The sequence below is a fragment of the Mauremys mutica genome, chromosome 12 (assembly GCF_020497125.1).
Source record: "Mauremys mutica isolate MM-2020 ecotype Southern chromosome 12, ASM2049712v1, whole genome shotgun sequence".
Classification (NCBI taxonomy): domain Eukaryota; kingdom Metazoa; phylum Chordata; order Testudines; family Geoemydidae; genus Mauremys; species Mauremys mutica.
The window spans coordinates 78,674,109-78,788,486 of NC_059083.1; the positions used below are offsets into that span (position 1 = coordinate 78,674,109).

A 114,378-nucleotide genomic window follows, 5' to 3' on the forward strand; every position below is an offset into this window, starting at 1 on the left:
CACGCCTGTGGGAGGTCCACCGGAGCCGCAGGACGCCGCCCTCCCGGCGACTGGCAGAGCGCCCCCCGCCGCATGCCGCCCCAAGCGCGCGCTTGGCGTGCTGGGGCCTGGAGCCGCTCCTGTTGTGAGGAAGAGGTCAAACTTTGCAAGGGGAGATATTTAAAAATCATAGATTCGTAGGACTTGAAGAGGCCAGTGGAGAGGTCATCTAGTCCAGTCCCCTGCACTCTTGGCAGGACTAAGTATTATCTAGAAGTGTCCAATCTCCCTTCTCCTCCGGAACCAATGGGATTTTCCCAACACTCTCTGGAGCTGGCACTGTCTTGTTGATTTGAAGCCTGATCTAAAACTCACCGAAGTCAATGGAAAAACTCCCAGAGGTTTCCGTGGATTTTGGATCAAGCCCATTAGGAACATGTCTTGTTCAATGACTTTCATGCTTTGCTGGGACGTGGCAAGCCTGGAAAAACCCAACCACTTCCTTGTGCTCACCCGAGAGCTCCAAATTGGATTAATATCCTTATCTGATAGGGGAGCATTTTTCCGTGCCGGTAATGGAACCAGAGGGGGTTTCAGCTTCGGGGCTGCCAATCTTTTTATGATTTAAAAGTGATACTTTTCATATTTTGTTACTTCCTAAAGTGGGTTAAACTAGATTAGGAAAAATTAGCACCTTGCAGTTATGAACTCTGATTTCACTGGGATGCTTGTTATTCCCCTTTCAGGAGTCATTCCTTTCCAAGGTCAAGAGTGCACAGTAGCATGCTGGAAGCATTGGATTAAAGTGTTGATAGAGTCATATTGTTTAGGACCAGAAAGGAGCCACCAGCTCATCCAATCTGAGCTCCTGTGGAGCACAGCCCACCAGCCACACCCAGATCCTCACTGGCTCTCAGAGCCCAGGCTCCAGCCTGAGCCCAAACATCTATGCTGCTATTATTAATCCCATAGCCCAAGTTCAAATCAGTTGATCTGGACTCTGAGACTCACTGCTGGGCAAGGGGAACCTTCTGCAGTGTAGATGGACCCTTAGATCCCTATGTGCCTATGTCACTTCTGAAAATGGGAATTAAGCTCCTAAGGCACTTTTGAAAGTGTTACCCTACTTGTCAAACAATGTCTGTGACTATTTCTTAGCCTGCAGGTGGTGTGAAAGCAGTTCCTTGCTAGCAGAGCCGGTTGGAACATATAGAAAAAATTGACATTTTGATGACAAATAAGAAAAAAAAATGTTGTTGAACTTTTTCATGGCATTCCCTACGTTCCCCCCAGTTTCTACCAGGTCTAGCAACAAGTATTTGGTGTTTGAAACGGGAAGCTGAGTTTGTTAGTGTAGATTGGATGCAAACTGATTCTGATCTGATTTCTACTAGTATAAGAGACAAGTTACCATCAAAATGTTGACATTTGCAAATACTTCCCACTGTTGTGAGGGTGTGTGTAGTGCCCTTTCACAGGAACTCTGAGTTATTCAATGGAATGCCCATTGCAGGCCTTCTGGATTTTCATAGTTAGAATACCTTGCAAACCACATGGTATATGGAATTACTTTGCCCTGGTATTTGCTAGGAAATATGCTGATTACTATGTGAGTAAAAAGAGCTTGAAGATAACTGATGCCCTACAACTGAAATTTTGACAAAGGCTCCTCAGAACGGCTGAGACCCTTAACCTAGAATCCGTCTGAGATCCTTGTAAAGGAAAACAAAAAGTGGGCCGGGAAAAAACATAGGGTGATTTTCTCCCCTTGCCACAGATTGAGACTCAAATAGTCACCGTGTTCCTACTGGAAACAAAATTAATATTCGTATATGTTTATTCAAAAAATGCTGTTCTCGGCATTTTCATAAAAGTCAAGCAATCCGTCAACCTCAAGGGCAAAGGCAACATTGTTTTGAATGTTTTATTATCAATCTCCACCAAGGGAAGTAGCCTCATGCTGTTATCTGCCCCTGTTTTCTCTTGCTGTAAGGAGACTGCTGTGGATGACTGTTGTCTCTGTGCTGCCTTTTTGGCTGGCCAGGGCAATACCGTGGCTTCAGAAAGGCGTTCTTGTAGAAATTGGCCAGTTTCTATTGTTTGCATTTGGTCTGCAGCCAGTAGTTGTCAGACATCTGCCTATTGTGGCTGTTCAGTGGGCGTGAGCTCAGTGTCCCTCAGACATTCGGGTTTGGCAAAGTTTTGTGGGGTGGAAGAGTAGCAGGGCTTGCCCATGTGAAATCCAGATCACGCCATTTGTACATTGTGTGTTACTAATGGCAACGCCAAACTGATGTATTTGATTATTAATCAGACGTCTAAAAAATCAGTTGGTGACGAATCATAGAAATTATTTTCATGACGTTCAACACAAAGGCAGAGACGATCGCATCAGTAATGCTCAGCACAACCTGCCGCACGACTGACTCAGTTTGGAGTTTTGGTTGCTCTTCGCCTCTGCCTATCTATTTTAGACACTTCTGAAAATTAGGAACTAGGTATTTTTGCAGCCTGGTTACCATACATAAGAAAGCATGTTGACAAGCCTGCAGGCATAAGTGGGGCTCAAACTCCCAACCCTGAACATCAAAAGCTCAAGTCCTGAGCTAAGGAAGCAATTCTGCTAGCTATGCATAAATAGGTTGCATTAACTGCACTGAGATCAACCACTAGAGGGAGACAGGATCTCACACGTTATCGTATTAGATGTACAGAAATAGCATAAATAAGAACATCATACACAGGAACAGCATAATTATAGATGCAACAAAGTGTGGTCAAAAATAAAAATTTGTATGAACTGGAGATTGAAATTTGGATCTGAATTTCCTCAAAGTTTTGGATGATTGAGATCCAGAGTTCCAATTCCAGGCCATATAAATTGCAGGTATAATAAACCAGACTATCATTATAGAGTGATGATAAATGAGTTTGTGATTAAGGCGCTCCAGGGTCTGAATTTCACCCTTGGGATCTCTGAATAGCACAGTGACATACTACAGCAGCAATTGCCCTGAAGTCAGCAAACGGGATGATGGATTCTTTCACCTGTCGCATCAGAGGATGGTTTGTTGAAGTCTGAGGGCCTGATTAAGCCAAAAGAAGAAAGGGATTTTCTTAAAATCTACTGCCTATAGTAATGGACCTAGAAAAGGGTATGCTTCTGTTATTGGGGCTCTTCCATGTGAATGTAAGAAATCACATGGCAGAAATCAAAGCTGGAACAAACATGTTAACAATTGTCCCTAGCAAAGAGTGGATTTTCACCAAATCTGTTTTAGGATTTTATACACCATCCATCACCATAGCATAGACGCAGTTTTATGTTCTTGTTCTACGTGTCCATGTCATCCTTTTTATAGATGCCGAACACTGGAGTCTGCTCTAATTTGCAACAATGTTAAACTGACTGAAGTCAGTGGAGTTAATCGGGAGTTCCATTTCAGCTGAGATCAGAATCTGGCCCAAAATGTCACCCAGACCTTAGTCACTCCAAGAATGAACCTTCCCTCTTCTCAACTATCTTCCAAGCCATCTCACCTGTCTCATGGGACCCTTTCAATTTTCTTCCAGTTTGTATTGCCATCTTTCTTTTTACTTAAATATATCTGGTTTAGGTTTTGGACTCAGAGCATTTCCCTCTGTTCTTACTTCTTCTGTTGCTACATGGGGCATGACGTAAGATCTGTGTCTGAGTCAATGCACTGGCTCAGGCAACAAGCATCTGATTGGCTTGTTGAGCATAAAGGAAAGGATCTTGGGCAAGGAATTTTGATTGACAGGCAATGTGAAACACCAGTATTTCAGGAAAGTTGTTCTACCATTATCAGCAGTATATGGGTCATGCTGGCTGCATAATTCTCTTTCCATCCACCTGGCAAGGAACATTAAAGTTTCCCTCTAGAGTTGGCAAGGGGCGCTTTTTCCATAGCATCGTTTGACCATGGAACAGTTGGCAGGGGAAGCGTGAAGAGTGATGTGGCTGAATCCTCTCTTTCAGACAGCTGAATAGGTCTTCTTCAGTGGCAGGCCTGGCGATCAGGCACTAAAGATGTGAGCATCTGAATCAGTGGCCTACCAGAGTGCTAATCTCAGGCTTTTTCTGCAGGAAAGCAGCAAACCCAGACTGTTTTTAAAACTGAGATTTGTTTGCTTATTTTGGGGGAATACATTTTCGATTTTCGACCTACCGCATCCTTAGCAAAATGACTGCAGATTGGCAGCCTTAGCTAGTGGAATCGCAGACAGTAGAGAAGAACAGGGTCCCATGTGTCATCAAGGCTGAGAATTGCATTTCAAAGGACTACTCACTAATGCCTTGTGTCATTTTTTCTTGTATCTCAACCCTCTCCCTTGGGATCCTATTCTATTGCCCAATCAAGCTTACCATTGAAGGCATTTTTTCTCACAAGTAGGCTTAAGTTTTCTTTCCTTTGTATCAGGCCAGTTATGCCTCAGTCCATCTTCTGAGATTGTGACCCTTTTCCTTCCGCTATTTATATTTCCACTTTGTAGGTTTGTATAGACTGTGAGCATGTCCTCCTGAGTCATCTTTTGACTAGACTATGCAAGTTCATTTACTCAGTCCCTTCGGACCTTATGCTAAGTAAAGCTAGAGTGGTTGTTTAATAAATGTCATACTGAAGCAACAACCCAGGCTTGTTTTTCATGTATCAGAGCCACGTGGGACAGGACATAATTTATAGGGCTGAATAAATAACTAAACACAAATATATTCAGGGTTGGCATCTTTCCACGGCTGTTTGTTGGGGTCATCATTGCTGAATACGCAGGCAAGTGCCAGGAATTCATGACAATAGACTCGAATCCCAAAAGTTTCAAAAATTTTAGCACAGATGATTATTTTGTCTGAATGATCCTTTCAGAAAATGTGTTCTTCATTAGTCAGCATGGGTGCAGAGGGCCTATGCACCTTTTATTGCTGATTCGTACGATGGTGGAATCCTGTTGTGCTTGGTGCTGTACATACACATAGTCAGAGACGGTTTCCGCCCTAAAGAGCTTACAGTCCACATAAACAAGAAGGCCAAATGGGGTGAGGGGTGAGAAGAACATATAAAGGAGACGTAACCTGACAAAGGTTATACACCAGGTCAGTGGTATAGCCAGGAAGACACATCTCCTCCCTCGTATCTGGTGCCCTATCCACTAGACTATGCTTCTTCCCCAGTATAAGACTAGAGTGAGACTTAAATAGTACATAAGCCTTGGGCTGAGCCTCCACACAGGGGCAAATTTCATTCTTGCATCCGACGAAGTGGGTATTCACCCACGAAAGCTCATGCTCCATAACGTCTGTTAGTCTATAAGGTGCCACAGGATTCTTTGCTGCTTTTACAGATCCAGACTAAAACGGCTACCCCTCTGATACTTGACATTCTACGTGAGTAACCACATTATCTTATTATCATGGCCATTGCCCTTCTCCTACTTTGTCTCACTGTGTCACTTTCAATTTCCTCTATAGGACAGGGATTGTGTTCTTATTTGTTTTAGTGTGGAGCCTATGCACATTTCTGGGAGTAGAAAAACAAATAATAAAAGTTTTGCTCTGTCAAAAGTTTTAGCCATTCAATCAGGGAGCAGAAATAATGCTGTGTGAATTGGGTGATGAGTCACACACCAGCAAATAGTCCAAAGGAACAGTTCACAAACCACTTAGATTCTGAATTGCTTCTTCCAAACCAGGTGGCAGATATATAGAAATAATGATTATGGCAAGAACAATCAGAGCTCATTTGTGAACAATTCACAGCGTAAAGAAGGTCTCGGTTGTTAACAAATATTATTTGCAACAAATAAATCAACAAGTACCTAATTATTTGTCTTTGCAGTGTAGCAACACATTATTCTGCTATGAAATAGTCATGGATGAATCATACAATGTTCACACTGCCAAAATATGCACTTGACTCTGTAAAACTAGATCATCAATCTCATAAAAAAATGCTCTCGCATTAGATTTCTGGAAATAGACTGTCTCGTGGTAGTGGCTCATTCTTTGCATTTCAAGCGTATGGAAATAAAATGGAACCACTGTCTTCAAGTTCTGTCATTGCACAATCAGCAAGATAGGGGTATTCTCTCAATGGACTATTTATTGCTTTGTCACGTGGTCTTTGGGGTAGATCACTGCAGTCTGGAGTTCTGGGTTTGATTCCTGGCTCTGCCAGAGATTCCCTGTGTGGCAAATCACTTAATCTCTTTGTGCCTCAGTTGCCCATTTGCAAACTGGGAATAACAACACTTTTCTCCAATCCTTCATCCATCTTGCTTGTTTACAATGTAAATTCATGAGGATAGAGATTGTCTTACTTTATGTATGTCCAGATTAGTGCTGGGGCACCAAACTGCTATTCTAAGATACATAATTATCATTTGAATGTTTCCCATCCCAGCATGGAGCAGAATAGTGCATAAAAATGAGGAAATAATTGGAGGAGGCAAGGGGAGAATATTATCAAAACTTTTCTAACATTAATCTACCTTTTTCATATGCCCAAAGATTTGTTTCAAGCTTTAGGCAAATGTTTTATTTCCTTTGAAAATAAGTTTGCTGATCCCAAGTCAGAATCATTTGTAACAAAAACGATGCTACGCTGAGCAATAGAAGTGTGAATACCTTGCCAGGTTAAGTGCTGATTTATAAAACTGTATCACCCTTGGTTTTGTAGCGTTTTCTTTTTGCCCGTCTGTACTCACCTAGAAAAGATGAACATCTGCATGCACAGCTATCACAAGACACGGCTGCTTTGCTGGCTCTCAGGAAGTGCCAATGTAAAATGGGTGTAACCTTCTTCTCAAGCTTGCCCTCAGAAAAGTACATGAAACACATCAGCCCTTGTTGCTTCCATAAGCTGGAAGGAGGTTGTGATTCCAGGTCTACTCCGCTCACAGCACGACATGCCCTGGGTCAGTCCCAGCAATTATGTTTTTAAACAATATTAGGTTATTCTTGGCAATTGATTGTGACATTTTCTCCCAATCGGGATATGAGACAAACTTCTAATAATAAGAAGTAATACAATAACAGAACTGGAGCTCAAAATATTCTCAAGTGCAAAGAAGTCTAGTTACTCTGTGGGTGAGGGGGGAAACTGAGTCAGGTCCCCGGTATGATTTGTCTTAAGAGTTTAACCCAAACATACTGTTAATTTCACACTTGAGGACCTCAAGTCTAATTGTCATGTGTTCAAGGGGGACTTTGCAGTGGTAGATGAGACAGATGTTGCCAGGATATTTTCTCAGCTTCCATCCATTATCAAATCATTGCCATTTAATATATTATTTGCAATAATTTTAAAATCTGACTCACTAATAACCCCCTGTTACAGCGAATGTTGAATTAGTTGTTTTTTTTAAATTTACCTCAAGGTAAATGCACTCGCTCTTTGTAAATAAATGTATATATTTAATGTATATTTTTGAAGTGCATATTAGTTGACAAACTCATTTCGTTCTGCTCATTGATACAGCATCTGTATATTTTCTTCTACAGTGCAAAGAGCCAATCTGGCTCTCATTAACGCTTTTCTTTCTTTCATCCTTAGTGTCTTTGTTTATTTGATTCCTATGTCTATCTTGCTCCAGATTTTCCCCACTCCCATTCCTATTTATTTTTCCCCTCCACTTTCTTCGTTTCGGTCCTGCTCTTCTCTACTCAGATTCTACTTCCCTCCACATTTTCCTGACCTGGCTCTCCGACTTCTGTTTTGGCTCCATTTTTCTTCCGTCTCTTTGTCTGTTTTTCTTATGATCTGTTATTTGTATTGTGGTGGCACCCAGGAGCCCCAGGCATGGACTAAGACTTCTTTGTGCTAGGTGCTGTACAAACACGGGAGCAAAAAATGGTCCATTTCCCAAAGAGCTTCACATCTAGGTATAAGACAAGAGACGACAGATTGATACTGACCAACAAAGAGATGGGGGAGCACAAGGAGGTAACTCGACAATACGGGTCAGCATGACAGTCCATGATTTCAGCACACCGGCTGCCTGACCATTAATCTGTCATGTGTTACCATGCAGGGCAGGGCTGATGAGAGGGGGAGGAGGAGGACAACTGCTCTGGGGCCCTGAACATCTGTATAATTGAAATGAAATGAGGACAGGTGGGGCCCCAGCGAACGTGATGTACTGGGGTCGCAGACTTCTCTCGATAGGCCTGTTACCAAGACTATCCTTCCTTCCTTACAATGGGGACTATTTCTGACAGGCATCATGGAAGCAGAGGCATCTGAAGAAGGTGGTTTGGTGCGTTCGGAAAGGAGAGACTGTGCCAAGTTTAAAGGGCATTGTGGAAGGAAGCACAAAAATACACGGGAGAAGAATAAAAAGGGAGCAGGTCGGAGGGTTGAGTGAGATGACGGATGGGCACGACAGGGGAAGCCAGAGGAAATGAGTGCGGAGAAGTCACAACGGCTGAGTCGTACCGCGAAGGTGGTGACAAGGAGTTTGAATGCGATGCAGAAAGCAAGAAGAAGCCAGACTTTCTATGCATGTATCTTAGGAATTTTTAAAGCACCAATCACTCACTATTGCTGACAAACTGAGAGGTTCAGAGCGGCAGGAGAGGAAGACAATTTCAGCTGAAGCCGTTCAGATGGACTATAAAACTTTGGCCCTGCCAGTGCAGGCTTGTTCCTTACAGTATATTTTCCAGTGCTTTGTCCGGCTAAGACTGCACAATAATAAGCTTTGCTCTCAGGCATGTGGTTACAGAATGATTTCTGCAACTCACAGACAAAAAACGAGATGATATGGGAGTAGGAAAGGGAACTATCTCAACAACTCCTGCTGTTCCTGCTTTACCGGCCTCACATGGTTCCATTCCACTGCAGCCATTTCAGATTATTTTTTAGGATTTAAAAATACCCAGACATCTGCACAGAAAGCGTCGTCTGGTTCTTCAGAACCATTTCCAGCAGGGTTTTCCCCCAGTTCTTTTGTTGTTGTTGTTGTTGTTTTTAATTCAGAAATGTACCCTATTCCATGTCCTGTCCCCTAAAGACTAAAATCACTCTCTTTGGCCAGTCTGCAATTTAGTGCAGCGTACAGGGCTTGCACAGAACAGCAGTTAATCATTTTCACAGTCGTGATAGGGAAGTGACTCTGCACCTACAGAGTGTGAATGTTTCCAGTGGGCGAGCTGGTCCGCAAAAACCAAGAACTGACCCAAACTCAACCAGAGGTGGAACGAGGTTTAACGATTTGAGCCCCTCATTGTTCCTGCTCTACTCCAGGCCAAAGTCTCATTTCCAGTAGGACCCCTTTGCGCCACTCTGGCTTGTAAAGGGTCCGTAAAGCAGGTGTAAAGAACATTTACACTCATTGTAGGCCACTAAAGCCTGAGTGGTGTAAAGGGACCTCAGTGTAACAGAGGATCAAACCCAGAGCCTGTCGGAATAGTGCCCAGAATTGTCCATTCTCCATGAGAGACTGTTCTCAGAGTGACCCTGTCACAGGCACTCTTGAAGCCTCTAAACCACTCCAGTCACTCACGGGCTAAGGCAGGGGTCAGCAACCTTTCAGAAGAGCTGTGCCGAGTCTTCATTTAGTCACTCTAATTTAAGGTTTTGCGTGCCAGGAATCCATTTTAACGCTTTTAGAAGGTCTCTTTCTATAAGTCTATAATATAGAACTAAACTATTGTATATAAAGTAAACAAGGTTTTAAAATGTTTAAGAAGCTTCATTTAAAATTAAATTAAAATGCAGAGCCCCCCGGACTGGTGGCCAGGACCCAGGCAGTTTGAGTGCCACTGAAAATCAGCTTGTGTGCTGCCTTCGGCACACCCACCTTAGGTTGCCAACCCCTGGGCTAAGGGCTCTCAAACTCCCAACAGTAATAAGTCTAGAGGCATCACTGTCCTCGGTGCTGTGGAAGCTAGAGAAGACAGAGCCAGCAGCCAGAGAAGCTTATGTGCTGAAAGGCAGCGCCAGGGAAGTGCAGACTCCAAGCAGCTTCTGCAATGTGCTGATTAAAATCAAGGACACTTGGGGCACTTGATGAATCATCTCAGTTGTCTTGGATCACACTGCAGTGCCTGATCCAGCCTCTCCCATTTTCTCTCTTCTTTTTTCCTCTCCAGTCTCTCAAGCTCCTTTGTAGTCCCCCACTATTTTTACCCATAGCTAATTAATTATGCCTGGCTGAGCACTTGATCTGTATTAAACACTTATATGGCTCACCCCCTTTAGTGTATTTTTCCAAACCAAAGCACAGATGGACTGAAGGTCACACGTGAAGTCTATGGTAGAGCAGGGACTTGAACCAGGGTCTCTTGAGTCATTGGCTCATCCCTTAACAATTTGATTCTTTGGAAGAGCCACAAAGTAGCCTGTGAATCACAAATTGAAGGATACTCTGGGTCCCCCCAGAACCAGTCTGGAAGACGTTGATGTTTGAACCATAACCCCTTTCATGACCATATGTGAGGCCCCCAAGCAGAAGAGCAACATGAGCCGGTTTCATTTGGAAGTCGATAATGCTACATGTATCAGGATACTCCTCTGGTGTAGACTAACAGCGCTGCCACTGCAGAGCTCCAACCTGCCCCGGTGTATAACACTGGTTTTGTCTCGGAGTATACATTTCAGCAGACGGCTTCAGGGATGAATCATTGCATGCGCGGGTTGGTGGCTATGCCTGGTTTGCAGCCCATTATAAATTTTTTCAGTGCCAAATTGGCAGAGATTTATGCTAGGTTCCCCCCAAACTCCCTCCAGAAATATAAAATCTTTCAGCAAAGGCAGCCATTCTGCTTTTCACACTCACTGAAGAGAAGAAAAATCAGGCCGTCCTCCTCTTCTGGTCTGCCATTGCTTCCCCTCCTCCCTCCCCCAGGCACCCCCTTCAAACATTTATTTAAAGAAAAACCCTTCCCTCCTCTGTTGACTGACACATCAGTGCTAAAATGTAGCTTGCTCATAAAAGGGGAATCAGAGAGAGAAGCACTCACCCCAAAAGACAAGTGGCTGTTTGCAACAAAAATGATGCTTAATTTTAGGAAAGGGTGGATTCTGTTTTCCAGCAGTCTCCACCTCTCCTCCCTTTGGAAAAGAGTTTGCTCTGAAATTAATCTAAATAAGAGAGTGCACAGAATCCAATCCATTTGTTTTGGCTTTCTACCTTAGGGCTTGTCTACACTAAAGGGAAAAGTCAATCTAAGCTACCCAATTTGAGTTACGTGAATAGCGTAACTCAGTTCAAGGTAGCTTAGATCTACTTACCGCGGGGTCCACACTCAATGCTCTCCCATCGACTCCTCTTACTCTTCTCGATAGGGAGTCGATGGGCGAGCGATTGGTGGTCAATTTAGTGGGTTTTCACTAGACCCGCTAAATCAATCGCCGATACCTCGATCGCCGCAGTGTCGATCCTCCAGTAAGTGTAGACAAGCCCTTAGAAATGGCAACTGACATGTGTATGTAGATTATTCCAGGGCAGGTCTACACTTAAAACGCTGCATCAGTGCAGCAGCACTGATGCCGCTGTGCCGCTATAGCACTGTAATGAAGATGCTCTATGCCGATGAGAGAGAGCTCTCCCGTCAGCGTAGTTAATCCACCTCCGTGAGAGATGGTAGCTATATCAGCGGGAGAACCTCTCCCCATGGCATAGTGCTATCTACACTGACACTTAAGTTGGTATAAAGGCCACTCAAAGGTGTGGAGTTTTTACACCCCTGAGCAATGCCGTTATACCAAAGTAATTCTGTAGGACGGACCTGTCCCCAGTCTGTTCAGGGTCTGAGGAACACCTGGCTGAATGAAGTGACATACCTAAGATGATAGGAAGTGGCATGCCACCGTTTTTGGCAAAGTTAAACATATGTGGTTTTGCAGAATCCGGGCCATTTTACGCTGTACTTGAAATGCCACAGCAGAATATCAATAGATGTTTTCAGTATTTAATTCCCACCTACTCAGTTTTGCAGGTGCAAATTGTGTTGACATCTTAGAAGCAAATGATAGTCTCCGTTCTAATATTTTAGGGCATACTTTACTCATTAAAGATTATTTTGTATCCAAAATGGCAGGACTGTAATTTAAATAAAAAATAATAATAATGACACAGATGCATTTTCAAAGCAGCCTGATGAAAACCCCTGTGTAGGGTCTGTTAAGAGATGAACAACTTCCACTGATGTGAGAGCAATCTCAGGTGAACAGAGCATGCCCTGCACTTCCCATGAAGGACTCAGCACCTCTCAGGACCAAATTGTAAGGGGGAGTTGAGGGTTCCTTTCTGTTTTTTATCATCCCCTTTATAAAGCATCTTCCCTGGATGTAGACATTCAGCACATGTGAGTAGTCCAGTTGATTGGCCAGCCAGAAAGCTAACCATGGTGGTTGGTGGTAGTGATGTACTTGACTAACGGAGGTTAGATTTCTCTACCTCTCCACATCTCTTTGTCTTAGACAAGAGGAGGGGAAAAGTCCTAACTTCCAGACAGCCATGAAAAAAAAATAAACATGCATGTAAATGAGAGGTTATTTGGAAGAGAGTTTGTGGATATTGGCAGGAAGAACAGCAAAACTTATGACTCTCCTTTTTTTTTTCGTCATCGTTGTCTTTTCTTTTTCTCCTCTCAGGGCCAATGGAGATATTTTTAAAGGCAGGAGTTTATTTTTTTGACCAAATTGTTATGGCAAAATGAACTTTTCATTTAGTTGGGAGGCATCGCATGATTGGCAAGTGTGAGCGGCACAGGGATCCGGGACTTCAGCCATGGATGTTTTAGGTCTTTTGTGGGAGATTGTTGCCCCTTTTACATCTGCCAACTTTGTAGGCAGAGAGTCTGATCGCTCCTTAAGAGGTGTGAAACATGCACCCTTGCCTCTTGTCTGTCGGTGCTCACTGTAAAGGAGGCTTCTTCACAAACATGGCAGCAATGCTCAGGAGCCTGGGCTTTCTAGCTCAAGCTGCATCAGCTCGTGAATTGGTGGTAGAACTAGGATTAAAACTGGGGAGTTCCTCTGCCACTGAGTTCATGCCACTGAACCATGCTTCCCCAGGAATGACTGGTGACAGGTCTGGGGTGAACGGCTTCATTTCCCAGGCTGCTGCCAAAATAATCGTATGAATTGGATCATTGGCCTGTCTTCCTACATCCCATCGGGGGGAAAAACAGCAGTTGAGTATTTGGTGCCCAAATCAACTATCACTCTCAGAAAATTCCCATGGGTGTGAATAAAACCATTCACAGTAGAACTTTGTTAACCAAAGCTAAGGGTCTCCATCCATTTGCCAGGTAAACTGCACCTTTCACTGTGCCAGACAGCAATGAACTGTCAGGACTGACAGGTTTGCGTGGAATGGGGGCAAATTAAGGTCAGAAGCAACAGCGGTTCTATGCACTAAGGCACAGTGGAAAGGCTCACAAGGGCCTGTCCTTTAATGGTGAAGCTCAGCCCTGTGTAGAAGATCAGCACAAGACCTACGCATCATCTAAGTGGTACATATAAGTCTTTTGCTGGCTCATCATGGGTCCTCGGAAAACAAGTGGGGAGTGGTGGATTCCCCCTCCTCCTGCATGGTTTCCCATCCATACAAAGAACCTTGAGATGCTTGTTATGAAAGATGCACTTTAAAAATAAGAATGATTGTAACAGACCTGAGCAGAGACGTCATCATGTTCCACACAATGGATGGTTGGGGAGCGAGTAGCAATAGTTATGGAGGGCTTTTTTAACACCAGATGCTGGTTTCTCTTCCGACTGCTCTGAGGGTCTCCATTTGGGAACAATCGGCTTCTTCCTGCACCATTGAAGTCAATGAGAGCTTTGGCATTGATTTCAGTGGTCAGCTCCTGTAGTAATACTCAGCTCTTATATACCCCACACTCAGTGCACACTCAAGCTCCTCCTCTGTGCCCGATCCACATCTTTAGCTCAAGCGGGAGCATGTCCTGGATTGTGTTTTGTTTTAGTTTTTTTGCCTCTGGAAGTCTCCAGTTCAATCCCTAGTGTGTCAGCCAAGATGGTGGCCATCTCACATGTGCACAACGTCCTTCATCCAAGCATCTCCAGATATTAATTATTTAAGCCTCACAAGGCATCGGTGAAGTTGTTAACGTGCTACAAACAAGTAGAAAATAGGATAGTCAGGTAACTAAGGAAGTTATGTAGATTTTCTCATGTCTCTGCTGTCCAAGTGACTCTACCTAGCTCCAAAGAGAACAGGCTCACAGATAAATCCAATCTGTTCTAAGCATCCATCGTATCCCTAATTAAGTAGAAAAAAGACATCAGGACTTGGGCAAAACTTTAGCACTGTCCTGTGTTAGTCAGGAGCTTATATCATAGGGGCTGCTGGTGGGGAAATTTTTTAGAATGACTTAATTTTCTTGATTGCTCCCCCTTAATTAAGCTTTTTCAGGCCTTGGACTTTACATCGTTGTTCAGAGTATGTGAAAATTGATTCATTCTCTAATAATGGTTGTAGCTGCAGCCCCCAAAATGTTTATTTTCTTTTAATTTAGTATTTGGATCAACTTTAACCAGCTTCTCTTTCTTATTTTAACCTCTGTATACATTCTGAACGTAATCTTAAAAGGTTTAATTCTAGCTTTTCTTATAAATATACATATCCATGTACATCCTGGCTTCTGCTCTGTTCCAGCTTTCACACAGTCTTAAAGCTGTGGGTGTGAGAGTCCTCTCTGGAGGGTCTGTGGTCTGGAAAAGCCTTCCTGGATCCCTGTGTCATTTGACCCTTCCATCTCTCTTCAGATTGAGTACCTCTTTACTCCCCTGTCTATAACTCTTAACTTTTCTCCCCTTGCTTTTGCTTACATCTTTTAGTGTATTATTTAACTCTGCAAAGTCTTTCCGGATGCAATACCAAATTGTAGCGTGTGAGCATGTGTGTCAGCCCACAAATATGTATATGGCTATAATTTAAGGGCAACAAACGAGAGGCATGTCAGCATAATTTATTGTAAAACTTAATGAGTCTCTTGTTAAAATCTGGTTTATTGGTGGAGGTACAAATTCTGGGCTAATATAAATCATAGAGGGAAATAAAGAAACAATCTATTTCCACCTACAAGATAAACCAACTTCACATTTAAAGTGCTCGCCACCCTGATCCACCATTTCAGATAAGCTGATATATGGCACTATTAAGTGCCCTTGTCTGCCTTGAACCACTGATTAGCTGATGGAGCTGTGAGCCGTCTGTTAAGCTCGCAGAGATGCCTCCCCCATTGAGTCTGATAGCTCCAGTCTGGTGACCCCATCTCTCGCAGGAATTTCTTTGCCCCTTTTCCCTACATGCAAGATCCCACCGCATTTTAAATTGGCTCATAACCCAGCAGGGTTCCAGATGGAGGAAGCAAAAACAGGCTGAGGGATCTGTGTCCATTGGGTGACATCCTTGCAGGTATCCCTGAAACATGCCTTAAACTGTGTTGAGGGCTTCCAGTTTTCACCATATCTCCCAAAGCATAAATAAAAGCCAAATAAAACTAAACAAACAAATCCAAGAAAGGCTCAATGGTCAAATGAAAGCAGCACAGGCTGTGGTACAAAAGATCGTAGAACAAAAGTGTCTTCACCCCTTGGCATACCAGCTTCCTAGTTTGTGCATGCAGCCTTGGTACAATGCACATGCAGTGGTGGCTGCCCTTTCGCTCAGCAATCTCAGGACACCATTTGTGCATGTTTAGCCCAAAAATCAGAGACGGACAAGGCCCATTCATCTGTGCACAGCCACGAGTGTCACCATAGGAACTGCTAGGTGCTGTGCTGGTTTAAATTTGGGTCCTAGTTGTGAGTGCTGAGCACTTGAAACGTTGGCCCTCAGCACTTCTGAAAATCTGGCCCCAAAAGTCCATCCCCCCTGAAGCCGGTCCACAAAGCTCATCATCTTGTAACCTTGCCTCCAGGTTTGTTTCTCTAGTTCAGCGGTTCTCAGACTTCACTGCACTGCCACTTCCTTCCGACAACAAAAATTCCTGCTCGATCCCAGGAGCGGGGACCGAAGCCTGAGCCTGCCATTTAGAGCTCCGCAGCCCTGCACGAAGGGGACGGGAGGGGGAGGGCGTCAAAGCCAAAGCTCGAGCCCTGCCACCCGATCTTCCCCTTACTGAAGAGCTCTGAGTCACACAGTACACCTAGTGTGTGTTATGCTCTGTTGTACCAAGTGCAACTGCCCAGAAGCAGAGCTGCATTCCCGTTGCAAGCCCTGTGTTTCTAGTGCACTGTGGAAGGGGCTTGGGATGTGTCTTTCCAAGACTTGCTTTGCAGATCTCATCCAACCATCTTCCACAAATCACTTCCAACAGCCGGAAGAGAAACCATAGCTATAAACCCCCCAGAAATTGCCCCCACTCTCGCAGACCTAGGAGGGCAGGCAGCAGTGACTGTCACATGCACAGGCAGTCACTATAGGTTTCCCAGTGGGTGCTTCACCCCTGCTTCACCGCAAGACCCCCCTTCTGCTCAGCCTCTTCTCCCAAGACCCCACCCTTGCTCTGCCTCTTCCTGCCCCTCTCTGCCGCCTCCACAAGGCCCCACCACCACCACCCGCCCACCACTAGCTCCTCTCCAGCCCCTCCCCCAAGCCCCTGCCCCACCTGCCCAGCTCTTGTTTCTCTCCACCCACTCCCCCAAGCACCTTCCGCTGCTTGCTGGTCCTGGCCAGCCCCTCCCAAACAGCTAATTGGTGGCCAGCCCCGGGGGCCGTGGCACCACTGTGCCTGGTGGGTGCTAAGCACCCCCTATTTTTTCCCATGGGTGCTGGAGCCCCAGAGCACCCACCGAGTCAGCGCCTGTGGTCACAGGCCTGTGCTTCTGGCCTGGCTTTTTCTCCAGGAAGACTGGGGAGAGAGCGTCTGAGAGGGCCCCTGCTGGTTTTCTTTCTTAAAAACATTGCAGCGTTTCGTTCCAAGATCAGTAGCACAAGTGGCGAGTACAGCCTATTAATGATGCGACTGAATGTAGAGCGGCTTGTTTTTGTGTGCCAGAGTCATAAAAGCCCGAAAGAGAATCACACCAGAAAAGAGAGCCAGCTAGTAATGAAAACAAGGAAAAGGAATAAAACTCGCTTGTGGTCCTGATTTTTCAGTAAGGATTGGAGCATTGCAAGCCAGTGCCACTGAGCTGCAAAAATAGTCGGAGGGTGGGGGGAAGACAAGAGCTCAACTTAACTCGAGTATGGAAGCCCCACTCCCAAGCCCTGGACCCGGTATCAGGAGTTCTGGCATTTCCTCTTTAGCAACAAGAACAGCCAGCACAACAATCAAGCTGTGATTGGGAACAGAGCGCAGTAGTTAATTAAGCCTGCATCTTTTATTCTCTGGGGCAATTCAGCCTGGCTTGAATAAGCCTGAGTGCCAGGACATGGTGGGAATCTCTCTTCGTGCAGCAGGGGAATCAAGTCTCATGGTCTGGCTCATTAGCATAACAATATCCCCCAGGATGCACTTGGAGTGATGTAATGCCCAGAGTTAGTGAGGAGAGATGAAAGTTCTTGTTGCAGGAGCCGGGAGCATTTGCAGCCAACTGGGGCTATTTCAGTGCATGAAATTTCTTTTCTTTCTCTCGCAGTTTTTTAAAGGGATGTTCAGTAATTGAGGGAGCTCACGGAAACAATGCGCCATTAGAGACCCCCTCCCCCACCTTCGTTCTTAAATTCATGTTATCTCGCTTTGCTGGCAATTTGCTTTCTCTGCTCTTCAGAAAAGAGCTAATGATCATTTTAGCTTTAAGACAAAAGCACAAAACAGGTCTAATAAACAGGAGAAACATGATTTGCTGGATAAAACTCAGTCTCCAGCTTCCCCTAGGACAGACTTTTTAAAGTACAGGGTATTCTCCCTTATGGGAAAAATATCCACCTCCCTGACCTGTTGCAGGAATCTCATAAGTAAGTGGGTCAGTTGTATATAGGTTGCTGATTTGGTTGCTTGATTCCAATTTATTATTGCAGAAATATTCAGGATGGAAAATTGAAAGGGATCTAAAATGATATCACATTAACTCAGCAAGCCTGGTTCCTGTCTCACTTACACGGCTCCGTGTAATCAGGAATGACTCTGTTAACATTGGGTTCCAGTTGTCATGGCGATGTGAGGGAATCAGGTGACAGGAGATATTTCAGGGGCTAGGTAGGCCACTGAGAACCTTGAATACTGGATAATGAGGATCCGCTCTTCCCCTGCATGAATTCTAGAGGCATAATATACTTGAGACCCCTTGCAGGACCAGAGCCACCGGGCTGCCCCTTAGAAAGGCTTCCCTCTGTAGCCAGCCAGATAGGGTGACCATACCTTCTGTTTTGGCCGGGATACTCCCTTTTTTAAGTCCTGTCCCGGCCATCCCGACTTTTTTAGCAAAAGCAGGGCACCGAGGAATGTGCCAGGGGTGGGGGGCGGGGGGCGATGCCAGCCCCACGCAGGGGGACAGCAGGGCTCGGGCCAGGGACAGGCAGGGATGGGGCGAGCCTTGCACGGGGGAGGGAAGGCAGGGCCCAAGCGAGCAGCAATGCCATCTCCGCACAGCGAGAGACGCTCGGGCAAGTGGCTTGAGCCAGTCCTGCCATGCAGGGGCGAGGGAGGGCTCAGGCTAGCCCCACTTGGTGTCCCTTTTCCCTTTGGGAAATACGGTCACCCTACCTTTAGAGCCATTGAATTCGGTGCTCCTGAAAATAGCAGATGTGACTGGATAGCCCAACATAGGCTGTGCAAGCTTTTCCCCTCGCAACTCTGCCATTGGACTTCTGACCTGCAGCATCTTCTGTTATTCTCTTTCTGAGCTCTGAGGGCTAAGAGGGCTGGACTTTCTTGGAGATGCCCAGATCCCCCTTCTCGGTACCAGGTGGAGAGCCCTCTACATTAATCTTTGCCCTTGAATTCTACTATGATTTGAACAAGTGGCTCAATATGCATTTTATTTATTATTCTACGTCTTTTATAAATGTGTCCCCACCGGTGGGGATCGAACAGTGCACCTGTAGATTGAAAACAACCAGCTCTGTTAGCCAACACTGTAGCAGCCTCTTCAACCACTATATATATGGCCTAGTTGCCAGCAGAGTGGCCCAAGGCATACGTCACTGAGCAGGTGTGGATTACATAAACCAACTAAAAAGCTTTACATGACTAGAAACCATCTCACTGGACCCAAATCTGATCTTACGTGTCAGGTGTTCTCATGGCCTGTCCTTTCATTCTCGCGCCCACTGTGTGTGACATTCCTTTGTTGTATCTTGTCTTAAGTCAGATTGTTTTATCTTCCCATGGGTCTGTACACACTGAAGGGGTTATCCTGGGCCTGAGAGGCCAATTAACCTACCTGGCAGCACCTGTGCAAGACAGAAAACCAGGCTTAACTGATGGTGAAGCCCAGCTGGGGTGGGAGCTTGGTGGTGCTAACAAAGCTAGGTAGTTTGTAGCAGAAAGAGGCTGCAGGGAGAGAGGTTGCCGTCATTCTTTGGAGGACAGAAGACGTAGGAAGCTGTCCAGAGAGGCAACAAGAAGTCTGAGGGAATAGACCTTGGCTGCCAACTACAGGGTCCCTGGGCTGGAATTCGGAGTAGAATGTGGGCTCGGTTCCCCTACCAGCTCCTGAGGAAGGTGGGGGGGAAACCCCTGACATAAGGGGTGTAAGGACCACGTTGCCCAGAGACAGACAGAAGACCTGCTGTAAGGTCATTGGACTACAGCTGGGTTGGATTCTCTGTGACCCCGGAAGGGGAAGACTAAAGCTTGACCTGGTTGGAGGGCCATATTGTGGGAAGAGAAACCCCCACAGTGACAGAGTGACTGTCTTCAGAGGGCACTGTACGGGGTGACAGCTACTATGCCATACCAGGCCACCAGGAGGCGCTCTTGTGGTGAGTGAACCCTGTCACAAACCACAATCAGGATTGGGACCTGAAGGTGCCTCCCTAATAAATATTGCTATCAACCTGGAAAGTTCACACCTGAAACCTTTCCTTGTCCCATGTCTACCTCATTTTTCCTTCTCCCGCTTCTATCATTTCCCTCGTCTTCCCACCCATATCAGTTCCTTCCCTAGCCCAACCCCCGTTTTCCCTGGCTCTAGGTGGTCAGAAAAGTGGCAAGAATTGTAACACCCTCTCTCATTTGCAATATAAATAAAACCATTCAAATAATGATGCCTCTGTCCCCTGCCTGTGACCCACCCTTCACCCCCTGGAATCCTAGGTGAGGGAGGATGATCATTTGACTCACTGTGGGTCCGTGTCCTCATACTGCAGGTGAATTACACTTGCCAGGGAATAAAGAAAGAGACTCAGTATTGCCTATGCCAATGAAGGAAGGCAGAATGGTGCTGATGATGGCTCAGAGCTTTATAAATCAGGAGCACAGCCCCATGCTACCAAGGCAAATGCTCCCATCCAGCTCCAAAAGTTCTTTGTAAAGCCCAGGTGTTGGCTAGATCCTCCTTACCAACATCCTGTCTCGAAATATTCAGACTAATTCATTATGTGTGTATGGGGTGGTCACGGCTGGAGATGGGGTACTGAGAGGGGTGGACCAGGGCTCTGAGGTGGTGCTGAGCATTCTCTCTCTCTCAGGTACTTGGCTGGCTGGTTCTTGCTCACATGCACAGCATCTAACCAGGTCAGGATCAGGAAGGAATCTGATCCCAGGTTAGATTAGCAGTGACCTGGGCAGAGAGGGGCTTGCCTTCCTTTGCACCATGTGGGTGTGGGGTCACTTTCTAGGATTATCTGAGTATATCTCACTTAATCATTCCCCTGCCATTGTGGGGTCCATGCACTCCTATTCTCAGCCTGGGGCACATAATAGTGTAGTCTCCTGGGGGCTGTAAACCTTTGGTCTCATGTCGGTTGCTGAGTTTAGTGTGCAGGTACTGGGTGGTATTGATAGCCTATGCTATCCCAGAGGTCGGACCAGACGATCTATGTAATTTCTCTAAGGAGAGAATGTGCTGTGAAAAGAAGGAGCTCTGCAAATGTAATGCAAGTATTCCACCATGTAGGCATCCTAATATTTTAAGGATCTCAAAGTCCTTTGTGAAACCAATAAGATGGGGGGAGAGGATCATCCCCTTTCTGAGCCAGCAGATTTGCAGAAATCCAGAAGCATCCCTGGCATTAGCATCTTCGGCATTAGTATCACTGCAGTTTCTATTCTGGTTATAAATATTTTTAATTCTCTGCAGCTTTGAGTGCCACTATATGACTGAATGAGCACTGCATTTTTTTTCATTTATTTTTAATGAAAACAATAAGAAAGCACTTTCTATTGATTTTTTAGTTTCATAGATGGATCATTTCCAGGCATTTAATGGCATAGAAATAATAGGAATTTTAACAAACCTCAGATTGGTAGCTCTACTCATCTTTGTTTCCTCTTTCATGTTTTGTCTGTCTTGTCTATATAGACTGTAAGATCTTTGTATTAGGAAAGTGCCTAGATGTATCAACCAAGATTTAGGCCCACACAGTGAGAGAGATTCCTGACCCAAACAATGATAGCAGCATGCAGCTAGGATTCACTTTGAACCAAAAAACGGCCGTGCTTGTGTTTGTGCTCATCTAAGTTTTATCTTCACTCCAAACATTGCTCTGAACACTCTTTCCACTGGACTCTTGTGTTGTGAACAAATATTTTGTGGTTTAAAAAGCCCATGCCACTAAATGGTTTGACTGATTAAATGAAAAAACAGGATATTTCAGGTGCCCTGAAAGTAATCCCTGGGACACAAGGAGATCGTATGAAAACCTGTGACTAAAAACAGGATCTAAGATCACTTTAGTTTCCTGCCCAATCAGCCAGGACAGGTATATAAAGGTAATCCCCTCAGTAACAGGCAGAGGGGTGCAGAGTTCAGGGTAAGAGCCATTGCAGGGATTGGTTTCATTAGAAGAGATGGCAGGCCTCTTACAGCATTAAAGCTGGTTCTGAAATGTACCTTTGGCAGGACTTCTGTCAAGTGCGAGAATTCCTTGATATAGGGAAACACAAGAAACATATCCTCGCCACCTGTCATCTCGGTATGGCCAACACTTGACATCTCTGGCATCCATCCTCCTTTTGTGTCTAAGATTCCCCCTTCCACCCTCAGGCAAAGTCAAACATTTTGCTTCCACTTTTGCAAGAGGCACCATTGCCCGTACATCTCTCAGCACATGTAAATTAGCCATAAATAGTCCCAAATGTATGCACCCTTCTGAAGTGATAACAGCAAAGCCATTTAAAAAGAATGACAGATCCTGCAAATAACAAACCCAATCTTCAAGAGTTGATCCTCTTTTATTGGATTCCTGCCTCTACTGATTTTGCTAGTTAGCAATTTCCCTGGATTGGTTAGAGGGCTCAGACTCTGGGGCAGAGTGCTGGGGTATTTTTAATCTAATACAAATCTTCAGTCTAGACTTAAACACCCACATATATTCAGAGCAATGATGTTCATAGCTGCCTAAACCAGATAGGCGTAGAGCCTTTCACGCTGGATCTGCCATCTGCTCACGCAGTCCTCCTGGAGCTTTGGGGTTGAATTTGTTTATAAGCAGAGAAAGCTTTGCCTCCTTTGAACTTATGCCTTTATTTTCTAGAAAGTCCTTCAAGCCAGCAACTGATTAGACTCAGGGATTTACTTTGCCAGAAAAGGTCATCATCCCAGTGCTGTCCACTTCCTGTTTTCCTTAGAGATCTTCCTCCCTTTTCCACCACTTGCCCCCAAGTAGTTTTGCAGTTTGACTTGAACACACAGGAAGTTTACTTATGAAGCATTTCTCCAAAGGTTGAGGTTATTGCCGGGAGCAGTCCATCTGTTAGCCCTGATCAATCCAGATTGCCTGACAATAACTCTAATATTACCCAGCTGGCAAGTGGCAATACATATGGCTTTTCAAAACCAGATTCATGGTATCCTGGTGAGAGATCAGAAGTGTAAACTGGACATCAAGGTGTATTTCTAGCTGAAATTTCTATGTGACAGCAATTTTAATACTAGACACTGTTTAGATGCACTTTTGAGATGAGTAAACCCTACCTCGGAGGATGTAGCAAACTATATTTCTGCTGTCCCTCTGAAATATTCAAAGTATGATAAACCCTTTTCCATTCTAATATATTGTTATCCATACAATTGTATGTATCTATTTATGCTTAGAATTTTGAAGGGCACCAATCACCAAAATACCTGGAGCCCAACATACTGTGTGAGGAGCTGATCCTGCAAAGACTTAAGCGCATGCAAACTTGACACATCTGAATGACTTGAGTGTGACTACTCAAGGACATAAAATTATGCATGGATGTGAGTCTTTGCAGGATCAGAGTTTACATGGCCCAATCCCAGAAGGTGCTGAGTACCCTCGGTGCCCACCAAAGTCAACACAAATCAATGTTTCTTAGCACCTCAGGATATCAAGCCACTAACTATATAATGTTGCAGGATAATCATTCGGTAGATTGTCAAAGGCTCATGTGACACTTAAATGCCTAGTTTCCATTGAAATCGGAGGGTGGGTGCTCCAGTGCTTTGGGTGCTGATCTAGGGCTTGCAACACCTGGGCACAATTCTCTGCCCAGGCACACATTTCCCATGTGACCTTGGGCATTTCACTTAACATGTTACTTCTCTCTCCATTTTACAGATGGGGAATGAGACACTGTTTCTTTGCAGGAGTACTGTGGGGATAAATACATTAAAAGACCATGATGTGGTTGGATTGTATGGTAATGGAGGACATATGAGCAACAAAGATAGTTAGGCACCTGCATGTTTTCAAAAATCCCCCTCCAACACACTCCTGACATTCCAGCCTAGAGCCAGTTACTTAGAGTTCAGGATATTTGGACCAGGTTGATATTTTACCAAAACCATACAGTTAAATCCCACTGAAATTACCTTGCTTTTCTATCATGGCTAATCATTTTTTCTTACAGTACATTTCCCTGTCACTTATTAATTTTTTTGGTCCTTTTTTTCAAACGGGGGAGTTTGATTGATATTTGGAATTTGTGACCACCACACAGGACTCTGTTTTATAGTTCATAAAGGGATTTACTGCCTGCCCCATTGCTTTCCCCTCTTTCGCATACATTTTGTTTTTCATCTGTCCATTCTCAGGGCTTCCAATCTTCTTCCAAAAAGCTATTCTGCAAAAAAAAAAACAAGACCAGAGCTGTTGGGTTCTGATATATAATTGTTCATTGATTCAGAAAGTGGCAATTTTCACATGTACAGTTGCTGTTTGTTATTATTATTTATTAGTAGAGGTATTACATTAAAGCCTAGAAGCCCTAACTGAAAGTGAGACTAAAGCTGGTTGGAATATTTTGGGCAAAATGAAATTTCCCCAGTGTTTTGTGGATACATATCAGTTTCAAGGAGAGCTCCGACTCCCCTCCTGTATCCTGGTGGCTTGGACACTGCCGACGATGGAGAAGACCTAGGTTCCTGTCCCTGGTCTGCCTGATTCAGTGTGATCTGTGATTAAAAACTTTCTCTGAATCAGGCCGAGCAAGGAGTTGAATGTGAGTCTGCCACATCCCAGGTGAGTGTCCTAACCACCCCACAGGTTCCAAAATGGACAATCAGACACAATTCTGGTTCGGCAAAAACATCTGGAGGGTTCTGTTTTCATTCCAATGAGGAATGAAAACACCGTTCAAAACCTCTGAAGTGGCTGCAAAACACCATTGTCATTCTTTGGGCAGCTCTAATCACAACTCATTGTGATACGTGGTGTGCAGACACTTCGGTAAGAGACAATTCCTGCTCTAAAGAGCTCATATCTGAAATGGACAAGTCAAAAGGTGGGATGAAAAACAAAGGAGTAGAGACAGGAAGGGACTTGCCCAAGGTCACACAGTAGATCAGAGGCAAAGTTGGGAACAGAACCCAGCTTTTTGACCCTTAGTTCAGTGCCCCGTCCATTAGCTACTTTAATATATTGCTTAAATGATCAGGAGGAATTGACTTGGAAGAGACTATTCCCACCAGGTTATTCCAAAATCTAGAACCTTAGAGCTGTACAGTGTTGTGCTGCTGTTTCTTTTGCCAGCTCTCATTTCTACAGCCCCTTCGGAGGATTCCAGCAGAAATTAAAAGTAAATTGAGCCTCTCAGCGCTCAAAGAAGGAAGGAAATTACACTTGTTTCAGAAATACTGGGCCAGATTTTGCCTTGGATTGAGGTAGCTTCAGGATGTATCAACAGTGCAAAGCTATTTGAAAGACAGTTTAGCTGGCCACAGAAGGAACATCCCAGTGAACTGGATCTTCAGGCAGAATTGAGCTATAATAGCATCTCTTGCATCACTCCCTCTCTTTGCACCTAGCCAATGTCCAAGGAAAAGGAGGTATAGCCAAGGTACCCATATACTCCAGCAATCACCAGCTGACATACCGGTTTTGCAGCTATTACCAGCCAAGACAAAATAGAGCAGCCTTCTGACTGCTCTAACTTTTGCCAGTGGATCCAATGCAGAGCAGCACCAGGCTTGGGAGTGCACTAAGATGGTTTTTAAGCCAACTTTGCACACCTTGCCCTGTCAGGAGCTGTTGAGATAGAGACAAAGATCAGGGCTAGTGTGAGAGCCATTAAACACAGGGGATTTCCAAGCCACAGCAGTTAAATATACAGTATTATTTTCCAGTACCACAAATCCCCCAATAAAGGAAATACTAGCTGCAGTAAATGTCCATTTTTAATAGTATCCAACAACGGCAAACGGAGGCAATGAGAGATTAAGAACCAGATGTACAATGGTATTTAGCCACTTAAAGATGGAGATGGGCACCTAGTGGAATTTACAAAAGTACCTAAGTGAGTTAGGCACCAAACTCTCATTGACTTTCAATGGGAGTTAAACACCTAACCGGCGTAGGCGCTTTTGTGCCTCTGGCCCTAAGTGATTTGCGTATTGTCATGCACCAGTTTTGAGACATGCCCCAAAATATTTCACTGGGAAGTCAAAGGCGCTAATATTAAGCTTAACAATAACAAGTGAGTGAGTCTCTTCAACACTCTAAGCATATCGTGCTCTGTGTGGTGGCCTGTGTGTTGTATAATTAGTGAGGAGAGAACTCGGCTCAAGAGGAGAGACTGGTTAAAAACTACCTGGGGTACCAGTGAATGCAGAACAGTGGGACAGAGAAGAGTAAGGAGAAGCGTTCCACCTTTCCTGTAAATACCCTTGATCAAAACCACATTGTATAGGCTCAACCCTCTACATCCATCCTTTCCATGAGACGCTGTAAAGCACTGTAATTAAGATGGAATATGTTCATCAGCAAAGGTTTGTTTCCATTTTCCAGTTGCATTAGCAAATGTTGGGGGTGTTATTTGTGGTAATAACCCAGAAAGGATCTGGGGGGTTGAATTCCCCCATCTGGAAAGGGTTAGGTCAGACTTCATGGCTATTGTAGCAGAGGCTGGCATTCAAGGAAGGCAGAAGGTGAGGTTTAGAACATAGTTTCTGGGATCCCAGCCTGTCACTGGAGATATCTAGGCTGAGGAAGTGAGCCCTGAAAGATACTGCTCTGCTATCTTAAATAGTAGCCAGAAGTTTTATAAATATTATTATCTTACAAAATGAAGAGGTGGGGGAAGAGAAATAGCATTTTGGCATTAGAACAATTTCTCCATTACCTCAATTAGCTCAAATGATCTGGAAAGGTTCTCTCTGGAGAAATCAAACTAGTGCCCAGCCAGCGAACGGGCTGGTGGTTGCTTTAGGTGTTGATATGAGCATTACTCAGCAACGCAGATTGCAATGAAGTAAGTCAATAAGGCTGTCATTGCAGTCTGGGCAGAGCCAGAAATTAATTAACTATATCACCGTGGTAACCAAAGTCCTTGGACTCTCTAGGATTCTGATTTGACACCCTCCATGCTATTTCTGAAGCTGGCCACCCCTAGAAAGAAGTGTTTTTATAGCATGTTAGGAACCAACAGAAAAGGGCTAGACAATATGACAGAAAATATCATAATGCCACCATATAAATCTCTGATGCATCCAGACCTTGAATGTTGCATGCATTTCTGGTCGCCCAGTCTCAAAAAAGATATATTCAAATTGGAAAAGTACAGACAAGGACAACAAAAGTGATTAGGGATATGGAACAGCTTCCCTAAGAGGAGATTAAAAAGACTGGCACTGTTGACCTTAGAAAAGAGATGACTAAGGGGAGGATATGCTAGAGGTCTCTAAAATCATGAGTAGTGTGGGGAAAGTGAATAGGGAAGTGTTATTTACCCCTTCACATAACGCATGAACCTGGGGTCACCAAATGAAGTTAATGGGCAGCAGATTTAAAAGAAACAAAAGGAAGTTCTTCTTCACACAACACACAGTCAACCTGTGGAACTCATTGCCAGAGGATGTTGTGAAGGCGAAAAGTATAACTGGGTTCAAAAAAGAATTAGATAAGTTCATGGAGGATCGTTCCAGCAAAGGCTGTTAGTCAAGATGGTCAGGGACACAACCCAGTGCTCTAGGTGTCCCTAAGTCTCTGACAGCCAGACGCTGGGACTGGATGAAGGGATGGATCACTCAGTAATTGCCCTGTTCTGTTCATTCCCTCTGAAGCATCTGGCATTGGCCACTGTCGGAAGACAGGACACTGGGCTAAATGGACCATTGGTCTGAGCCAATATGGCCATTCTTATGTTCTTACTGAAGGCCAATCTCACTCAGAGAGCTGGATGTTGAGATTATTTCCTGCAAAATTTAGACTTTCTAAAAGATATTCATCCTCATTCTTCTCCGTTATTCTCGGGAAAGAAAGCAGAGCACAGAGCATATGCCCTGGCTAATGAACCCTTTTTTCCATGTGCTCAAACAATGCCTTTTCCTATAGACAAAACAAAGATGGCCTTGTGGTTAAGGTGCTAGAATAGGACTCCAGAGATCTGGTTTGAATTCCTGGTTTGGACAAGTTACTTATACTTTCTTTGCCTCAATTATTCATCTGTGAAATGGGAATCATAATACTGCCAGAAGCTGGGAATGGGCGACAGGGGATGGGTCATTTGATGGTTACCTGTTCTGTTAATCTCCTCTGGGGTACCTGGCATTGGCCACTGTCAAAAGACAGGATACTGGACTAGATGGACCTTGGTCTGACCCACTATGGCCGTTCTTATGTTCCCATATATTCATTAATGTTTGAGGTTCGCAGACACCACAGTGGTGGGCTATATAAAAAGACAGATTACTGCAAATGGCCTACAGGCTACTCCATTCTACGACAGGGGAGAATGAAATTGAACTTAAAAAGGTAACAATGAGAGACAAGATGGGAGAGGTCATATATTTTATTGGACCTGAAGAAGAGCTCTCTGTAGCTCACAAGCTTGGCTCTTTCACCATCAGAAGTTGGTACAATAAAACATATTACCTCACCCACCTTGTCTCTCTTCTAGTCTGGAACCAACATGGCTACCACAACACTAAAACCAATGGTGTGAAGCAAAGATAGCCAAATAGGTTGAGGAAAATACATAAACCAGATCCTGATATAAATTGACATAGCTTCATTGACTTTGATGGAACCAAGGTAAATTGCACCAGCTGAAGGTCCAGAATGAATACCCCATCTATAAAAAAAAAACAAAAAAAAAAGGTGTTAAGATACCTTGGCAAAAGCTGGAATTTTTGCAGTATTTCTTTTTAACAGGGGCTCAGTCAACTTGATGTTAACTTGAACGTTTGTACTGCATAGTTGATTGCGGTTGAACTTGCTTGACTACGAGTAATTTTATAAGGTGTCCCATATTCAGCATAGGGAAATATGGTCACCCTTCTCAGGAAACAAAAGGACAAAGACAAGACCCCAAAATGTTTTTATTTAAGTGCATGTGTTTCAAGCCAATTTCATGATGTTTGAGGGGCCTGACTCATGATCGTTGAATAGTTGGGGTCGGCAATACCATAGAGCCACCATTCTGTATAGCAAATAGAAAACAGATTAAGAAAAACCAACTACTAGGATTTATTTTGAAGGTGCTTGATATTACCTCACCTACCTTGTCTCTCTAGTATGGAGCCAGTCTGTCATCTACACCCTCTCTTCTCCCCCTCCCCGCCAGTCAGTCAGGGCATGATCAAATCGTAGACGGTCTAGGTGTGCAGCACGAGGAACCCCTAGGAGCAATGGAATATTTTTGTAGGCCTATAAACCTCTCAATTAACGCTGTAAATTGGGAAAATGGCTCTCAGGCTGGACACTGCCCAAGCCCTAATGTGCTTTCACCACTTCAACGAGCAAACCTTTCTGCATCTGATTGATGTGGGGGTGGCGGGGAGGGAGGGATTTTGTAACTGTATTTAGTTCAAATTTCATCCAGCAGTTTTTATGGAACATTTTCTCAAAAGTCTTTACAGGGACAGAGACAAAATGGCCAAAGTAAATGGAAGGTATGTTTTCCAAAGAGCAATAAATAATATCCAACTATTATTTGTATTATGTTAGTACCCCGCGGCACCAGTCAAGACCAGTGCCCCAGTGTGCTAAGCACTGTAAACACACATGGAGAGAAAGTCCCTATCACAAAGAGCTGACTATGTAAATAGAAAAGGCAGAAAGGGAAACCGAGGCACAGAAAGGCAAAGTAACTTCTCCAAGGTCATAAAGCAGTGCCAGGAATAGAATCCTGGTCCCTTGACTCCTACTCCAGCACCCTACCTGGGAAGCTTTTAGGTTTTCTTCTGCATCTCAGGCAGCGTATAGCAGGCCAGTGTCAGAGGAGTGCAGCAAGAGGATTGTGACTCAGAATCCTATATCCTTCCCTGCTCCCCCTAATTCTTCGGCAGATGTAACTTACTGTGGCCCTGAAGAGGATGTTGCTTACTTCCCCTCTCCCATCCAGTGCCTTAGTACTGGGCCTGAGCCCTGAGGCAGGGAGCTCTCATGCAGCTGCTCAGGAAGTTAGGGAGGGGCTTTTCTCCTCAGCATGGTTGATGGCACCCTTGCGTGTAGATAAAGGGCTAATCGGGGTTCAAGGATAAGCAGGATTTGGATGAAGTTAAATCTCAATGTACGGGGTGTGGTCAGGTATAAGGGTCCCGATCCCGCTTTGTGTAACTCTGGTTTCACTCCATCGACTTCGGTGCCTCTTCATTTACACCTAGGCCTGAGGTTTCTCTCACTAGGGGAAGGGGAGAGGAGAGTTTAAATAATCATCTGGTGCTGAGCTGTTCTGCAGGAATCCGTTGCCTCTTAATTGTCCCAATTTTAAGAAGCTCACCAAAGGAATGGCGATCTCATGGCCGAGCACAGCTGGGAAGTCCCAGACACTGAGGATGGGGAGGAAACAGACTATCCCACTGATTCCGTCCTTTTGAAGTCCTTTTTAATTCCCCGAGCATCCTGAGTCCTCTATGGCCAACTGTCTGACCACCGCCCGGAGGCGATGGCCAAGCCATTTGTCAGCTCTCTTTCCCAACTGGGAGAAGTAGGAGGGAGACAGAGATGCAAGGGAAGCTCCTGCCGCACAGAAATATCCCTCCAGGTTAGTCAAGTGTCACAATGTTTCCAGGCCTTTAAAAAGCCTCAATTAACCAATAATCAGCACAGCATGGCAAGTTGGGAACTGATAGTTACTTCTGCTGACTCCGTGGCCAAAGGCTAAAAAGCACTCGAGGAGCTAAATTAGTCATCTAATTGGGATTGTTCCAGCCCTACACCCATACCTGCTCCTGCAGGCTCACAAAAATGTGCTGTTTGACCTCAGTAATAAGATTCCAATGGCCTCTATTTTCCTGCCTCTCTCCTCTTAGCAAACCCTTCTAATTAGCTTCATGAGGCCGAAGGGGACAGTGCATGCCAAGTTGTGACCTCAGATGCACATGCATGACTCCGAGGAAGGCATCTAGCCCTAAAGATCTGGGGTCAGATTCTCATCTAGTGTAAATTGCTGTAGCGTCTTTGGCTTCAGTTAGCTACGCTGATTTACCGCAGCTGGAGATCTGGTCCCAAATTCATTCCCATTTGCATGAGAAAACTGCTCCTGGCAAATATTTGTGAGGCCCCTGGGGCAGAATTTGTGCAACAGAGACACCATCATAGGGATACAGCAAGCCACAGCAGAGGAAGACGAGGGTTGGAATGGACAATAAAGACTGGGCACAGGGGTTAAATGTGCATAACGTTTTCTGTCACTTCAGTTTTCCTGATTGGGCCCAACACATCTTTTTTTTTTCTTTTTTTTTTAAAGTCCTATTGAAAATGAGAACTTATCTATGGGTGTTTTGAACCATTTGATAGAATTTTAATTTTTTGTAAAGACCTATAGAAAAGTTCTCTATCTATAAAATGTAATAGGGCTTTAGAATAATTTTTATAAAGCTCTTCTAAATATCCATGATTTCAGCCATATTAAATTCTATAGGACTTTATTGTAAAAGGAATTATAATTAAAACTAGACTTAAAAGTGTGAAATCTTTGCCAGGGAAAGTTACAGACCCACCTGTCTGTGTAATGTGTGTCTGCTTGGTAATTTAGTCCTTCCATCCAATGTCTGAGCAGAAACAAAATGAATTTTGCTGGTAGCGTTGGGTTTTCTTGGTCTTGTTTTGGTTTTCCCGCAATGGCTACCTGAGGACAAAGAAAGCAATACATTAATTCTCCCTGTATACCCCAGCTCCTCATTTTCAGCCTGATTCACCAGCGCATTGGAATCAAAAGAGTTATACTAGCAACAAGCTGGAGAATCAAGCCCTTTGATTAGAGATAGGGCTGAACCAAAACCCTAGACCCAAACTCCCCCTGCAAACTTTGGGGAAGCTGAATGGGGAAATGAATTTTCAACTCCAGCTTCACATTTAATTGCGCCTCAGCTTTTTCTTCTCAAAGGGAGACACATTTCTATTCGGCATCCTTGAAATCAATGGAAAGACTCCAACTGACTTCACTGAGCATTAGAGAGGGTCCTCTAGGTGCTCTCTATCCCAATAGATCATTACCCCTTGGGAAAGGGATGTGGCAGCTCTGTTGTAATTTTCACTTCTCTGTCTGATCTTATTGAAAGCTTGAAGGGTACCCAGGAGAATTCCAATCACCTCTGACCCTTCCACACTCTGGGTTGCCTACGGGCTGTTTCCCAGGAAGATTTCTAACTCTTTCCTCATCAGAAGCTGCAGCCTCTGTGACCATCCAGGTTAGGTTAAGACCAGGAGCTCCAATAACAGGGCTCCATATATTAATTACAGGCCTCACAAAGTGCTGACAGAATGGTGGCAACACCTAACAGCCCCAGCCCTTCACACTCAGATGGAATTGATTTCTGGGAGCGGATAAAGAGTTAATTTCCCCTCAGATTATCTCTTCCTGGTTTCCAGCATGTTTTGCTCTTGCACCTACCTAAATTCCAGGTGGATTGTTCTGAGAAGGGTCATGTTTCCATCTGACATGGAGTTTGCATACAAAGGGGCTTCCACTAAAATCAATTATAGCCAGATCTTTGGCCCAGGCTTAAGGAGCAGACTAATGGAGTGTAAAGCTGCCCTAAAGGAACCACTGAGGATTCTGGGAGTTGATATGACAGAAGTTGGAGGGGCCAGGGTTGGAATTGGCTGCACTCTTGATATCCTGAGTCAACAGAATCCAAAATCCGGCAAATGGGGATTATCTCTAAATCGTGTGAATGGTTCATCAATGTACCTTGCCTGGCAAATCTGATGGGCTTTGCAGGGTATTAACTCCGCTGAATCAAGGACAGAAGAGTTATACCTATTCTTTAGGCAATGCTGTTCATGTCATTAATGCACCGGTTGTGTTGTCACATATAAGCCCCTATTTTCAGAGAGGTTATAACTCCTTTTCCGTTTGTTCCATGCTAAAACTGGCACATAGAATTTCCATCCACCAAGAGCTATTTCTTTTTCAAGAAAACTGGGTTCTGCTCTTCTTGGACTACAGCTGAAGCAATAGGAGGGTTCTGTTTCCATCAGCACTGATTAGAAACTGTGTTTGTTGTTTTGGCTGAAAATTTTGATTTTTCATTGGAAAAAAAAATTGATTTTCAGCAGTTGAAAATTTTGTCCAAAAGCTGCCAGGGATTGTTCCATTTTTGGCCAAAAGTCAAAAGACTTTTGGTTTTCCTGTTTTAATTTCCAAAAAAATGTAAAGAATAGCAAATACCGCATGAACAAAACCAGTGGGGAAAACAAATTCCAATGGCACAATATTTAAACAGCTATCTCCTGGGTTTCCATACACAAAAAGCAAACAGGTACTTCCAGTCTAAAATGAATTTTAGTTAGCGGGATTAAAAACTGAGAAAAATCAGAAGCAAAGTCTCTGAGAGAGATTACAGCGTGTGCATCTCTTCCGTAACAGACTGCAGCAGTTCTGGGAACCAAATAGCTGCCGAACTCTGAAGACAGGGAGAGATCTTAGATCTTTAAAGCTACGTACCCAGAAAAGAAAAGGCATAACAGTTACATAGCATCATAAATGCCTGGGCATTCTGCACAGAAAGCAGTTACAGGATTGAACCATTCCCCTGCCAGAAATTTGCCATTAGTTTAGGGTCTGCCCTGAAGCATGAAGATTAATACAACCTTACTGATTTTTGTCCACATTAGTTTCACTGACGATACTGTTCCTTTTCATACAGGTCAAGAGAAGTGGGTTCTAGTCCCACCTCTGCCACTGGTCATCTGTGCGACTTTTAGGAAGTCACTCCCCTTCTGTTTCTTCTCCCAGCTTTTGCTTTTGGCCCAGGGGCACTCTTCCTATGTGTTTGCACAGCACCTAGCACCATGTGGCCCTGATCTCCGTCGAGGCCTCTCGCCACTATTGTAATACAAATAATATTAAATAACACTGCTAACATCCAGGGAGAGTCCAAATCTACCAGCCTGAAACCTGCGACATTTCACTGAGAGCTTGTCTCTGATTTCTGATCCGTCTCTTCAGATAATCTGAATTTGTCTCCCCAGACTCTGTAATTAGCAAAATCTTTGTAGCTTCAAAAAAAGTGAAGCTTTGAACTCAACGTACGGTAGTCAGAGTATCTGGAGCCGATAAAGAACTGCCTTACACTTAGTGCTGGTGGCTTTTGCCTACCCAATAGATGTTTAGTCCCATTTCCTCCACACTAGGTTTCCCCTGAGTTCTTTCTTCCTGTGCAATAACTGATAAGAACGAGCATTCAAGCCACAGAACCATTTGCTACTGGCTCTTCACATTACAGTACATACTGCAGCAAAGCGAGCAGAGTTTGTGAAGGAGCTATTTTTTTATTTTATTTTTTTGGTGGTGAAAAGGTTGCATACACTTTTTTTTTCTGGTGCAAAGGCTCAGAAAGGATGGAAAGCAAAATATTTTGATAATTATTCAGGCCATCAGGTTACATAAAAGGTTCCATAGCCCTGTGCATCAAACCTTAACAGTTAAAACCACAAATTCTGTTTTTTCAGCTATAAAACATTCAGGGCAATATATATATATATAATAAAATCTATTTTCCATTCGCTTGAAACTTATAAAATTTAATGTGGTGAAAAATGACAGTTTACTCCCAGAAGGAAACTGCTCAGAGAAGCTTGTTTCATATGTACACTGGTACGGAGAAATATGTCCATATTCAAATAAAAGTAATTAAATGTTGGAAGAGGATGTCACAGCATAAAATGTGAGAGCTACGAAGAACATGATGTTTTAAATCTTAACGGGAAAGTGTTCTTTCTGGGACGATGGTTCAAGAAGAAGTCAGTTTTGAAGATCTCTCTATCCCAGTGTTTCCAAGGTGGTCTCAGTTTTGATAGGACCATGATTCTGCCGTCTTGAAGCCAATGGCTAGATCCTATAAGGTGCTGTGGACCCACAACTTTTTTATCTCCTGGAACTCCAATTCATAGATTCATAGACTCTAGGACTGGAAGGGACCTCGAGAGGTCATTGAGTCCAGTCCCCTGCCCTCATGGTAGGACCAAATACTGTCTAGACCATCCCGGATAGACATTTATCTAACCTACTCTTAAATATCTCCAGAGTTGGAGATTCCACAACCTCCCTAGGCAATTTATTCCAGTGTTTAACCACCCTGACAGTTAGGAACTTTTTCCTAATGTCCAACCTAAATCTCTCTTGCTGCAGTTTAAGCCCATTGCTTCTTGTTCTATCATTAGAGGCTAAGGTGAACAAGTTTTCTCCCTCCTCCTGATGACACCCTTTTAGATACCTGAAAACTGCTATCATGTCCCCTCTCAGTCTTCTCTTTTCCAAACTAAACAAACCCAATTCTTTCAGCCTTCTCAGCACTTCTCAGGTTGCATGAGACATTAAAAGGCCCTCCAATCCTGGACATAGGAATGGCCCTATTGCAGGGTTTCTCAAACGGGTCGCAGCTTCTGTAGGGAAAGCCCCTGGCAAGCTGGGCCAGTGTGTTTACCTGCCCCATCTGCAGGTCCAGCGGATCGCGGCTCCCACTGGAGGCTGATCGCTGCTTTGGGCCAATGGGAGCCACAATCGGCCGGACCTACGGATGGGGCAGGTAAATACACCGGCCCGGCCTGCCAGGGGCTTTCCCTACAGAAGTGGCGACCCCTGTTTGAGAAACCCTTCCCTATTAGGTCAGACCCGATGCTCATCTAGGCCAGCATCCTGTCTCTAACAGTGGCCAGCACCAGACATTTCAGAAGGAGATGTAAGAATGCTGCAGCAGCAGATATGGGATAATCTGCCCCCCAGATAGATCTCATCATGATCTTCAATAGTATCATAGTGCCATGGCATTGTGACTGGAGCAAACCAGAAACCCAAGGCCTGATTGTCCTCACACAGCAGTGACTGTAGCAGAGACACCAATGGATGCACTGAAGGTACACCTGATTTATGCTGGATTAAGTGTAAGCAGAACCTGGTCTTCTATGTTAGACAACCTTACCGGAGCCCTATTTTGGCACAAGACATTCCAGTGATGGTTTGGAATCCTGGTTTCAACCATACTGAAAATATAGCAAGAATAACATTTCTTGTGCCATTTCAGTGTTTGTGTTTCTGTTTCAAAAAGACAAAACATTTATGAAGCACTGATTGTCTGAGTTTCTCTTACTTTGGTTTAAGTTCTGGGGCGAAGGCTCACGTAAACATTATCTCATGGACTATTGCACCCATCCCACCCATAAAACAACCAAGGTCGGTTGATAATTCTCCTCATTTCACTAGCCCCCCCAAAACTCTGCCTTAAAGACTTAGTTTGAGATGATATGTTCATCACCTGGTATGCCCAGACTCCACATACAGCACTGGGGAGTCGGAAGTTTAAGTTCCCTTCACTTCCAATGAGTAAAGTCTATCTAAATGTGGTAGATCACATTGCATTTCCACTCAGGACAACAGAGTGGCTGCAGGATACAATATGCACTAGGGGAAAAAAGCATCCTGTATTCTGTTAAATATACTTCCAGCCTCATAGCACCTGAAGACATGGGGAGTCAGAGAAGGCAGCCCCCAGGAAATCAATCTAACTTTTTTAAGCCCAAAGTAAATGTCTTTGTGGAAAACCCAGATTTTCTTTGACTGGCACATTGTTGCATCGGATTGCTGTATCCTGGTGCCTGAAACATCTGACCAGAGCTGGGTGACTTTTGGGTGGCAAATAGTTTATTCAATGTTTGGCTGACCCAAAACTATTGGCAAATTTGACACTGTTACTTTCATCCATTCACAAAATGGCCAGAAGAGGAGAAGGAGGTGGTGGTGGTGGTGCTGCTGTTGCCACCACCACCTCTTTTATGTCTCCCCCTTTTATAATTTTTAGCCCAGCGGTTTGGGCACTCACGTGGGCGATCCAGGTTCAAATCCCTGTTCTGGAACAGCCCCAGAATTGACATTTTCAATCCACCAAGAATTCCAAAAAATGTTAGATGTGATTTGACCCATCGAACCAAAAAATCAATTATTCACCCAGCTCTACATATGATGTTATCTTGTGTCAGCTATGCATCTAAGGCCCGAAATTGCAAGGTGGTAAACACTCTGGGAGGTGAAGTGTTGCTTTCAACTACCATTGGATTCATTGCAACGTGAGAGCACTTTCCAGGATTGAATCTGATCTCGTTCCCACTGAAGTCATTAGCAAAGCTGCTGTTAACTCCAAATAAGAGCAGAATACATCTCATAATGAAGGCCACAGCTATAATGACATTATGGACACTCAGAAGTCAAGTCAGCTTTCAAACCGGTTGTGTTACTCAGTTTGCTGAAAATATACAGCTTAAAATCCTAGACAAAGCATATAAAACAGCTCAGAAAAATCCATAGAAGAATACACTTCTTTATAAACCTTTCCAATAGGATATGTATACATACAAGATAAATTTGTATATGAAAAATCCACACTCACCAGACCTTTGCTTGCTAACTAGAATGAGTCCCACAAACATTACTAAGAAAGGGATATACTTTTCTTTATGTTCTTTCTGCATGGGAACATTAAAAAGTCATCTAATCTCCTGAAACTACAGGCTAAAGAAATATGTTAAAAATTTCCCAATAGTCAGCCACAAAAACACAGACTATTACCAGCTAAAAACCAACATTATTCCCTCTGCGTGTTAGAATTTGACACTTCTGGGCACCAAGAGCATTTTTCAAAAAAAAAAATTAAAAAATAGGTCTGTATAAATGAAAACTCCCCGCTCCCCCTTTTCCGTTTCAGACAGAGAAAAAAAATGACTCTTAAAATACTAATGAGCAAACACGAGCTGTGGGAGGAGACCAAAAGCCATGAACGGGGCATAATGGACTGTGTGAGTAATTCAAATGCATGGCACATTTAAAGCTAGAAGGAGATTTTGATTTGATATGCTGTGCAATTAGAATGTTGAGAGAAAAGCTCTCAGCTCACCAGCTAGCTAACAAGTGGCCAAATGTGTGTCTCCATTTTTAACAGGTAATGAAAATTCGACATTGTATTACAAGAGCAGCTAGAATTCCCAGTCAAAGGTCAGGGCTCCATTGTGCTACAGCTCTTTACAAACATGCATACTAGTTCTGTCTATATAGTTATTTATGAAATATCTAATCACCGTGGTGACTATGCTTCTTGGCCATGATTTTCAAAGCTAGGAGCCTAAAACTAAGCTCCTACATCCATATTTAGACTAGGATTTCAAAGCCAGCTAAGGGATTTCAGCATCCAATTTGTGTTAAATTTTACTGAGATTTGGACAGCCAGGGTCTTAAATAAGTAGCTGAATTTTCAAAAGTGCTGAGCAGCCAGCATTTCCTTCTGAGGTTAATGGATGCCCATCATTTTTGGAACATCAACCTTCTTATTTAGAAGCCTAAATATTGACTTGGGAGCCTATGTTTTGGGCTCCACATTTTGAAATGTTGGGCCCTACTGTAATGAGAAGCACACTTCAGAAGAGCTGAAGATTTGGTTCAGACAAGCATTCAGCAAGTCTGGTGATAACAGAACAGGGACAAAATGCCCGCCTCCCAGCGTGAAGCCTGAATCAACAGGCTTGGTACAGGGTTTCCCCCAGGGCTTGTAGTTTGCAATCCTCCTCCACGTTGTGAATCGACAGCTGAGTACATCCACGGGCCGTAATTCAGCGTCAGGGATGCAGTTGTATCCATGCTCCATGCGCTTCCCCTACCCCATCCCCACCTCCAAAGGTTTTAGCTACTTGATCCATGGAGTTGTGGATCCACTGGCTATGCTGTGGTCTCATGCTAATGGTTCAGAGATGGCCCCTGTAGAGCAATGTTATACAGGAGTCCTCACTGTGCCCCCTCTACTGGATTTCAGAGGATTGGCTTTTGCTGTACTCTGAGCAGGGCCTTTGACTTACTGGTAAATAGCTTTTAACAACAAGGTTTTAAACAGAGAACACAGTCTCCTGACAATAAGTATTTAGAAGAAACATTCTCTCTGAGACAGAGATTTTGCTGCTAGACTGTGGATTAAATTTGCCAGCTGATGGTTGTTACCCACAAATCAATGATAGAGCCAGGCACAGAACCCAGGAGTCCTGACTCAGTCCCAGACACTAACCACTAGGCAACATTCCTCCCAACAAACATGCTGCAAGACAAAGCAATTGTGTAAAGCAGGGGGTCCCCTACATGCCCTAAATGTGCCCGCGTCTTGGCCAGCGGTCGAGCATCCGCCGAAATGCTGTCAAATTTCGGCAGCATTTCGGCGGCGACGCCTCTCAATGACGCCGCTTGCCACCGACAAGCGGCGTCATCGAGAGGCGTCGCCACCAAAATGCCGCAGAAATTTGACAGCATTTCAGCAGATGCTCCACTGCCGCCACGGTCCTTCGTCTGGCGCCCGCCAGACGAAAAGGTTGGGGACCACTGGTGTAAAGAGACAGAAAGACAGTCCTCATGAGAGTAGATCTGAAACACTGATCTTCATAATAAATGAGAAGGAAACCCTGTCCTGGCTGAAAGTGCATCTGACAGGTAGAGAGTCCCGTTTCTGATACCCTAATGTTTCCTAATCACAGTCTAGGGCTTATGGGATAGGCTCTGCCATTTTCCTACATCACAGCACCTCTGAAATTATAGTGCTCTTTTCTCTGCCTTAAACCATAACATGCCTCTTATGAAAATATTTTAATAAGCCTCTTTTCCCAGAGAACTTATGTGATATTTCTTTCATAACCCTATCATGCCCATCATCTCTTACAGTAGTTCACATGCACAGCACTCCTCCAGGCTCGCTTTCAACTTAAATGAAGGGTTTCAAATGTGACTTGTGATTTCAGATGCCTCAAATTTGGGGAAGAGGCAACTTGCTGCACTGAATGAGCTCCCATAAGGTGTCTCGAGCTGGGAACCCAAAATCTTAAGTCACCTTTGAAACTCTTGGTCCTAAATCTTACGGAAAACTCCTATAGGGCTTAACAGACAATGAGTGTCTTCCTATGGAAGCTTTAACCTAGCCAGAATATTGAGTGGAAAATTTGATCCCACTTATAGATTCTTCAGAAAGGTTCAATAAACATAAAAGAAGGTTCTGATTCTCTGTTATATTCCACAGAACTGTAGAATCATTTCAACAGAATGCTATTTAATTGCCGTTTATTTCACCATCTGTTCATTTCCACAGGACCTTTCTAAAAGGAAAGGGTGGGAGGTTAAAAGTTTGTGAGGGCGGGGCAAAGGGCATATGCCCCGTTGCCTGGCAAGAAGCCAATGGAAAGCACATCATGCCGGGTAGTACCTGAGTTGTGAGGCAATTTCCAGTCCTACCTGAAGCAGAGAAAGTGGCTGATATGCCACTAAAGGAGACAAAGCACAATGGTAACTGTCTCTGTGTCCAACCCGCAAGGTACGATCACAGGACCTCAGCAGTGTGTGACTATCAGAGCAAAAGAACACAGATAATGTTGCAAGTTGCGACTTTAGAGATGGCAATAACAGGGCTGCAGAAGCACAAACAACTCGCCCCCCTTCTATTCCCCCGCTTTGCTGCGCTTTTTCTCTCCCACATCTAACCTGCAGACACTTGATCCCAAAGGCTATTTAGTTCCTGGCCCTTCTGAGGCCACTGGAGGCTGAGTGATATGTGTGGGAAAGTGGCAGCCATCTTTGGTGCACCTGTTGTATGGGCCACCCCCCTTCTCCACTCCCTTCTCTTCTGCCTGTCCCATTGTGCGCCACCTTATTCTGTTTCAGCAAGAGCAGAATAGAAGCCTAGCCGCTCACATTCAACACAAATACACACACACAAAAACTCTCCTGAAAGAGCGCAGGAGAGCCCTCCCCGCTTTCCCTCGGAGGGGCAGCCCAGTTGCATGGTTCAATAGCCAGTTTAGCAACACTATCCCCCTTTCAGAACGACAGCACAGCAGGGTCACTAAATAGCACTAACCGGGTCTTTCTAAGCATGTGACCATTTTAATGGGCCTATGAACAATAGGGCTCTGGAGCTGACTTTAAAAAACATAACAAAGCAAAAATCCCTTGTATCTTGTATCCCTCAGAACAACAGATCCATTAGTTTTTTGTGCAAGGAAACAGACTGGAGATCAAAGGCAGCTAAGATTTCTAACTTCCAAGTGAAGTGTCTTCAGATCAATAATTATGCCCAGGAGCCTTTGCAGAACACACTGTTGAGCATACACTGGGCTCTGATGATGCAGCATCCAGGATCATGCTAAAATAAAAAAGATCAGAAACCAACACCTCCCCCCCGAAAAAAACCCAAACCCAAACCCAAGAGCAACCCAGCTCTAGAGGGCCATGTCTTCTACTGGTATAAACAGCTATAGCTCCACTGACCTCTACTGATTTCTTATACCATCCTAGAGAATTTAATAATTATTTCCGGACTACAAAATCCTATAGGATGCATCAGAAAACCTAGAGATAGGAAATATGTCTCCATCAAATGCTATAAGTCTTCAGAGTAACTTCTATAGGTTGCATTACATTTCTTTAGTACCCTATTGTCTGTAGGACTTTTCCATAGTGGCTGGGTGGAGTGGGGTTACTGAGGATTGGGTACTGACTGGCTTATGGGAGTCATGGATATTTTAATAGTCTACAAGATGCTAAGGAATTTGCATGTGCACGCACCTGAACCCAAGCGCTCTCTTCCAGTTCCATCACTTGGTTTAGTCCGGTGTTTCTGAATCAGCCCTGCTTTTGTAGAAATGCCTGGAAACAACCACGGCTTTTCATTTTCTAGTCTCCTCAGCACATAGATTCCTTTGTAGCACACACCGTATCACTGTAGGCAAACTGAAATTGTACAAACATAATAACAATAATGCAACCTAAGCCCAAATGCAGCCTGACGTGGGGCATCTGGTGAAGATGCTCTCTGCCGACAGGAGAGAGTTCTCCCATCGGCATAATAAAACCACTTCCCCTAGAGGCGATAGCTATGTCGGCAGGAGAAGCTGGCCCACCAACATAGCACTGTCCACACCAGCGCTTAGGTGGGTGTGACTTACATGGCTCACATCCCTGAGTGACATAACCTGTAGTGTAGACAAGCCCTGAGGAGACTCCTAAATTTACACTCATGGCTTCCTTTGTCTTCCAAAAGTCATAGGATGAGGGCGAGGCTGGCTAACTGCATGGCCTGATGGCTGCTGAACTCCTCCAACAGCAATTTCTATTCATCTATTAACAGAAAATAATGGGAAAAGGTTTGTTTTTTCATTCGAAACATTTTGAGCCCCAAATCACTTTTTGACCGTTCTCAGCTGAACATCTTTTGATATCTAGATTTTTGTTTATTTTGACAAAAAATTGAAATTATCAGTGGAAAATTTGGACAACAACAAATTTAAAATGTAATTGAAATGTTCTAGGGGCTGGAGGTGGGAGCAGGGAAGGAAAACATTTTCCAATCAACTTTATTGATCTTATTTTTAAATTCCCCATACACATGCAAATGAAATGTGACTCTCAGGCTCGTGACCTCTGAAACTGAATGGGGTCTTACAGAAAATATTTTACAAATCAATATCAGAGAATGCGGCTTTCTCAAACCATGCTGTAGAATTCTATACCAGGGCTATAGTTTTCTGCTAAATTCTATAGGACAGGTCAGAAAACCCTATCCTTTTCTATTACATTCTTTAGAATTTTTCCAGTAAGATTCACACGGGGAAAAAATGGGTTTTAAAATTGCCTGTTTTCATATTGATGAGAACAGTGCAAGAAAATGAAATTATTTTAATCTATTTTTAAGGCTTTTTTAAGGCAGTTTAACCACCAGGTTAATCTCTAGTTCCTGGATAATCATCACGCTGCAATTTTAAAATGTGGTCTCAGAGAATGGCGGGAACAGCCAGGTGTAGAACAATCAGAACCAGCACATCTCAGAGAGGTTTTATTATTTTTAGCATTACTATTATTTCAAGTATGCCTCTGGCACGTCTCTCCAAAACCTCTTCCCCATCTGTCCTGCAGTGAAGTGAATTCTAGGAACAGCAACAGAATGAAACATACTATTTAAAACAGGGTATTTAAAAATAACAAGTGTTAGTTCATTGCTAGTTCTCCTCACCCTCTGCGTAAAATGAAAACCCACCTCTCTACCTACATTTACAGAAGATTGCTCCTATACCAATGGGAAGAGCAGAATAACAATCTTTATTTCAGCGACAACTACAATATGAAAGCAAGAGAGGGAGATTAATACTTTAACATCATTTTTTTTCCTTTCAGATTATTTTTCCTCTTTCCTGCGCTGCTTGTCAAACGATGATTGATAGGTGTAGAAACGGACCTTAAAAACACCAGCCATTGCCTGGGGTCCTTCCTATAATCAAAGAACATGCCCACCCATGGCTAATTAGACATTAGGCTAATGTCATCTGATTGATTTAGAACAGTCATACCACCCACCAGAAAAAGCCATAAACCTTGTTCAAAGAGGCACAGTGCCTTTGACAATCAGCGATGGAGTGAAAGTGGTACCCAGAGGAGACAGTGTTGTTACACCTTGAAAAACCATGAAGAAGAAGGTATTTCAGCTTATTTATGCAAGGGGGATGCAGGGAGGTTTCTTCTTACTCCTTAGTTTAAAGAAAGGAAAGAGCGGGAAACAAGGTAAAGTGCATCCCAGCAATGTCATTTGGTTGTTTAAAAAATGAATAAACAGGGACATCACCCTCATAATATAATGCAATATTTTCCCACCTGTATTGGTTTCTTCATCCTGAGTGCTCACAAGCATTTTGTGGTGAGATAAGGAATAGGGAAGGAATGCCTTGGGCCGTGGGGGTGCATGGAGTGTGTGAGAGGAGACACTGCATGCAGAGACATCTTCACAAAGCAAAGATGTAAAAGCAGCAAAGGTGCAAATCATTTTTTTTTCAGGGTGAGGGGAGTAGAGCAGGAAGCTATGATGGGCTTAAGGGATGCTGAGTAAAGGAGGGAATTGCAGGGAGGGGGAACTGGAAGGAGGCAGGAATCGGGGGTAGGGGAAAGAGAGAGGAAGTGACTGTTCCGGTGACGGGAGAAGAACAGAAGCAGAAATGGGGGATCTACACGCATAGGAAAATAGATCTTAGAACTTAGAGGGCATATTCTCAGCTGCATGAACTTTTAAAAACAAGAACACTCAGAGGTCCTCAGCTGAGCACAATATAAGAAATCCTGGCTGCACAAGGAACCTGTTAGGCAGATTATCCCACAGGAGAGCAGCTGTGACCAAGAAGGTTATTGCACTGCACTATGGCAAGCCCTGGGTCCATTTTGCTGGTATTCACAGTAGGCTAGGAGAGATTCCTATTCATTTGGCTACAATTTAGCTACAGTTTTTCCAAGTCCTTTGGCCTGAATCCTTCCTGCGACCCTTCATCTCCACACACACACACGCGCTCTGAATTTATTGGCTGAGAAAACTCAACGTTGTCTTGATGGATTAAGCAGAGACAAGCCTGTACTGAGTAAATTAAAAATGAAATTGTTACAGCTGTTGGAACGGTCTTGGGCCCAGTGACGGTAAAAGCCTTTCTATCCTCCAGGGCCAGGGAGTAGTCCGTGAAGCACCAAGCACTTAAACAAAGACAGCCCGAGTGAGAGACCGGGCTGGCACTGAAGTCCTGAGAGACCTCATCCTTACCTGTTGCTTAGGGCAACCCAAAAGGCTAGAGAAAGTTGATCTATTTCACATCACTTTTCAAAAACTGTCCCCAAATTCTTTCCAGACTTACACTGCGAATAGCAGAGAGGGGACAGCGGGAAGGGAGGTGACCTGGGTATTCTCGGACAAGTGATTTTAGGGACTTCATTTGTTTATTACTAATCTTTTCCATATGCCGCTGAGCTACCAGGGCTAATGTTCAGAGTTGTCTTGTGGGTTTATCCCACACAAGGCAACATTAGGCCGTCTATGGAAATGAATGCAGGAAGTTTAAGGAGTGAGTGAATTAACTACCTCTTATGATAAAATGAATAATACTATGCATTTATTAAAGTTCCTGTCACCACAGAGGGACCCAGGATGCTTTGTAAGTTGGATACACAGAAATACAGCCACCTCTGGGGCAGGAGGCAGCTGCAGTGCACAGCAGGAGCTGGGAAAAGTTTGAAATAAGACGTACAGGGCAAACAGAAGCTTTCTTTTTAAGATGTCCTCTGAAAGACCCGCGTGCTGTAAAATGCAGGGAACTCTATGACTCTAGAAGGGTGAAAGGCTGAGTCAAATTTTGGGATTCTAATCAGTGGTCCCAGATCTGATGTATAATCTGCTCCTTCAGCCCCAATCACTGCTTTTGTGTGGCTGTCTCACAGCTTGCAACACAGGCCTTCAGGGCATGAAAGGGTCCCAAGATAACTGGGAGTCTCTGCAATCGTGCGTCACTGTCATGGTGTGTCTTATAATGTAGTGAGCGTGACTCATTGTGAGCGACAGCACAGGCTAGCCACCCCACGTATAAACCCCTGGGTATGTTCCTGGCTTAATTACCCCTTCCGCCGCTGCCCAGGGCCACAGCTAATCCTTTTAGCATGCTACCTCAGAGGAGAGCAAGCTGGGAATCATACCCCTCACTGGTAGTGTAGAAGTAGCTTAAGAAAATGTGCTTGCGATTGGCATTGGTTGCAGGAGGGTGGATTCACTAAGTGGAACGCTCATCACTTCATCATGATGCTCTGAGAGATGGACCACGAGGGCAAGCACTTTATAATACCAATCACTAATTAACAGCCTTACTAAATCTCCCCTAACAAACCTTTGTATTTCCCTAGCACCATACAGAGCGTTAATTAATCCTCACAGCAGCCCCCACAGGTGGTGTTATTTGGATTGTACAGATGGTGAAACTGAGGGCTGGAGCACTGGACTGGGAACCAGGAGATCTGCAGTCCAGTCCCAGCTCTGCCTCTCACCTGCTGCGTGATCTTTGGAGAGTCACTTTTGCCTCTGTAGCCCTGCCCACCCTCCCCTTCCCCCCCCCCCCCCGCCATCTGCTGGTTTATGTAGATTGCAAGTTCTTTGGGCCAGAGAGTGTCTTACTGTGTTTTTAATGGTTTCAGAGTAGCAGCCGTGTTAGTCTGTATCCGCAAAAAGAACAGGAGTCCTTGTGGCACCTTAGAGACTAACAAATTTATTTGAGCATAAGCTTTTGTGGGCTACAGCCCACTTCATTGGATGCATAGAATGGAACATATAAGAAGAGTATATATAGCACCTATAACAATGGGGCTCTAATAACCGCTGGTGACTCTAGGAGCTGCAGTAATACAAAGAAATAATGAGGCACAGATAAGTTAGTGACTTAGTCACAGGCCCACACTGAATCAGTTTTAGAAGCAGGAACAGAACCCAGAATGTTTGATTCCCCCACTCTGACCGCTAGAACACAGTCTCTCACTCTTCACTGTAAAACACACACACACACACACACACACACACACACACACACACACACACACACACACACACACTTACTTTCTCTCTTGCATGGAGAAAAATTCTTCTCCTCTCTCACACACACACACTCTCACTCATTCTCTCTCTCTTATTTTGTCTGCATACTGAGAAATGTACAAAACTGTCCCCTTCCTAGCACAATAAGAGTTTCAGAATGCTTAGTTGCTGAGAGAAACAAATGCTTATTATAATTTTCATCCATGAGTTTGTAGTGAAGATGTTAGGGCCAGTTCCAGAGTTAATGGAGCAAAGGAAGCAGAGACATTTGGAAATAAAAGATGGAGGAATTCTCCTCTCTACTCATCTTCAAATAGCACCCAGGGGTGTCTTTGCAGGATGGAGGGCATTGGACCAGATATTTATTCTGTAACATTTCCCCCATATGCACACTCCAGCATACCAACCAGGTCCCCAAATTACTGTTTTAAACGAGTTTAAGATGGAATTTTTTTCTGCAGTTGAAATTGCAGAATTCCATGTGCATCACAAGGTCCCCTTAACTCATCTCCTTACAGAGGAGAGTTTGTGTGAGAGGAGGAAGGGGATTTTTCTCCAACTGAAGAATCTGTGCAACTTAACATTTTTCAGCTATAAACCTTTCAATACCTGGAAGTAAATCCTTCAGTTTTGTAACAGAGCTCAGCCTCTGCAGCTGCAGATTTACTCACCCAGCAGAGAATCAGGCCAAAAGACGTAAACATGAAAGATGTGGCTGATAGCGCTAGGACATAACTCATGCTCTCTCTGCCCTGCACTGCAGGGCACTTCCCAGGGAGAGACTCTCTTTGCTAACTGCCTGCTGGAGCTGCAGACCTCATACTAGAAAGTGAGGAAATTCCTCCCTTGGAAGTTAAGGGAGAGCATAGGCCAGGTACACACTGGAGGCCAGTATAGTAACCATACGCACTTGTTATTGTAGGGTTGCTTGTGAATGCAGCGCTGTACATGTTTGTTTGTGAATCACAGGCATGGATCAAGCCCTTCTCTGGGTTTCTTTGGCTCCCAGCGCTTAGCACGAAATAATATTGTAGGGTTGCTTGTGCTGAGCTCATGTTATGGGCCTGGAGTTTTAGGGTTGCTAAGGACTAATAGGCACATGGAGTTTGAAAAGAGCTAAAAGACAAAAGATGGTCCTGCTAAGTCAAATGTTTAGATGCTCGACCTTGACATGAACCAGCAAACTCTAAAGAGGCTTTTATATAAAGAACTCAAACCCAATGGCATAGCATTGCAACCGTTGCCTGTGAAGTGAGACTCTGAATCTGTGAAAGGCCTCTATAGCCTTTTTCATGTGATGTAATGTACAGTCCTGAGAAAAAGAGCTTAGGAAATTACCTAGATCCACATTTTCGCAATCAAAGGCATTGGGGAACGACTCCCTTTGAGTTTTCTACAGGGTCTCAATTCCTTTTCTTTCACGGAACTGGCACATATGTCCAGCTACGGTCCTCGCGGCTACCAGCAGCGTCGCAAGCTGCAAACCAAACCAAATCACACGGATACTGAATTTGCTCAGATCTCCAGCCCAGCTCCAGTTGCCAGGCAGCTCTGCAGGCTGCCTGCTCTGCAGGTGCTTGAGAAGCCCCCTGGCTTTGCCTTACCTGGAGAATCTTACCCAAAATGCCTCCTGGCCCCTAGCATAATGGCATGTCCAGGGTCTAGAGACCATGTCTGGGCTTGCCATAAACCCCCCTGCCCTCAGTCATCCCTGGCTGCCAGAACAATCCTTTGGGCAGCTGGGGTAAATGAAAGCCGCCCTAAGGCAGCATAAGAAAGCCCCAGCAGCTCAGCCCCAGGAGGGTGGTTTAGAGGCACCCCTGACTCCCTTCCCTCCATGGCCATCACCACCGCACAAGCTTCTGGTCTGCCACTAATTCAGCTCAGCCAGAGCAGAGGATCTAACCAGGTTGGTGAAGTTTCAAGTTTACCCAGATGTGGTAATGATTCTTGAAATCAGCATAGCCTGCTCCAGCTCACATGTCCCTAAACTGGGAGCCGAGGGGGTGGAGTTTGTGAGGGCAGATTATGTCTGCGATGGGCTTGATGCTTGAGGAGAGTCTCTTGGATTTGAAGGTTGGCTGCATGATGAAGTTCTGGGTTGATAAGCCTCGTGTAAGGCAGGGGAGGGCTCTCAGGGGGTGAGAACAGAACAAAGACTAAATTTAAATAGGACAGCACAGTACTCCTGCTCCTGGCTGTCACTGGGAGTTGCTAGACTAGGGGTTGGCAAATTATGGCCCGGAGGCCGCATCCGGCCCTCCAGATGTTTTAATCCAGCCCTCGAGTTCCCGCTGGGGAGCAGAGTCAGGGGCTTGCACCATTCCGCGTGGCTCCCAGAAGCAGCAGCATGTCCCTCCTCCGGCTCCTACGTGTAGGGGCAGCCAGGGGGCTTCTCACACTGCGCCCACCCCAAGCACCTGCAGACAAGGCAGCCTGCAGAGCTGCCTGGCTGCACCTCCACATAGGAGTCGGAGCGGGGACATGCCGCTGCTTCAGGAAAGTGCTGCCCGGATCCTGCACCCCTGCCCCCTTCCTGTGCCCCAACCCCCTGCCTCATCCCTGATCCCACTCTCATCCTCCGAACCCCTCAGTCCCAGCCCACAGCACCCTCCTGCACCACCAACCCCTCATCCCCAGAGCCAAAACCCCCAGCCGGAGCCCCCACCCCAATCCCCAATTTTGTGAGCATTCATGGCCTGCCAGACAATTTCCATACCTAGATGTCGCCCTCAGGCCAAAACGTTTGCCCACCCCTGTGCTAGACTCTATCAAGCTTCAGTCACAATGGGCCACTCACAGATACTGAGGCCAAGGGAGGCCACCTGCAGTCCTTGCCAGTTATTATTGTCGGGTGGCTCTTTGGTCATCTGCATGTGGTGTCAATCCAGTCCCTAGCAGCCGAATGCCCACAGCAGCAGAACAGCAGTGCTCCTAGTAGCAGTTTGTTTCGAGAAGTCACGGACTGAATGACTCAGAACTGCTCTCAGACTTCATGCTCTGAGATGATGAACCTAGCAAGGTGGTAGAGGGAAGCTAGCGTATGGGTCAGCAGCTGGATTTTTGAATCTCTAGCCTCACAGTCCTTTTACACTTCAGCTCCATTGGTGAGCAGCAGTAGTAGACTGTTATCCTTTAGAGCACCAACTACTAGAGGGGGAGACAACATGCACTCTGCCAATGTGTTACCCTGAGGGAGGCCGGCTTCACCTTCCAGACCTCCTGGTCTGGCAATGTGCTCCAGCCCAAAATTTCCTTTAAAGAAAACATAAAAACAGTAAAGCTACAGTGAAATCCAGCCAAGGAAAGCAGAGCGCTTGGGTTTTAAAGGAATAGCTTAAAGGGGAAGATGCGGCAATGTAGCAGATCAATATGACGGCGTTAATTACCTCTGTGCCTTCCCCACTTACCTTGAGGTGTGTCTGAGGCTGCAACAACTGCTCTGGAATGAGTCTCCTGATTTCGCCACGCTTGGGCAACTGCGCGCACCTCCCCGAGGCCATTGGAACGGCAGACAATAAGGATGCAGTTTTACCCTCAGGCATTTGGCAGGACTCTCAGATGCAGGGGAGAAGTGCTGCCAGCACACACACACACACACACACACACACACACCGCGGTGGAAAATCACAGCATTAGGCCAGGCTTAGAGAGGGGCTTTAAGAAATACATCAAGATTCTCTTTAGGGGTGTGGTCGCCCCTTTGAAGAGATCTAGTACCGGTCTCAAAGCCAGTTAAATTCTGCTGAACAGGGGTGAGTTTCACCATAGCAGACTAAGGTCTTGTCTCTACTATTGCGGGTATAACTGCAGTAGAGGCTTGTTCCCTAGTGGCCAGAGCACCAGACCGGAGACTTGACTTCTATTCCGGGCTCTGCCATTTGATGAGTGAACTCGGGCAAGTCACGTCCCTGACCTGTGCCTCAGTTTCCCCAGCTGTAAAACAGGGATAGTGATACTGCCCTCCTTTGTAAAGTGCTTTGAGATCGATGGATGAAAAGCACTGTATGTGAGCTAGGGATTATTATTATTCATGTAGACACAGTTTACGCCAACAATAAAATGCTTTTGCCAGTATTACTTACACTGGTTCCCCAAGCAAAATAAGCTATAGCAGCAAAAGCACTTTGATGCCTGTGGAATTGTGTCTACATTAGGGCTTTTAATGGTATAAAAATGGCCATCAATAATCACACCCAACCAACATTATTATAGTGGTAACATTTCTATGTAGACCTAGTGGGGATTGTAATAACAGGCGGAAACCACCCAGCTCGGCCAATTTAAAGAGTCAGGTGGAAATACGATTTGTCCTTCCTTTCTAAACAAACAGTGAGATAACTTTTTCTTTAACCCCCCCAAGCCCCCTACTTTCCCCCCCCCAACAACCCCTAAACTATCTGACATTGCAATGTGCGGTGCAAAGGTCATTTTGCAGGGTTAAGTGCTGCATTTGGGCTTGGTTCATGGGCTTCTCCCCCCAAAATCTAGTGGCAAAAGCCCACGACAGGGCTTTTAACTGTCAGGCATTGCTGCCACTCGCAGCACTCTGCGTCTCGGTGAGCAAACCCCTCCCCATTCTCTCCTCTCTACCCCGGGCTCCATTAACACGGGAAAAGCTAATAAGTGTCCTGATAAATCGGAGTGACCAGGATCATGCTGACTTGCTGGGAGAGAGAGAGAGAGAGAGAGTGTGTGTATTTCCTTCATGGTCCCTGACTAGCATTTCATCTTCACTTCACTGGCAAGCAACAAAAGGGGAGATTGTTTCCTCCTTTAACCCATAGGAGTGCCCCTTCCTATGTAGCACATGAAACACTCAGCACTCAAACTCCATCGACAGCTGTTTGGTGCCGGGGGAAAGTCTTTGAGAAGGGGGCTTCTTTTCCTTATTAAATAAATGGGGCGTCCGTTTCATTAACTGCAGCCGATGCCCTGCGATGAAAAGGATTTATGGAATCAGACCCGGCGACGTAGGAGAGAAGAGACCGGTGCCAACACAAGCTGGGTTCATTACCAGAAAGACAAGAGCGAGAGTCCTTATGCAGCATGGGCAATGTCGTCATCTCTTGTGAGTCTTATGATATGTGGTGGCTTTCGTAAAGCTCCAGCTCCAGGAATCATTTGACTATATGAGAATCTCAGCTTTCATTAAAAAAAAGGAGAGGACGTGTCTAGCTCTCGCTGTTGTAGAGTAGAGCTTGAAAATAAACAAAATACAATACATTGGAAATGCAGATTTACTCATAATGATTTGAACAGAAGGCCAATATAAAGACCCCCAAATGTATTTTTAATACAATCTGACAGGGGCGGGGAGGTGAGGTTAAGCCAATCTCATCATTTTCAGGGGTCTGATGTGTTTTCTGAGGTATGATATGTTTGGGGTTGGCCGTATTATCGATGCTGGATTAGCCCTTGGCATAAGCAGTGCAGAAGACTACTTGGGGCCTGAATTGTTTCAAGGCCATGTGATCCTGCCTAATTGGCAATTTACGGTTCAATTCGAGTTCCATCTTTGGCAACTGGACTGAAGGCACCATGCTAATTGCCCCAGGCTCGCGTCACTATGTTTGTTTGTTAATATCATCCAATGCAATCCTGCATTATGGCAGCACCGGCTGACTTCTGCAGTATCTGGCCAATCAGTGCAGCAGCAGAGCCTTAGCCTAGGAGCAAGACCCCCTTGTGCTAGGAGCTGCACAAACACAGAACAAAAAGACGACCCCGCCCCCAAAACACTTATGATCTAAGGAATATTTTCTTCCCACCCGAATTTTAATCTTATTTTATTCTGAGCCACTTTTCCGGGCACCTTTTGTTGGCCTTTCTGTTTAAGGTCATGTTGTGCCTATCCAATGTTGCTTTTCCATCCAGATTTGACTATGTCACATTGAAAACATGCCAAATCTAGAAATGTCTGTTTTGAAAAGGGGCTTTTGCCTGGATCGGGTCCAGGCTTACTGGAAAACGGGTTCATCTGCACTGTAACAGGCTTGGGTATGAGCCAAAAATAATTAACACAATGGGGTGGTCACAGATGCTAAAAAAAAAAAATGGGCCCATTGTTAAGCTTGTAACAAAAGATGCAGAAATGCTAATTCTGTGCAGCTATACCATTTTTCCTATGGATACTTAGCTCTCCCATGGCTTGGGTCCTCGTACTCAATTTAGTATTTCTCGGTATATCTGGGTCCGGTCAGACTATCCTCTTCTATCAACTCTTGGGTTCTGTTTGCAGCACAATGACTAGTTTAGCAGTAGGACGCTCAGTGATGCTGCAGACGTTACTCATGGCTGCATCCTGGAACCCAGACGTGAACACTCATTTCACACTGCAACCATTCCCCTTCTCCCCACCCCCCGACATTTTCTTTTATCGCGTTTCAATATAATAAACAAAGGACACGATGTTACTTCACTGGCAAAGAGTCTGACTAACGCAGAAACAGCTTTAAATCCTGGCAGACCAAGGGGCTTTTTCGCCATGCGCTGGCTAATCCGTTCGGAACAGCAGCAGAGCTAATGGCTTCGAGAAATGGAAATTCAGATCCCTTACCTTAAAGAACAGCCGCAGTTCATGCATTGCTAGCACTTTTTATTTTCTTGCAAACACAGCGAACTGACTCATCACAGTTGTTTCAAAGGAAACTTTTACAAGACGTTCACATACTTTAAGGAGGCTGCCTCTTGCGCATTCAGATTTAATCGCTGCAAAATATGCCAATGTCTTTGGGTGGCAGTGTGGTGTACCAGACAGGGCACTGAGCTGTGGGTATGGAAACACTGGGTCTGTTCCTGCCTCTGCTACTGACTGGTTGTGTAACCTTGGCTAGTTACTTTACTTCCCTGTAGAGCCGGTTGAAGTTTTTTCAGCAAATAGTAAATTCACCAAAGTGCATTTTTTGGGGGAACCAAAAAATAGTCATGAATTTGGGTTGAATTTGGCAAATAACAGATGAAAACTTTTTTTAAAACGTTCTTAATGGTTTGTTTCAACTATTTTTCGCCTTCCTCTGCGGCATGGGGCACCGGTCCTTTGGGGGGCTTAAACTAGAGTAAACGGTGACGTCTCTGTAACATGAAGTCTTTAAACTATGACTCGCGGATTTCAGTAACTCAGCCGAGGTTAGGGGTCTATTCCAGGAGTGAGTGGGTGAGGTTCTGTGGCCTGCAATGTGCAGGAGGTCAGACTGGATGATCACGATGGTCTCTGCTGACCTAAAAGTCTCTGAGAACATTTTGACTCTTTGTTTCAAAATGATGTTTTGTTTAGAAAGCACAGAATTATCGGACTGGAAGGGGCCTCAACAGATCATCTAGTCCAGTCCCCTGCACTGAGGCAAGACTAAGTATTATCTAGCCCATTCCTGACAGGTGTTCGTCTAACCTGGTCGTAAAAACCTCCAGTGATGGAGACGCCACAGCCTCCCAAGGTCATTTGTTCCAGGGCTTAACTAGACTTACAGTTTTTTCCTAATATCTTAATGTAGATCTCCCTTGCTGCAATTTAAGCCCATGCAGTTACATCTATTACAGCAAGAGGGAGATAATAAAACACCCAGAAACAAAATGGAATTAAATGAAAAACCCAAGGGAAAAAATGTCAGGTTGAACCAAACCAAAACATTTGGGGGATTTTTTTTGTTTCGGCCCCTGAACTGAAAAATCAATTATTCACTCCACTTAACTGCTCTGTCCCTGTGTCCCCTCCCATCCTTTGTCTTGTCTATTTAGACAGTAAGGTCTTCCTTATTGGGTGGGATCTATGTTTTACTATCGGTCTGTATGGGGCTGAGCACTGTGGGTCACTGATCTCAGCTGGGGCTCGTCAGGGCTAGTGTAACACACAAATTAATAACAGGAATGAATATCAAGCTAAGAATGTGCCGTGTGTTTGATAGTATTTTTGTATTCGCACAGCTTGTCAGTCAGGCCAGATCGCACGGCAGTAGGGCAAAGGCGGCCAATGGAAAGGAGGCTTTCTCTTTCGGCGGTAACTCAAGTCAGGGTTCAAACCCACATCTCTGGAGCCGAAGAGCTAATAAAGTTCATAACAATTTGTACTTACACAGCAACTTCATTATAAGGGCTCCCAGAACCTCACCAAAAGTTCATGATGTCTCATCAGTGCGTCAGCAGCGGTTCAACCCTCCCCCATCCCATGTAGGTGCAAGACGAGACAGAGCTAGCACCAGCACCACCCATCCCAGTAAGTCACACTGGTGCAAGCGCCATTTTGCACGGGAGCCGTGTACCTCCACGAGAGGCGTATCGACACGGTTACACCACTGCAAATTTCACTAGTCTAAACAAAGCGCAGCGAGAAAAAGCCGTTCCTGATCAAAGAGCCAACACAAGACTCGTGTACTGCCTAAGTGTGAGTGAGTGAGTGACTTTTCTAAGATTGTACTGCAGGGCCATTTGTAGAGCCAGCGGTTTGAAGTCCTGATTCCCAGTCCTACTGCTCTAGCTATGAACTGATACATCCTCTGCAACCCCTCCCCTCCACCTGGTTGTCCCACTGGAAAATCATGCCATTTTCCATAGGCAGGGGAGTTTTGGGTTACTAGGAACACAAATCATTATGACTAAAATGGCATTTCCAATTTATTGTATTTGTTTTATTTATAATTTTATTCCTTGCTCCACATTTTCCATGTGTCTCGTCACTCGCGTCCATTCAGGACTTTACATGGAAACTTGGGCTCCTCTCCGCTGGCTAATGTGTTGACGGCTTTATAAACAGTCTTGTTTCATTGTTTTCTCTGCATGTTTCTATCCCAAGGGTGTGTGACTAACGTTATGTTTGGTTCAAGTCCGAGCATTCTGCGAGATGGGGGAAAGGGAGGGAGAGAGAAAGGCAGTTATTAATGTGATAAACTGGAGAAAATAAGGAACATAAAATTATCCAAGCCCAGCTCCAGTAAAGGAAAATCTTGGGAGTCCAGCTAAAAAAAAATTCTGGCCAAAGATAAAAGGCCAGATTTTCCATGAGCTGCAGACAATGCGAAGAAGTGCTAGATAAATCACCTACACATAACTAGATTTCAAATAAGCTCCTGAAACACAACCCTTTGAATGAAAAGATCTCCTTCTGCTGGCGGTAGTACATGGTTCTTTACTTTCACTAAGGTGCAGCCAATAGAAGGCACCATCACATGCATGGATGGGACACAATTGCTCACATCCCGCCCACTAAACTGCCAGAGCAATTATTTTCTCAGGCTAAAAACCTGACCACATGTATGCGTGCAAATCGGGAATGCTCAATGACACCGTTTGCCCCTATACTTTCAAGGTTTCGGGTGTGCAAAAGTATGGGTGCCGATTTACTGGCAGCTTTTGAAGATTTGCTGCAGTGTGTCTAATTATATTCAGCGGTATTACTTAAAGTGACCTCATCATTCAGATCCTCAGTGGAGGGATGTTCATTTACACCAGCTGATCTCATACATTTTTAATAATCCTCTTGTGAGTTCTTAATGACTCCTTCATTAATTAATGTTTTTGTTCGTTCTGTGAACAAGTGTTTTGTTCAATGTACCTATCCCACACCTGCAGCACATGGGTGGAACACACACACACAAGATTATGATCTTTTCCTCACCCTTCCAACCTAGTAAGGACCAGCAATTGTTTGCAATGTGAATTTTGCCAGAGTAAGGTCTACAGGCTTTTCCCCTTAACATTTTTTCTTAACTTGTATGCTATCAGCACCAAGAGGGATATCCCTTCTGGAACTATGGAAAAATGGCCTAAAATAAAAGCTGGTGGGGGAGGATGGTGGTAATGCTTCTGTAGCCTAGGGCAGTGCAGTGTCAAATCAGTGCTCAGCTCCTATGAAAACCTTGCTGGCTGTGAAGATAGATACTGTAGTTAAGGTGATTTTCTGACATTAAGAAAAAGGAAAAAATTAGTATTCTAAGGCAATGACGGGGTGAGGAGGGGAGATTGAATTAGCACATCTGGTTACGTAATTACATTCACTAAAAAATTTACAATCCAAACTACCCATACGTAATTGATCAGACTATTGTGGTGTGTCACTTTCACTTACTCATATTAAGCAGTTAGTTTCACCTAGCTTCACCCTGGGCCAACCTTCATTGTTGACCTGCTACAGTACACTTATTAAAGCTGCAATTACGGGGTGACTCTTAATAGCAAGGTCTTGGTTCAGAGGAGGGGGGAATGTTTCTGTAGCTCACATGTGACAATTAAAGATAATTTAAAATGTAAGTAATTGAGCTGGGTTTCTGGAAACTACTGTAGAGGTCTTGTCCCAGGCATCTGACAGGCACGGTGGCGTATTTTGACAAGTTGTGTGCAGATTTCCATTAAATGCCAAGGAGGAGTTCTATTTTCTTTGGAGTCACTGGGCAGGAAATGGTGCTTGTGAAAGGTCAGGCCTGGAAGACTCAGGAGGGGATGAAGGTGTTACTCAGATTCTGTACCCTGGGGATTTAATTTCAATCTAAATCTTAAATCCCTCTCAGCCTCATGATTCTTTCCTCCAGTGTAATCTTCAAGCTGAAGAGAGATAGGGCCTGATCCGAAGCCAATGCAAGTCTTCCCATTGACTTCCATAGGTTTGGTTCAGAGAGGCACCAGGAATGGTAGACCCGAGAGAAATTGTCCTCAGTTCTCTGAAGCCCTGGTACCACTGGCTTTTTTAAAATGAGTAATCACCGATGTTCATAAAGTTTAGAGATTTGGCTAAACACCCACATGTCTGGCTGCTTTGCCATCCCCTTTCTCAATTGTCCAAAATCCTCGAGCCTGCAGAACCGGATGAGAAATCTCAGCAGTCTACAAAGATTTCCCCAAGTTGGGATTGATGGCTGACCACTCCCGAAACCACACCCTGAAACTTTTGGAGGTTCACCAGCTGCTAGCAAACAGTTAAGTGTTGTCATCAATCTCCAGCACCTCAGGCTAGTCAGTGGAAGTTAGGGACTAATTTAGGGACCATCTTTAATTAAGGGACTGCCATCTGATGATGGGGATAGGAAGTATATGCTTCATCGACTGTTGTGTACATCCTTGACTCCTTTCTTCTCTCTCTTTCTACAAAGCCCTTACATGACCTACAGGTACTCATTTAAGAAACCAGAATTGTAAGTGTGTAATGTCTCTCAAGATATAGGGGCTTGGATTTGTTATTTTACTGTGATGAAAGATCATTGACATAGAAGGCAAAATTACAGGATTTTTTTTTAGATTGATTTCAAGTATGACCCAATCACTGCCCCGTTTTCATTAAGTAGTCATAGCTATGCGCATACATAACACAAAGCATGTTACAGGGATCCAGAGAGATATGGAACAGAGCCTGTATCATGGAGTGTCATGCAGACAAGACTATGACTTCCCACGAGTTATTCCGACAAATGCCACCATGTTGAACAATGCAGCAGCACTCGCTGAAAGCAGCATTCCTACAGCCATATCCCAGTGTCCCTACAATCTGAGAAGCAAGGTTTATAGTAACATCATGTGGCTGTCTCCACTGTGGCTGGAAGGGGGTCTTAGAGACGCAGATGTATTTATTAGAATTGTACATTTACAGATCTTCCAATATTGTGCTACACTGGTAATGGAAGGAGAAAAGAAAGCAATATGTAGCTAGTTTTTAACACCAGCATTTGGATAACTGGTGTTGATTGTGGCAAGACTAATCCAACCTTCTCTACTTTTGTCTGTGCAGAACTGTTGTAGACTATTTTGGGGGAAGCCTTTTTTATGTTTTTTAAACACATAACACATAGGAAAATAACGCACTATAGAAACTTGGCAATGGATTAGTTTGGAGTAGCCAAGTTGGGCATGGAAAAAAAAATTAGACAATAAAAGGTTGTTTCTAGCCAAGTTTTAAGTGAGTACACAATACATACCTTTTTTTGCCTTACTTATTGGCCAACTTGGCTAAGGGCTCATGGAAAACAGTGAAATGGAATTATTTTAATTTTTGCATGCTCTTTTTTGACCAAGCAAAAGTTCTTATGAGCAATAATTTAATTATGGCAAAAGAGGAACATAGACATCGCTTTAGGGATGTACCATAGCAAAACCTATTTTGTGTACTGTACTCAAAACTAAGGTTCATTTTCAAGCCCAGATGATCTAATGCTATTGCTATTTATGATTATTTTAAAATTATTTATTATAAAGCATGTCATAAAGTGGAAAATCACTGGTGCCGACCACATTTCCAAACAGGCTAATTGAAAACTGAATATTGAACATTTGCTTACTAAAGCTAGTGTGTTTTGTTAGGCTAGGATCAAAGGGGATACTTTTAAGTTAACCAGTGGTTTTTGAAACGGACAGACATAGCTGCCTCTCTTCCGGCGTGCTCTTTGCATGACAGGTATTCTCCAAGATGGCTTCAGTCTGCCATAACATGTTTCCACAAATTTTTGTCTTTTCCCTGAGGTATTCCAGGTGGATTGTTGATTAAGAGCAAGTTCCTTGCTGACGTAGGTTGGGTATTTAACATCCCTGGCATGGCACTTACTTCTGGCTTGCCGGGTGCCTTGGAATTTTTATGAGGACACGCAGTTTAAAAAAAACCTGTTTTTTTCCTGAGCAGATTCCTAGACTTATGTAGCTTGGAATCAGGTATTCAAAAGACCCTGAGTTTTCTGTGAACGTGGCTACTCTGGGGATTTTTGGACCATTTTAGCTGATGTAGCCGCCTTATTGCAAACTCCCCCTCCCTTGTAGATTTGCTGCACCAGCTTCAAAAGTAGCTTGCACCAATGCAGCTAATGCTGATTGAAACTTCGGACTGGATTGGGGAAGGGTTCAACTCTGCAAATAAATAGCTACAGAGCTAGGAGCTCACACTGGAAGGTGGTCCCCTATTGAGGTCAATACGCCAGGACCTTCCTTCCTTTTGAAGACTCTGGGCATTGTATCATAAGGGTTAGAGAGCTCCTGAAAAGCTTGATGTAGGAATGTAAGCGCTGGCAGAGTGGATCAGACCAGTGCTCCATCGAGCCCAGGCTCCTCTCTTCAACAGTGGTTGGTACCAGATGCTTCGAGGAAGGAGCAGAAAACCCTGCTCCTGAATAAATCCTGACTTCCAGAAATGTTTTGCAGGTTGAAATTTCCTGATAAAAATGCAGCCTTTCTTCGCATTCATTTCTGTTAGGACAGAGATTATAACATGGCAGCAGATGTGGGGGTGGGGGGAAGCTAGTGCTGACAAACTGCCCTCCCAACTGAGATAAAGATAGGAGCAGTGGGGAGAAGGACATGGCAGTTAGGGGGACCAGATGTCCTGATTTTATAGGGACAGTCCCGATTTTGGGGTCTTTTTCTTATATAGGCTCCTATTACCCCCACTTCCTGTCCCGATTTTTCACACTTGCTGTCTGGTCACCCTAATGGCAGTAGAGGGCTGAGAGAAATAGCTGGAAGCCTTTGAAACTGTGTGAGAGAGAAAAAAATGGCACCGAAACCTAAGACAGGAGAAACCCTGGAAACAGCACAGGAAGAGAGGCTACAGTTTATACTACAGAATCCAGTTAAATAAGCACAATCGTCTCCTGAGCTGCCACTTGCTGACACAAAGTCACTCTTTTTGACAAGTGCTGGTCAAAAAATTTCCATCAAAAATAATTTCCAAGGGAAAATGGCCTCTTCTGACTAAATGAACATTTTTAGTTTCTTTTACGGTTTTCAAACTTTTTGCCAAAAAAACCCAAACCCCTCAAAATGATCAGTTTCCATTTTGCCATTGGAAAAAAATGGGGGGGTGCAAAAGCCAATTTTTTTTCAGTTTTGGCTTCTTTTTTTCATAGAAAAAAATTCAAAGGCAATTTTGAGACCATCCCTCCACCCCCCCCAAAAAAGTCTCAAAATTTTCCAGGGAAAGCAATTGGTATTCTTAGCCCAGCAATATTTAATACCACAGCACTACAAGTAGCTTCCCAGCCCACATCAGTTGTTACATGCAAACGGCGAGTTAATGGAAACCCTTTCTGAGCAGATGAGAATCCCCCAGCTGGCTGTCGTGACTGTTATGCGAAAACCCACAGACAGGCGTCTCCGAACCTTGAATCTGGCCCAGGATGGAACACTACATAAACTGAGCAGCCAGCCCTCTGGGAAAACGTCATTGCCATCTGTTTACTTGTGTCAGTGGGGGAGAAATTGCAACATGGCAAGCCTTGTCAAGTTCCACATGTATAACGCAGGTGAGGTCATTCCTAATTATACCCTTGGTAAGGATTTTCATGAACTAACATACCTAGCACATGAGAAGTCCATTCTGCGTAGTTTATACAGCATTTGTTAGCGGGTATGACTGGTTAGACATCGTACCCAGACCCAATGGTTTGGATGGAAACAGTAAACATGATGAGTAACTATCCATTCAGAGACACTGAAGTCATGTTTAATTCAGCAGGTAGTAACTTGATTTTTGACATATGCAGCAGCGATATGCGTTAAAATGACATAGCTGGCATGAGACACCATATTCGATTTTATTAGCAATTTATGTGTGGTGATGTGGTATTGCTACTGCATTTGCATGTCATAATAATAACTCAGATGAATGCATTAAGGGAAATACCCCCAGGTGAGACCACGGTATCTGTCTGGCCCCTTTGCAAAAGCACAGGAGAGTGGGAACTTCTTGAAGAGAGGGAGCAGAAAGCACATTGGACAGGGACTCAGGAGAAGAACTGGGTTTGCCATTGACTTTGCCCAAGGTCATTCACTCTCTGTTTACTCTCCTGCTCTTTGCCTGTTTACACTGCAAGTCTATGGGAAAGGAACCATCCCTTATTCTGTGTTCATACAGGGCCTAGCACTAAAAACAGCATGTAAGGACCCACTAAAAATAAATTAAAGTATTAGTAACACTTTTGCACTCTTCTTTCCTACACACTGACTAGCCATGATCTGCCCTCAATTATCTAAGCTTTACACCACCGCTCAGAGGTACATACGCATTTTGCACCAAGGGCAATTGAAAAATACTGAGGCTAAGTGACTTTGCCCAATATTACACATCGACCCTGTGGCAGAGTTGGCAATGGGACCCACATGTCCTGACACTGCATCCTCACTTTAGCCACAAGACCATGCATCCATCCCTCCCTTAGTGTCTCCAGAAGTTTTATGAAATCCTCAGACGATTATGCAGGAATGGAAGGGGACTCTGCTTGTGGGGTTTTTTTACAAAACCCAGAACTCATCCCTGTGCTGCACTGTCAAGTCCTATTCTTAGCCTCTGCTACTCCCTTGTTTGTTTGCTCATCCCAGACAGGAAACCACCCAGCAGCCTTTCAGGGTTTGGTTTGATCAGACGTGAAGAATCTCACCGAAGTGTGAGAACCTCATGACATCAGTGGGACAGGCCATCCTGTTGCAAGGATTCTGGCACCTCCTGCTCTTAATTGTTAATGAAGTTACCTTAAGCAACATGCAGGAGTAGAGAAATGGCTTTAGGACGTGGTGCCACATGTTTGATGGCATTTCTTTACAGCTCTGGTGACGTTCCTACTGCTTTCCTTTCTGTGCTGTTGTTACGACCTCTCCAGTTGTGTTACTGACAGGGAATGAAACTGGGCTCGCTAGCTCCAACGCACAGACCTCTACCACTTGAGCGAAACGACTAACTCCACTAGCTGGGAACAGTAGCAGGCGGCCATGCTCTGTGGATCAGTGACAGAAGGGGATCCAGACATACTTAGTGAGTGTGTGCCATACAGTCCTGCTCTCCTGCTGCACATGTGTTTCTTCAGCCTGCCTGGTCTGAATGTATAACCAGGAGACATGTTCAGCTTCTCCAGACACCTGAGTTTGAGGCTTCCTGTACTTCCCATACAGGGCTCCAACCCACGCATAGCTAGACGCAAGCCATTCCCCACATGTCTTATGAGAAGGCACGCCACTGAGTTACCTCTGTCCCCCACAAGCCTCCTGTTGGCTGCACTTGATAGACCTGGAAATTAAGCATTGCCTGGGATGTGAAATTGCAGAGCTGATGTTATGGCAAACAGTGTAAAAGGGGAAAAGAACGAGGAGTCCTTGTGGCACCTTAGGAGCCCCAAGGACTCCTTGTTCTTTTTGCTGATACAGACTAACACGGCTACCAGTGTTAAAGGGGAGAAGGCTGTGTCAAACTCCTGCTCGCTTGGTGTCTCTGGCACATGGTATACACCCGGGTAGCAGAATGCTGAGTCTCTCCCACGCTGTCATCACAGAAGTGGAATAAGGTGGGGCAGGACGTGATGGGGGAAGGACACCCAGTTTAGAGTAAGCTGTAGGGAAGAATCACCCTTCTTTTGACAGTGCTAATCCCAGAACCAGAGACTCAGGGCCCAATTCTCCTTGTGGCCTCATTTCCACGCCTGCAAACTAGATGTAACGTGCTCCTAAATCAGATCAGAGTCACTTTGCCCTGGTACAAATGACTGTGCAAGGTGCAAAGCAATGGCGTGTCAGGCCCTCCGTGTCTCTGATGACGGTGACGAGCTCAGTATAAATGTGGATAGGGCTGAGAGAGACAAGCAGATGGAGAGAGAAAGAGACAGACAGAGATCTAGTTTATACTTTCCCCCTTGGCCTTCTGCATTTAAGGTCTGTCCGTGGAGGATGCACCTAGCATTCCTCAGCGCGAGTTAGGGGTGCTCAGCCTCTCCCAGGAGGCTGCCCCTAGCAAGAATCGGGGCCCTTAAAAAGCAACAGGACACAAACCAGTTTGCAAGGTGCTGTCTAGGCTCTGCTGGAGGGGATTTTCGGTGCCCAGCCACAGCTAGGATTCACTAAAGGCAAGGCCCCCTCCTATGGTGTTTTCTGATCACTGCACCACCCACAGCTCCACGCCCATCTGCAAAATCAGCAGCTAGAGCTTGCAGCTCCAGGCCTGTTGACTCACCAGGACAGCTCAGGATGTGTAATCTTGTCATCCTCTTAGCAAAAGCTATTTTTGTCTCCCAAACAAACACACGGCAACTTTGGTGACGCGGATGAAAAACGGCTTTGTGGCGTCCCCGAAGGGAAGCCTTGTTTCACTCGGGCACGAGGCGGCGATCAGCAGCCCCTCTCTTCAATCTGATGGATCCTAGAACCAGCTTTATCCAAAAGCTACTGACAAACTCATGTGCTAACCTCATGAAAACTAAGTCAGAAAGGCTGGCTGAGATCCTAGCGTAGCTGAAAGCGTCTTGAGGCCTGGCCAGCCTGAGCGGAGCATTCTGTTGTTGTTTCTTAAGAGTGCGATTCAGTAAGTCCAGGAGTTGGGCAAAGTTCCTTTCTTTTCATCAGGCCAGTGTACGCCTTTGCTATGGCTACTATGGAAGTAGGGGGGTGGGGGGGGCAAGCGAACCTTGGAAAATAAAACTTATTTGGCATTGCTGCATTAAACCACTTTGCATTTCGTTGTAGGAAATTGGGTTTGCCCAGATTTTATTCAGCTCTGATCTCTTCCAGCCACATAGGGTTTGTTTTAATGAGAGGGGAGTTATGAGGACCTATTTTTCCTGATGGTTTTATAATATTATTATTAATAATAATAACAATAATAATAATGTTTAGTTCTTATACAGTCCTTTCTATCCACATCTCAGAAGGCTTTATTAAGGAAGGCCAGTAGTAGTAGTAGTATCATCTCCTATTTAAATCTGGGGAAACTGAGGCACAGATGGTTACAGTGATGTGCCTAAGGTCACCCAAGAGGTCAGTGGCAGAGGCAGGAATCATGCTCATGCACCCCAATATCCCCTTAGACAGAAACTTTTCCATCAACTCTAGTTCGGCTCATAAATAAAATCCCCGGTTCAATAACGACCTAATGGCTGAGAAGTGAGAAAGCAGGGAGCCTAAAAGATCCAGTGGCAGGCGGGTCCAGTAGTTAGAGCTACAGCCTGGGATGCAGGAGACTTGAACTCGCGGATAAATACATTGAAGACTGGGAGCCACTCAGCTGCGGTGTTGAAGGGGGGCCATACCAGAACCTAAGCCGGGGTCACCAACCTTTCCGAAGTGCAGTGCCGAGTCTTCATTCATTTACTCTAATTTAAGGTTCCATGTGCCAGTCATACATTTTAATGTTTTTAGAGGGTCTCTTTCGATAAGTCTATAATATACAGTATAACTAAACTATTGTTGTATGTAAAGTAAATAAGGATTGTAAAATGTTTAAGAAGCTTCATTTAAAATTAAATTAAAATACAGAGCCCCCCCCCGGACCGGTAGCCAGGACCCAGGCAATGTGAGTGCCACTGAAAATCAGCTCACCTGCTGCCTTCGACACGCGTGCCATAGGTTGCCTACCCCTGACCTAAGCTATCGACATAGAGACAACGAGGCAAAGGTGTAATTTGACAGTAGAAATAGTAAAGTGAAGCTTAATAAAAATTATCTGGGGCAGTTGGCATGAAAAGTGGCTTCGCTGCTTGACAAAAACATAGAAATGACGAGACTCTCCTCCCTTTTTCTAGACTAGACCTGAGAGCGGAATAAAAATAATAATAATAATAATAATTGGAGATATACCAATCTCCTAGAACTGGACGGGACCTTGAAAGGTCATTGAGTCCAGCCCCCTGCCTTCACTAGCAGGACCAATTCTCCGAGCACCTAGTCTCCTTAGTGCCAGGCTCGGGAGGGAGGGAGGGTGAACCCAGCAAGTGACTATAAAATCAGCTGTGGGGAGGCAGCCCACTCCACCCTTCTCAGGCTCTTGCTGATTTCAGAATGGTCTGGGAAAAGTCTGCTGCATCTGGAATCATTTGGCCTGGATTGGGAGGGGGAAGCTTCTTTGTTTGGCCTTGGGTTTTCTCCCCCACCCCCCTCACAATTCAGTGCATTCACCTTTAAAAGAAAAGTTCTGCATACATTAGGAAATGATACAATTCGTGTCGCAGGGTGGCTGCGGTGACAAAGACAGCGAGGCTGAGGCAAAGGCATCTGGCTGGCTCCATCTCTAGCGCTCCCAGTGGTAGGGACGATCTGGCCGCCGGCATGAGCTGGCTGTCATCATGCTCTTGCTGAACTCAGTGGTGAAAATCCCAGTCACTTCAACAGCAGCAGAGCCATGAGCTCTCTGTTACTGCCTCTTCCCCTGATGGCTGGTGCGGGGGGCCAGGCACGTTTTGCAGCAAAAACCTACTTGCCCCGGGATAAGCAGTTCCGGGGCAAGGAAATCAAAGCAGCCATTGGGGACGGGCCCAGTCCAAAAACTCAGCGTGAACATACCAGGGGCGCAGTTGTGTGCTGCACTTTCAAGTGGCACAGCCCAGAACTCACAACCCGGGGAGCTCAGGAAGTTATGGTTGTTCTAAGCTAATTTTGTGCCTTGCAGAATGTGGGCTGCTCTGAGGACCAAAGAGATCCCCAGCATAACTTAGACAGCTCTGGGCACCTATCTACGTGAACAGCAGCCTTGCTACGGGCATCAGTGCTGCCCAGGAGATACTTAGTGTCCCACCCCCAACGTGCCCCCCTGCCACTGGCCGCCCCCTTTCCCAGGGTTTGTGAGGGGATCTTTGCAAATGGGGCTTTTGCTCCCTTTTATACCATTTTACCCATTCACCTGGCAGAAAGGGGCTGGAGTGGGGGTGAAGATCTGGACCCTGGGCTTTGGAAACAGTCAGCTCCAGCTAGAACCTTGTGGAAGGAGGGAGTCTTCATTGGTTTCAGTGGGCATTGGAATCTCACAACTTCCTTAGGAACCTACCTCATCTAACCAGCAGATGCTCAGAAGGATCCCACGGCAGGGAATTTTCAGGGGTAATTATTTGTAAACATTTTTAATTTCTGACAAAAGAACATAAGAACGGCCCTACTGGGTCAGACCAAAGGTCCATCTAGCCCAGTATCCTGTCTTCCAACAGTGGCCAATGCCAGGTGCCCCAGAGGGATGCTTTGGTTTGTTCTTCCAAAGCATTGAAATGGAAAACGCTGTCAGGGTTCAAACTCCAGGTAGAGAAATGGCAGAAACATATCACTGGAGCCTCCTTTTTTCACCTCTCTTAACCCTAACCATTTACTAGGGCCATGTGTGAGGCAACAGGAAATGTAATATACAGGGAATATTATATTATGAATATTATGTCTAGGTTAAGATGAATCAGATTCCAGAGACGTACAATAATTCCCTTCTCCCAGCTCAGGTGCTGGAGGGGAGAGGTGTGCATGCTTTTAACAAGTGAACTGATGCAAGGCGAAGCATTGCTTACCGAGAAATAAGCCCCAAGGGAAAGCCACATTGACTTGCAACCCAGGACGGAAGGTGTGAAGCTGGCTAGTTCGTTTAACCCGCAAAGTTGGTAATATTTTATGTGAATTGCTATATGTTAAACCAATAAGCAATTTGGTCAACAATGCACCCAGCATGTGGGAAATGACAGACAGTGAGGATCCTGCAATCAGAATGGATTTGCGCAAACTCCCCGTTTGTAATAGGAAAGAATCATTTCCAGCACGACAGGAATTACTGTGTACAATTCTATGGCCTGTGTCCCACAGGAGGTTAGACTAGATAATCCCAGTGGTCCTGTCTACCCTTAAAATCTCTACACCCAGATCCAGAACACAGTCGGCTCCTTGCCTTCCAGGAATCCAGAGGAACCTGGTGCAAAACCAGCCCTTGCTAGCTTGCACAGAGGAGAGTAACTGCTCACGCCACCAGAAATAGGCAGCGTGTTATCCTGAGTTCTCTCTGGCTAATGGCAGACACATGGGACCTGGAAGGAAGGAGCCGGAGCAGGAAGAGAAAGGCGGAAAGGGACTGAGATTAAAGAAGGTTGGAAAGAAGAAGTCATATTTCACTTTGCTGCGGTTCCTTAACCTGGCTATACACGATCCCGTATGTTCTAGATGTGCCTCTGATTCCAGCTCTCCATACGCCCTACCCCAAACAAATCCCTGCACCCTGGAATCTAGCTCTCTCTTCATTTGTGTTGGTAAGAAAGAGGGAGAGGAAAAAGAGGATAAAGGCCCCGAAAAAGTGCCTGCTTTCCCCCCACTGTTTATTTTCTAATGATCTTTCTAAATGTCACATACTAGCTGATAACATGTGGGTCTCGTTTACCGTCTATCCCATTCACCTCTGAACTAGATGGCTGCTAGAGCAGTATTGCATTTGGAAGCATGTTTGTGACTGCTCTTGATTTTAAAAACACTTTGAATAGAATGGGTGCAAGCTCCAGAATAGCTCCAAATACTCCATCTGCCACTGGGTGATTTCAATTTCAGGCAGCATGTTCCACCTTCTTAAAAGTGCCTCTCTCCTTTCTTGAATTGTACGGATCAGTTCCTCAGCTGGCGTTTTTCGACATAGGTAGAGAAAATTGCTACATTGAATTGCTGAGAATCTGTCCCAAAAAGCTATAACCACCCTCTGGAAAATGTTGTCTTTCAATTGATCCTCACCTAGAACTTTGAATTGTTTCAATATTTAATAGAAGAAATGTTTTTAGTGATGACAGTGCAAGAGGTTGGCATGTTTTTATTATCTCCACCACTACAGCTGGTAGAAATTTTTTCAACAAAAAAAGCTCCCCCCCTCCCTTTTTTGACAGAAAACAGGGTTCCATCAAAAATGAAATTTTTCACAGACGCAATGTTTTTTATCAAACAAACTCAAACATATTTTAATTTCTAAAATCCAATTTTTGTATGGGAAAAAAAAATTGATGAGTGTGAAAACTTTTTTTGTTTTGGTAGAAATTTTTCACCGGGGGGGGGTGGAAATCCCATCCTGCTCTAACCCCACAGTGGTAATGCAAGCGTCCTCCATGTCACTCCACTGCTACCACTGCTATGTCTCTTCCCCTCTGATGTCTGGAGACAGAATCTCACCCTGACAGGGCTGTCAGTTTGCATGTTCTAGTCCTTGGCCTCCTCACTGAGATGATAGTGGTGGTAGCTTTGCGACAAGCTTTAGTCTATCCAGGATTTGGGTCGAGACACCAGCTCATGTCAAACTGAAGTCACCATGAGATGGTAACAGCTTCCATTTACAACTGTCTGGGATTAGAGCAAGGCTGACAATTTAAACAAGTCAGGCTTTGTATCCCATTCTTAGACCCCTCAGCTATCCTGTCTACTTCTGCCTCCATAGTTTATGGCTCTGTTGGAGTTCCCATTCAAAATCCCCTACTTGCCAGGCTTTCTAAAGCAGATATACAGTTTTGTCCCATTGTGCACTGGGGCCACACCACTAGAGAAGCTGCAAGGAGAGGAGACTGTTATATGGGATCCAGAACCACACCAGATGAAGTCCCTTCAGTGCTATAGGATTTTCCATCTGTAAAGGGGTAATGAGTTCTTGAGGAGGGCTGTATTAGTACAAATTTGACATTGTCACGATAAATTACATTGGTCCAAATTTGAGTGAAACAAAAGGGAGCTTCCTGTTCCATCCCAAGAAGAGATTCCATTGGCTCTAGAAATTCTTGTGTTTTTTCTTTATCTGTTGCCACCTCACTATGTTTCACTCCATTCCCTCCCTTTCCCGGCGATCCTGTTTCCAGATTTAACAAGCCAGAGATTATATACTAACTAGGAATGCAGTGGTGTGGTAGCGGGGCCAGGTAATCCTCTATCAGTGCAACCTGTAAAATTGTTGCAGGCAAACAAGCTGTACAGTAATGGTCGTGGCTGGCTCGGCTAGCATAGTAATATAGGACTCTGGCATGGCACAGATACATGCCTTGCTGTGGCTGGACAACACACAGGTACAATTTGTAAAGTCAAAATGTCTGAGAAGATAAACACCGGTTGGTAACAGGCTGTGAAACCCACAGGTGAGCCCACGTCATGAACAAAAAGAGTTCTCTCCGCCAGGCATGTAGCTTGTTCAATCGCTTCACGCTGACTCAACAGATTTTCTAAGCTTTAGAGTGACACATGGACAGGTACCAATCCTGGACTCTTAGGATATAGATATTTAAGTGAAAGGGACACTCCTGGGCAGAGGGCCAGCACAAAGGCTATGGTCCACTAAATTCCTAATGTTGTCAGTTATTTTACAGTTGGAGAAACTGAAGCACAGTGTGACCCCAAGTCTGCTGTCAAAGAATAGAGCTGTTCCTGGCTTATAGGCCTATGAACTAGAGGTCACCAAATGAAATTAATAGGCAGCAGGTTTAAAATAAACAAAAGAGAGTGTTTCTTCACAGAACACACAGTCACCCTGTGGAACTCCTTGCCAGAGGATGTTGTGAAGGCCAAGATGATAGGGTTAAAAAAAGAGCTAGATAAGTTCATGGAGGACAGGACCATCAATGGCTATTAGCCAGGATGGGTAAGGATGATGTCCCTAGCCTCTGTTTGCCAGGAGCTGGGAATGGGAGACAGGGGGTGGATCACTTGATGATTACTTGTTCTGTTCATTCCCTCTGGGGCACCTGGCATTGGCCACTGTTGGTAGACAGGATACTGGGCTAGATGGACCTTCAGTCTGACCTAGTATGGCCGTTCTCATGTTCAGGCCACTAGATTACAAGTTCCTTTATAAAGGAATATTTCTCTTTAGCTAAAGCAAAGGCAGCTTTTGCAGGGTTTCGAGGCCTGGGCTTTATCCCTATTATCAATATATACTCATTAGGGAGATAAACAGCCACCCTTACAGCCAATAATGTTGTCCAACAAAAAAAAGGGATGGATATTACTCATGTTGCCTGTAAATAATGGCCAACCTTGCAGGCTCAGACACGAAGACACATTTTGCCATAGGCAGTGGGAGGCTGGGGCTAAAGGCATGAGGATCAAGGAAGACAGAACTGGACACAGGAAAAATGGCATGTTTTGTCCTCTTTATGTGTCCTGTCTTTCATGCAGATTTTGAGCTTTCTTGATGAAAGACGCCTTTGTTCTAGGCGTGCACAGGGCCTTGCACAATGGGGCTTTGACCCTTCATCTGGGAACCAAGGTGCTAGTGACATATAAATAATAACTAAGGATAAGAAATGGAGAAAGAAACAGAAGAAAAGATGGAGCAAAAACAGGAGTCAAAGAGCCACATCAAGAAAGAGAATAAGGAAAAAGTGGAGGTAGAATCTGTCCAGAGAAGAGGAACCGACTGAAACAAAGAAAAGTGGGTGGAAAGAAAAAAGCTAAGTAGGAATGGGAGACCATGGCAGCAAGGAGAAGACTTGGGAAAAGCTGGAGAAAGACAGAAATGAAACATAACAGAAACAAAGACACTGCGGAGGGAAAAGAGATGGTGAATGGCCAGAACGGAGTTAATGAGAGCCAGAAACACAACAGGTTGGAGAAATGTTGATTTTATTTTGCATTAATTGCAGCAAAGAGCCTATAAACTGTGGTAAAAAAACTATTATGTGACCCATGCAATGCCAGCTTTGTGCCAGCCACCCCTTCGAAGCAGGTGTATTATTCCTAGTTCCCTTGGTATAAATAAATATTTGCTTTTCCATGTCTCTTTATGATGGCATTTCATTATTTTTTACTGCTATATAGTTAAAGGTTCTGATTCCTCCAGAACAAATCTGGAGATTGGCCGGTGTGCATGTAAATTAGGATGTAGGTGAGTGATAGAGTTCTGCACCTGATCTCTCTCCCCTCCAGCACGCACATGATGATCATAATAATAACTCCTAGCTCTTATCTAGCACTTTTCATCGGTAATTCTCAAAGCACTTTACAAAGGTGTCAGCATCATTATCCCTATTTTACAATGAGAAAAGTGAGGCACAGGGAGGAGAACTGACTTGCCCAAGATCTCCTGCGGGCCAGTCCAGTGCTCTAGCCACTAGGAAATACTGCTTCACTTCCACATACACAGAGTCATCTCTGCATCCCACTGACTGACTCATGCCTGCTGCAATTATGAAAACTTTCAGGTGACTATACTATAGTTAAAAACAGTGTCTCTGTCTTTCCCTCTTGCTCCTGACTCCTCTAGCCAACATTCAGATTAGAGGGAAAAAATGGTGTCTGTACTTTACTCAAGCTCCACTCATAAATTTCTCCTAAAATGGTGGTGAATTAACTGGCACTGCCATTTTTAAGCATCAGCGTGAACATTTTTTCAGTTAAGCTGAATGGAGACAATTCACACTTGTCTTGGGCATTGTTTATGTCTGTATCTGCAGGCTTGATTTAATCAAGTCACATTCAGAAGACTTTTTTCACATCCATAAGGGCTGGACACGTTTTCCCCCAAAATGGAATCTAAAAATCTGTAGAGTCAGATGGGATTACCAAACAGGCTCTAGGAAGACGTGATCATCTAGAATTGCCTCAGTCCAATTCCTGACCTGGGATGATGGGGTGTACAACATGATCATAAATTTTAAACTTGTGGCCAATTCACATCAAGGTTCTCTGAGGGCCACAAACCTTTTGGTGGATCTAACCTCGCTTTGGATCAAACCACAGTTTGATTTATGATTTTGGGTGGAAAACCATGAAGCGGTGATTCCAATGCAAAAGCAGGTGAAATTCTGCTCTTTCAACTAAGAAGCAGTACTGGTTAGGTGGCTTGCAAAACTCAGGATACTGCAAACCATCTGTGAAATTAAACGGGACAGAGATTTTCATGATGTATAAACAGGGGAATCTTGAGTAGAAATAGGAGGTTGTATTAAATCCGTATTTGGCAATGGTGTGACTGTCAGTGGAATTATGTGGCTAGTTCTGGTGTCCACAGTACAAGAAAGATGTTGATAAACTGGGGAGGATTCATAGAAGAGCCATGAGCATAATTAATAATTGGAAAACATGCCTCATAGTGATAGACTCAAGGAGCGCAATCTGTTTGTCTTAATTAGAAGATTAAGGGAGTGACTTGATTACAGTCTATAAAATAGCTATATGGGGAACAGAACCTTTAAAAACACAGAATCTAGCAGACAAAGGTGTAACATGATCCAATGGCTGGAAGTTGACGCTAGACAAATTCGGACTAGAAATAAGGTGTAACTTTTTAACAGCAAGGATAATAACCATTGGGACAACTTACAAGATTTGTGGTGAATTATCTCGATCACTGGTCATTTTTTAATCAAGATTAGATATTTTTCTAAAAGATCTGTGCTAGTTCACACAGGATTAATTCAGGGACATTCTCTGGCCTGTGTAATTCAGAAGGCCAGACTAGATGATCAGTGCTTGTTCATCGAGTGTTGGGCAGAGCTAGCCCACACACGGGGATCTTCAACTCAATCCAGTGTCCAACCAAAGACACCGAGAAGAAAGTGATTTAAGGTTTTCAATCAAACAGCCACAAAAATGAACAATCACTGCAGTGAGCAACAGATTGTGTTTAAACCAGAAAGCCAAGCATCAGCTTAGGAACTAGCATTTAACTAGCTTCACCATTTTTAAAGGCTCTGACGCCAGCCTACTCCCCAGAATGTCGAAACCTGGAGTAGCATAGGGGACATAAGCATTGGCTGTTTAATTTGTATGGCTCTTCCAAAGTACCAACATAAACTGCAATACACCCACCCTTAGTCTGCAGTGTCTCTTAACCAAGAGATCGGGAATGGGTGTGTGTTTGGGGTGTGGGGGAGAATTATGGGTGGGGGGAGGGGATTTCTGCAGCGTTAACAGAGTAAAAGTCAACCATGTAAAGCTGTTAGACTCCCTGAGCCTGCAGGATGTCTAAAGTTTATAGTCAGTGTTGATGTGGGCTCGACTTGTAACATCTGTATCCAGTCGTGGTGCCAAGTCGGGTTTTTTTCCACTGCTTGGTCTCCCCTCCATGTGCATGTAAATCTCCAAAGGGAAACACTACATCATAATTTTTGACCAAAAAGGTAATCCTGGGCAGTCTGTTAGAGCAACACCTGCAACGCACAGAGTCTTTTCCAGCCAAGACTACTGTTAATATGGTACAGGGCTTCCACTGCCCCCTCAGGGAATCCACAGACCAACGTGAGCTAATAAGCCACGGGGCAGACCGTTGAGATCAGCCAGCAGGTTTGTGTCACAAGACACTGAAAAGAGGGTCTTGTGACCAGTGACATATGCCATGAGGAAGCCAAATTGCAACTGCTGAGATTGTAAATCGGGATGTTGAGAGAACTGAAATCAGGGTGAAATTCACCCCAGTGCAAAGGGCTCACACAAGGTGAAGCACGACCTCGAGTCAATGGTGCACGGGAGTGAATTTCAGCTTGCTGATTAAACGCTGCTGGGGATCGAACTCCATCCTTAATCTTAAAAACAGCGACCAATTCCTTTGGTTTGTCTGCAGTTTTCATCACATCTTTATTTTAAAGATGAGTTTACAGTTTGGGAAAGGTACCACAGTGGTATATCCTAGCGCTTGGGGTCTGAGAGTCACCAGAACTTAGGGTGAGTGTGTCTTTATTAGTAGTATATTAGTTGAATTTAGTGCAGGGTAACTGACTGTTTCTGAAAGCAGCCATTGTGAAAGCTTTTTTCCCCTTCTTTTATTAAAATTTTCCTTTTATTGCCAATACACTTTACTCTGCAATACCCTATTCCTGGGCACACACGACCCTGCCAACATGCCTTACTCCTGACCTGCAGCACCTCTTTCTTTGCCAGCCCAGAGCTCACATACAGCGCTTCTAATCCTCCTCATTATTAACCTTCAGAACTCCCTGCACTTCCAGCCTTTTGCCCACACACACAAGGCCAGGAATGAGGTACATTGTCGTACTTGTCACCATCCCATGACAGAAGCTGCAGGGTTGCAACCACCACTTATGTCCTAAGACAAGTGTGACCCCAGGTCTCTAGAGGACTAACGCATTTACTCTGACTGAGCTAGCTTTTTCATGCCTTGGATAGCATCAGTAGCATATTGCTGATCTCTCTCGCTCTCTCTGTCAAGGTCAAGGAGGTTCCTTCAAGTTTTCTGAAGCAATCTGGAGAAGGTGAGTTCGCTCAAAGGGTTTAGTCAAGACCTACCAGCCCTGGAGATGTAATTGGGGCAGTAGAAACACAGCTTTATTAAAGAGAGAGCGCACAGGTATTAGCCATCTGTCTGCCATGGAATATTTCTGCAGTACTTGGGGCTGTGGTTTATTTTACTAGTGGTGACTAGTTCAAGCCACATTTAGTCAATAAATATGAGCTATGAGGTCACTCCACCATTTAGCTGTTACCCTGTCTACACATTTCACAGCTGGGTAGTAACCTTTTAACTAGCGTCTACCTCGGTGGGGAGTCTACATAAAATAAGAGCCAGGATCCATTGGTCTTGGTGGGAGATCAAGAAATAGAAACGCCAGCAGGATTTCTGAACAGGGAACAAAAACAATAGGTCAGGGAGATCTCTCCATTCTTTTACGTCGGTGCGACTCCCAGTGGAGTTACAGGACCCTAGAAACTCTCTCAGAGTTGATGCCCTCCCTGCTTTTTAACATGGAAGCAAGGAGAACACACTACTTTGAGGACACTCTGGTGTCCGGCTTCTGCCGTCCATTTGGAAACATGGGCCAGGACACAAATAATTCCCTTCAGTTTCCATCTTCATGGAACAGTCCTATATGATTGCATACAAAATGGTAGCCTTCCATAGGGTTATTTTAAAATAAGTGTAAAAAATGGACCTCATAGTCTAGCAGATTCTATAGGGCCCTATTATATTTCTCTAGAACCGTACTGACTTCATCCAGTTCTACAGGATCCATCCATGAGGCCACAGTTTTGATTCAGTGTATTATGTAGATTCCCAAATCCTCTCATGCCAGGAGCCTAAGACCCAGCTGGAGAACCAAGGGTCTTGCCTCTCTTTGCAATCTTTCTCCCCCAACTAGTTAAGGCCTTCAAAGTGTCAACTGTCCAGCTACCCAAGGATGAATGGTGGGCCACAGGTCCTTGTTAAATGGCACTGTTTATTCTGCCACATGGTGGTTGCTGCTGAGTGACATGATGGTCTTCCCACTAAAGTCCCTTAGCAATCGGTCAGGTATATTTCCAGAACCCCTGCAGTCATGGCGACTGAGACCACTTGTCAGAGCTGAACCTGATTGTAATCATTACAGCAAGTCCTGATCCCATGTTAGCTAAAATTGCATCTAGAAACAGCATTAGCTGAAATCTACCCATCTGAGACTAAGTGAGTTAGATTTGAAAAAATTAAATCCGTGAAAGTCTATGCTACAGGGACAGAGTGGGCAGGGACAAGGACAGAAGAGAATGTGCCAAGAAATTCATAAGTGGAACGATCTGGAAAGATGCCAAAGCTGGAAAATACCAAAAAGAAGGGAATAAAGAATTTATGGGTCAGATCATGGAGCTAGGCTGATTTAAGGATCTGACCTCGTAAACCAGAGGTTCAGGGGTGCAGCTCGGAAACAAAAATGCATGAGCAGGAGGTGTGAAGATGAACAAACACTTGGGGCTCAACAGAAGTTGGGGCTTGTGTCCACCATCCTTCTGCAGACTGAAATGAAACGAAAAGCAAAGCCAGAAGAATTCCATCAAGGGAGGGCTCTGTTCCGCCACTGTGATGTGAGCAAGGTGAGGGCAAGTCCCTTCCAAGCATTGCACAGAGTCTCCGTAGAGGCAAGCCAGAAAAGCAGTTCGCTTGGGCTGCTGGCAAGGTTAGAGGTGATGGCTCGGGTAAGCCTGTTGCTCCCGCCCTCTGGCACGCCGAGAATTCCAACCTGTTTCTCTCTCGCTGACGTCAGGACGGCGCATCAGTGCTGGCCACATGGCACCAGCTTCTGGAGACGGTTGCAGGCCCCACCCAGCTCAGCTGGCACCTCCTAAAACGGGACCAGTTCAATAAGCTGCCTTTTATAGAACTATAAAACCAAGAGTTCACATACGAGGAGCTGGGCCAGTGCGTGGGAGAGGTGGCCAGACCTGACCGCCGTTGCTGCTGCTAGCCCCACCGCTGCTGCCTGGCAGCGTGTGCCACCCTGCTCCTTGCCTGAACCAAAGGCCCCGTGACATTTTTTTCAGAAGATCAGGGCACTGGAGCGGAATAGCCAGTGCTGCATTTCCTGGCCCTTCAGCCAAGATTCAGAGCAGCAGACAGACAGACTGATGGTCTGAGGGGTTTATACGTGTTCATCTTTCCAATACACCTGTATTTGCTTGAGATAAAAATGTTTCACCGCCTTTTTCTCCTCCGACAATGGTCTCAGCTGCCCAGCAATACTCAAGAGTGTCAGAGGGGATAATCATTGCCATTCAGGGGGTGTGAGAGAGGGACTGAACCAGACACCTTGTTCCCCAAGGAGAGCAGAATGCTGCCCACAGCCTCCTCCCCACCCCAACGAATCCCCTGCTCTGCACTGGGAACAAGCCCGCCTGAGCACATTAGTATCAATGCCGTTAATAAAGTGCACACTTGTAATGTTGGGCCCAGATACAAGAATAACATTAAATAACACTACACCCACCCACTAAGAACACCGAATGTGTCACACTCCTCTGTGTCATGCTTTTAAAAATATCTTCACCGACGGGCCCTCTTTTTTTAAAAAAAAAAAACAACTCTTTATATTTTTGAACATTTAACTCTGCCAGGTGGAAAATGTTTGCATCAGAGCCCAAGCAGAGGCCGGTGATGGATGTCTGCTTGTTTTACGTTAAATGGGAGGAAAGGAACAAAAAAAGTTTGCAATTACATGTTCCTCACAAAGAGGTGGGGCCGCTGGCACAGAGAGCAGCCTGAACCTAAACCGCATAGACAGATGCAAAGGGAGGTGGCTTTTGTGGCCAGTGGAAATATACAAACAGAGGCAGCCTGTAGCTGAGATTTTATGGGCATGAAGGGATTACAGGCTAAACGAAAGGCTGGAGGATTTGGTTCTCCTGGGGGCTTCCACTTTTGTGTTGTTCGTTTTGCCCAGCCCTGTGGAAGAACTTGGCAGCAGAATTTGAAATGAGAGACAGGCCTCGGCGACGGGGTTAGGTCCCAGTACCAGTTTGAATCTGGATCCCATTCTAGGGGATGTCTATGGTTCTGACCTCCCCCCAGGGTCAGAGACCATGTCCCTATTGGAGCTCATCCTTTCACTACATAAAGCCAGGCCAGACTCAACTCCTGTGGAATGAAAACAAGAGCACCAATCCAGCCAGTCACAGGATGAGCGCTCAGTGTGGTCGGTTTCCCCCTAACAGCATGCCGCCCCTTTCCTGACTGGTCTCCCTGAAACTCTGATTGCCATCATCAAATACTTATTTTTAAATTGCCATTGTTTCCCCCAAAATTTATAAAAGCAACATTTAAACGTTACATTTCAGTTAGCAAAACATGCAGCTCATTTCAATCTGAAAACAATACAATTCAGGAATAAATGCATTTATTATAAATGCAACGTAATTCAATTAAATTAGGCTGTTACTGATGCATTAAATGCAAGTTGAGATGGTACGCTCTTCGGGGCAGGTACTGCCTCATTCTATGTATGTACAGTGATTATGGGTCCCATTCCCCGGGGCATACAAATAATTAATACTATTCACCTATGAATCTGAAAGACAACAGGGCTCAAGAACTGTCATCTTAGCAATTGTCTTGGCAAGAGTCTCCATTTACGGCTTTGTTTGGACACCCTCTTTCTCCTTTCTTCAGTGGTCACAGCAGCCATGATACCCAGTCCTGTGGTATTGTCCAAGTCAAACTTCCCAAAGCCTGTGCTTCAGGCCAGAATTATATGGCTAGGTTGGCACAGAAAACAGCAGAGTTTCATATGAGACTAGACTGGCCCTTGCAAAATTTTCAGAGAACCTCCAAGCAACCAGGGTTTGTTGTTCCCCGCTCTTGCTGGAGGTGAGACATTCCATCTCGAGGGCAGATTTAGTCCCGGGGCTTTCATTGGGGTGGGATCTGTGGATATGTCTGCATAGGGATAAAAGACCCATGGCACAGCCACAGCTGGCCCGGATCAGCTGACTTGGACTCAGATTGCAGGGCTAAAAAATCACTGTGTAGACATTCAGATTCAGGTTGGAGCCCAGGATCTGGGCCTCTTCACCCTTGCAGGGTCCCAGAGCTCAGGCTTCAGGCCAAACCTGAGGATCTACACAGCAATTTTTTCAGCCCCCCCAAGACCAAGCCCCATGAGCCCAATTCAGCAGACCTGGGCCAGCAGCGGCTTTTTCCTCCCTGCATAGACATAGCCTGTGGTGGCTAAGATATCCCAGGCATGTTGTGAACTACAAGGCCGGGATTCCAGTATGTTGCTCCTGGAGACTGCCTAACGCAGCATTTTTATATGCAGTAATGACTTTCTAGTGACATAATGGGATTGTCTGGGATTGCCAAAGGCGGTGGGAAAGAGAAAGGCTGAGTTATCAGAATACCCTCTCTTCCAATGCCTGCTGTAATCGCAGCACTAATTTCATTGTGTTGAATTTGACTTTCCAGGCCAGCCTGCCAGATGCTTCTAGCTTTGCTATTACCTCCAGACATGACCACAATGGGCAGTAAAAGCGAAGTAGCTCTGATTCAGCCACAGCAGGTTCTCTGTACGGAGTCTGTTCCCTGCAGCTTCACGGAGCGTGCCTGCACGCCCTCAAGGGCTGAACTGGGAATTTGGGGTCCCAGTCACTGGTGTGCTATGTGTCATTGCTGTCAGTTTGCCACAGCTGCCTCTAGACCTGCCTCAGAACGGAGCTGTGCTCTGCCTATGCAGCTATCAGGTACATACCCAGAGGGGAACGCAGCATTGACCGTCTTGTGCTTAAGACACTGGCAAGAAAGGCAGGGGGGCCAATCAGTGTGAATGGTAGTGGTGAGATTTCTACTTTGGGCATTTCTCCACCATTAAGACTTCCAAAGCCACCCAACTGCCATCAGATGCATAACAACTTCTGGGCAAGCTCTGATTTAAAACCTAGAAATGGCTCCCTTACAGAACATACTTAGAAGTCCCAAGACACTCTAGGAAACATGACCAGGTCTTTACTGCTTTAATGAAATGTAACAGATTGGCACTGAAATGCATAGTGTATGCCACCACAATTGAGAGCACAAACCCTGGACTGAGTTCCTCATTGGACTCAATCAGGATCTTTCTGGCTTTTAATTTAATTTGATTTCTCTGTTTCTCTTGAAGTTCCATGGTTTTTGGCTGGTGCGCTTTTGGAGTCACTTAGAGGTTGCTGGGAAAGCATTACTTCGTAGTCCCCCCACAAATGCAATTATCGTCCCTTTTTTAATTATTCCTTTTAAAAACGGGATGTAGTGGCTTGTGTCACTAGCTGTTACTTTATTTTTAAAAAATTGCAAGATTAGTTAGTCAAAAAACATCACCGTCTTTTTCCTCTTACACTGATTTCCCACATGCATCTCAGTTTGAATCTGCTTTATTTTTTCTCCTTGCAAACGTCCCCCGCACATCGCAACCAATTTGTTTACACCCTCACTTCTAGGGACAAGAAGTCGATGGTCCTTTCACGCTATTGCCTCCCCTGGTGAGAAGGTTTTGCTGATGGTGCTGTAGCTACCTATCCACAAGGAAATATGCTCAGACCACTTGAAACCAGGGATATGAAAAAAATATGAGTGTGAAGTTTAACTCTTACTTATGTGATTATGGTGTTCTGTTCCCCTGTATTATCCTTTCAACATACAAAACCTCAGCCACATAGCTTCAGCCTAAAACTGCTTTTATTTTATATTGAGGAATCATAGAATATTAGGGTTGGAAGGGACCGGACCTCAGGAGGTCATCTAGTCCAAACCCCTGCTCAAAGCAGGACCAATCCCCAAACAGAATTTTACCCCAGTTCCCTAAATAGCCTTCTCAAGGATTGAATTCATAACCCTGGGTTTAACAGACCAATGCTCAAACCACTGAGCTATCTCTCCCCCACAAAGGAAAGCAACAAAGAAGAAAGAAGTAAAGTATCCATGAGAGGGCCCAATGTGTGACTCTCTTCTGTAACAGTCTGCAGCAGATCTGAGAACAAAATGGCTGCACTTACAAATGTAAAGGTGCAGAGCACCAAACAACAAAAAGCATCACCGTTTCCTAGCTATATACACTGACCATTGCTGTATGGAAACCTGCTTGCAACTCTTGTTGAAAGACTCCTCAAATTCACAAGCTTAAGGCACCGAAGCTACTTTCATAACAGGCCTGCTCAGTCTTTTCCAGTCAGGTACAACTGCCTCGTGACTTGGACAGTGTCGTTTCTGTCATCTATTCAACCTTAATTTAATTGTGCAGAAAAATGGTTTCAGGTTTTGTTTTTCCATGAGGTGATGAGGATAAAAACAGTTCAGCAGAAGGTCTTAAGCGCTGAACCTCTCCACATTTTTCCCCTTCCCTATTTCTTCCACAACAGGAGGCTGAGCCATCAAATCAAATTTCTGACCTAAGGCATGGCTGCTGCAGGATAGGAAAAAAGCGACCGAGCGGTGTATAGAATTGCCAGGTTGTGACTGTCGGGAGACTCGGCTGCAGACTAATTTGGTGCAGCTTCCTGGTTTTCTATATCCAGGTCTGAAGAGAAACAGGGGAGAAGCTAATCTGAGCTTCTCGAGGCATTGACTGGCTGCTGTTGTGTTTTTCAACTGACAGACCCAATTCAGCAGGGGCCCGACAAAGCTTCCAGCATCAGCCTCAGCCAAGGGACATGGCTAATGTCAAACCTGACGCACTTTGTTTATTGTGAGGTTGCAGTTACACAATGTACCGCTTGGTATTTCCAACTCAAGTCCCGGCCATGGCATTTTTTCATTGTTTTTTGGGCAAGTGTTTGGCTTTTCAGGCCTTTGTGGACCTGGGTTAATCAGCCATTAGGCGTTCATGTAACTCCCTAAGGACTGCAACTGAACATCACTTTAATCTCTTCAGCCTTTGGAGAATCGCAATCTGCTAAGACATGAACCTGACGGTTGAAAAGTAATTGCATCCCTAGCCTTTAAATACGATGAGGACATTTCCTAATTAACTCCTCCAGGCCTCTGCCAATTTAGACTACAATCAGCAAAGAGGTAGATTCCACCCCCTATCCCCTCCCAGTGCACAGGACACTGTTGCACTAGCGTTTATAAAGCCATTTCATTAGTCATGATGCAGTTCGGGTGGTAGGGCTCATTTCACTCTAACTTGCATCTCAAACATCAGCATCAGTTGAATTAAATGGAGTTGTACAGGGTGAGACAGAGAGGAGAACTGGGTCTACTGTGTATTAATAACCTTTCACTGTGCATTCACTTTGCCCAGTTGCTCCCCGTTATTGCAAATGCACACCTTGCAAAGTGCTACTGGAAACACCAGATGGGCAGAATTCCATACACCCAGCGCAGAGGTAGATAGGAATGTCCTATTGTGAAAAGCTCAAATAACGTGACTGATTTCATCTGGCGCATTGTGTTTGCTAAGGGAGCAATATTATACCAGCGAGGAAGGCCCTGATTAATTGGTCTGGCCAAGGTACAGTTGGCACAAAACCAGGGTTGAGGGCGGTAAAGTTGTACCACCTTTGTGTGTCTCCAATTCTGGGGCCAGCCAGGGGTCAATCTAGTCTGCAGCATAACTTAGAGCAGCCTCAGGACTTCCTATATCCTACATCCAGCTGCCTATAGCCCCAAGAGGCCATTCTTGCAGCCAAGAATAGCCAGAGCACAGCAGCACTTTACCCATGCCTCCTTTTCTCCAACCCCACACTAGCGTTTGTAAATGTAACTTGAGGGCTTTCTCCTGCAGGATTTGACTTTGTTCCTCCAGGGGAGGGGCAGAGAAGCATCGTGAAGGGGACACAGCTCTTAGCTGGATGCTCTGCGTCTCAGATAGAAAGACTCTGAAACATCCCAAACATCTCTCCTTGAAACTGATGGGGGACTAGTCCCATCCACTGAGCGCGGTTTTACACACAAGAGCCCATAGGTCTTACCCTGTGCAATACTTTCGGAGAAGTCCTGAAAAGACTGAACTCCGACCTATTCTTCAGCAAAGCACTAAGCTGAAGTGCAGGAAGAAGGGAAGTGTTTAGTTATGCAGAATACTGAGAATCGCCTGCCCCACATTGCACAAGGAGGGACAGCAAAGCCCCTCTATCCCACCAGTGATTTCCTTTCTGTGGAGCAAATTCCACAATGCACAGATCCTCCAGCTTTATGGCCCCTTTGCACGGGCTTCTTTTCACTTTCTGCATCAACAGTGACGATGCTAAAATTACACCGTGTTGCCTGTTTCATGGGAAGATCTCAGAGTGTTTTACGGATGGTGAATCTGAGGCAAAGAACGGGAACTAGACCGCACGTCTCCTAATTTGCAGGTGTGTGCTCAGATGAGAACATGAAAGATCATCTATTCAAAGAGATGGTTAAGAGGAGGTTTGATCATGGTCTATAAGTTCGTATGCAAGGAGAAGAGTTCCCATAGCAGAGGGTTCTTTAATCTAGCAAACAAAGGCTTAATGAGTCCCAGTGGTTGGAAGTCGAGCCTAGACCAATTCAGACTAAAATACAGAACATATTTTTAACTGTGAGGGTAATTAACCACTGGAACAAACTAAGAAGAGGTGTGGTGGATTCTCCACCATCGCAGTCTTTAAATCAAGACTTGGTGTCTTTCTAAAAGTTCCACTCTAGTTCAGCCAGAAGTTACGGACTTGAAGCAAGAATCACTGGATGAAGTCCCCAGTCTCGTGTTACACAGAAGGTCAGACTCAGTGATCATAATGGCTCCTTCTCTCCTTAAAATCTCTGAAGCTATGAAAGGCCTCTTTTAAAACATGCTTCCTTTGGGAAGCTTGCCTGAGATCCCTTGCCCAAAATCTCTGCACACCCTCCCATCATCCAATGCATTAGTCTGGGTGAACAACTGTAAGTAGCTTCAAGCAGGGGCTTTGTCTTCTGTAACAAACATGTGGTCGGTACTTAATCAATAATAGGAATAAGGCCATGCATATTATGGAAACCCCTGCCAGAATGTCGCCTACCCACACCGGGCATAGCCATGTATGGCAAATGCTTACTCCTAGCATGTCTGTTGTGGGAGGAGCTGAAAAAACACGTTACTACCCCATGTCAGTGAAGAAATGTAGAGCTGCCAGTTGGTTCCATCACTAGCACAACATCCACAGTTTAATATTATATGACGCTGCTGCAGCTTGGGGCTTCAAAGAGGACAGGATTATTGGCTAATTGGATTTCTGTTCTCAATTAGGGCCGAGGAAAAGCCAAATCCAAAGCTGACATAGAAAGCTTTAAACATCTGTAACAACAAATGGGTAATTTATGACCAATCCATCAAGTAGTTTGTAATCTGAATGCAGGCTTTTACCTCAAGATGCACAGTGCCTACCTTTTCCCATATGTGCATGGATTTGTTTCGCAACGTAAAGGAATCCCGAAGTTTTCAAAGTAAAATCTCTATTCCTGCTCCCCCATTACAATTATGAAGATGGTACCTGGGAGGATTTGGGTTTCAGAAAGTGAGTGCCGATCTCTTCCTGCTTTGAGATGCAAATTGGACATTTAACGGCAGGCGTGATTATTATATTTTTTTTATTATTATTATTATTTTTGGTGGGAATGGAACTCTCTGCAGCTCAGTTGAGAAGCCTCAGGAAACTCCAATCGGTTTCACCTTCAAATCAAACCAAGATATGAAACTAACAAGCAGGTGAAATATAAAATTGATGTTGGCCACATGTTGCAAATCAGAGGCTAATTAATCCAGCCAAAGAGTTGGAGTAGATGTTCAAGCATTTCCACATGACATTCAAGTAAGCAACTAACCCCGGAAGCCCCGAAAAAAAATTAGGAACTAATCGATATGAATTCAGATATCAGCCATTGGATTTCTCCCATAGTGTCATGACATAATACCAACCAGCATATACCAGATTTCAGTAACAACATGGGAGGGGAGAAGGATTTCTTTGTAATTTGGGCAGGAGACATCATGCAGGCAACTTTGTCCTATTATTAGAGGATCTCAAAACATTTAACCAACATTAAATGGCTATTAGCTAGGATGGGTAAGAATGGTGTCCCTAGCCTCTGTTCATCAGAGGATGGAGATGGATGGCAGGAGAGAGATCACTTGATCATTGCCTGTTAGGTTCACTCCCTCTGGGGCACCTGGTATTGGCCACTGTCGGTAGACAGATACTGGGCTAGATGGACCCTTGGTCTGACCCGGTACGGCCTTTCTTATGTTCTTATGTTCTTATTAAGGGCTAAATTTTGCCCTTAAACCACCTTCCTGTATTGGAGACAGTATGGCACTGCCAGGGAACACACCTGGTGTGCTACAATTAAGCAGGCTGTGGGTGCACTCCCCTCCAGCACCACTGGCTAGCGAGGATGGAGATGCGTCAAAAGCCCTAGCATCTCTTTGGGATGGGTAGCGTGTCTAGCAACACTGGCCAAGGGCCTACAAGCACTACAGCCGTGGTCAGCCCTTGCACGCACGAGGAGCTCCTTGCACCCACACACCCCCTTGCGCTTGCTGATCATAATCTAGCTCTAGTCAGTTAAGACATGCAAGGCCTTTTCAAGGTATGTAGGAAACAGCATAATGTGGCTATATGGTGTGGGTAACTGTCCTGACAAAATCAGTGCAAACAAATCCATCACAAAGGCAGGAACTGAATGGAGGAGTCTAGTCCCTGCAGGGGGTTGGACTAGCTGAGCTCTCAAAGTCCCTTCCAGTCCTACAATTCTAACTACATTCCCTCTCCATGGGAATGTAGTTACTCACTCGTTGAAGACAAAGGGATACTCATCTAACGAAGGCTTTGAAATAGCTGGTCATGTGCATGTATCAATCAGCGGGGGAATTTAGATAGAAAAACACTATTGTAACCAAATTGTTCTGTCTTTAAAGAGACATCATCAAGTTAGTTTAGGGTCCTAATGCTTCCTTACAAATGCTTTAATTTAATGGGGAAATACCTTCTGGATAAACAGTTTGTAATATTAAAATGTTGCTGAGAAATAAAACAAAAATATAGTTTTTTTGTTTTATCAGTTAGTGTTCTAGCATGCTGCCTTCAGGCCTTCCAGCAGCAGCTAATGAACAAAAGGAACATCTCCAGGACCTAGCCTGGTTTATGAACAAGGAAATGAAGTAAGAGATGGACAAAATTTGCACACACAAGTGGGAAAGTTAGATGAACAGCTGCAGATTTGAGTGTGCAAATGAGAGAGAAAGTGATATTCACCTTCACAAAAACAAGACCGTTTTGAACATGTCTCTCTTATGTTTTCCAAACTGTGACTTTGGAGCCCCTCAAAAATTCAACACAATCCTCTCTCTCTTTTGATAAGGCTGTTCCTTTAGCTACCAGCAGGAGTAGGCTATTATCTGTGGATGGAATAGCCAGTGGAGGGGAATATGACACTTCCTGACATGGTGTTACCTTGATTCAGCAAATAAAGCTGTGTAAACCCTATTAGCACAGCATTACCGTTTACCTTAGGGCAACAGATTACATTGTTTAAATACATTATGTCGACTGAATTAAAATCTTGGTTTACATGCATTTGCATGGCACATTTACATACCCCTAGGGCTAAATAACACTCAGAGTTAAACCAAAGTAAAGCTAGAGAAACCCCGGTAGCTTTTACCAAACCAACAGCATTACTGCAGATTCGGAAAGTTAATGATGCTACTCGAGGCTTAGTCAGAGCAGCAATTGTCCCTAGCTGTGTTAAATATAGAACTCAGACAATGTGAAGTATTAATATGGCCAGGTTTGCTCCTGCACACACATGCACTCACTGTCAAGTGGTAGCGTATCACTAAGTTGAAAGGAAAAGACACAAGAAGCTGTCCCAGCTTCTGTACCCAGGCTGGCTTCAATCCTATTCCTGCCCTGTCTATGGTCAATGTCAACACAGACAGCAGCAACAGCTTCCCAAAAGGCAGTGGTGAGGGGTGGGGTGAAGCTGTGGCCAAACGCTCATACGTTAGCATTCAGAAGTGGACTGGTGTGGTGGGGAGTACATGCCGCATCTTCTCAAAGGAGCTGTTCTTGGTCATGGTTTCTTCCGCATGCCCAGAGGCATGTTTCTTCCACGGTCTTTGGGATCTCCAAGCTGGGTGCACAAATCAACTCCCAAAGCCTATGGCTGAAAAGCCACTAGTGCAAAGTCTGTACACTTCATTTTCCATGCACTACAAGATGAGGGCAGTTATGCTGATTGGCAGTGGCACAGGCTAGCGGCACGCAGCTGGGCAACCGCATATAATTTATGACACAGGTTCTAATAATTGGCTGCAGCAACTGGGGAACTCCCAGCAATTTCCACCCACGGCGCACACAGGTTTTTCAGTGGTGACTATCTTTGCTACCACAAATATTTTCATTGAGCTGAATCAAAATTGGGCATAGAAACTGAGTGGCCAGATTTTTCAGCTGGTAAAGATCATTTAAGACAATGGAAGGAAATCATTTAAGACAATGCACGGTACACCAATTTACCCCGGCTGAGAAGCGGGTCTGTGAGATTATTGGTTGGAATATTTTCAAGTGTCCTGGGTTCTTTCCTATTTGAGTAGCCCTTCATTTTTACTTTCCTATATTGTGCCGCTTTACCAGGGATGGGAGGGTTGAAATGCTCCATATTTGTTTGGCACTGTTGACACTAAAAAAAAAAAATGAAGCTTGGTTTGTGTGTTAGCCGCATGACTGTGAAAGGAACTCCAGGGATCCCTGAAGGATTCCAGCCAGTTCTCCCAACTGCCACTGACATGGAAGGGGGGGAAAAGGGTTTCAGAAGCAATGTAAAGAGCAAATTGGGCTGAACCAACAAACACTGGGGTGTTTTGTGGTGGAGGAGGACCCACAGCCCTCCAAGCAAAGTGGCTATAGAAAGTGGATGCAGGTTAAACGTATGATTCCTTAAGACTTGTCTCAGTGGCAGATGTTCAGCATTCAATGCCATTGCCTCCAATTTAAATAATTTTTAAAGAAGTGCAGAGAAAGGTGATGAAAAGGCCCTAACGCCGTTCCCTGGTCTGAGAAACACAGCCTACTTGTGCACTGTGGGCAATTTTTGCATTTTGGCGAGACATCTCGTGCAGGGTTGTGCTGGAGCCTTTGCTTATTTTTTAAAAGTTTAAGTCACCAGTGAGCCATAAAACAAGAATATACTTTTCCTTTGAGGAAGATTCTGGAGGAGTAGCATCTTTTCAAGAAATGGGGCGTTGCCCGCCTCCTTTCATAAGGGGTTGTTCTTCCCAAAGCTGGTACAAACTCAAACCTTGGATCGGGAAGCCACTAGGTTCTCTGGCATGGGACCCTTATCTCCACTTCTCTTTGAAACAGCGTTAAGTCTCTAAACCCCGTTTCCAAGTGTCTATCACAGTTTGCACCCGCACTATGCTGGGTTTGAACTCTGCTGTGATCGGGTGAGTTGGGGCTAATTCGCTCCATAAGGTCAGCGCAAAGTTTTCAACACAGATCTCAAATGCACTGGATGTTTGGAGCTGTAGGTCCTCGGACTGGACTTAATGTGCGCAGCTCATCAATATGATTATTTTTTTATTTCTGGATCAGTACCTAGGGGCCTGGGAAAGCAATCACTCCAGGATTTAAGACTCTGTGTGCTAGGCCCTGTTCCACCACATAATGAAAATAGAGTTCCGGCCCGAAAGAGCTTACAATTGCATGCCTTTTCCTTCCCCACAATCTTTAAGACAATTTTTAATTTTGCCAGTGAAAGAGCATCCTTCCTTTAATTCAAAGCAGTGAATTCATCCACCACAAGGCACTGCAAAGAGGCAAACTTCTGACGTGACCGCAAACATGAGATGACAACGAGCTCAAGAAACAATCTAAGCATTACCATGAAGCATTCAAATAGGTTTCTAGAAGGAAAAGCCGACTCTATGTGTAGCATGTACAAATCGTTTCTAACCATAGCTAACATACTGGGTTTATCTTCAGGCTGAAAAGCGAAGTGCCCCCAATCCAATGCATCCTCTTTGACTGGCTTTGGCTGACCCAAAGCCCACTGAAGTCAATGGAAACACTCCCGTTGACTAAAGTGGGGGTTGGATTGGGTCCTGAAAGAACATTTTTTTTTCCAGTGATGAATGGAATCCATTTTATCCCTGAGTAACCATAACGCTAGCCCTTCAGAAGTGCATTTTGCATCCTAAAGGGGATGGCTTAGAAACACGAGCATCGGGTTTCGACATACCTACCCTGGCATCCAGCCTAGCTTAAGGTTCCTGGTAGAGTAGATTGAGCCCTTCAGACTTTCCAAGAGAAATAAACTGAGTTCCATGAAGTTTACTCTATGGAGGCCTTTCAGTGATGCCTGTTTGCTCTGCCTAGACACTAAAGGTGCCGTGGCACATTGTACAAGTCGACAATGCATAGATCAGCATGTGAGCCTCTCCAAATGGTTAGCAGTCTCCTTCGGCTTTCATTGTGTTCTTCTCTAATCACCACGTCTGATTCTGCATTGCATTGTTCTCTGTTATAGTCCCTGTTGGCCCCACCCTATTCCATTAAAATCAATGGCAAAACTCACACAGACGTTGTGCCTTTTCCCTCATTGTGCAGCTAGGGCTCAAGCCTGCAAAGTGCTGGGAGCCCTCAATTCCCAGACAAGGCAGTACAAGTTGAGGCATTGGCACTCCACAGGGTCAAGCTCATTGACTGTAAGAATAGGAGTTTCCAAAATACTCAGCAGAGACCTTACTGTAGCGCCCAGCTATCTAGGTAGAACCGCAAAAAGCGGACTCCAAATATTTGTGAATTTTTGGGTCAATATTGAAAAGCTCTGCAGGTTATGTCAAAAAAAATAATCCTCATTTCTTTGGATTGCTCTAGGTTCCTGCTGCCATTGCGTTGCCCTTAATAACCTAAAACAAGAGTGGATTGCCTCTTTTAATTCAGTATTTCCTTGCACTGATTAATTGATTGATGGATTTTAAGGCCAAAAAGGTCAGTTATGATCATCTAGTCTGACCTTCTGTGTAACATAAGCCATAGAATTTTCATCAAGCCCTTACCTTCTGGTTGACCTACAGCAGATCTTTTAGAACAACATCTAAATGAATGTCTCTTTTTGTCTTTAAAAAAAAAAGTAGATGAACACATAAAAAGCATCCTTTTGTGATGCTGAACGTCTAGATTCACTCTCTGGAGAGCGTGTGTGCATGCTTGTATTGAAAGATACGTTTAACAATGGTGTGATTTCAATTTTTCTTCCTGCTTATGCAGAGTTACTAATATCCTGATTGGAACCAGATTTGTGAGAATTAGAAGTCGAAATTGGAGCAGTAACTGCTGTGCAGAGGATGTAAAGGGAATAAAATGAATGGGGTATTAACCTTCAACCACTGAATATTAATCAGTGTTACACAAAAAAGAAAATACAGAGCCTGCCACACTAAATATTTTAGCACTTATTGACGGGCTCTCTCTCCCTAGGTCCATTAGCTTCTATGGACCAAAAAAAATGGGACACATAAGCTTTTTGGGGGGAGAAAAAATATGATACATTTTTAAATACTGTCTGATGTTTGTGAGTTATGCAGTACGGAACCCCCTGTAACAAACAAAACACCTTATCCCAACAAAGATCTGTTCAAAGGATCGTTTCTCCAAGCCTCAAGCTAAACAGAAATCTAGACTGGAATATGGTGAAGCCCTCAGAAACGAATGCACGATAAAGAAATAAACTTCCTTAAAAAATAAACTTCCCATGTGCCGAAAGGTAAAATGCAACTGAAAATAAGCCTAATAAAAGAATTGGCATGTTAAATGAAGACATTTTCTGTGCACCAAGCTAAAGTCTGTTTCATAAAATAGCAGCATCTTCTGAAAACAAAGTCATGTTAAAGGATTTGCTGGAATAATGAAATCTGGCTTTTCATACACTGATAACTTAAGTCTAGCAACCCCCCAATTAGGTAAGTGTTGGCTATTATTACCGTATTCACCACAGATGGGGCAAATGAGAAACAGAGGGCCTGATATTTAAAGGTATTTAGGCACTTAAAGATTAACATGGGCACCTTCATATGTGCCTAAATTCCAATGATTTCAATAGAATCAGGCAGTTAGGTGCTTTTGAAAATTCCGATAGGCATCCAGCTGCTTCTTTAGAGATCAACATACCTCTAAAAATCTGGCCCAGAGACCCTAAAAGTGTCCTCTAGTCTGCTATATCTTAACTTCTGGATGCTGACTGAAAATACATAGGGCTTGATTTCCAGAAGTGCTGAACGATTTTAGAGGCCATTTTTTTATAATTTAGATCTTAGTGAACTGGCTAAAATCATATATAGCGAAAAATGGCAGAACTATAAATGGGTCTCAGGAATTCTTGTTCTTTTTCAACTGCTCAGCAGTACTCCTCATCTCCTACCGCTGATAAGTAGGGATAGCTAGGATGGACTTTTTATTGGCTTAAATTTGGGGTGGGCAGTGTTACTTAGATACTCCCCTTTCTTGAGACCTGGCCTTAACATCTATGAATGACTCTCTATCTATCTAAAGATTTTTGCTAAATTAATTAAATAAAATCTCGTAGTCAGGATAGTTCAAAGAAACTGCAACTCCACATTGTCAGGAACTTATTTCAGGGCTTTCATGACATTGTTTATGAAATCTATTTGCTAAAACACACACACACACACACACACACACACACACACACACACACACGCACACACACACCCCTATGGCAGTTTTGGCAGCAGCCTAACCCATATTACGTATATTGTTGTATTTTTATTTTAAATGCCTGCCTTGTTAGACCCTTGTGAGAACTGCTGTCTACACACGGAAACTGAAAGAGGCTATAGACACTTCTCAGGTGATATCACAGTTTAGCAGCATGCCAATGTTGTGAGTGCTCTGATGTTGCTAGAATGGCTCACGTTTGACACATTTCAACAATACTTTGCCATTCTTTAGCACCTTACTCAGGGCATCAAAGAGGTAAGATCCTGAACAGGCTGGTGAGCATCTTCAACCCCCATCAACTTCATTTGGAATTGTGGGTGCTCAGCACCTCACAAGGGTATCCACACAAGGATTGGGCCCAGAGTGATTTACAAATATTGATCAGTCTTTGCAACCCTCTGTGAGGTGGACAGATGCTATTATGTCCATTTTACAGATGGTTAAACTGAGGCACAGAGTTTGAGTAACTTTCTGTAGTTCACACAAGTCCATGGCACAGAAGGGAAAAGAATCCATGAATCTTGACTTCCAGCCCTGTGTTCTAACTATTAGACCACCCTGCTTTCCAGAAACTACTGGCTCCTTGTTACCTGTACATGCACATCAAGGGAAGAATAGATTTCTCATGACCTTGTGAAAGGGACAATGAAAGAATCTGCTTGCCACTATTCAGTACAATATTCATACAGCATAATCATCTCTTGATTTTTTTTGTCAGAAAAACAATAAGGTCTAGCAATTGCACTGTCCGTACCTTGAATGAGGACTCAAATTTCACCAGGGATTAGGCAAACTATCTCAACATTTTCAATGAAAAACATATCCTGTTAGTAAAAAAAAAAAAATGTTGTTCCAATAAATTTCATCCCACCGTTTTCACACAAACAATGTTTAAAATAACGACACACGCACAAGTGGAAAACTACAGAGGCTTCTCTTTTGCCTATTCTCCCCCACAAAATTTGGCACAGCAAGACTCCGATGCTCCAAACTATAATGCCAGATGGCCTTTGAAATCCCTTTTCAGCAGAGACAACGATGCCCCTCTCTCACAGACTCTGCTGCCCTTCTCCTTAATGCAGCTTTGCAAGACAGAATTAATTTGTTTTCATTAACTCCTTATCAAGTTACCTGGTTTTGAGTCCATGCTCAAAATGTATTTTTTAAAAAAAACAGTGGTAGGTTTTCAGGAAATAGCAAGTTCTTTTTCACTAAGATAGAAATCATTTGGCAAGCAACAGTGAAATACTTCTGGTTTCCAGTAGAAGAGGGGGGAAGGAAGTTTTAAAAGAAAAATCAAACCTTACATTTGAAAACTCCTCTGTTTGAAGCCGATTTTTTCAAGTACTATCAGGGTTTGTCCCCAAGAAGGTAGGTGATATCCTGGCCGTGTGTTTATGAAATGAAGTGATTAAGTTAGGGGACTTTAAAGTCCCATATGTAATAATGACGGATGTTTAGCTAGCATCCTGTAGCCAGAGATCCTAGGCACTGGTTCAGCAAGCACTTAAGTACATGCTTAACTTTGACTTCTGTGGGACTTAAGCATGTGTATAAGTGCTTTGCTGAACAGGGATAGATTTAAGCACGTGCTTAAGTACTTTTCTGAATAAAAGCCCTCAACAAACAAATTACATACGAAAAACTATGGATCTGAGTTGTCCTACTGCAACATAAAACTGCAGGTTACTGAAGCATAAAACTGAAGCAAAGTGGTCGTGAATCAGGCTCACTATACATGGAGATCAATTTGACTCATTTCTGTAATGCAGCCACTTCATGGACAGACGGTAGCTGCTTTTACACTACAGAGCAAGGAACACCCTTTTCTAGGTTATTGCTACTTACCAAACGACTCAGAACGGGTGTCACAGGAGGGCTGACGAGAGACTAAGGGGAATAGCTATGGCCTTTGGGACTTTGTACACACATGGGCCGATCTGGATTTTCTGGCCTTATACAAATTGAAATGGCAATGTTCTGCTCCTTTATTCCATGCTTTCAGGAGATTGTCGTTCACTTGGCTTTTTTTACTCAGAAGCAGGACTGCATTCTAATTAGTTTGCATTTAGAGGCTGCATAATGGTAACATGATCCCTACTCTAACCTTTATCATCTGTTTCCCATCTTCAAAGCAGCACAATCCTCTTAACTCCTGGTGCACAGGAGCAGTTTTTAGACTTTCTGCTTTGCTGAGCACAGTATTGAAACAGGAGGAGGAAAGGTACCATTCTCGCTTGGGAAGGGTGTCACCCTCTTTCTGATACACATACCTGGGAAGATGCAGGCTACTACCTCTGAGATAGGTTCCCATGTATCGCACAATGGCTGAGTTCATTTAAGGCACACTGATTTGTGCAGGTTTGTCCCCTGCTGAGCAACTCCAGTGGTTTCTCAGAGCTTAGTTGTACTGACAGTGGTGCAAGAGATGTCTGTTGGGTTGAACATTTGCTTGATTCCGGACCGATAGTAGTTTGTTTAGGGATGGCGCAAGGAAAGGGCTGCTAATACTGTCTGTTGAAGGTGGTTTGAGTTAATGTCAGGTGGTGTTTAGTCTAGATTAATGCACCACATGCTAAGGTGATGGACACACCAGTGCATAAATGCATGCATTAAAACAGATGGGTGTTTTCAAAAGTTCTCACTGGTGCTAACTCTGCTCCCATTGAAGCCAATGGTAAAATTCCCAGCGCGTTTCTGAACCCCCCCCCCCCGCCTAAATGTTTTGGATTTCTTTAAATCATAATAAACCATGTGCCTGAATAACATCTTGTAGCAGTGAGTACCACTGGTTCTAGTCCATTCTGTTTGTTTACGTAGCCCCTTTGATCCGAAGGTTAATTGTAGGCTGCTATAAAAAGCTTTTCTTCTTACCCATTTTAAATCCATTGCTTTTGGTTTCCACCATGTGCTGCTAACTCTGGAATGTCCTGGGGAATATTTCTCTCAGCAGAGCAGGGGGAGTCATCCTGAGTCGTTCCTCTAACGTGTTGGCCTTCAAAGAGCAGGGGAGGAGGAACCTCCTTTGAACTCTTCCCTGTGATTCATTTCCTGGCCCTTCCTGTCCCTTCGCACAAGCTGACCTGACCTCCACTCTTTTCTGCCTCTGTGTCAGATGCAGGGAAGACCAAGTGACCTTTCAAAATCCTGAGTCAGGGAGTAAATCTCTCCCTCTCAGCTGACTGTCCTGGAGAGACAAGACCCAATTCTCCTTTTACTCCTGGTGGATATATACTAGTGCAATTCTGTTGACTTAAATGTAGTTCTTCCTGATTTACACCAGAAAAGAGGACGTAAGTAAGAGGAAGATCAGGCTCTTGGTAAATATCTTTTTTTCCTATGAATCGTTTTTGATCCAACCTAGAGACCTTATATATTCTATTCCAGCCTTTTAAAATAAACGTCCTAGATAGATCCCTCCTTAGATGCTGAACAAGATGTGAGTTGAACAGGAAAATCACCCTGAAGTCTGTGGTAAATACCATCTGCTCAAACCACCGTGCTAGACTCGGATATAAAGGGGTAGCGAGATGTCCCGCTTCATCCTTTCATATAACCTCTCTCTTGAAAGGGTTTATTAGGATCTCTTTCAGCAATAATGTTGGGAAGTTTTGTCAGCAGCGGATGATTATAGTAGTAAAATGCACTCCAAACAAAACGAAAGGCTTATTTGTTGGAACACTCGAGTCTCTGCTGCCTTGCTTTGATAACAGAAGAGTGCCAGCTAGATTTTTTTAAATGTTTTCTTTCTTTCTTTTCAAACATAATGTGTTGCTTTTTTACTCATTGTTCTGTAGACACAGTTCAGCATTTTACAAAAACAAAACAAAAATCCCTTAGGTGTGCGATGATTAAAGTTTTCTAGGTCTGGACATTTTAAAATCGGAAACATATGTTTAAAATAAATTGTGCTGGCTGAGGGCCACTGCTCTTTACATCCAAAGGGCTGCTGCATTAAAAGGATCTGCAGTTAGCATGAAGAGAGAGAGTACACGCTTCAACAGGTCCTCCTGTCATTCTGATACTGCCAATGCAATTCCACACTGGGTTCCTACAGCATGCATTGCCATATACGCTGTGCTGGTTCTAGTCCCTAATGTTAATGCCATAACCCAGCCGCTCTCAAACAGGGGTCCACGAGGGTACACCTGTGAGTCATGTCCGGGGCCACCGTCCCTGCTGATTAACTCCTCCCCTTCCCTCCCAGCACCTCCTGCACACTGCTGAACAGCTGTTCCATGGTGTGCGAGGTGCTGGGAGAGAGGGAGAGGAGCTAGGACAGGAAACGCTCGAGGGAGGAACGGAGGAGGTGTAAAGAGGCGAGGAAGAGGTGGGGCAGGGGCTGGAAGAGGTGAGGCGGGGGTGGGGCTTTGGGGGAAGGGATGGAGTGGGGGCAGGTTCTGGGGCTGGGCGGGGGGTTGAGCACCCCCAGGGAAAATTAGAAGCTGGCAGGGAGGGGTCCGTGAAAATTTTTAAATCAAAATGGGGCCCTTGGGTTGGTAACGTTTGAGAACCGCTCTCATAACCAATTTCTTGAACAGCCTGGGTGATTTTCTTTGTATTCGCTGTTCATCCGTCTCCTAAACTGGGGGTGGAATACACCCCCACCCCCCCACACACCTTCCAGCCGAGTTAGACAAGGCAAGATCCTCTCTACCACTTAGGGCCCAATCCAGCTCCCGCTGACATCTATAGCCAAACTCAGACCTACACTGAGGATCTGGCCAAGCCCATTGACTTCCATGAGCGCTAGATCAGGGTCCTGAAGTGGGGCCTACACAGGTCAGGAGCGAGGGTCCATTTAATCTTCAGAGCACAATGGGCGCACGTAACAAATTCCAGCCTGGGCGTGTCTATATTGCACAGTGATTGCCACGTCCCAGAGGGGCAGTGGGCTGTGTCTCCTACCTGGGGCACACGTTGCCTCATTCTTTTGCACAGCCTCCTGGGTCTGAACACGCAGGAATGTGAGTGCTGATTCCCACCCTCCAGAGCAGACGGACGTCCCAGCTCCTGCCCCTGGCTCTGCTCCGAACTATCACCACTCTATTCCTTTTTCCTCCTGTCACCTCTCCCACCCAAAACACACCTGGGAGTTTTGCACTTGACTCTGAAGCAGCCATCATAAGTCTCAGGTGACTGCGAGATAAGATGTCAGATTAGATGGGCCATTGCTCTGCTGAACTGGGGTCATTCTGATGTGGCTGTACAACATGGGATGGCAAAAAGCAGAAGCAGCATTTATTTTGGGAAGGAAATGAATGAAAGTAACACATCACAATTAGCCACATTTCCTCTTTCTTTTGACACACGGTGTGCTCTCTCTGGCTTCATAGAAAATTAATATAAAGGCATTTTTGACCCCTTACATCTCCTCACTCTGCAAGAAATGTGACCTAATTAGAGACACTTGTTTGACCAGCATCATCTAATGATTTTTTTCCTCTCACTTGCCTTCCTTCTATCTGCAGGACATGAAGGCCAAGATTCCCAAAAGTATCTAAATGACTTAAGGGCACAAATCCCATTAACTTTCATTGTGATTTATGCTCCCAAGTCATGCGGGCACTTTGGAAAAGCTCACCTGCAGTGCATCTACAAGGGTTAGTTGAACTAAATGGCTGTTTTCCTGATTTCCCCTTGATACGTTTTGTTCTTTCCTCCCTGTTGGGTCAATGCGTTCAAGACCAAGACGCCGCAAGAACCTGTGTGCAAAAGGGAGCGTTTTGCTGCAAACGTTTGTGTTAATCCTTTGCAATGACCACTGATATTGCTTGCACTTCATTAGCAATGCCTTTCTAGGGCCTGATCCAAAAGCCCGTTGAAGTCAATGGATAGACTCTCATTAACTCCAATTGCCTTTGCATCAGCCCCCAAATATCCAATTCCACAGCACATTAGCCTCTCTGATGACGAGCCATTCAGTGAAACTGAAAGGCAGAACATTTAAAACTAATAAAAGGAAACACATTTTTTTAAAAACCACAACAAACAAATTAGGCTGTGGCACTCATTGCCACAAGCTACGAGATCTTTAGCTGAGTCTCCGACCTTAGCAGGATTAATCTGAACAAAAAGAACATCCAGAATTATGAGGGTAAACACCTTTAAAAGCTGCGAGTTTTGAACAGAATATAAACCCTCTTGCTCCAGAGCATAAGCCAACCTTTAGCCAATATGACTAAGGAAGAAACTTTCTCTGTGGGAGGATGTTTCACATAAGCATCTAATAAAAATCACTATCAGAGACTGGATGCTGCACCAGATATAGAATAGAGCAGTTTTCATCTGTTAGTGTTTCTGTGGCTACCGGGTAGTGTCCCAAAGAAGTTATCATGCAATTTATTTTCTTCTCCATTCCCTGTTTTTTTTCTGGTGTTTTAGTTGTATTGTTGTTATCAGCAAAAGAATCATCTAGGTCAGGAATATGGATTCACAGGCCTAACTGGTGGGGAGAAAATCCTGAAATAATTACATTGCAATGCCTGTTAGAAGCTGCTTTACATTGAATAATATTCTTCCTCCTACATAAATTTATAGGATTTTTAACTCTTCCCTTTTTATAGGTGGGTTTCTGAAATCTATTTTATTAGGGGAAAAAGATTTGAGTGTGTTAGGCAAAGTGCCAGTAGCCATGGCAACCTCGGATTTTTCCATCTTCATTACAAGCTCAAGTAAAACCTTCATATAAAATCTAAATGAAAGGGTACATTATAAGTCAATTTTCAAATGTTTGCCTGGAAGTAAAAATTTGGACTGCATCCTTTTTTTCTGCAGAACATTCTGGTTCTACGCAGAACACATTTTTAAGGTGAGATATTTATTTTATTTATTTTTGCCTTCACATTTTATTCAGTTTTCTCTGCAGAGTGCGGTGTTAGTTGTTAGACCAAAGTAACTGGACTCCTGGATTCCAGTCCCAGCTCTGACCTGGGCAAGCTATTTAATCTCTACACACTTTTGTTCACTTGTCTGTACAATAATGATGACAATAGTTATATATCTCAATGATTAGCTAATTAGCAAAGTGCTTTGAGATCTCCCAACTAAAGGAGTTATAAGTGTGCTAAGAGCTCCTGGTCTCTTGATTATATTTCCTCCTCCAGCTAAAAATCATACCAAAAGGCTAAGGAAATGTGTGGGTTAGAGAACAGTATGAAGTGTCTGTTTTCTTTTCTAATAATTGATTATCTGAGAGCCTGAGGAGGAAAAATAAGGCTGTTTGTTTGGGTTAAGGCACTGATGCAATGTTATTCTAGTAGAGATTCATCATACATAAAAATGTTCAGGTGCCATTTAAATGGATTAATTCCAACATTGTTTCATCTTAAAGTGCTTCCAGTCAAGAAAGGAGACAAATTTGTAGCAGCACTTCATTTCCAGCCACATGGGCTGGACAGCAGGGATCATTTCAAGGAGCTCCTGGTCAGTCATTCACCTCTGAGATATGCTGCTCAGCAGCTTCTCAGAGTTTGAACCAGGATGAGGCATCTCACCTCAGATCTCTGGCTGACCCTCCCTGCTTGTTCAAGGCATTCAGAACCACGGATTTAGGGCTGCGTTTTATCCTCTACTGCAGCTTCCCCAGGAAAAGGCACAGGGTCTCTGAACGTTCAGTGCTCCAAAATGAAATCACAACCAAGCTCAGAGCTGCAGATCCAAACACACATAGACATACTGTCTCAGACTCACCTCAAGGCAGGAGCCTTGCCCGTAAAGCACTCTGTATTTATTGTTTCTGAAGCCCCATGGGTGTGCAAACACCAAGGATGAAATGTACAAATGAGACTTTCTAACTTGCGTGCATAAATCCTGTTTGCACATACAAAACAGTGGGCTGATTTTCCAAACGTAGCGCTTCATCTGGAAACACATCGGCTCCATCACGTTAGTGTTGCAAGGGCCAGAGCAGAACAGATCGTGCAATGATATACTGGTATGCCAGATTGGAACCTCACAGCAATGATGAGAGCACTTGGGGCCACTGTGGGCCAGAAACGGGCACTTCCTCCTGGAGTTCCCTGGAAATCGTTGTCAGGCAGGGACCAGGCACAATCTGGCCTTTATGCTTTTCTTTGCAGTAAATTTCATCCTTCCTGGTGTTCATGGAAAATATTTTCCAGCTCCACCATTAGGATGAAAGGAAACCCCACTCCTGTTGTATCTGATTTCCCTTCTGCCCTGTTACGGTTAAAGCTACAACCTGCTGCCTTCTAATATTGTACATTTCGGGGGGGAGATGGATTAAAAATGGCAGGGGGTTCTTTCTTTTTTTTTTTGATACATCCTTCCTTCCGCCCCTCGCAATCAATTAGTGGGCAAAGACTTCCGAAAAGCTCTTTCCTCCCTAACCTTTCACAGACTGTAGCGATAATGACTCTGGAGAGCTCGAGCTGGGCCTTTGCGTGGGGTTTGTTACCCTCCTAGGGCAGCGTCAGGCGACCTCCATCACTTCCTCCTCTTCCTGGCCTACTCCTGCAGCTCAGACGGTCTCCGGAAAGAGGAGGGGGCTGCTGGGGGAAGGGATAATGTTCTCAAATTGGCTTGATGCCACCAGGTAATGTTTCCTCTCTGGTGTCATTGCTGCAGTCAGAGGTAAGAGTACGGCTGTAGAGATTATATAGGCCCATTCTTTTCCCTGTTAATAAATAATAATTATGCATACCTGGAGTCAAGAAGTGGGGGAGAGAGAGCTCGCTGTTTTTAATTTACATTCTCTTTGTCCCTCTGTCGAGTCAAACCACTTCTCGGGGCCCAACCTCCATACTGCAGCAGCTCCGTCCCCCCTAAAACACACAGCTCATAATTATGGCGTTACTTATTTTGCCAGCATTCCATGGTTCTCCTTTCCGTCCCTCAGCCTTCTCAGAGAGATAGATACGTCTGTATGTACAGGTGTGGGATCCCACTGTAGGCTTTCGCTTGGCACCTGGTCCCCGTTTCACAGCCAGTTCGCTTGTGACGGCTGTATCATGGTTAGGGGATGCTTCAGTCTAAAGTATCAGGGGGTAGCCTCGTTCGTCTGTATCCACAAAAACAACAAGGAGTCCGGTGGCACCTTAAAGACTAACAAATTTATTTGGGCATAAGCTTTCGTGGGTAAAAAAACCTCACTTCTTCAGATGCACTTTTGAAGAAGTGAGGTTTTTTACCCACAAAAGCTTATGCCCAAATAAACCTGTTAATCTTTAAGGTGCCACGGACTCCTTGTTGTTTCAGTCTAAAGTGTTTCTGTTTTGTGGTGCATGCCTCTTGGGTGTGTGTGTGAGAGAGAGCAAGGATCTGGTTCTGGGAAGGACTTCTTAGAAGCAGGCAGGATTTGTGCATCATCTCATGCTGCTCCCGCCCTGGGACACCCACAAAGCTCTGCTCAAGCGCCTCAACCACTTCCCACTCTCCCAGCCCTATGGTTGAGGCACACACCCTTCTGCCAAAGCACCTGAGCCTGGATCTGCAATGACCCCTGCTATTCCAGGGCTGGAGTCGCTCCTGCACAAAGCTTGTCACGGGTGCCATTCCAGTGGTTTATTGACGCAGACCAGTGTCTACTAGGAAGTGACCTCCATGCTCATTTTCACTTGTGACCTCCTCAGGATGTACTGATTGACTCCCCATTCGCCTTCCCACTATGCCAAAGTTCTACTATTTGAACTATACACACAGTTCTCCTGGCATATCTGCCTCTCACGTACAGATCTGTGAGAAAAGGAAGCTAACCTATAAATAGCGGCTCAAACCATTCTGTGGCTGTTATGCGCAATTCGGCATTTCACTTGGCAGGGATTCGATTAAACCCACTTTTTTATTTCTCTTCGTGGCGGGGTTCATGCCCTGTGAGTTTTGGTTTGTGGTTTAGGTTCAAACTAAGCCCCCTCCCCCAAAAGAAATCCTTCAATGAAGAATTCAGCCTAAACTGTATCCTCTTTTCAAGCGATGGGGGGGATTCAGCCTTGGGGTCATTGAAAATTCAGCCCCGGTTCAGTAGCAACCTTGGCCTAGATCTTCAAAAGTATTTCAGTGCATAACTCCGATCAGTGGGAGTTAATAGGGCTCCATGTGTCTTGTAGGATCAGGCCTATATCTCTGTCTCCATTTCTGGGTTTAGGTGTTTGGTGTGTGTCTGTCTGCTGTGTGCCCGGTCAGAGAGATCTGGATAGGACCCAGACTTTTGATTAACTATTTGGAAACCAAGTTTTACTCCTCTCTCTGTGTTTAAGCCAACTCCATGACTTCCATTCCAATAAACCATTCCCCTTTGGACAATGTGTCTCCTTGTTAATTTCTCTTTGGTAGCTGTGACAATGTTTCAAAGCTCTCTTGACAGGAGGCAAAGTGGCCTAATCCATGAGAATACTGATTTCTGCCTTTCCCTCCTCCTTTAGAAAGCTACTAAAATTTCCAAATTTCCAAGTTTTGGTTCAGCAAAAGTCACTCACTCTGTCTTAGCTGTGTTTGCGTCTCACCTTTATTTTAGCATCATCCATCATTCTGATTCCAGAGATTCCATCTTATCAACATAATCGAGAGGCCCAAATTCTCAGTCCTAGCTGGGCATTAATAAATACAAGACGAATCCATCCAGGGGCTTAATTCTGCCTAAGACAGAGATAAGGGCTGTTAGTTATTAGATCTTCTTATTAAACCTTAACTTGGGACAGAAAGTCCTTCACTAAATAGTCTTTAAGATTCCAGACCCTTTTTTCCTTTTCAAAGCCCCATGAAATCTCATCTCTGACCACTAGAAGGAGAAGAGAAAGTCAAAAGACAAGCGGAGGACACAATTCCCACTCCCTCCACTCCCTCCCTCACCTAAAATCTAATAAAGATGATTAAATTACATGTCTTTTCCTCCCATTGAAATCACCGCACACTGCTCAAATATTAGGACTCAGGAAATAAAGCACGACAACTTCCCTCATGAAACCTTAGAAGGCAGAGCAGGGGGCAAGGGCTACAGGCCTGCAAGACTGGGCTGGTCTAATTAAGAAATCACCCTGCTGAGCAGAACCTAATCTAAATAAAATAGAAAAAGGAACCTAGTTCAAACCTCTGCCTCCCTTCCTTCCCTCCTCCCCACCAGCACGCCTGCCCCAGCCCACCTCACCCCCATCCAAAACCCATCCAAGTCACAGAGCGTTTTTCTGCTCTGGAGTTTCTTGGAGGGTAAGGCTGGCTCACACAGAGCTCTGTGTGTGCTTAGGGTGGCCAACTTCCAAAGGAAAAATCCACCAGCCATGTATGGCAGGAGACTGCTGTTTCTTTATTGGAGATTTTTTAAAATGCTACTTGGCCTGCTGTTTGCTAAGAAAAACTCTGGTGTCTCAATTGTTGGTAGGTAGGGCTGGTTGAAACGGTTTTTGGGTGGAAAATCAGGGGGTTCCATTAAATGACATTTTTCACTGTGTCCTCTTCCCACTGAACATTTTGATTCTTTGTAAAAAAGAAAAAAAAACATTTTTTTTAATTTGATTGAATACCAAAATATTTCCTCCAAACCCTGAAATAGATTGATTCAACTATCCTGCCCAGGTATCTCCTGGGACTTGTAGTCTGGTGTCTTCATGTTCCCATTCCCCTCTATGGACCAGACTCCCTCGTTGGACTACATTGCCCATGTATGCAGTGTAGTTGTAGCTGGGTTGGTCCCAGGATATTAGAGAGACAGGGTGCATGAGGTCTCAGGATATTAGAGAGACAATATCTTTTATTGGACCAACTTTTGTTGGTGAGAGAGAGAAGCTTTCGAGCCACAGAAGTTGGCCCAGTAAAAGATATTACCTCACCCACCTTGTCTCTCTACATCTCCCACGATTCATCATGGCCAGAGACTCCTATAATGAAAGTGCCTCCCCTCACTATGGTACACCATGGGAAATGTAGTCCTTCCAGGGGCACCGCTATAGAGGAGAACAGGAGCATGAGGCACCCATTTGAGGCCAACTAAAAGTCCCATGAGACACTGCGGTAGTATTCAAATGGAAACATCTTGGGTTTTGACTGACATATTTAGGTTTTTGATTTTTCAATTAAAAATCAAAATTTTCTGAGGAAAAAAGCCTGTTTTCTGATCACCTCTGACTGTTGACCTGTATATAGGCCTGAGAAGCCAATGTTTTCAAAAGTGACTAGTGATTTTAGGTGCCCAATTTGAGCTGCTGTCAAGGGGCCTGATTTTTACGAGGAACATGCTGAGCATCTTTTGAAAATCAGGCACATTTAAAGGGTCTCATACTGGGCACTCAAAATCACTGGTTACTTTTGTAAAGCTTCGCCCAAAGCAACTTGGAAAATCTGTGGGAGATGGATTTGAGCCTTCCTCCCCCATCACCACCACATGAAAAATTTTTACAAAATTTAAATTTAAAAATTTAAGGGTTGGGAGTTATTATTTTCTGCTTCTTCATTATATTAGAAGGATCAGGAAGGTCAAGTACGGCCGTCCCTGGTTTTGTCGGAGAACTCACGGGAGGTCTCAGATGCAGAGTGAGGTATCTCAAACTCTTAAGTGAAGTGGTGGTGGCATCACATCTTTAACAAATATTTTCCTCCAACTGTTTTCAAGGTGTTTGAGTTAAATAGCTGTTAATAAAATGGGGCAAGAATATGTGAGCGCTGGACTGACTTGGGCTATGCCTGAACCTACAGTTACTCCCATGCCAAAGACCCTGATACTGTAACTTGTATCTATACCTATAATCTAGGTACACCTCTACCCCAATATAACGCGACTCGATATAACACAAATTCAGATATAACACGGTAAGGCAGCGCTCCGGGGAGGCTGCGCACTCTGGCGGATCAAAGCAAGTTCGCTATAACGCGGTTTCACCTATAACGCGGTAAGATTTTTGGGCTCCCGAGGACAGCGTTATATCGGGGTAGAGGTGTATATATACACCCCACATACTTGGCTGATTAAGAGGGAAATTGTTGCACTTTGAGGGAAACATGGCCAGACCTGAAAAGCAGAGCAAACAACATATATTTTTACTTATTAATAATTCCTGACAGATTATTTTTAATGGTGATTTTGCCTTCAATGGAGCTAGGAACAATTAATACCAGCTGAGGACCAGGCCGATTGCTGGGGGTCTTTTACAGACATAATTAGAGATCCTAACATCCCTGAGAAGTTTGCTTCTGCATCCATACACTACAGTTTTGGCCCATGTCAGTGGGTAATGCAGGAGTCAGGATGAGAGACAAATCTATAATCCTGAAAACTCCCTTTCTCCTTCCCAGCCACAATCTGCTAAAAGCTGATCCTAGTAATCTATAGGACACTGCCAACTTCCTAAAGATTCCTTGCCACTGATGCGGCCCAAAGGGACCAGCCTGACTCTTGTTATCTCTCTTTATTAATAAGTATTGATTATTACCTAATTAGGTTGTCATTCAAAGAATATAACAGACTCCCCGGTTGCTCACAGGAGAGAGAGCTGCAGAAGGGCAGATGTGTCCACAAGACTGGGATGTCAGCACGAGTTCATTACCCTGCCTGAGCCAGATATTACATCTGTGATCGTGATGAAACAGAAGCAGACAAAATCTCAGGGGAATGGGAATGTCACAAGCAGCATTTCCAGGCTGAAGCCTAAAAGAGATGTCAATGTAACTTCCGAATCAAACCTTCAGAGCCTGGGGCTCTCACCGGACTGATTTTCACACTGTGGGACTCTACTGTCACAGATTATATTAAGTGGAGAAAAAGGCAAATAATCTACTTTGACTGAGAGGCTCACGTGAAATAATAAGATGGACAAAGCCCACCTCATCACACCCCACCCTGGCCTCTAGACACACACACACACACACACACACACACACACCACTTGCTCTCCCAAATACCCTTTGTAACCTTACACTTGCTCCTAAGATCCCCACACAGCAGTGCACACGCTCCCAGACTGACTGCCATTTCATTTTCTTCTGAAACAGTAAAACCGTTTCACTATAACTTGGCTAAAGCATTAACACTCTGGTTTCAGTTTCTTTTATGATAGCCTAGGGCAACTGCCAATTAGGGTCCCCCTAGCCACCCTGCCCCCTCAGTAGCAACTCCCTGAACTGTCTCATAGTGCAACCCAGACACATAACTCTCCTGTTCTCTGGTGAAAAAATATAAAATAATAATAAACACACCATAGAAAAGATTATTGGAATTATTTGCCAACAGAAAATGGCAACGAGCCAATCTCTGTTCTCAAATCCACCCTCCTCATCCAGCATCACCACCTTTCCCCAAGCCATTTCAACCACCATCATTTCTTAAAGTGAAATACACATGATTTTGCACATTACAGGACTTGTCATAAAATGGTTGTTTCAGGCTCCCATGTGTGCTCTTAAATGTTTTCAGTTGCAGACAGGAAGGATGTCCGAGGGGATAGGGCAATGGACTCGGACTCAGAAGACCTTATTGTCAATTCCTGCCTCAGCCAGACACTTCATGACCTTGGACAAGTCATAGTGACTGACCCTGTGCCTCAGTTTCCCACCTGTAAAATAAGGATGCTACATTTTTACCTCACAGAGGTATGTGAGGATGAAATCCATTATCGACTGTGAGGTGCTCAGGTACTATGGTGATGAGGGCCATACATGGACCTAGACAGATACATAAAACCTACCAAATTGTTTACTATTCTTATCTTCCCAGCGTGAAGGTGCTGAATCTTGTAAGTGCCAGCAATCAGTAAAAGCCAGGCATAATGCATTGGATGCAGCTGACAGCTGCATTATCCACTGGCATTTGCATGAGATGTTATCATTTATCATCTGTGTAGTGCATGAGCAATGGTAGTGCATTATAATCAATGAACAGCGCCAAACATATAACATGTTCCTGCCCTGAAGAGCTTAAAATATATTTTAAATATGAGCATGAGGACAGAATACTGCTTGGCTTTCCACACACACAGTGTTCAATCAGATACCACGTTAGAATAAGGGGGAAACATCCTTTCCAATATCTTCTGATTGGTTTTTAGTACAGCTCCTTGGAACATTCCTCCCAAACATTTTTTTCAATGATAAAACTATATTATTCCCCCAACTCTATTTTTTCACTACCAAAGTTTTCTCCATTCTGTTGCTCGGAACAGCCATTTTAGAGAGTCTCTCGCCTTTCAATGTGTTGCATGCCCAGGAGATTTTAATCACTATAACTTATATCACTGTTACACATGTAATTCCCTACACACTTTCTCTCTGTTGCAGGGACTCCAAAGTCTTTTGTAATCAAATCATTAATTAATGAAGCCTTTCATCATCATCCCAGACTCAGTATTATCCTTATACCTGTGGGGAGACTGAGACAGAGAGGAAAGTTAAGTGACTTGCCCAGTTAAGATTGAACAGCAAGCCTGTTGCATAGACAGGAATAGAACCTGGCTATTTTGTCTCTGAGTGCTGTGCTTTAACCACTAGGCAACGCTTTCATAGATGGGCATATTAGCCCCTTTATTTCTCATATGGTGGCATATATTCCCAACCAATATAAACTGACTCCATACTGCTCTGATGGACAACACTAAGCTCCACTTATGTCACTGACATCATTTACATAGTAACTAATACACTTCTAAGGAAGAAAAAAGAGATGAGAAAGACTAGAAGAAAAGAATAAAACTGGTGAAACAAAAACAAAGTGGTGGTGTGGACGGCTCTTGAAATTTGTTGCCACTTGAAGACTTGCATGTCTCAATACACTCTGACTCAGAAACACACACATGCACACAAATCTGTACATCAAACCACTAGAGTAAACAGACAGATTCCATCTATGAACAACACAAACATTAGCATCTGAAGAAGTGAGGTTTTTTCACCCACAAAAGCTTATGCCCAAATAAATCTATTAGTCTTTAAGGTGCCACCGGACTCCTTGTTGTTTTTTACAAACATTTGAATAGGTCACTATAGGAATGCTAGAGAGAGACAGAATGTTTATTCCCTCATATGCATATATATATATATATATATATATATATAAAAATATCTCACACACCCACATATATACATGTTGTGCATTATCCACACAGATAATACCTTACTCATCTCTTTCATGAGCTTACTGAATCATAGCCAGCCTTCTGGAAATTAGTCAAAATGTTAAGAGAAAATGTGGGGGGAACCCACTAAGGACATGAAAGCATAAGGTAATAACCTGGGAAACACTCAGCCCAATAAACATCCACGGCCTATTTTGACTCAGTTCACAGAAGCTGTGCTAAAACATAGTGTTTAGCCAATCGCATCGGGCACGGATGTGCAGAAAAAAAGGTGGATCCTGGGTCCTTTGTTGCTAAGGGCACTCGAGGCTAATTATTCTCCTTACCTTCCAGTTCTTTAAACCCTCCCGATACCAGCAGACATCCTCATTTGATTCCCATTTCACCGATCCTGAAGTAAGTTGATGGGGGCAGAGGGCGATGGAAGAGTCTCTTGATAGTTTGACACTCTAGATCCAGGCCAGGAAGAGACGAAAGGAATTTATTATTACACATTTTAAACATGGAGCCACTCCAAATTTTCATAACAGTTATTTTCATCCTCTTCAATAAATGGTAGTTTGGTACCTGGACTTCATCTGCAAGTGAGCAGCAATGTAATCTCTCTGGACTAGCAGGATACCATCACATGGAGCATTTTTCTCTTTCTTTCAAAGGCAGACTCAGCTGAAGCCATCTGACTGCAGCTGCTGAATTCAGAACCGGCATCACCATCAACTGAGATTGCCAGACATGTGTTGCAGCTAGGTGCATAAACAGCAATTGCACGTTTTCCACTGGCCAGCTTCTTAACTAGCTCATGGCGCCCACATGGCTTAAGATATTTAGGACAAGGACACTTATCAAAATCCCAGCTCCCAATAAAGTTCCAGCTTTACCACCCCACACCCCCCGCCCCCATTGCTCTATCTGACACCACGTTTACAGTTTGTTTTCTGGTCTGGAAAACACAAAGCTCCGCTAACACTGCAGAGGCAGAGGCACCACCGAACCAGCCAGCCTCCAATGTTGCAAGCAGCGACAACGATCAGTGAGCAGGTCTGGTTGCTGCGGCCAGCAATGAAATGAGGCTGTAGTGTCCACCAATCTGATCTTTTATAGGGCTTTGTTTATTAGCCGGGTGCCCCTATTTCATAAGGCAGCGTTAGCTTGCCTGCGCACGCAGGACTGATGAAGATGATGACTATTAGCAGGAGCCCAAGGACACCTTTTCTTAAGCCTCATTCATAGCGGCTGACATGGTAAAACAGCCCAGCAATTGTTCTCTCAAATGTCACCTTTCTGTGTAGGCCACTGTGCCGACAAAACCCTGCTCTCGTTGGGGCTTTTTCCCTTCCCTCCCACCCCCCCTTTTAAAAAAATAACCGTACGATCCTTTAACTAGCGCCAAAGAAATTCAACCGACCAGGGACGTTTTTCTTCTTTTAGGCCTGACCACCCCCCCCAGCCTTTATTTTCTTCCCCTCCCTGCTGCACGTCGCTTGAACAATCTGGCTCTGTTCTGGGCACATTCTTGCGGCCTATTCTTTGGGTTGCTCATGCAGGGTTCACTGTTATTGGACAGGGAGGGGGAGGGGGGGCCAAAACAAGGTCTGCATTCAGGTAGGGGAGGGCAGGAAGGCGAATCTAATGTAGTGGGGAATTGTTGTGCCATCAGCTTAATACCTGAGCAGGGGGAACAAAGAACCTTTAGAGAACGTGCTTCTAGGCGGTGACCCTCCCCCAAAGGAACTCAAAAGATAACAAGGCCTGAAAGAAATGGCACCAATATAATTAAAGCTATCCAAGCAATTTCTGGGGGTATTAGATATGATGACAGAGAACCAAGCCGTTAATAGTATTCTTGGTATTATTAACATCCACCTGCATGAAGGGATAGGTGTTCTTTTTAAAACTCCTCATCAAAATTATTCCTCTTGGGAGTGACTCAAAGCAGACGTTCCCAGACCACATGGTCATTCCTAGAATGATCCTCTATATATAGACAGAAGGGTGTTTAGTGACTGCAGAGCTGGGGTATTTTCCAGTTCACACCGGTGACAAATCAGGGGCCTAGTGACGGGAAAGCATTTGACCTTGATGAGTTTGATCAATAGAGTTTGACCAAGACTCAGCTAGAAAGAGGCTGTAAGTCGCTGCTGTCTGACAGCTGTTTGATGGCTTGTGGGAGATGATTTGATGAGGAGGAACTCAGTCCAGTTCTCATTGTGCAGGTATCTATCATTTAAACCAGCTCATTTGCTGGTAGTGTCTGCAGAGAGGGACTGAATGGACCTTGGAGATAATGTCCATCTAGCAAGCCTAGGGATGGACTCACACTAGAATAATTTTGGGGCAGCTGGGCCTAGTTCAGTGGCCTGCTCATTTCATCATTACATCCAGATGGCCCTGGACCACATTTGTGGACGTAGCAGTAGGACGCTTTATCAACACCTCATAGCTAACGTGACGTGCCCCTGGTGTGGGAATGGGAGAGGAATGCAAGCCAAGAATACAATAAAGAATGGAAAAACATACAGTAGTTCCATTCTAAAAAAAGGCTGGATACTTACATTAACCATAACAACATTTGCAGTTATACAGGTTAAAATGAAGATAATTAAATGTCATGCTCCAGGGCACAAACTGATTCCCACAAGGGTCAGGAAGGTATTTCCCCATAAGTACAGCATTGCTCAACTGGCTAGGTAGTTTACAGGGGAGAGGAAGGGACACTTTCCTGTGAAATATGAGGTACTGGCCTCTACAAATCACAAAACATAGGACTGGCTAGATCGTTGTTCTGCTTGCAGATGGTAAATAAGTGCCCAGAGGCTGATCCAAAACCCACTGAAGTCACTGGGAGTCTTTCCATTGGCATCACTGAGCACTGAGATCAGTAGGGTTGCAATCTCTGCACAACGTGTATGGTAGTCCCTGTAGGCTCCCTTATGCTATAGCCCTGGGTAGCCAAGGCTCTGACGTGCAATATGGACTTTGAATGAAAACCATTAATAACATTAACTTCTCTGGGAGTTTTATCCCCAGTGGTATCATGTCAGTCTGAAGTGATTCAAGCCAGGGCAAGATGGCTTTGGAACAAGGCTAAATGGGTGTGAGAGATTAACTACCTGGCCTAAGCTTTTGTTCAAGTGAAAGGACTTCGAACGCCCAGCTAATGAAGTCCTGAATCAAGCCATTCATCACTTTATTAATCAGTCTCCTCATCAGTCCAATTTAATTTCAGATCAACACATTCCAAGCTAGCAGTATAGCTCTCTCCCACCTCTGTCGATCCCCACTACCTTCCCCAATGTTCTCTAATGAAGAGATCCCATTGGATTCCAGACTATTATAACAGGGTAGACACAAAAGCCTTCTATCTTCCTGACTGTCTGAGCACTGCTTGTGCGCCTGGTTCAAACCATCTTTCCTGTGTGCTGCCAAAAGCATTCTAAGCTTTTTCCATAGGGCCTCACCTTAGTTTTTGAGCCAGTGTTTAAAAGGAAACGTCTTTGGGAAACGTAACTTGAACAAAGCATTTCTGGCCCAACTAAACTGAGCTCCTGAGCCACTTACAAGTTGTCTGTGATTCTGTTTACTGGTTAAACAAATCTCAACTACAGGCTTGAAAATGGGCTTTTTGCAACTATCTCAGTGTTACTAGCTCTCGCAATTTTATCATAAGTCTCATGGTTGGATGTTTTTCTTAAAGCTCCAGCTGATGGAATCAGATTCTATGAGAATCTCTGCTTTCATTTAAAAAAAAAAAAAAAAGGTTTCTAGCCCACTGGCTTGCAGAGAAAAATCTTGGAAATATGAAGCAAATGCAGCCTAAAGGCTCACCCCCTGGAAGGCAAATAAGAAAAATAACCCAACGTTTATTGTTTTTTTTAAAAAAGCTCATGATTTTCAAGCTAATCTCATGATCGGGGGGTGCTTGAATCATAACTTTTGAATATTTGGGGTTGATGATACTCATACCGGTACATTTCCCTGCTTGGTCTGTAGCAGCCTGAGCTTGTTAACCTGTCAGGCTCATCAAAGCAAGGCTCGTGTTTTCTGCTTGACCCACAGGGAGTCAAGAGATTAGGGAAATTCGGGTAGAAGATGTTGGGGAGCTAGTGTCATCTATAAGTAATCACCCGAGTCGGATTATGTATGATGGGTGCCCAAAGGGCACACTGGCCATTCTTTTATGTAGGATAGTACGAATCTAAGTAATTGTTTCTTGCACAATAACGTTAACAAAAAAGGAGTTGTGAACAATGTGAAGTAAAGTGAAATCCTACTTAGAGGTCACCAAAAACTTTTGCAAATAGTTTTCGTCACTCTTCACCCCACTCCACTGCTACTTAAAGCCAAATTCCAATCTGGTCCAGTTGCATAATATAATTAATAGTCAGTTAAGCTCATGCTGTTATGCAAGAAAACTTGAGGTACTTTCTGCTCCAATTTCAGCTCTTCCTAATCAATGTTTTTCTGGACTGGAGTTCACACTGTTTGCCTTGCTCTGCACTCAGTGTATAACCTCATTAAGCAAAAGCATAAAGTCTGTTATTTATTTATTCCACATGATAAAACCAGGATATTACTCACAGTGATAACACGGGTTAATTTTCAGTGAAGTCTCTTTTGGCAGCAGGTGGTAAACTTTTAATACAATGAATAACATTCCTATCAGATCCAAGATAAAAGGCTGTCATATCATAAACTCATTTCGCTCTTTGGGCCAGTAACATTAGACTTCAAGGTGCTGTAATTATCTTCCATTGATTGTTATTTGTTTATTTTTTATTGTTACTCATAAAAAACGAAGCATAAAATTCAATTAGTTCAACAAGATTTGGTGTGAGCTTGGACGCTAAGGTGTAATAGGTGTCTATATAATGTAATTTAAGGGCACCACCCTGCCAACTGACTATTATGCACATCCTACAGAGCTATTTCTGCTGGAAGAAAGGGTGTTTGCAGGAGCTCTGGCTGGGGATGTCCGTAATGGGAGCAAAGTTCACACCACACCAGCAGAAGGGAACATCTGAAGTGCACTAGGACAGCAGTGATAAGCTACATTGACAGGTAACTAGCCCGGCCCAAATGTTTCCTCCAGTAATAACCCTCACTCTAACCTGTTACGGCAGAATGAAACATGGATGCAGCAGGGCCCAGTGGATGGCTTGGGACTTAGGACACCTGGGTTCTATTCCTGGCTCTGCCCTTGGGTGACATTGGGCTACTTACTCCCCTTTCTGTGCCTCAGTTTCCCCAGCTGCCAAATGGACATAATGACACTGACGTCCTTTGTAAAACACTCTCTTATGTGGTGCTTTTCATCAGTAGAGCTCAACAATGTATGATTATACGCTATCTATCGATGAACAGCACTATAAAAGGGCTAGGTACTATATATATACTGGTGTAAGAAGGGATCAGGGATTCCTGCTGAGTGCTCCCCAGTTCAGCCCCTTTACAACACAGCCTTCATTCACCCTATAATCAGGGTGTAAGTCAGAGCAGTTTTTGGCCCGGCCTGTTGGTGTTAACTATCTTGGGTGAGTTTTCAGTCAGGAATGAAAGGGGTGGGGTGTTTTTTTGGTCAGAGGCTCTGGCATGTGGTAACATTTCCAAAAGGCTATATTGGTTTGAAGGCTCGTGCTATGGGTTCATGGCAGGAGTTACACACACAGCCCTGCTAGCCGCAGTCTTGTCCTCCTTCCCCCAGAGCTAATGCCGTTGGTTTTAAAAGCAGCAAGCATAGGGAAATCAGCAGAGGAGAAAGTTTAAAACATGAACAAGGGAGCCCCAAAAGGCTTGGGGCTGGGGGTCAGTGCAGAGAAATGTCCGAGGTTTCCATAAGAGAGAAGCCCAAGCTGCAAAATTCAGATTTTCAGTTGGCCCTGGGTTACCTAAGAGACCACCTCTAGCATCCATCCTCCACTGCCACAGCTGCAGAAGCACTGATGTGATGTCCCTCCTCCATACAATGGAGAGGGGGTGACTGACAGGATGTTTTCTGGAAGAATCCAGGCTTTGGATTACCTTCCCATACTGGTCCGAAATAGCCTGGCTTTGCCAATGTACAGGGCATGCTCCAGAGCCCGTTTACTGCACCTGGCTTTAGCGAGGGGAGACTGCGAATGTGCTGGGGTGTTTTTGTTTGCACTTAGAGGTGCTGCTTGTTAAAAGGAGTGAAATGGTGTTTGGTCTTGTCATTTTAAATCACTGGCAGAGCCCTCAGAACCTTTAGACAGGTGCTTTTCATTTCTCTATATGAAATAAAATATATAACAACAGATCAGCTCCAGATTCCAAACTCCCCCAGCTGGGGGGTGTTTGGATCCAGCAGTCTGGTGTGGTATGCTGGGACAGTAGGGGCTATTTGCAAAATCAGGATCTGGCTTCAGATTCACAGCACTCGCAAAGCACGAGAGGTGTTTGGAGCTGGAGTTTGGGTTTGAGTGCAAGGTGTTAGAAGGAAGATGATCTGGTGGTTGAAGCACTGGAGCAGGATTCTAGAGAGGTGACTTCAACTCCCCGCTCTACAGTAGGCTTCCTGCGTGACCTTGGCCGAGTCACCAGATCTCTTCGGATATGTCTACACTGAACACTGAGCCTGGGCCCTGACTCAGGTTTGAGTCCAAGCCCCCCTTCTGTCCACACACAAATCAGTCTTGGGTCAGCAAGCTCCCAGGACCCGAATCCTAAAACTCTGCTGAGGGGATGGGTCAGAGCCTTAGTCCTGCTGTGACTCCGATCCAAGCCCTGCCATTTTGCAGTGTGGACATGGGTCAAGCCACAGACCCAAGTCAGAAGGTCTGTGTGTTGCAGTATGGATGCATTAGCACAGCTGGGAGACCCAGACCCAACAATTGTAAGCCCAGGTTTACACTGCAGTGTGGACACTCCAGCACAGGATTGGAACCCCTGAGTACAATGCAGTGTAGACATAGTTGCTGTGTCTCCATTCCCAATCTTCTGCTCGCCTGTCCTTTTCTCCCGCCACTGCCTGTCTTGTCTGTTCAGCTATAGGTTCTCTCTTACTAAATGTGTGCACAGCCCATAACAGAATTGGATTCTGGTGTCAATAGAGGCCTCCAGGCATCTCTGTAATACAAACAGTGAGAACTGGACATTTTCCAGAATTATTTGGGCTTCTTACCTATGCAAAGACGCATCGGAAGTAGAGCTAGTCGACAGCATTCATTTCATTTCATTTCAAATGACATTTTTTAACAAGCACAAATTTTCATATTTTTTTTTACATTTTCCAAATTAAAATAGTTTTTCATTCTTTTGGGCTTCCAGTTTTTTATATTTCCTTTTCCTCCCTTTTTTCTTCCTTCCATTTTGCCAAAAGGTGGTAGGAAGGCAGAGAGATTAAAAAACAAAACACTAGAAATTATTCAGGTTGAGGGATTTTTGAAAAAGGAAACTTTCATAGTTTTAAACTAATATTTTCAGAAACATGTAACATTTGTGACCATTCCTCGTTAGACATTTCACAAGAACAA

At 44.4% G+C, this 114,378-nt stretch overlaps 1 long non-coding RNA gene across 1 annotated transcript; it reads right to left on the minus strand.

The window, feature by feature from the left end:
• Nucleotides 1–31,426: 31,426 nt before the first annotated feature.
• On the minus strand, nt 31,427–107,339 carry LOC123345784. The gene is made up of 3 exons (XR_006572862.1): nt 107,215–107,339; nt 41,510–41,674; nt 31,427–31,555 (listed from the first exon to the last, which is right to left on the minus strand). It is a non-coding gene; the product is annotated as an uncharacterized LOC123345784 (long non-coding RNA).
• Nucleotides 107,340–114,378: the final 7,039 nt, after the last annotated feature.